General features: G+C 37.5%; 2 protein-coding genes across 3 annotated transcripts; one reads left to right on the forward strand and one right to left on the reverse strand.

Annotated features, from left to right (window-relative positions):
* Positions 1-27,803: 27,803 nt before the first annotated feature.
* On the forward strand, positions 27,804-94,512 carry tox (thymocyte selection-associated high mobility group box). 2 transcript variants are annotated; one of them, XM_067453866.1, is made up of 10 exons: positions 27,804-28,266; positions 58,873-58,938; positions 61,244-61,351; positions 73,402-73,647; positions 80,780-81,031; positions 82,736-82,966; positions 85,261-85,341; positions 85,874-86,218; positions 92,707-92,855; positions 92,950-94,512. In XM_067453866.1, exons 1-10 carry the CDS (start codon positions 28,168-28,170, stop codon positions 92,984-92,986), a joined length of 1,614 nt encoding a protein of 537 aa, XP_067309967.1. In that variant the 5' UTR covers positions 27,804-28,167; the 3' UTR covers positions 92,987-94,512. The 2 variants fall into 2 exon arrangements, with proteins under 2 accessions (XP_067309967.1, XP_067309966.1); XM_067453865.1 differs by having other exon boundaries at positions 27,807-28,266; positions 73,399-73,647.
* A 22,260-nt stretch (positions 94,513-116,772) lies between these two features.
* Positions 116,773-119,485, reverse strand: cyp7a1 (cytochrome P450, family 7, subfamily A, polypeptide 1). Its single transcript, XM_067453082.1, has 6 exons — positions 119,362-119,485; positions 118,818-119,058; positions 118,116-118,720; positions 117,751-117,881; positions 117,472-117,650; positions 116,773-117,373 (listed from the first exon to the last, which is right to left on the reverse strand). Exons 1-6 carry the CDS (start codon positions 119,442-119,444, stop codon positions 117,074-117,076), a joined length of 1,539 nt encoding a protein of 512 aa, XP_067309183.1. The 5' UTR covers positions 119,445-119,485; the 3' UTR covers positions 116,773-117,073.
* Between the last annotated feature and the right edge of the window lie 24,694 nt (positions 119,486-144,179).

The raw sequence follows: 144,179 nt of genomic DNA on the forward strand, positions 1-144,179 counted from the left end.
TCGTTCAATTAAATGAACTAGAAGCCAGGGTATAAAAGGTCAACTTTTATTAGTTGCTCAATTTTCTCTCATTAATACCACTTTTTGGGTTCACAGCACGGTTCTCAAATAAATAAAAAAACACAGCAAACAAAGAAATCAAACTCCACCAAACACAGAACACAAAAAAGGAATGTCAAAGTGCCGTTCACCACAAATTAGGAATACCAAAATTAATAATACATCTAATGCTCAAACACAGTAAAATAAAGTTGCGTTGCTCAAATTACAAAAAAACAAATGACAATAACAAAAAAATAACTCAAACTGTAATCATGAAACTGGATAAACCACATGGGAGAAAACACACCAATCCAAAACAAATGAACCCAAAAGCAAAATCCTTCACAAAACAAATAAACATCAAATATAAAGATCTCCCATACGGTTATAAACCAGTAAATGAAACAAACAAAAAACGTTACAACAAAATAAATACAAAAGGACAAAAACACCCAAGAACAAAACGCAAATTAATCAAATGAATCTCAAATATTAGTGGGAAAAGAAAACGGTGGCTGCTAGACCAAAAGGAGGAATGTAAAACCTGTAATTAAAAACATTTCACATTTTTTATTACACAAAAGGACATTACACTGATCAACTTATAAAATACTCACATACCTCCTTAATATACGCTGTGGTTTACTTTGTTGAATGAGACAGTCTCACTGAAGGCAAAAGAATGGGTTGTAACGCAGTCGATTCCGTATGAACCTCTGTGCACGCTGTTACTCTCATAACAATCATTAAATAGCTGAAACCAATGCAGTGTTGCCCTGCACAGCGCGTTCAGATCAACAGGTCATCAGCACGGGAATAATCCTAAAACAACATGGTGCGTTCAACACTAATGCATTCTCTTATTAGATTAGACTCCATAGATAAAATTACATTTACTCACACCACGTCGTCAAAGGCAGCAGTCAAAAAGCAGTTTCTCCAACGCACCAGTAACGGAGGGGGAGAAAACCACACACACACACTCGTTCGAGGGAAGAGTGAGAACAAACGTGGCTTCACAATGACCGCGAGAATTTAAGCTCGCTGGCGTCATTCCATCACCTGTCCCCCTTAAAGGCATAGCGTACTCATTCCGGTTACATTAGGTTTAGTAACTTGCCATTATGTGTCATTTAGTTTATTTTCTCAAAAACGATTCATCCAATGTTACCATAAATGTGTACCAAGTATTGAAGTCTCTTTGTTTGGGTGGATACTGCATGACTTCCATAATGTAGATACGGTGTCTACACAATATATATTGTATTATTTACTTGAATGTAAGTAAAGCTTAAACCCTGGCTTAATTCAGTTTTATATTTTTTGAGTAAAAAGTATGGCAAAGTAAACTTAAAAGTAAAACAAAGTAAACTAAGTAGAAATTACTCAGCAAACTTCTACTGGTCAAGTTAAAGTTACTTATTTTCTTAGTTAATTTACATTACCCCTATTATGTCTTTTTCATATATTCCCTTTCACACAGTGTGTAATATAGCTGTTTGTGAATGTAAACTTTCTGCAAAGTTGTAAAGTCAAAAGTACACAATAAATGAAGTTATTGTCTCCCAAAAGAAAGAATCAACTCTTAACCGCCTAAATGAGTTGTCTGTAATTCAAATCCCACCGTGGATCACTAGATAAGACATTTGCATAACGCCTGTCTATGTTGTACTTGACCCGTCCTTCAACATGGGATTCATCCGACGAGTTGTTTTTTGAATCATTGAATAATGTGGTGATGTGAAATGTATATTATTAAGGAAAATATAAAGTGTTTTTTTTTAACTTAAATGTAGGAGACCTCCAAAACAAAGTCAGGAGCCTTTAAAATAACATGATCATTCCATATGTGAAATTTACTTAATCTGTGGGCAAAACCTTGCAAAAGAAAAATTAAATAAGTTAACTAGTCCAGTCCAAATTGGTACACAAAATCACAACTGGAATGCAAACATCGTTTTCAAAACTAATCCTGTCTGAATATCATGCTGAAGACAATCTCAACAAACCCTTGTCTTTAGGTCCTTAATGAGTTCGGGCTGGATCTGAAATAGCATACTTCCCTACTATATAGAAGGCGTTAAACATTATGTGACAAGAGAAGTATGACAGAAGTATGTGATTTCGGATACAGCCAGAAAGAATCAGTTAAATAAATAATTCAGTGACTCATAATGAGAGTCACTTGTTGCCACCTACTGGCATAATGATGTAACCTTCAGAAAAACAAACAAAACAAAAAACCACTTAAAAATCTCCAACACCAATGTACCGCTAGTTCATTAGACTGTGATGCTATAGAAACTGGTTTAGAGAGAGATGTTATTGTGAACTCCTCTCATTTCACATGCATGTCACAAATTAAAACACAAAAGCTGTTGCATATCCTGAGGGAAACATTTCTAACTAGATCTGTTAATGATGTAAAATAGGCCTATAGTTCCTGAACTTATTAAAATTTGTAAATGTCTTGCATTTCTGTTCACACGTATGGTGATATGGTAATTCGAGTATTTCTGTGGCTTAGTAATGACTTCTAACACTCTGTATTGTGGGGGTGCTTTCTGTTTATTTCTCTTTTTAAAAAAAGAACTTCTGACTTACAGGGACATTCAGACATTATGTCTGTCATAATGAATAGAAAAAAAGAATGCTCTTCTCTTCTCTTCTCTTCTCTTCTCTTCTCTTCTCTTCTCTTCTCTTCTCTTCTCTTCTCTTCTCTTCTCTTCTCTTCTCTTCTCTTCTCTTCTCTTCTCTTATTCCTTTTTAATGTACGCAATACAACTGAAGTAATAGAGAAGCCTGAAGCTAGACAATTTATACAAGTAGAATTGCCTCTTTTTGTTATGAGAAATATAAATATATATATATCGACCTCTCTTGATAAAAACAAAGTGCGTCACATGAACCTGTGTTTGTTTAGATGGTCAATAAAAGTGAGAGCATGTGGCTGCCCTATTGATGAGAAAATAGTTCTCAGCAGACCTCGACTGCAATTCATCATACTGGCTATTAATGTCCATTTGTTCTGTTACCAGCGACTATATGACTGCAGCCCCTTGCATGTCTTGACATTTGTTAAAGCTTGGTTTCTGTCAGTACCACTATCGTCAAAGATGAATGACAATTAGCATACAGTTTGGATTGGCGGTATGGTTCTGTTCTGTGACCTGCCAGAACAAGTGGCTTGATTTCTGTGTTTTAAAAAAGAAAAGAAAAAACTGATTAGTTCTGGTCTTGAATGCTGGTGTGTCAGCGTTCCAGCGCTAAAATCCATGATATAGTAACACCTATGATATAAAACACCTTTACCATTGCATAGCTCCCATAGAATACAATTCTGTAATGTCAGGGACTGTATCTTAAGGGATACTTCACTCAAAAATAATTAATCAGACAATCGATGGTACGATGGTAGCCATTGACTATATATGGAAGTCAATGGCTGCCGTCAACTTTCTGGTTACAAACGTTCTTCAAAATATCACCTTTTGTGTTCGACAGAAGAAAGAAACCCATACAGGTTTGGAACAACATACTATTAGTGTCTTATTTGCATGCATATCACTAGGATATTGGCTGTTTATTAGTAGGCCCTACTTACAAAGTACATAATTTTTCATAACCTTATTCTATATCCTTTAACCCTATATACCTAATACCTAAACTTAACAACTACCTTACTAAGTACTAATACGGAGTAATTAGGAGTTTCTGGTACTTGAGACACAATGACCACAACATGTAACTCATTCACCAACCCCCTGAACCAATTCTGCTAAACTACAAGCACAGTTCCTGCTTTACACTCAAATTGCAGTTCTAAAACACACTTTTTTTTAAACACTACACACAATTCTCTGCTTTTGGCACAATTTTCATGCAGAAAATATCTTGTTTTCACAAGGAACACACTGCCATTCAAATATGCACACTGACTCATCACAAGGGCAAACACCCGTCACAGTTTTACAATTAGCAATCAGAGCTTTAGCATAAAAGGGCAACAGGGGGATGCTGCATAGATATTTTATTATTTTTATTTTTTTACTGTAAATGTATACAGTTAATTCTTCTGTTGTTTTGTATGTAGTGTATGTGCAACTGTACTGTGCAATTGTGTTAGTTTGGAATGGGATGTACACTGTGTACATTGTTTTTGCAGGAAAAATAAACTAAAATTTTACTGTGTATTTGTGTGTTCAATATTCTCAAATATTTTACAACACACTTATGTTTGTACTGTCTGTAGTAAGTGTAACACTGAACCAAAAAAAGGCCTAAGTCATTTTCACAAAAATGAAATGCCCCCAGAAGTTGTATCTGTGTATCACTGAACCGGAAGTAGGAAGTGAGTTTTCTTAAGTGCTCTGTCGAAATATTGAATAGGGAGAAGGGTTTTACTTCGGCGCTCCTCCTCTTCAGCTCTTGCTCATAGCAGACTAGCGGTTGGAGGGGAGTGGTTAAGGATATTCAAACCCAAGCCGCCAAAACTGGCATCATCTGAGAATGAACAGTAAATAGGGTCATTTTTGATTTTGTAAGGACTTTAAACAAACAAACAATATTTTTATTTTGGCTAAACACATTCTTTTTTATCAACACTTTAATGTGGGAAAGTTAATAAAAAAGCAACATTTTGAACAAAAAGCTGAGAAAATCACAGGTTTTTTTTATTTTCTTTAAAGACCACAATGTGCATAAACAATGCTTTTATCACTTGTTTCTGCTGCTTTTTCATGTGTTTTGGTATGGAGATTCTGTACTCTTTTAGAAGATTTGTAATAGCGCCCCCTACTAGTAAACAGTGAAATATAACAGTGAAAGTATAACTGAAAACATGGAAAGCCGGAGGATTCTGGGAAGCCTTTTTTCATAAATGACGGAAAATTTAAACGTGGAATATGGAACCTTTCCATTTTACAAAAGGTCCTTTATTGTGGAAGAGAGTACTTTATATTTGAAGAGTTCAGATGCAAAAGCCTCTAAAAGCCACTTCGGTCAAAAATGAGATAACAATACTGAGTGAATGCTCTCTGCTTATAGTATACATTCATAAAACACTTTCACTTCAAACCCACTAATCCCAGCCTCAGCCCATTCAGGAGTACTGGTAGAAACCTGGGTATCAGATGGATTTAGAGGCTTTTGCATCTGAACTTTTCATTTTTAAGATGTTAGAAAAAAAATTTATTTAAAAACTGTAAAGTGAAAGGTTCTTTGGGGAACCCAAAATGGTTATTCTGTAGCATTGCTGCCAAAAAAAAAAAAAAAAAAACCTTTTGGAACCTTTATTTTTATGAGTGTAGTGTCATGTGCTTGGCATGGTAAAGGATTTAGCAGTTTTAATGTATTTGGTCTTGGCTGAATAGATCTGCTATGTACTGCTGCTATTTCTGCTGTTGATTATTTCTGCTGCTGCAGAGTAACAGAGACTTGCTACTTCCAATACATTCACATAATTTCTTCTGTGAGCATGAAAGACATGTAATATACATTAAATAACCCCTATAGCAGATCTATACTGGTAGATCTGGGGAAGATGGAGGGTTTCTGAAAGCGCGCCACAGACTGCTACAGCAAACAATGCCAAATAATTGAATGTTGAGCAGCGAGCTCATGGCTACTGAAGGCACAGCAACCAATTAGCTGAGCTATGTAGATAACGATATGATCGCTAACAAATAGAGTTAAAGTGTTAGTTCACCCAAAAAATACATTTATGTCATTAATGACTCACCCTAATGTCGTTCCAAACCTGTAAGACCTCAGTTCATCTTTGGATAAAAAAAACTTCGACTTTATTCAGCATTGTCTTCTCTTCCGGGTTTGTGGAACAGGTGTTTAGTGTATTAGGGTGAGTCATTAATTACATCAATTTCAATTTTGGGTGAACTGCACCATCAGAGTTTCATGATCTTAAAGGTGCACTATGCAAATGTTCCGTCCGCTAGAGGGCACCTATTCAAAACAAAGGTGTAGTTTGATGACGCCAAGTTTGAGCGCAGAATCTTGGCAAATGTGGTTTTCACAGCCAGTGGAAAAGAATCAGGATAGGACTCTGGCACAAATCATATTCATAGATGCAGTTATTAACGTTACTGTTGTATGAAGCAGAACAGGACCGAGTGTTGAGGAGCTGAGCAAGACCGCAAAACAACACATGCCTCACAAGCACCAGGACTTTTATTATGAAGGGACACAATTGCGGCACTATTTCCGCTTTTCCAGTCATGAGGTAACGCAGCTATGTTTATCATATACATTTAAGTGTGTTGAAAATGACGTTACTCTGTGCGTTCGCCGGCTGATGTGACATGTTCACACTGATAAGAGTAAAGCGCTTCTGCCAAATAAAACCGAGGGAAACGCAGATGACAGGCGACTCCATCAGACGTCCCAGGTCATTGGTTTAAATATAATTTTTCGTACAATTTTCAAATAGTTGGAAACATTTGGGATATTGTAAGAACTCTGAACAAAATATATAACACTGGCTTAGTGGTTTTTGGATATTTTACTGCAAAAATACTACATAGTACACCTTTAAATGCAATCTGTTCATAGCACTGCTATCTCTTACTGCCTAAATGTACATTCTGTTTGTTTTTTGTGTGTTGTGCTGTTGTGGAAGTCATCTTGGATTGGACTTGGATTTCTTTTCTTTTTTTCTTTGTTTGTTTATTTGCTGTGAGTGAATACCATTTTACGCAAATTTTAAAAGGTGCTATTTTATAATTTATTAAATTGACTTATAATATATTAATCAGGGGGAAAGCATGTAAATATGGTTTAATTAGTAGTGAAACATGATTGTAGGCTATAAAAACTGGGATGAAGCAGCAACACATGAGACAAAGTAGTAATAGTTAGTTATAAAATGAATAGTCAGGAGATATAAAGCAGTACTGCAGATATAAAAGCTGCCCTGTGTCTTTGCTGTCTCCAGGACAGGAGGAATAATTTTGCAAGATAGTTAAGAAGATAACCATTTCACAGAAGCATCCTTCACAAGCCATTATGGCTGACAGCCTATTACATTTCAGATTGAGGAGGTGAAATGATTAAGAACATTGTACTATGTTGCCATGACAGCGTGCATTTTTTCATCCTAAGAGTGTAATCACTATAGTTTCAATGATGTACAATCAAACCAGATGATAATAAGCAGCAGAGACATGGAGATATTGGGTTTGGAGGGATGTTTCCATGGCAACTGAAATAATAATCCCCATGATTGATGTTTTCTTTTGCGTTTTCCCCTTTGTATGGCTGTAAGATTCAAAGCCTGTGTGTTTTTTTTCTTTTTTCTTCGCCACAGCAGCTTCATATAGTTTATTAGTCTGTCAGAATAGTTTATGAGATGTTGTTGCAAAGGAAATAACCAAGTTCTCCTGCTTAATAACATGCCACATTTTCTGTTTACATACTCTTTGGGTATAAAACAAACATCAATGGATTCATCTTTCTCAAATACATTTTCCAGTTGCATCCTGGGTAAACAATTTTGCTGTCTATTAGCATCCAGGTCACACATAAATGTCAGTGAGATAGGGCTTTTGGGCAGAAACGAAAATAACAGTCACAGAATGAGTTGCCACTATTTGTTCATGAACGATGTTGAAAGTGTGACACCCAATTACTCTGACAATAATTCAGCAGCCGGTTATTCTTCACAAATAAAACTCCATTCCTCTAAATAATGAAAATCTGATCAACTTGAAATAGGGTTACATTGTGAATACGTGCTAGAATTAGTCATTTGTTAGTGTGCCGCTTTAACTTTATAAGTCGTACAATAATTAGATATGTATTTGTTGTGTGAAGTGTGGGAGCCGAGATATAAAAGAGCAGATGGTTCTTTCAGTATTGTGCCGGTATTATTGTATGCCGTCTTGGTTTTAGGAGCAATACTCACCTCACATGGAGCAAAAGTAAAAAGAACCTTTATCACAGAATGTATACAGTTTGGATTAGGAATGAATTTCATATTTAGTGCATAATGCAAGACGCATGTGGGAACTGAGCATATGTTAGTCCACACCAATCCACAGCAATTAAAAAAACGTAACAGGCACCATAAAGTTGTCCATATGGCACATTCCAAATCTTCTTAAACCAAATTCTAGATTAGGTGTGTGCGTGTGTGCGTGTGTGCGTGTGTGCGTGTGTGCGTGTGTGCGTGTGTGCGTGTGTGTGTGTGTGTGTGTGTGTGTGTGTGTGTGTGTGTGTATGTGTGTGTGTGAGAGCATGTTTTTGTGACATATGAGGACACAAATGTGGTTAATGACATGGGTATATGACAAAGGTATTACAAGGAGAGGGTGAAATATGAGGACATTGGCCATGTCCCCACTTTTCAAAATGCTTATAAATCATAAAGGATGAGGTTTTTTTAGAAAGTAAAAATGCAGAATGTTTCCTGTGATGGGTAGGTTTAGGGGTAGGGGCTGTGTAAGGGGATAGAAAATACGGTTTGTACAATATAAAAACCATTATGCCTATGGAATGCCCCCATATGTCACAAAAACAAACGTGTGTGTGTGTGTGTGTGTGTGTGTGTGTGTGTGTGTGTGTGTGTGTGTGTGTGTGTGTGTGTGTGTGTGTGTGTGTGTGTGTGTGTGTGTGTGTGTGTGTGTGTGTGTGAAGTTGTTATTCACTGAAAATAGCTTTAAGTTTCATTTAAATGGATACATTCATTGGTCATGTGACGTGAGAGCCAAAGGCATATAAATGCATGTACATAATGACGTAATTTCTATTTTCATGTGAAGTAATGAGTTACATACAGCACCGGTAACATTTTAATGGTGCAGAGATAAAAGTCGCAAGACAGTTTTCTATGCAAATGTGCCATTCGTAGAGGAGATCTGAATGAGATTTTACTGTTTATACTTGAGCAAAAAAACACCTATGTGTTCTATATATTTATATGCAATGATGAAAATGCAGTGCTTCTGTTGATGTCATTTTCATAGCATATTTTCTTTGCATATTTTCTTTGTCGATGGAGCCATAGAGCACTTTGTGCATTCCACAGACATGAGGCAATTGTTTTTTTTCAGCACTATATGGATCATATGGAGGGAATGATGAAGCTAAGTTCTTTAAACATTCATGACAAAATGCAAGAAAAAAGTGTTTAGACACGCATTGGGGGGGAGAAGGCATTTCTAAAATGGTCTCCTTCAACAAAACGATGTCATTCAAAAACTGTTTGTGAAAACTCTATTATATTTACAGCAAAGGTCTAAATATGCCATAAACTCAAACTATAAACTTCTTTACTTAAGGTAAGTGAATTGATGTTGATGAAGAACGTATATGCAGTATGACTAAGATAATGTTTTAACACCAAGATGTAGAAACCACTAAGAATAGAGTAGCTAGTCTGTTGAAGTATGATTTTGTGCTTGAATTAAATATATGATGTTTTACTTTATAATTATATACATATTTGTGGTGGGTGGAAAAAAAACATGTGCATGCTATAGCTTGAAAGGGGTTATATGTTTTCATTATTTCTGGTATGGCCACACCTGTTTCTTGTTATGCTTTATTACTTTAGTGTTCGTGCTGTTTGTCTTATGTTATCACTGCATCAGTGAGCCTTTTCTTTTTTTAAGCATAATTGCATCTTTCTTTATGTAGCCTACATTCTTCATAACTTTTTTTCAACTTTGTTGCCTTAATGTGTTTTCTGTAGATTGTTTAACATCATGCAGTCGTGGATATCAAAGGATATATAATAAGTGCCTCAGACAAAACTCTTTGAACTCTGAAAACAAATCGAGTGACTTACTCTTAGGTTCACTGCAGCAACCTGGTAAACACAATTGTGTTACCCAGCGGGCCTGCGCACTGACTCACAGTGACATTGCACTTTTTAGTGGCAATGAATTCAAATGGATGGATTGTCCGTGACCCTAGATTTCTATCAATCCACATTTCACATCAAGCTGAACATAGTAGTAAAGATCACGTGGCTCAGACATTCTAGACTCTTTTAATGGCACCCATCGTGACCACCCAGACTGTCTTTGGCCTAGAGGCAGGTCTTGTTATGGCGAGAGTTTGGCTTCTGGAGCCGGCCCTGGGGTAAATTCGCAAGATTCTCTAGTTTGACTTCAGAGGTCATTATAGCCCATGAGCTGTATGGTATGATGGTTTCAGGTAGGCTATTGGTTACAGATGTTCCTTGTTATGTTTAATTAGTTACCTTCTTGTTCTTTGTGAAATCTTGTATGCATGTATCGTCAAGGTTTCCCTTGTTCTAAGTATAATTTATTCTCCATATGCTTAATTTTAAATAATATTTCTGTTTCTCAGTCATTTTACATGGATTGTGTTTCTGTACATTGTGGTTGCTTGTACATTGATGGACTTATTACCTGTCTTATCTATTCATGGTATTTAGATTATATGAAGTTCCGAACATTCAGTTCTGTCGATCATCACAAGTGTAGCAGTCACTGCGCCAACCCAGCATCAATTCTTCCGGCATCCCTCCTCCTCTCCGCCTCCTCTGTTTCTCTTTTTCTTCCTCTGCGCAGTACCGTCATAGGGGTGCTTAGCTCGGTGCTCGAGCTGAGCCTCGAGTTCGAACCTCCTTCGAGAACAATAAGCCAAGTTTATTTACCAATAACTATTAAGATCAAATGGGCAGGCGAGCTAATGAAATATGGTTTTGATAAAACAGTGGAATCTGTCACACTTATTGTAATTGTTTCAATACCAGATGGATGTGTGTGAACATCAATAAACAATTACATTTTTATTTATTTAATTTCTGCCTATGCATGATCACATTATCAGTTATCACAGCTTTCTGGATCTAAGTGCTTGTACAGACCTGACCTTATTTCGATTTGCCATATTTTCTTGCAGTGGATCTCAACCTTTTTGACTTCAAGAGATGTACCAATTTAGATGCACTATATTTTTTTCAGCCAATACCAATACTAATAGCTGATTATTCAGAATGATTTTGGCCGATGCCGATGCCAATACCAATAGTTTGATTTTACCCTGAGTTAAGACCCTTAACTCAAAAATCTGTGGTAGTTTCACGGAATCGCCGAAAATTCTGTGATGTGTTCACAGAAGTGATGCCATATGTATGTCAACGACAGGCAGCATCCTGTTCCAACACCTTATATTCGTCAGTTTAATTCAGTCAGCATAATTTATTTAAATTTATTTTTCTTTTTATTCAGACACGTTTTGAACACTTAACTCAATCCCTTCCCTAAACCTACCCATTTGTGTATTATTTAAAAAAAAACAGGGTATAACAGGCAGATACACAGATACTGCAGGCACAATTTATTCAGAAACTACAAATATTCCAAGTGTTCCGTGGCCAAACGATTGATTTGTGTGAAGAAAATCCCCAAAAACTATCAGAAACGTCAAGTCCATCCGCTGAATATTAATACATTTCAAATATTGCCGCTGGAAGAAACGTCAGGTCAGGTTTGACCATAGACAGTAAAAGAAATGGACAGAGCTATCCCATTGACTTCAACGGCGGAAAAATGTGGCCAATCATAGGCACCCACTTCCTGAGGGCTGAGCGAACTGCGCAGGCTCAGACTGAGCTTGACGACGTAGATGTGACGTGAGCCTCCTGTCTGACAGTTGTAGGTCTTCTAGTAGATGTGGAAAGTGAAATCTGAATCACGTTGTTTAAATATTTTCTCCCGTTGCTTTTGGCTCACTATCGGCTTCTCCCCATTTTTCTCCCTTGACTTTATCGGACTTTATGTTTCCACATCCCCCCGACTGCCTCATAGACAGTAAAAGATTGCTTCTGAGCGTCTCCTCATGTCTATACGGTAATTTCTCAACTGTGCGACAGAGTCGCGTTGGTTATGACACAAGCGTTAGCCTATTTTTTACAAAAACAGCTTCTGCGGGGCGATAGTGTAAGATACAAGGTAATGGAGCCTTTTATGCATTGTCGTGTTTCTTTAGAAATAAACAATGGACAAATGGAGTCTTTAAACGCCTCAGATGTAAAGTTATTCACTGTCAAAGTGACTCAAAAATGAATGGGAGTCAATGGGATGCTAACAGAAGGTGATGGCTTGGTTAGCAATGGCCGCCCCTATGGGTGGAACGCTATCCGAGTGCTAGATTACCCCCTTTGGTTTGACAGCATTGGCTGTTCTATGTCACATGACCAATTGCGTCATTAGATCCGCTTTGATTGTAAAATGCCATTGGCTCTCGTGTGTCTCGTGACCAATCGCGTCATGCTGAAGAGTCGTCTGTATCATTTGAATCATGAGAAATATGAACGAGTGCATGCGTGTGTGGACCGCGATCATCATTAACGATTAAAACATTAAGATCAACTACATGAAGATATCGTATGACTTCAGAAGACTTGGAATGCAACATGAGTTAATACTTCTATACTGTTTCTGGTCCGTTTTTGCAATAAATAACTGTAACTGTAGTCTACATTTATTTGCCTGTTATGTGTTTTATTGTTGAGTGGGTAGGTTTAGGGTAGGAGTGGAGTTAGTTGCTCCGAAATATAAAAGTAGGCTATAAATATTCATAAAATCATGTCTACTTTTACAAATGCAAATAATTAAATGAGTGTTGGGAATCCGTGTGTGGACCACGGATCCTGACTGTCGTTGACTTACATAGGCATCCCTTCCGTGAACCCATCACAGAATTTTCGGCGATTCCGTGAAACTACCACAGATTTCTGAGTTAAGGGTCCGTGTTGATTTCACGGAATTCTGTGAGACCAGGTTGGATTTTTTTTATAGAAAAGACACCTCTCCCAAATAATGCTGCAAACTAGAGAACGCTCTCATTTGGTACACCATAATATTGGTTGCAATTAAAAACAAAGGTATTATATTAAATTTATATTTATTTTCAGATATAATTACACCCAAATAAAACACTGAAAACTCAGTTTGCACAGTTATTTTTCAAAAGCAAATTTATATATGTATAAAATCAACAGTACGTTTTATTGTCACTGACTAACAAACTGAACATCGGATGACTTTCTTGAGGTACTGTTATGCTAAATACAATGTTAAATATTAAGTTATTTACAAGCTGTTTTATCGATGTCTTCGCAGTTGAAACACTGATTGACTGATAACATGAGTCATGATACAGAGTTTGGTAAGTTGTAGTGTATCTTTCAACATACCTTTTGATATTCATGCATGTTTTTCGCAATGAGTGGAAGAGATAACTCAAGAGATGAATCACTACAGCGATCTGTCAAACACATTTATGAGCGTCAAACTGCATTTTTCTTAGAATTTTGTTCTAAAATGGACAGAATTTGAAAGATGACTCTTTGTTTCTTTTTATAAGTAACAAAGCACAGAGCTATTTGCAAATTAATGGATGAGAGGTGCGCTACAAGTGATGTTTAGTGCAGGAAAAGACACTGCAGACCTGGCAGACCTGGCTTGAACTATGGGTGATTGAGAGTTAAATAGGGCCTGTTTTCATCTAGGCCTAGATATTTTTTAACTGCTAATGCGCTATATTGTCGTGTTAACTTGCTCTAAATTCAACATGTTCTTCACACAGTATGAGTTGCAGTCGGACATGTTTTTCTGCACCCTTTTGATTGACAGGATACCATCCTGTCAATCAGATCATCGGGTGTTTTTAAACAATTAGCTGAGAGTTAAAATAATAACTATCGACCTATGCATCTCTAATTTTAAATGTGCAGTATGTAATATTGAAAGCTAGTGGTTGAAATAGGTACTGTGGTTCAAATTTGAAATACTGGAGATCGTTGTTTGCCCCGCCCCATCCTACTCAGACCCAACGCTCAGGCAGGTTGCCAGCTTGAGGACACGCAACAGGAGCGAGCACAATTGACAATGAAAACCACACTGTACGTTTATTGAGTTGATTTATTCGCGTTTTAATATGCTCTCCATCATAGAAATTTTAAGAAGGATGCTGAGGCTTTTTAGGTCTGGTAGAATCTGCAATCTGTGACCCAGTAGTTTTCCGCCCACTGGCAACCTGTGGTGGTGAAATACTATTGGGTAGATTGGCAGCGTACGGTTTTGCACAGACGAAAACAAAAACAGACATTCTGACACGGAACGCACATTTCAAAGTAGAATAACTGGCCGCAGCATTGTTTTTCAGAGAAACGAGTAGGTGAATTTAGCATGTTTCCTAAATATCTGCAAATATATTATGGAACTTTTGTGCTTTAGTCAAAAACTTACATACAGCACCTTTAAGTAATCTTGAGGCCCCCTGATTGAGAAATATAAGCATAACACCTGAGTTTTTGTAGATGACGAACTGAGATTTCAGACTGGTGTGTTTTTTTCCCTCTAAACATCTACCCTTTGATTTCTGCAAAGTGACCACACATGGCTGCCAATCTAAGAATCTTTTCCATCTAAAAGCTAGGCTATAGGATTTTAGGCCTCCATAAGGTTTTTTTTTTCCGGGGGGGGGGGGGGGGGGGGTAGTTGAGATGCACTGGATGATTTTCTACATAATTGGTGCCATCTGTGTCTCTCAAATACATAAGTGTAAAAAGCTTTTACTAACCAACTTTTACTGTAAGTCAGTAAAGACAATAGTCAAAACATTAATAACTTGACAACATATATTAGTATAAAAGAAAAAATGTTATGAGTCAAACCTTTTACAATTACCCTTTTACAGTGATATGGTATTAAATAAATAACTTTATCTTTTGTCAGAAGGAAGTAATCTTAAAATGTCAAACCTATTAACATAATTTAGTGTCGTAAACAAGTGATAATTTAAATGTATATACTGGTAAAAATGTTGGCATTCAATTAATTTGGAGCACCTTGGAGTTTCATGAGGCTTATAATGTAAACTGTAAAACTGTCAACCCTCTTACCATCAACCATAACCTTTATGAAGGCTCTTATATTAAAATGTGCAAACTTGAAGCATGAGATGGCACCGTGCAATTGATGGACACAGTTTTGTCTTTTAAAATGTTTTGAAATCTTACAAAAAAATATTTGTATTAAAGAGGAACAGGCCCATTTTAATGAATGACCTCTTTCTGAATTTGACTTCACATTACACTGAATTTTGTGCTCCACTGTGAAGGTTTTCCAGTTGAAGATGAGGAGGAGCACACCGAGTGGACTGGAATGTATTTGGTTTGAGACTGTGAATGATGAAGAGAGGATGCCAGAGAGAATCTATTTTCCATGAGTCCCTGTGACATTATTTAATTTAATGATGATGTGCCCGCTTTAAGAGGCTGAATCAATCTCATTGTGTCATTGTGTTAGAGCGCTCATGCGTTGAGTGAGTATGTGTGTGTGGTGTGTACCATGTTCATTTTTTGTGTGTCTACATGTGTGTAGTACAATAATTTTACAAACTGTGTGTGTGTGTGTATGTGTTTGTGTGTGTGTGTGTGTGTGTGTATTCATGACTATATGAGGTGTGGTCTGATGTTTGTGGTGTGTGTGGGTTTGTGTGTTATGCTCATTTTATTGTGTGTGTGTGTGTGTGTGTGTGTGTGTGTGTGTGTGTGTGTGTGTGTGTGTGTGTGTGTGTGTGTGTGACAATGGGGTCAAATCAGTCTGTAGAGAATGGAATGAAACCCAGTGGAACAAACTGCTGATGAGGCCACGCTCCCCCTCCCCCTCCCGCTCCCTGTATAACTCAAACACTGGCTATAATACATCAATACTAGCAAAAACCCACATCTCATACATACTTTCATTGTCTTTTCATTGCGAGATATCTTTAGAATAAAAGATAAATCACATCAAGAATACCAAATTAGCTTAGTTATGTCGACATATTCAGGGCTTTTATGAATACATATGAATAAGGACCTACCAGAGAAAGTGATGGCTGATAATGCGCTCTCTCTAATAAGAACTAATGAACCAATGACGAACTTCAGCTCTAGTTAGAAACACAGGGTGCTCTGCTGGGTTCTGGTCTTAATGTGTAAAGCTGCTATTCAGCTATTCACAATGTTGCTATAAAGAACACAAGCCTCTATATAATGTTTATAACAATGTGTCATTTGTAGTGTAATATAATATAATATAAAATTATTTTGTATATTTATATTTTGTTTTATATAAATATGATATATTATATTTGCTGCAATATCAAAGTGTGTTATATTATTGTTTTTCTGAAATGTGGAACATTGATGAGTTGTGCATATATATTATATTATATTATATTATATTATATTATATTATATTATATTATATTATATTATATTATATTATATTATATTTGCTCCCATATCAAATGGTATTATAATGTTTTATTCTGAAAGATTTGGAACAAAGATGAGTTGTGTATATATAATATAATAATAGATAACATTATTTTCTATGTATATTTTGTTTTATATAAATAAGTAAATATTATACTCTATTATATACTATATTAGCCTATTATATTTGCTAACAGTGTTATATTATTGAAATGTGTAACAAAGAGGAGTTTTTTTTTCCTTATTTTCTATTGGGTTGAGATCTGGAGACTGGCTACAGGCCACTCCAGGATTTTGAAAAAAATTCTTACGAAGCCACTCCTTCGTTGCCAGGGCGGTGTGTTTGAATCCATTGTCTTTCTGAAAGACCCAGCCACGTTTTATCTTCAATGCCCTTACTGATGGAAGGAGGTTTTTACTCAAAATATCATGGTACATGGCCCCATTCACTCTTTCCTTTACACCAGGGGTGGGCAATCAATTTTCCCAAAGGGCCATATGAGAAACTAGGGCGGTTGTAAAGGGCCGGACTAATTGCATTCAGTAAATAAAACTTAGAAGTTTATGCCTCTTAAAAACTCTAGAAATCTGAATATATATTTTTGAATGTTAGCTAACATATTTAAGGGCTAACGGCAAAGCTTTCTTGAAAACTGTCCTGATTGTGAACCCATTTGGGTAAAGGTGCATACAGTTTCTGTAAAAAATAAATAAAAGCAGTGCGGTTGTATTGCACATGTATTTGACTGTGTTAATAAGTGGGTCATTGAGATCGCCATCTTTCACCATTGCGTGTTGCCCAGAGATGCAAAACAATGCTGTGATCTTTGTTTGGAACTTTTGTTGGCGAAATAGGCAATATGGTGTCTAAAAAGTAAGATTCTTAATATTATCTTATTGTTTATTGAATTGTTGTATAACATGAATATCATTTGTAATTATACTGATAATTGGAGAAAAACTGCACTATTTGTGTGATACTGGTAAACTATTTTGAATTATAAAGCTAAATATAAATACAGGCGTCATACAGGCATTTTTGCCCATTATCTTGAATTTTAGGGGTATTCTAAATTCATTTTTAATAGAAATGCTCTCTTGTGCTCTCTATAGGTTTGTTTCTGTTGGGTTTTGTAAAGTGAGAGACTTACTCAACAATGCATCACACACCTACAATGAAGCACTAGTTAAATCAGGCAAGTAAAAAAATCCATACTGACCGTCGTTCATGCTGGCCAGGGGCCATACTGCCGATCCCTGTCGAATTACCTTACGTGCGCTGGTCAAGGATAGCCAGAGGGCCGGATGTGGCCCGCGGGCCGTACAATGCCCAGGTCTGCTTTACACGGATTAGTTGTCCTGGTCTTTTTTGCAGAAAAACAGCCCCAAAGCATGATGTTTTCACCCCCATGCTTCACAGTAGGTATGGTGTTCTTTGGATGCAACTCATCATTCTTTCTCCTCCAAACATGACAAATTGAGTTTTTACCAAAAAGTTCTATTTTGGTTGCATCTGACCATATGATATTCTCCCAAGCCTCTTCTGGATCATCCAAATGCTCTCTAGCAAACTTCAGATGGGCCCGGACATGTACTGGCTTAAGCAGGGGGACACGTCTGGCACTGCAGGATTTGCGTAGTGTTTTAATGATGGTTGCCTTTGTTACTTTGGTCCCAGCTCTCTGCAGGTCATTCACTAGGTCCCCCCATGTGGTTCTGGGATTTTTGCTCACCGTTTTTGTGATCACTTTGACCCCATGGGGTGAGATCATGTGTGGAGCCCCAAGTCGAGATCAATGCATTTCTTCCATTTTCCAATAATTGCTCCCACAGTTTCTTCACATCAAGCTGCTTACCTATTGCATATTCAGTCTTCCCAGCCTGGTGCTTGTCTATTTTGTTTCTGGTGTCCTTTGACAGCTCTTTGGTCTTGACCATAGTGGAGTTGGAGTCTGACTGTTTGAGGTTGTGAACAGGTGTCTTTTAAAATAAAGAACTGATAACGAGTTCAAACAGGTGACATTAATACAGGTATCGAGTGGAGGACAGAGGTGCCTCTTAAAGAAGACGTTACAGGTCTGTGAGAGCCATAAATCTTGCTTTTTTCGTAGGTGACCAAAGACTTATTTTCAACCATAATTTGCAAATAAATTCTTTAAAAGTTACAGCCCTCAATCATCTTTTAAGTGGGAGAACTTGCACAATTGGTGTCTGACTAAATACTTTTTTGCAACACTATATATGTGTGTGTACTGTGTATAATAATTATATATAATGGTCCTTCTCAAAAAAGGTGCATATGTGATAAAAGTTCATTATTTTCCATATTGTAATGATAAAAATTAAACTTTCATATATTTTAGATTCATTGCACACCAACTGAAATATTTCAGGTCTTTGATTGTTTTAATACTGATGATTTTGGCATACAGCTCATGAAAACCCAAAATTCCTATCTCAAAAAAATTAGCATATCATGAAAAGGTTCTCTAAACGAGCTATTAACCTAATCATCTGAATCAACTAATTAACTCTAAACACCTACAAAGGATTCCTGAGGCTTTTAAAAACTCCCAGCCTGGTTCATTACTCAAAACCGCAATCATGGGTAAGACTGCCGACCTGACTGCTGTCCAGAAGGCCATCATTGACACCCTCAAGCGAGAGGGTAAGACACAGAAAGAATTTTTTGAACGAATAGGCTGTTCCCAGAGTGCTGTATCAAGGCACCTCAGTGGGAAGTCTGTGGGAAGAAAAAAATAGTGTGGCAAAAAATGCTGCACAATGAGAGGAGGTGACCGGACCCTGAGGAAGATTGTGGAGAAGGACCGATTCCAGACCTTGGGGGACCTGCGGAAGCAGTGGACTGAGTCTGGAGTAAAAACATCCAGAGCCACCGTGCACAGGCGTGTGCAGGAAATGGGCTACAGGTGCCGCATTCCCCAGGTCAAGCCACTTTGGGCTACAGAGAACCAGCACTGGACTGTTGCTCAGTGGTCCAAAGTACTTTTTTTCGGATGAAAGCAAATTTTGCATGTCATTCGGTAATCAAGGTGCCAGAGTCTGGAGGAAGACTGGGGAGAAGGAAATGCCAAAATGCCTGAAGTCCAGTGTAAAGTACCCACAGTCAGTGATGATCTGGGGTGCCATGTCAGCTGCTGGTGTTGGTCCACTGTGTTTTATCAAGGGCAGGTCAATGCAGCTAGCTATCAGGAGATTTTGGAGCAGTTCATGCTTCCATCTGCTGAAAAACTTTATGGAGATGAAGATTTCATTTTTCAGCATGACCTGGCACCTGCTCACAGTGCCAAAACCACTGGTAAATGCTTTACTGACCATGGTATTACTGTGCTCAATTGGCCTGCCAACTTTCCTGACCTGAACCCCATAGAGAATCTGTGGGATATTGTGAAGAGAAAGTTGAGAGACGCAAGACCCAACACTCTGGATGAGCTTAAGGCCGCTATCGAAGTATCCTGGGCCTCCATAACACCTCAGCAGTGACACAGGCTGATTGCCTCCATGCCACGCCGCACTGAAGCAGTCATTTCTGCAAAAGGATTCCCGACCAAGTATCGAGTGCATAATTGAACATAAGTATTTGAAGGTTGAATATTTTTGTATTAAAAACACTTTTCTTTTATTTGTCGCAAAAAATATGTTAATTTTTTGAGATTTTGGGTTTTCATGAGCTGTATGCCAAAATGATCAAAACAATAATAGACCTGAAATATTTCAGTTGGTGTACAATGAATCTAAAATATATGAAAGTTTAATTTGTATCATTACATTATGGAAAATAATGAACTTTTATTACATATGCTAATTTTTGGAGAAGGACTTGTATATGTATATTTACAATATTTATAATATATAATTATAAAAAAGTACGCACACATATATTATGTAAACACAAACTTTTATTTTGGATGCGATTATATTTTTATATATATGCTCACACAGAAATACACAGGTTCATAATCTGCCACATAAACAGACAAGCACACACACCCTCTCACTTACACACAATGTAATTTGTGCAGACAGCTGTGCACACATAAGTCAGTCACCAGAAACTGTCAATGACATAATGGCATGGCACCAAATAAGTCTCATGAGCTTTAAAGTGACATCTGAGCAACATCTATTAATATGAAGTGGAACACAGCTAGAGAAGTGCAGAGGATAATAGTGAAAATAAATTTGTAACAGAGAAAATATTACAAACATATGGCATATTAAAGAGCTGAAGTCAAACTCTTCACATTCCTCTTCCTTCCTGCTGTTTTGAATTATTTTAGAAAACCATTAACTCTGTATATATTACTCTGTGTTCTAGGCCTCAGGTTTTGTAAAAAACAAGAGGACCCCAGAAATGAACTTCCCACTCTAGTGTAAAATAGCAGCCTTGTCAAATTCTTAAGTCTCCAGGCAGTATCTCCAGTCTACACTATGTGACAGGCAAGAGACTTCCCGATCCAAAATCAAAAGCAAAATTGAATTTGATCTGATAGATTCAAAATAATCTGGTTGTCTTGGTGACGGATGTGAAAATCAGAAGCAGGGGAGTCTGAAAGGGTTGATATCAACAGAGAACTGGACAGGCTGTCATTTCTGGCACAATCAGTTTTTATCTGACACACAGCACATACAAACACACACTCCAACACATAGGCCTATATGTAGTGCTTGAAAACACATGGGTTATGTACCGATGTTGATGTCATGGGTTGAAAACAAAAATTAATCATCACAAAAATAATACATCATTTTGTCAGGAATTTCTCCCACGGCCTCAAACACAATACGAGGCTTATATGCATTTAGCAGGTCTGAATGAGAGAATTGGTGTAGCACTAACAGGATATTCAGCAAGTTAACGAAAGTGTTCAGGAAATGGACCAAATCAAGCTTAGACCAATACGATGTAAATGCATCCCTGAATTTACGAGAAAATGTACTGGCAACAAATGCATTAAATAATGATGAGATTTATGGAGAAGGAAAATGGAAGAAACCCTGAATGCAGAATGGCCCCTGAGCAATGAAAGTGCAAATGTATTCAATGTACACTACTTGACATTCATCTATTGAAAGACAGACAGATCACCATGCAAGTGTGTGTGTGAGAGAGAAAGTGTGTGTTTATGTGTGGGTGGTTGAGCAGTGGGGGATGATTACATTTGGTGTTAGATACTTTTTTTCCTTTCCTTTTTTTTTGATGTAACAGAGCTCATCAAAAATAGGAAGAGGGTGAAACAGAAGAAAAAGGAAGAAGAGAATAAATTTGAATGTATGATATGATATATTCAACCTGATGCAGTGATGATACCTCACCCACAGCCTGCAGGTGAGATGCATACAATGTTTCAGTGGATTAAGACGCTGTCAGTGTGAAAACATGACCCTACATAATGTCTCTGCGACTGCATGCGGGCATTCTGCAATTTCATGGTGAAATTTTGGCTGTCAGTGATTGAGTGCTAAAATGCTGATCTTGCTAATTCTGCTCAAAGACACTGCAAGAATTCATAAGCAATGCTTAATGCTCACTTTAAAAGTGTGTGGAGTGTATAAAGCATGAATCTAATCAAATATTCAATATAAGGGGGAGTACTAAAGGTAACACTTTAAAATACATTCAAATTATAGTAACATGATTTTTTAACATCTTCACAATTTACTGTAGTATTTAAATCCTTCATGCACTCTCAGAAAAAAAAAGGTACAGTGTTGTCACTGGGGTGGTACCCTAAGGTACAAAAACCTTACTCACCCCTAAAAGGTATATATCAGTACTTTAAGAGTGCATATTAGTATCTTAACTGTACATATTAATACATTAAAGGTACATATGAATACATTTCTGGTTTTGTACCTTAGGGCAGTGGTTCTCAAACCTGTCCTGGGGACCCCTCACCACTGCACATTTTGCATGTCTCCCTCATCAAACACACCTGATTCAAATCATCAGCTCATTAGTAGAGACTCTAAGATTTGAATTGGGTGTCTGATGAGGGAGACATGCAAAATGTGCAGTGGTAAGGGGTCCCCAGGACAGGTTTGAGAACCACTGCCTTAGGGTACTGCCCCAGTGACAGCAATGTACCTTTTTTTCTGACAGTGTGGGACCCAGATATTTTCTTTTTGTTGAATTTTATATTATTTTTCCATGTCACTACATTGTTTAGAGAATAAGAAACAAATTGACTTTTTTTGGTGAAAAAATAATATAATTATATTATAATTATATGTTATGATATGTCCTCAACTAATTTTTTAAGTTTCAAAGTTTCAGTTTTTTAAACAAACTTTGTTTAAAGATGATTTTGAAGTATGGTATGAAAGATATAACTGAATGCATTGATATTCCATTTTACTTTATGAAATATGTGGGTAAAATGGCCATACTTTTATTTTCCCATTGAATACAATGTATACACTGCATCTAATTTGCATATTAATGTGTTCTTGGTGCAACATGTAAAGAAAAAAAAGAAGTGTAATAATGAGAGCAATCGTTGGCAACATTTTCATAATATATGTAATATTTCATAGGAATATTGATATGTAATGTATTTCCCTACTCATTTGTTGCGTCTCCAAATGCATATGATAAACATGATTTAGGTCCTGGTGTCCTCAGTGGACATTTATGAAATCAATGCCCTGTTTTGTAACAAAAAGTCATATTTTGATTAGAAACCCCATAACATTTTCCTGAGATGTTGATTTATAACAAACAATTTGAAACTTAATCAGATTTAAATTATTATTACAAAATATTATCATATTTCATAAGAGTGCAGAACATTACTGTCAGGCATTTTTAAAGATCAAGAAGGTGTTGTTGTCCTGGTGAAACCTCCAAACATTTGGTATTATGTGCAAATGTGCTTAAGCCCCAAATCTACTTTTTACAAGACATCCTACCTTAAAACGGTGATGTGTATGATGTCACAGAAACTCACTAAAATATAATGTCCACTACAGTGGACAAAAGTCTACTACTGGGTCCCAGGATATCTCTATCTATCTATCTATCTATCTATCTATCTAGAAAGTTCTCTGATTTCATCAAAAAGATATTTATTTGTGTTCTAAAGTTGAATTTAAACGAAGGTCTTGGGTTTTGAGCGACACGAGGGTGAATAATTAATGACCTATGATGGGTGACCTATTCCTTTATGTCTCTGTTATTGATGAAAAAATTAAGTTGGATCAACATATTTTACTAATATAATAATAAAGTTAAGGTAAACTATAAAACCAACTTAATTTTGTTGACCCAACTAAACTATTTTATTTTGAATTAATTAAATTGTGTGTAAAACTTTTATTTTAAATTAAGTTACAATTAAATAAAAAATTAAGTATGGTAATAAATTACATTTTTGAGTGTATAGTGCTTACGGCCCTGGTATAATTGTGAAGAGAATTTTTTAGCAGTGTAGAGTATGGATGCACCAGATAAACAAGCACACAGCCATATTTAGAACTTGGGTTTTTTGCGCTATATGGCAGCACTGTTGAAGAATAATTAGCTGCTGAAGTGGATTTATTGTAAAGTTGACGAAAGTTATCATGAGCATTGTAATATTTGAAGCGGATGTCATAACAAATGTCAGTACTGAGAAGATTTTAAAACAAGCGGTTCTATTATAAATCCATAAGAACTTGCCTTTGTGCTGTGGAAATACAAACAAGGAGCACTGCGGTGAAAAGGGGTGGGCTATATAAGGAGATACACATAATGTTCTGATCTTTAACAATACCAATAATTTATCTCAAAATGAACCAGTTTTCCTTACTGTATTTCCTTTACATTTATTTGTGATGCCTAAATCCACTTGGTAGCATTTAAATGTTTCTTTCTAGGGGTTTCTGTCTTTTTCTAGGCTGCACAAATACATTTTAATACCTTCCCCTGCATCTCAGAGACAATTTAAAAAGTACGATGTCATAAAAGCATTTGTTGAAAATCATGCTTTTTGAAATCGAATAGATATGAACAATGTGCAAATGTTTATGATTTGTTAAAGAAAAAATGAGTCAATGTGCTTTTAAAGGATTATCTGGCTATATCTTGAAGCTAAAAAGTACAGTTTAAGATGGAGGTTAAAAAATGTTCAGGGTTAAAAAATGTGCTTTGTGCGGAAACATTTAAAGTAACTGGTTTTATTTGAGCCAGATATATTATTTAATATGACTGAATCAACTTGAATACTTCAGGTCACAATGAAAGTCATTTTAAGGATTTGATCAAGTAAAAGTAACTAAAAACTGCACCAATCCACCGGGTGTGTTCAGTGTGTGCTAGATATACAGTATATTTTTGACTATATATATTCACACAAATCAAACTGCACAGTGAATGGGGGAGGTTTTACATTTCTGTGGGGGAAGGGTGTGTGTGCAAGGGGGTTGTTTGAATGTACTTAATAGGTAATATGGTGGGGGAGGGGAAGTCCACATTCAGGAGATGCCTGTTTCTGAGGTAAAGTTATAATTCTGAGTATCCAGCACCGACACTTGCTCATGCTCTCTCTCGAATACACAAGAGACAAAACAATAGGCAATCAGAGTAACTGTTGCTCATAGGAACACACACACAACTACCTCTAAACAAACTGGGTTTTGCAAATAAAACAAAGAATGTGAACCTTTTTGTTAAACCACAGTTCAGACCCAAACTCTGGCACACGTTTTGAACCTAATTCAGAGTGAATGAACTTGATCGTGATGAATGTGCACTTTATAAATGGCCTGAATCGCTGAATTCTGATGAACTTCAGCCATGTTTGCCAAGTTTGTTTAACACTGGTGGTTATATTTCTATCAGATGTTTCACATTGTGAAATCCTATTGATTTTTGGTTCTGTGTACATTCGTTGAAATAACATATTGACTAAAATGGAACTTCCCCATGGAAACAACCTCCAACCGAACACCCTAAGCCTCATCCACAAATAGTTTGGCAGTGTTTGGGGAGTAAAACTGAACAGATTCTTCAACTAATATCCTAGTCATCCTGCTTTGTTCAACTCTTGTTTCAAATTTGATAAATTAACACTGTGTCATCCAATTGAAATAAGTCTATTTACGATCTCTCTCGTGATGTGATAGCTGAATGTTAGTCTGGCAACACAATGCTTCAAATGCCAGCTGATACTTAAAGGTTAATGGAATAGAAACCTCATTGTACATTTATTCACCCGATGTGGGCACCATATTGTTCTTTAACAAAATGTCAGCATAGCTTAAATGTTAATGATTTCTAAAATTTCTTCAGCTCTGAAATTGTCTGCCATATTCATCAGGCTATACCTGTTCTCTATATGACAACTTATATGATTCATATAGGCCTATAAGTTTGTGAAACATTTTAACTCAACATTTGTCTCTTGGAAACATAATGTTAGTCTATTGTAGCCCATCTTTTCGATAATAAAAGAATAAAGTTAGGTTTTATGGCTGAGAATGTCATGAAGCAATTTTTTTTTTTTGGCTGCCAGTCACACATTGTTCAGAGATTAACAGCCTTTGAAAAAAATGCTGACATGACTTTGACCACAAAAAAGCGAGCTGTTGTGTGCACTAGCATTCAACGCTCAACGGCCTGTATCCAAACAGAACCAGAGCAGACTTTCTTTTACTGTGGCTTTTGATGCAGAAAGGCCACTGTAATAATACATTCTGCTTTGGTACATTCATTGCCAAAAACATTATACCAACAGCAGCACTGCGTATCTCTATCATCATCAACCTCAACATCATCATCATAATCATCGATGAGAAATGATGAATAATGCCAATTTCTCCAATGTAATTGACAAGAAATAGGACCACCTGCACCTCCTTCATTTCCATTTGTCTGAGGAAACATGGGCTACTCATTTCCCGCCGAAAACATTATGCTCTGTTGTAGATGCCATTGTTTTTTTGTGTTTCTCTCAAGCATTGATAGCCAAATAAAAGAGAGTGAAAAAGACGGACGGACGGACGGACGGACGGACGGACGGACGGACGGACGGACAGACAGACAGACAGACAGACAGATAGACAGATAGATAGATAGATAGATAGATAGATAGATAGATAGATAGATAGATAGATAGATAGATAGATAGATAGATAGATAGATAGATAGATAGATTTTTCATGTGGTGCAATTTTGCAACATGACCCAGTTCACCCAGTGTCTTAATGAATGCATATCTTCAATTCTAAGAGTAAAATCCGGAATAGCTCAAGCCCATCTTATGGCTGTGCACAGAGCTGCTTAATAGACTATGTGCTGAGGTCTGAAGTGAGTAGTGAAGCCTGTCAGCTTTCTATTTTAATTCTGTAAAAGCAGCTTTGGTTATAGCTGCCATAAAATAACTAGGTTCATCTTCATTGATTATAGGCTACATATTTCTTGAGATTTCCTGCAATTTGAGATTGTTTCTCCTTATTACAGAGAAGCACATTATTTCAGAAACTAGTATTAGTCTCTATTTTCTTCAATCTTCATACATACAAAATAATAGAATACATAAAACAATAATAAACAAACAGCAGTCATATTCATGTTTTGCTTGGTTATTAAGGGAGAATCAACTGCACACGCACAAAAAACATGATAACGAAGCGGTAGACAAGAAAATGGACAAAGCAGTGAAACACCATAAAAGGTTTATCATTTATGGCCCATGGGGACCAAGTGTTAGGTCATTTAAAATTTACATTAGCAACCTAATCTTTTCAGAATTTTTTCACTTTTAAAAACATATTCCAGCTTTTTATATCATTGTTATCTGACAGGTAGCGGGTTTCGAGACCAGAGTTTATGTGTGGTGCGAACTGCAAAGTGGAGGAGAAGCGTTTGGAGAGGGGGAAATTAAAAACCAGCAGTGGATGTTTATATGTTGTTAGCTATGAAGGGATGGATATCTTACTTCCAGTTTCCTTTTATTTGGGATTGCCATTGCTATCTATAAACTGTGGTTTTCAGCCTGATTTTCAGTCACCTAGGAGTGGCAATTAAAACAATTATTAGAGATTAACTGGATGATTCCATAACTTTCAAGAACTGTAAGATGATGCCAGTTTACATTATTTGATTACTTGATTTTTTTTAGCCTGTTTCAGAGTTTAATCGAATTGTGAATTTATTTAAGATAGAATGTGTTATGAAAACTTATTTTAAATAACTGAAGTCATTGTGTTCCACTTTGGAAGTGTGTTGAGGTCACCTAGGCTGTACGCAGGCCCACAGATTGGACCACTGCTGTAGACTCTTGTTTACCATTTCCCCATAATATATTCTAATGCGGTGAAAGAAACCCGTGTCAAAAATGTGCTCGTTTTGAAGAGCGATACTGGCACAGCTAAACGGAATCCACCGTCACCATATGTTCAGACAGTATCATACGCAAAATGATGCAAATCCTAAAGCAGGAGCGCACATCGCAGCGCCCCCTGTGGCCGCTCGGCGCTACAGCCGCGTGTCTTGCGAGTCTTTTGTGTGAGAACATTGGCAAAGCGCTCGCTTCTCTCCATAGAGCAGTTACTCTGAGCCACAGCTGCACCAAGAAGATACACATCTCTACTCACAGCAGTCAACACAGACTCACCAGATGCTCTTGTTCTCTTTAAACCTGAGCACTTTTTTCCGCGGTATCTCTCTATTGTAAGACGACTGAGGTAAAGGTTCATATAAAAGTTTTTGCGAAAACCGCGGAACGGATGTGAGGCGCAATAGACAGCCTCTTTCAGTCTTCAGTTTGCTCCTTCTTCTCTTATTTGCGTTGCGGTTTCTGAGTAAGTAAGGAACACGGTTTCTAGTGGAAAGGCAATAGGGGCCGGTTGATGTTTTTACTGAAATGGACGTGAGATTTTATCCTCAACCTCCACCACCATCAGCAACAGATCCTTCCCGACTGGGACAGTCACACTATTCGGACTCTCCGTACTGCAATAAGGTAAAGCTACATTTCATGATGCATGCTCTGCATTAATATGTTCAGTTTGAGTTTTGCCTGGCTGAATGACGACTGTTGAGGACTTGTTCAAAGTTTGTACTTCAACCGACTGTCACAGCGAGTCGGAGAAAGTAGGAGCGATTGAGAGCGAGACCAAAATGTTTCCAAACCTGGTGACTTTGTTTATTGTTTGGTTACTATTATTGTTTCTTTTTTGTTTTATTAATACAAATGTTTGTATACTCAACTGTTAAATGCGAACATCAGCATTTTCACGTGCCTTTTAAGTCGCGAACTTAAAAAGCGCCTCTACGGGTTGTCATAGAGACCGCGCGCGGACTGTAAATAATATGCAAATAATTAGATCGCACTAAGTTGGTGGCTAGAAGTAGCGCTAGCTTACTCAAAAACACCTGCTCATCACCATAGACCCCAACTCATATGCATTAACAAACTGTCCTTTACCCAACATGCACACAACAACAAATAATAACCATATGTGTATGTTTATTAATGCTGTTCGCATCATATTTGTGTTTTATACATGGTAACGTTACCTACGGCTTTAATTTATCTTTCAAGTTCCCTGAGGAACAACAGAGAAATGTGGGGTTTGTATTCTTCTATTTCTCCTAATGATGGTGCTGTTACTGTGTGTGTAGTGCATGTGCGCAGGATAAAGAGAGATGGGGTTGTGTGTGTGTGTGTGTGTGAGTGAGGAGGGGGTAGGGTTACTGTGGGGTGATAGAGTGGGGGTTGGGGTTGTATTATTCCTTTCAATGCTTCTTGATTCACTGCCATAGGTCTCATATCCATGTCTAAGTGCAGTCACATACACAGTGAAATGTTTTATGGATTAATCATATTTTTAGTGACAGACCTTATTTAAAAAAAATCCTTGAAAGCGCAATTTCATTGCATTGTTTCAGTGATTCATTTGTTGGATGTAATTTTGATGTGAAGCAGTAAATTGTTAATATCTTTGCTGAGTTTATAAAACCAGGGAAGAGAGGTTGGCGGGGGTAGGGAGGAAAGGAAGGGGGAGGGAAGGAGGGGAAGGGCTTTCAGATATAATCTATATAGTGTAATTTTACTGCAGAGGCAAGTCAGCCTATATCAACTCCACTCGAGATTTTTCATCTTAGCAATTCAGAAAGAGAGAGAGGAGGAGTGAGAGAGAGAGAGAGAGAGAGAGAGAGAGAGAGAGAGAGAGAGAGAGAGAGAGAGAGAGAGGAGGGGGGTGGTGGCGGGGGGACACAGCAGAGCAAACAAGTGAGATTGTGACAGTGGTGTGTGGTATCTCCAGAACAAATAGACAGAAATTGATGGTATGTGGCTAAACGGGGGTCACAATGCCAGTGGGACTGATTCAGTCTGTGCACATAGACCCCCTTCTGATTACCTTCCTCTCTGTACCTGCTCTGCTCAGATCCCAGAAGACTGCGGTCCGCACTCTTTCTGTTTGATGTGGACAGAAAGATATAAAAACAAGCACTGTATCTTTATTCACACGCTATGGATTTTTAGGTCCGAGCCTTGGAGACATACGCTGGTTTAAAAGCGTTCAGTTGCAGTGCACTTTGTTGTGGATTTTCTGCAGTTCAGCAAAACGTGTAAATGCAAGAAAGTCTGTGTTTGTCTAGCGCAATGCTTTTTGTGCAGGGAAAGGTACACGTTCGGAGCCTGAAGTTATTGCTGCGAGGATTAAAAAAGCCAAGCAACTTTGACTTTGTACACAGACTATCTGAACTTAATGCTCCACACTTCCTGCGCTATACAGTTTGGTTCTTATCACCCTGTGCTTATCATGCTACCTGCTCTGGCATTTTACACAGTGTTGCTTTGCTAAGCAAGTGTTCCCCATGCAAATAAATGCAAAGGCAATTCAATCTGAATTTGAAGACCCCGCACAGAACTCTTTGAATCTGCACCTCTGATGTGTGCTTTACATGAGTGCTGCTGTTAAGGAAGTCAAGAGTGGTCTTGAGGGGTACTCTGGAGAGATTGGATTACAGTCTGTTTGGGATTATGAAAGCGGGCAGAGATGCAGCCCCTGACCATTAATGGCCAACAAAACTACTCCTCTCAAACCAACCTATATCAAAGTGAATGATTTATTTCACGCCTAATGACTTTCAGCTGGTGTTCAAGTCGCTGTATTAATGGAGTTTGCAGGCTCGAAGTTATTACAGCCAATGAGATAATGCAAGCAAGCTGTTAACACTACGCATGACTCATTGTCTTGTAAGTCTGTCGTTGATGTGGTTTTAAGGAATGGCGAGGGCTCAAACGCTCCCAAATTTCACAGGTTTTGCTTGTTTACGGTCTGTAACCTTGTGCGCTGTCAGGCGATGAGATCTAACTGATTGGAATCATTGTCACTGTAAAAAAAAATTGCTGCCTTAAATGATTAAGAATACAATCAACTTGGATGTTTAAGTCATTTCAACTTAAATGACAAAAACTTGCTTTAAAAAATGAGTTCAATTAAATGTTTTAAATTGCTTAACTTATTTTGATGAGTTAAAGCAATGTAAAAACACGTTATCATAACGTATTGATCATAATTTTCTTTTTACAGTGTACAAAGTTTGAATGATACTTACAGCAAAAGTTGTCAATTAAATTAAAGCTTATTGTAAGTACATTGTACTAGAAAGAACTACTACAAAATTTCACATGTAATTCGATGTTACTTGCTGTTTATTATTTGTGAATTTTACTAGCATGCTTAAAGTAAATCCTACATATTTTTTTCCCAGTGTATGAATGAATTAGGCTGATACCAGAGGATTTAATTGCTTAAGCATTTAAAGCAAGAGCAAATCGTAGAGAGTTGGTGAGCAAAACAGGCCTGTGGTTTTTTTTATTGACGCACATTTTTCATACCCTTCAAACAGACGGCTTTTTTATTATTATTTAGCGTTTTGTCTCGAGACAGACACCTATAAACATTTGCCAGTTGAAAACCTACAAAATTACAGTTATGGACTACAGTCTCCTGAATCTTCTGTCTGTGTTTTTTAAGTCTTAGTACATTCCAAATGTGATTCCTGCTCTTAAGGAGATTACATTAAAAACGGATGAGAAATTAGATATCTCAAATATGTATTGCTGTCATGGGCCATGCTCTGTAATATAAAGTCTTCTGTGTGCGTGTCTTAGCCACAGGCATTTTCAATTAAGTAGAAATTACTGAGATCTTTGGTGGTCCTGGATGTCAGAGGGTCCCAGGATGTCGACCCTGACATAATACGTTGTCTTTTGTGTTTGTTAGTCAAGAGTATTCAAACTCCCCTCCCACCCCCTTCATCTCCAGCTGCAATGATCATTACACGCATGTGCATTTTTTAACAAAAGGAGCTAACGGACTTATCATCTGAGCACTGAGAGTGGAAGCTGATTTGACTCAGAGAGAAGGAGAGAGGAGCCATGGCTCTGGTAATCTCTGTTTACCAGGTCACTGCTTCTCAGAAAGAGTGATGTGATGACAGGGTGAGACTGAGTGACACCCCCCCCCAAATGTGAGAGAAAATCAATGCATGCAGCAGTCTGTTTGTATTTGATGTTGTATTGTTCATATGATATCATATGGTAAGTCGTTTGCTGTACAACAATCCAACATGTTTATTGTTCATGGCTCAAAGTTAAGCATGTAAATTTACAAATCATGTGGCACTTTCCATCTTTCCATCCATCTATTAGATATGTTTAACATAGCATAAAAAGTATAGTTTTACACACATCACATTCTGTATTCACCCATTAAAGGGCTTGAATTAATGCATCTTAATTTATTTGTTTCTTCTTCTAAAGGTGGAGTGTGTAATATTTATGAGGATCAATTGAAAGAAATGCAATATAATATACATAACTGTATTTTCAGACCTTACATAATGAACCGTTATGTTTTTATTACCGTAGAAGGAGTAATTTCTATCTACATACACCACTGGTCCCCTTACAGTGAAGTTGACATTTTGCACCGCCATGTTTCTACTGTAGCCCTAAAGGGACAAACTCTACAGAGCGCTAGCTACTCTCTGCTGTCCCTTGATCTTTGTCCTGTGTCAGCCACCATAGCTTCTCTATGTGCTTTGAAAGGGAGGGGTGAGCGGTGGATTGTTGCAATTCGCAACCTCACCACTAGATGCCGCTAAAATGGACACAGTGCACCTTTAAATATTTAATTACCAAATCTAACATGAACTGTTTTTAAACTCTAATTTGTGTTAATTTGGTTACAAACCTCATTTGAAAAGCACAGTAAATAAAAAAAGTTCATATTTAATTTGTAAACATTTTCAGAAAGTTAAGCATATCCTTTAATTGATCATTTGTTGACAAAAAATATATAAACCTTTCAGAACCTATTTGTGAAAGTGCCATGTATTTCTATAACATTTTTTTATATGAAAGCCACAAATTGTATGGTCAGAGTTTGGCTGAATTGTTAAAAGGTTAGTTCACCCAAAAATGAAATGTATGTCATTAATGAAGTTTTGCCAAATTATGTCCCTAATGTTGTTCCACACCCGTAAGACCTCCGTTCATCTTCAGAACACAGTTTAAGACATTTTATATTTAGTCCGAGAGCGTATCTAAGTGTATGTACACTATACTGTCCGTGTCCAGAAAAGGAATAAAAACATCATCAAATTAGTCCATATGGGACATCAGTTGGTTAATTAGTATCCCTTGAAGCATCGAAAATACATTTTGGTCCAAAAATAACAAAAACTACAACTTTATTCAGCATTGTCTTCTCTTTCGCGTTTGTTTTCAAAACTCAAATAAAGATTCAAACGGTCATGAATCAGCGGATTGATTCATGATTCGGATCGCGTGTATAGTGTACATACACTTAGATATGCTGTTGGACTAAATAAAATATCTTAAACTGTGTTCTGTAGATGAACGGAGGTTTTGCGGGTGTGGAACAACATAAGGGACATAATTTGGCATAACTTCATTAATTACATACATTTCCTTTTTGGGTGAACTAACCCTTTAAATGTTATGTGGATGTCAGTATGCATAAACAGTGTCAGTGTTAGGGCTTTAACACCTTCATGTTTAAATTATTTTGAAAGCATTGTACAGTGACTCCAAAATGGCTTTAAACAGAGATGTCTTTCCACTGACGGATATCTGTGAGTTTTTCCTATGTCAACAGCATATGTCAACATTACACCAGCCGGCCACACATGGGTGGATTGTCATAAATGTGAGATGTTTGCGTAGGCTGTGATCTTTGCTCATGTTGTGCCTAGGTCAAGCTTCGAGCACAACAGCACAAGGAAGAGATGCACAAAAGTGATGTGACTGTTTTCTTGATGCTTTTCCATCTCCACTAGTGATGTGGATATTTGCTTTGATACGTCATTATTTGTAACTGTAAAATATTGCAGAGATAGATAAACTACGCATTGATATATATTCCCTTTATGTTTTGAACTTTTCAATGCGGACTCCATGTTGCATCAAGCACATCATCCTGCTCATGGGATGGGCATAAGCACTTTGGACCCTTTCGTATTATAATACTTTAGCACATTAAAAGATTATTTATAGCCTTCTTTTTCTGCCCTATCTATAATATGTTGCTGCCTCTTTAAAAAGCTGCGCTATACAGTTAACATAAATGTCTTTTAATTTCTTAGTATATAGGCCCTATTTCTATAAATATATTTACTTGTTTTTCATGAATGTATTTTTTTAACATATGAAATTGTATCAGTATTTTAATTAGTTTTTTTCTTTATAATGAAGTTGTATTTATTTAGATTGTGTTTAACACACAATATGGTGATTATCAGTTCAACACACTGAGGTACAGAAATTCTACATGTAATTTTTAAACAAAACTGCGCTGGTGTTGGATTGGTAACAGTATCGGCTGACCCACTACACTTGGCAGATATCTTTGCAAATGTTTGACACTTTTTGATGGGTTAGAATAGTCTGCAGTAGTCACCTAAGTGCTCTGTTAGTACAGACCAAGCCTGCCACATGAGTCCTGAAAACTAAAGCTGACCCATCTCAATCGCCCTCAGGTGATTGGAAGCAGTATAGGTCATAAAGCCTGCCCCCTCCATGAAATGTAATGGGACATAGACAAACTATACAATCAAATTACACTTTTGAGGCTGTTTTTAATCACACTAATGTTAGTTCAAGTGTTCGTTCTTTAAATAAGTTTGGTTTAGTTAGTTATTTGATGCTATATAAATGGGGGTGTGACATTATGATTGACAGCCTCTCTGAGCGTAGTCGTCACTGAGGCACTAACGCGCATTTTTGGGAACTCTGGGAGGAGATTGGATCTTTAACTTTAATCTCTAGCTACATTTCCATAACTGTTTATTTCACAAAAAGTTGTTGATTAGGCGGGAGTGTGGCCGGGAGCTTGATATTGTGGCTTAATTTGGCGTTCACTACTGCGCAGACTCGGGCTCCAAGATGTCAGTGCCATATTTGAACATTGCCGGCTTCGCTTACACCAACGGAAGAAAGTAAAGGCGCGCCATCCATCTTTTTTTACAGTACAGACGTACCATTTCTTATTACTGGTGACTTCTTAATGTTATCTTTGCAGCAGATGCTAAACCAATTGCCAGTTAATAAACTAAAATGTACATTTGCTGAAAGAAGAGATCCAATTATTGTCTCGTCTCCACAATATCAATATATTCTCATTTAAGGTCAACTTAATTGCATCCAAATTTGGTCTTGCTGGTAACAAAAGCCATTACTGTTTGAGTTCCTGTTCAGTGGCTAGCTGGCACGGTTCACTGGCTACTGTCAAAAAGGATTTGCTTCTGATTGACAGCCTCACTGGAATGTGAATAGAGTTTTTAATTGCATATCATGTGTGCATATCTAAAGAGACAAGCTCTGTGGCTCGAGCTACTGTTCATTACGACTCTACAGGTCAGCCTACAACTCAACTACACAATGATAAACACAAACACGCACTCATTATATAAGACCATTACACGTGGGCTTGTTTCTTCTCACTTTCTTCTATTGTGTGGTAGAAAATCTGCTCAGTTTGTTTGCTTTGACTTTACAGACATATAATTTCCCCATATGTGGAAATTAAATACATAATGTACTATCCAAACACTCTCACAGGATCTGTAGCAGATCAAATTTATTTGCACACCATAAATGATACTCGCTATCACGAAACTCCACCAGCCGCGTTTCTTTTGGTATCCAATGAATGGCAACCAGACGTGACTGATCCTGCCAAGCTCCAAAATAAATAACATCATAAAAGTTTTATCATATGACTTGTCATTTGATATCTTTGTGAGGAACAAAGTGAAGTTGTTCATAGAAAATATTCCCTTCCTCTATATTCTGCATATTCAAACTAGTGTGTCACGTTCGGTTACAAATTTAACCTGGTTTAGCTGTGCGCTTTACGCTTTATTATTTTTTCCAATAAATGGTTTACATCGTTGGACAAGATTTGCACTGACTCTGGGGTTGGCCTCAAGTTATATAAATATATAATCTCTTTTAGCTTCAGTACATTGACTATACAAAAACATCACACTTTTTATATCACACTTCAAATCAATATAAAAATAGGCCTAACTGCCTTCATATTTTGGAAGGTGGTGCAAACTATATCTGGAGGTTCTTGCATGGCTTTAAAATTTTGAAAACCCTTGGTCCAGGCATATTCTCTCCATTTCTCTCCAGACGTTTTCTCTCCCACAGTTAGAAAAATACTAAACAAAAAAGCCCTGATACTGGATTGTTTCTCTGTATCTGCAAAGAAAAAGTGTAATCAGTGCACCTCTAGTCCAGAATGATTGCCGGTCATGATCTCCAAGCCCACAGAAGTGTTGTTAATTATGCCGGAAGAATGATTATTGTTGTCATTGCTCGTTCCATGGGCCCAGAGGGCCAAACCTGAAAAACAGAATCGAGGAAAATAATGTGGTATCTCTAATCAGCCATGGTGGTTTGGGAAATCTATCAGTGATGCTATTAAATGCAAAACGACAAAGAACAATCTGCATAAGTGGAGTACGTTGTAAAGAGGTGAAAAGAGCTTGTTGGAGTCAGTCAGAAGAGGACTGTGCTGAAGTGCTAAGGTGTCACTTTGTGTCTGGGGATGAAAAGTGGGAATTTTGCTTGCTTGGTATGTTCCATTTTCGTCTTTGTCACTGTGGAAAATGCAAGGCCATAAACACGAGCATTCCTGTGAGAAAGACAGCGTTCAGTTGCATTTTACGGCCTTGAATTTTAGTGACATGTTTACGTCGTCTGCGTCTGTGTTTACGATGCTGGTCGTCAGTCCCAGTTCAGCCCTACCCAATCTTTGAGTCTTTCTTGCGTGTAATTCAAACAAATGTGACACAGCGCTGCAGCCATGTTTGTTACAAAATAAGATTATTTTCTCAATATAATTAGCTTCTATCTCTGCTAGCACACCAGCCAGTTTAGTGTGATGCAGAAAATGCCAAAAGATCAACTCATTAAGTAGCTGAACATAATGATCATAAAATCTGGACATGTGTTTGCTTTATTTTGGCTGGGGGAATGTTTTTTTTTTTTTTTTGAGCCGCCATGCGCGTCGAGAAAATTCTGGCACAAATCTGTGATTGCGATTCATTGGAGGCATCTCATTTTTTTGGGTCTGCTTTGCCCAATGACAGTCTACATATGAATAGCTGATTAGGCTCCCGGTTTGAGGAAACATCCAAACAGATGGCTCTGTGAAAACCAATCCAGAATAGCTTAATTGTTTAGTTTAATCTTACTATGAAACATATTGCAATCATTTTCACATAAAGACTTTTTTTTCTTCGCAGAATGTAATGAAAGTTATGGTGCGGATCCAGGATTTTCGGAGCAGCCTGAAAATATCCCAAACATCCTCTTTTGCATTCAGCCTAATTGCTAATATCGTCATAAGACTCTCACCATAATAATTCATTTTGCTTTGTTTGTAGTTTTTGAGTGCGTGTGTCATAAACACGCAAGGCGTATCTTGAACTGTAAATCCTCCGTTTGCTTAATTCACAAACTTTCCTCTATTATTTTATGGCATGCGCGCGGTTTCAATGAGTCTAGCATCTGTTAAATACACGTTTGTTTGTTTGTTTCTGGCCACAACAATAGTGCCAGCCTCTCCATTGTGTGGTGCTGTTGCATGGAGGGACTTCCAGCAGCACGTCAGGACTGATACGCGCAAGGCAGCTTTGTGAAGGAGCACACCCTGGCCTTTGTGAGCCCATCTGTAGGTGAACTAATGGCCTGTTGTGTTTCCCCTCATTCAGCTCAGTCTTTGGTGTTTAAGTGGCACCTGTCAGCCTTTTGATGCCTGGCCCTCTGTTCTCCTGCGATCAGGAAGGGCACGTTGCGAGTTCCCGATCACTGTCTTGTGACAAGTGTGAGATCGTGTTTCAGCAGCACTAGAACAGGTGGGCCCCACACCTTTCTCCTCTGGAACATAATCATCAAAATGGACTCCACTCTCTGAGGCTTATCATTAGCTGTAATCAAAACCTATAAGTGCAAAAAGAAGGGTGGTGTGCAAAACATCAATATTGCACTAATCGTGATGTGGTTTCAAGATGACGAGAGCATTCTGATGCCTTGTTCTATATTATTGAATAGACCATTTAAACTTTTAGAGTCAGTACAATTGTTTTGGAAGAATCTAATACTTTTATTCAGTGAGGATCAAATGTTACAGTGAAGAAAATTATATAAAAAAAAAAAAAAGCTGTTCTTTTGAACTTTCTATTCATCAACGAATCCTGGAAATAATTTTGTCATGGTTTCTTACATGCTGTTTTCAACACTGATAAGAATAAGAAATATTTATTGAGCAGAATTCAGCATATGAATGATTTCTGAAGGATCATGTGACTCTGGAGTAATGATGATGAAAATTCAGCTTTGCCATCAGAGGATAAACTAAATAAAAATGTTCACAGTATTACTGCTGTACTTTATTTTTAATGAAATAAATGCGGCCTTGGTCAACATAAGAGATTTCCTTCAAAAACATTAATATAATCTGATGTATGCAATTTAGAAAATCTACAGCAGTTTCTGAAATTCATCATAAACATTTGGTGTCTTTCTTTTGAATTTTAGTGTAATTTATTGTTTTCTAAATTATTATCAAGAGTTTTTTGTGTTGTTGAAAGAATCTTTAAATTTAGAATTTAAATTCAGTTCAGTTCCTGAATTTGAATTGACGTAGCAAATAGAATGCAGATTTGCAATTCAAATTTGAACGCAATGAAGTACAATTTAAAGTAATTCAAATAAAATAATAATAATAATATATATCAAACTTTACTTGTCTAGATATATTGATTACAATATATATATATATATATATATATATATATATATATATATATATATATATATATATATATATATATATATATATATATATATATATATATATATTGTAATCAATATATCTAGACAAGTAAAGTTTGTCAAGACAAGGTTTAAATGTTGGCTGGTTTGAGATGGGCAGATGGATGGACTAGGGTCGAAGAACACTTCATTTCCCAGAATGCATTGCCCATGTTGAATTTTTCTGAATTGCGTTTAAGTAAATCTGTCTTGCTGCTTAGGACTTTTTTGTTTTTGAAAACCATTGATACATGCTTTTTATGTTCAAATGTAAAAAGTTAGCTCTATGGCAGTATGTTTATACGGTACATGAAAGTCTTTTGGACGTTTCCTCTGCATGTAAAAGTTAAGAGCACGAAGAAAAAGATGTTTTCAACAAACATCTCTTTTATTTTTTATTTTTTGTCTTCACTGCAAGCAGCTGTGTTTGAGGTCAAAATCGACCCAAAATAACAGACTTAAAGTTATAATTGCACGCTTGACTTTCAGAGAAACTCCCCTCAGTGCTTGTTCATGGTCTGGTGAAAAGCTTTGAAGCAAGTCATTTGCCCAAGTTATTATTTGAGGGGTTGAGGCTGATCGATGTTCCATATTTTGGGTGTTTACACTTTCAGGCTTTTAGAGGACACTCAGCCAACTCAACTCGACTCATGAGCCTAAAATTAGGCATGAAAATATGCGTTACTCTGACTGCGGCGCACAAGAGAGCAATTAATTTTAGTGCGGCAAGTGCATACGCCGTTCATAGCCAAAAGAGAAGGTAATTCAAAGAGACTTAAACCTTATCAGGATAGCTACAAGTGAAATGGAAATGAAAGGCTGTGGACAGAGAAAACAAGGAGCTCATTTCAACAGGAAACCAACAGAAAGTCATACTCAATTTTGTTTTGTATTAGTCATACCTTCTTCGTGGTTCCCCGCTGAAAGGATAGAAAATGGAGTCAAAAATGGTTCCAAACCCATTTGTTTTATAGAAGCACTTTGAAAAGTTTTGCGGTTGAGGCTAACATTAGATTAGTTGGGATATGAGACTGTCTGCCATCAAAACAGCCTTTCATCCACTACCATTATTTTAAACACTAAACATTAAAACATAAGCTTTAAAGTCATTTCAAACATTCATTTCCGCATAGCTTTCAATTGAAACAGCGTCTTGTGGTCCTGATTTAGTAAAATACGGTTCTCACCGTGCAAGACAAAAGGCACAGTATATTAAAATCTGTCCGGAAGGGCATGTTTCTAGCCTATTCTGGATAAGAGTGAAAATGAGTCTGTCATCGCAAATATTAAACCCGATCTATAAAACAATTCATGAATTTTCGAAGCCCAGGGCATTCAGTTTCATACCTCCCCTGTTCGAGGAAATGCAAATCAGTATTACACAGGTGTTATATGTGTTTTAAAAGATGGAAATAGTTCCTTTGTCGTTTTAATAACAAGATTTTTTTTTCAACCTTGCAATTTAAAGGGTCGAGGCTTAGAAGTCGAACCACAAAATCATCCCTGTTTCAGTACCTCTCAGTTTGATAGTGGTGGACACACTTTTTTTGCTCTCTGCAAACAAGGCCCCGAAGAGAGAGAGATAAAGAGAGAGTGAGAGGGATACACACACACACACACACACACACACACACACACACACACACACACACACACACACACACACACACACACACACACACACACACACGCATTCAAATATATGACCCCAGTGTAAATGAGGAACAGCTGCACCATTGTAATTAAACATGGGCAAAGAAAACTACACAAACAAATGAACCTCACAGCCGTAGGTCCTGAGGCACATTAAGGGGAGAGAGAGAGAGAGAGAGAGAGAGAGAGAGAGAGAGAGAGAGAGAGAGAGAGAGAGAGAGAGAGAGAGAGAGAGAGAGAGAGAGAGAGAGAGAGAGAGAGAGAGAGAGAGAGAGAGAGAGAGAGAGAGAGAGAGTCACAAAGCTTCCTACAGGTGGTTAAAACACGAAATTGCTTCTTGGAAGACAAATGAAGCACCCTCTAAATTTGTTAGGAAGTTAATGCTTTTAGTGCTGTTAACGGAGATCAGGCAGCCATTCGCATTTGACACGTTTCACTGGGTAGAAACTCACAGTGCTCAGCTGTAGTTAGATTAAGCCAAATATTATTTTAAAACATTATGACACTAATATGATGTTATAATGAACATTATACAAGGATAAATAGCAATCAAAGTGTTTCCGCTTACTTGTAAATGGTGTTATTTGTAATTAATGAGATTAAAAAGATAGTTCTGCAAAGATATTAATATCTGATTTTAATTATTTTCTCTCGTTGTTCCAAACGTGTCGCTGTCGTTGTTTTTTTCAGCGGCAAATGAAAGCGAAAATTTAACATTTATTTCAAAGTGACCACAACTGTCAGGTTTCAAAAAGGAAAGAAAAAACAGCACAAAAGCACCACATCTATATGACTCGTGTGATATACTGACATACATTAACTTGTGTGTATACTGTATATACTAAAATCATATAGTATATATAATATGGATATTTTTATGAAATCTTTTAGGGTTTTTTTGGGGGTTTTTTTGGCCAGTTATACGACAGGGGCTTCATAAAGACGTTTTTGTTTGACTGGGGGAAAAATCAATTGCGAAAAAAATATGACAGAATTAAAACGTTTGTGTGAAATGTGATGAAAATCACGTTTGCCATTGTTATGGTTGTGATTGTAATGCAGCAACTATGAAAATCATGCCATCAAGTTTTGTGTTTTACTCTTCATACCCTCATAAAGTCCATGTGTAGCATCACTCTATTTAATTAATAGCATTACACATCATGTTTTTTCTAAGGAAACTTCAAAGAAAAGTTGCAGCTCAGGTTCACCCGCAATCAATACTGTAATATGATAGAGATATTTTTGTCCTCTTAACAAATATGCTGGTCATTTGCAGGCTGCAGTTCTAGAGATAACTTCCAAGGCGCCATTATCCAAGTAAGAGAACAATTTTGGTCTCAGGTTTACTCTGTAATCAATAGTTATATTTGTTATGTAAACAAAACTACAATAGTGACGAACTGCAGTAGGTCCGACTAATAGCGATGCAGGCGCAAGGCACATCTGAGGATGCCATGGAGACCCATGTGATCCTGATCAGGCTGAAACTCATTAGCCAGGCCAAATTTGTGTGATTGGCAAGGATGCCGAAATCTTGAACCAAACAGATCTAGTGGATGCTTGTCATGGCAACAGCATGTATCAATAAAGCAATCTTTATTTCCTGACAAGGAACAAGACCTGCATTCTAATGGAGGGGCTGTTATTGCGTCGTAGCTCGGCACTGTGGCATAAGCGCTGCAGTCAAACTAGCTTTAGTTAACCCATACATTTCCCTGTTAATGTATCAATGCAGACAACCGGCTTAGATGATTGACACATAATGGGATGTTTGTGCCCTGTAGTGTCCGAGCTTGTTTTTCCGTGTATGTTTTTAGCAGCGGCTCATTGGTCAGGCCGCATTAATTCCTATGTGTTTTCCTAGCAGGAGAGGTAATGAACAGGAAGTGATTGTGGTCATGCGTCCAGATAAGAGAGCTTGTGTCCCAGCATCCCTGATGCTTATCACCCACCACACCAGGGCGGCAGCTGCAGAGGAAGTGCATAGCACCATAGCAACAGCCCAAGAGAGGAGAATTCACTCTGAAGCTCACAAAAATGTCTCGGGTTCAGCTCCGCACAAAACAGGGCTGTGAAATCACCTGTTTGAAACATTTTTACTCAGAGAGCATTGTAAAAAGGACAATTCTGACTCTAAATTCTGATGAGTCGTGTTCAAAGCTTGATGTAAAATAACTGTAAATGCACATCTGTGACTGACTGCAGATCATATTTTAATGTTAGTATCCTGAAACATATTACATGATGAAAATGTTAAAATATATTACAACATGATAAAGTAATACACATGATAAAATATATAATTCCAATAATGAATGTGTTATTGTTGAATCCTCTTGCAGTTGCTGCCCTTTTATCAAAACAATCAGTGTAATCAATATTTTTTAAAAATCAATATTCATATTCTCATCGATTCATGATTCGAATCGCGTGTCAAACTGCTGAAATCACTTGACATTGGCGATCTGAATCATGAATCGATACACTGATTCATAACCGTTCGAATATTTGTTTTGAAATCGGCCCATCACTACATAAGTCATTATTTAGTTTTTATTTGCGCACAAAAACTATTCTCGTTGCTTCATAAAATGATTGTAGAGACACAGTAGTGAGATGGGCTTTCTAACGACATCTTTAGTGCCTTTTATGGGTTTTGAGAGAGGAAATAACATTGGTGTCAATGAAGGCCTTTCTGAGCCATCGGATTTAGACAAAAATATCTACATTTGTGTTCTGAAGAAGAACAAAAGTCTTATGGGTGTCAAACGACATTAGGGCAAGTAATCTATTATTGAGAGAATTTTCATTTTTGGGGAAACTAACCCTTTAAACCTTAGAGTTTAAAGCAATGTCAAGGTCCTAGATTAAAGTATTCTTATTATTGGTCAAAAAACCAATAAATAAGTGAAAAATAAATGAAATAAATAAGTTATTTAAAGGCTATGTTGGTTGATATCTACCTGTCAGCTCTCACAGTAACACACAGTCTTTTGTAGCTTATTGCTTTATTGACACACAAAAACAGAATACAATACTGCAGTGGTATGAATTCAAAACCTGACCCATAGACCGAAAGGAGTAAATGTGGCTGGATGCTTGTTGTTTTGTTTTTTTCTCCCCCTAGCATGTCCACTGCTGATAGCATTCCTGGTCTCTCGTGTCGTGTCGCTGTAATAGGCCGGGCAGTGCTGGCGATGTGAAGCACTGCTGTGATGTTGACTGAAGCTGAGCTGAGGATGAGAACACAGTGGCCCATTGTACTGCGTTCAGATACAGAGCCTGATGTGTGAGTTCGGTCAGCTCCTGCTGGGGGCTTTTGTCAGGCCGAGTAGCCTGCTCAAGGGTGTCGCTTTTTCTCCCTAAATACGTACGTTTTGTGGGAAAATTGGGGAGGGGCCTGTCGTAATGAACATGGCCCTTTTGATTTGCCATCACTGCCCGCGACGAGCCGCACGTCACCCCTCTGTCAGCGTAGCGTCGGGTTAAATGATGGATTAGCGGATTGATTTTCCTGGATATTACGTTCAGTTGTCTTTCGTGTTTTGCAAATTAGCAGGAAAATGACTGAACACGACTCTCTTTGTGTTTTCCGTGTTTTCACCAGATGGCAAGAGCTCTGATATTGATTACAAAAGGTGGGCTAAAATGAATGTAAACAGCAGTTTATTAAGTTTTCATTTACTAGCTCTTGCGGTTGATAAAAATAGCTTGTTAATTGTGCCCAAATGTACCGAGTTACCTTCTCCATGTCAATCAGGTGTGACGAGGGCACTTCCTTATTTAGAGGAAGGCGGATTCATATTTTAATAAGCCGCTGTGTGTGGCATTCAGCCATGAGGTTAGAAAAAAGACGAACCAACATCTGAATTAATCGCATTGGAGGTTAAATTCAATTTCACGTAATGGGACTTGGCACAGTTTTTTTTCCCGCACAATAGCTGAAATTGCAGCCCTTTCAGCTGGCTGCTGGCAGCCGTCCACCCAGGTCATTCTGGCTCCTGCTTCTTGTTGTCTCTTTTTTCTCCCCTCTGTATAAAGATACAGGCAGAAAAATGTTAATCCTTTCAGTGTGTCGCACCTGTTGACATTTTTGGGGGTCTATCGGTTTTGCGATTAGTGTGATTTAATGTAGCTTACCTTCCTGCAACAAGGATGGCAAGAGAGTTCTGGGGGGTTTTGTGTCCATTTTCCTGATGCACCAGGACAAATTCTTTGAGTCTGTTGAAAGTGATTAGATTTCTCAAGGGTCCTTGTCTCAGAAACACTACCCTACATAAATTACTCATGCTCTTCCCTCATGGGCTTAGGGACCGGCTGCCAGCGCTGCAACACATCAGCCATTTGCCTGTTCAAAGGTAGATGTGGGAAATATATATACATAAGCTGATATATTCAAAATTGATAATAAGAAGAAATGTTTATTGAGCAAATCAGCATATTAGAATGATTTCTGAAGAATCATGTGACACTAAAGACTGGAGTGACTGCTAAAAATTCAGCTTTGCCATCACAGGAATAAATTACATTTAAAATATATTTAAATAAAAGTGACAATTTTAAACAGGGATTTTACAATATTACTGTTTACATTGTATTTTGATCAAATAAATTAGCTTTTAGAGTCAGGGTATTATTTTAAAGTGAGGGCGATTTTCATGATCGATCGTCGCTGTCACGTTTGAGTACTCGAGTACTTGACCACTGTTGCCTATCCCTAGCCTGACAAGCCAGATCCACATCAAGATGTTGGGTCTGGGAACTCACCATTGACAGGGCTCTGCACGCAATTGGATAGTGCTACAACCAACCAGAGCAACAAAGGTGAATCTAGTTGATAGATTAACTTTCGCCATATCTGGTCGCCAAAACTCAGAACACATCTTCCCTTCTTAAGAATGATTTCAGTGCCGTTCTTTGTTTTTTTTCTCAAAGAAAAGCTTAACTCCAAGTCTTCCAGAGTCGCGGCCAAAGCCGATTCGAAAGAACGCCGTTCGCCAGCTTCTTTATTGTCAAGTAGCACGCAACTCTGCCGTCATTATCTTAAGCCCGCCCACCGACTCTATACATGATGTGATTGGCCTGACCAGAGTTTGGTTTTTACAGCTCAGAAGTGTATTGAGAGTTGCTAGACCACATTCGCGGCAGATTAGATTTGCTGCCGCTAGGGTGTGTCTAGATTTCTGGGCTAGCCCATCCCTATTAGCTAGAAGGATCGAGTGTGCTGTAAAAATCTAAGCTAACATAGTTAGCTCCTGAGTTTTGTGTTGTTGATGAAATATAGGCTAAATTATAATTCTGTCCGACAAAAGGGATTGCTGTATGAATCTACGGTTATATTTTGTAGAATTATATGACAACACTGGGAGGAAATAATATTAACCTTTGTCATTTGTAATAATCATACACTGTTTGTTAATATGTCAGAGGAGAACTAGCACCACGAATGAGCCTGGTTTCTCCCAAGGTTTATTTTTCTTCATCATGCCCTGGAGGAGTTTTGGTTCCTTGCCACTGACGCCTTTGGCTTGGCTTGCTCAGTTGGGGAAACAAAAATTATGATCTAAGTTGTTCAATGAAGAATACAAATAAAATAATATAAATTAGGTCTTATTTAATTCTATAACTATTATATTTATAGTTAACTATTATAACTATAATATTGTTCTGCCAACATTGTCGCTATATGATAAATTAAAATAAGCTGATAACTCCAGAACGACTGTACAGTCAAATCAAATTTTGTTGCAATATTGTCCTGTTTAACACTGTGAAGCTGCTTTAAAACAATCGTCATTGTAAAAGCACTATATAAATAAAGTTCATTGATTGATAGAGACTTCTTTCGAAAAATTCACATTTTGAGCTAATCAATCGGGTAAACCAATGATTCAATGGTTCATTCATAAAGAATGCAAATAGGTGTGTTAGAGTTGAAGTAGCGCTGTTGCAGACCGATGACTGTATGACATCAAAGTACCCGTGAGAGCAATTTCGAAAAGATACGGAGCTGCCTGCTCTCGTTTGAACCATAGACTGTAAAAAAATATGAACATACTATCCGTGATGTCACCCATAGGGTTCTGAAGAGCAGTTTTGAAGCCTCAAACCTCGGCCGATGCCATCTTGGCAGCGCCCCATCGCGCGTCACTCCCGGATAACAGAAAATGGGCAAAGAGGCGGGACGTAAATGGAGCTAAGTTGATGTGAAGACTAACAGACAGCAGACAAACGGCAATCCACCTGTCACTCAAAATGACCACGCCCTTAATTATGCAGAACTTAAAGGCTTTATATAATGTGAACAAATTCACCCCCTCTCAGTTGTCATGGAGGGCAAAATTAGCCAAATAGACCAAAACCACAGTTTGTACCAGGCTACAAAAAACAGTTTTTTTTCCTGATGTAGAGTTGGGCATTTTAACATGGAGCTCAATGAGATTCTGCTCCCTTGTGGAGCCTGTTCAAGTGGCCAGTCGATGAATTGCAGTTTAAGTCACTTCTGTATTGGCTTCAAGAGAAACGGGTAGGTTGCTTGGTTTGAAAGAATTGAATGAATGACATAATAATTTATTCATTTAGACATTTACTGTCACCTACTGGCAATTTTAGTTTATTAGTTTAGCGTATCATTTCATTAGTCTAACAACAAGCCAGACCCACATTAAGATGTTAGGTCTGGAAACTCAACATTGACAGGGCTCAATCCGAGGGGTGGGATAAATGGTTGTCTTTCAAACTCCCTCTGCACGCAATTGGATATCGCTACAACCAACCAGAGCAACGAAGGTGAAGCAGAGCTCGTTGACAGATTAAACTTTCGCCGTATCCGGTCGGCAAAACTCAGAACACATCTTCCCTTCTTAAGAATGACTTCAGTGCCGTTCTTTGTTCTTTTCTCAGAGAAAAGCTTAACTCCAAGTCTTCCAGAGTCGCGGTCAAAGCTGATTCGAAAGACCGCCGTTCGCCAGTTTCTGTGTTAACTAGAAGTACGCCCAACTCGGTCGTCATTATATTAAGCCCCGCCCACCGACTATACACGATGTGATTGGCTCGACCAGAGTTTGGCGTTTACAGCTAAGAAGTGAATTGAGAGTTGCTAGACGACACTCGAAGCAGATTAGATTTTTCATTTCACACCACAACTATAATGATAACGGCACAGAGAAACAATATAGTTGGAATCACTTTCAGAATGATCTTATCCACTTGATGAGTGATAAAAACACTGACAGCCAATGAGAATCAATACAGGATCTTTGTAGTTATCGTCCTTGGCTTGAACAAGCCTTTAGACTTTAGTGAAACTTTGTTGAACTTTGTTAGTGAAACATGTTTATTGTTGATATGATGAAACACAACATGGTTTGATATTTTGCATCTAATACAGTGATTTTTTAAATTGTTATTCAGGCATTTTACACTAAGTGTGACTTACATGTCCAAAATTGTACATATACTCAAAATAATGATGAGGAATGCGCACTACAACACTATGTGTTGTGTAACTCTCTGTGCTGGTGACAGTGGTCTCATGTGGTTATTTGTGAGGGGTCACCATGTCATGCAGAAGGTTTCATGTCTTCAACTAGCTGTTCTGTGGTTGCAGTGCATTGTGGGACATTGGTGTAGACATATGTCGGACTGCATCCCAGACACCAAAAGTAACACACACACACACACACACACACACACACACACACACACACACACACACACACACACACACACACACACACACACACACACACACACACACACACACACACACACACACACACACACACACACACACATACCACTCCTGTTGAGATAAAAATAACGTGACCTACCTTTCAGCTGCAAACATCCTCAAGTGAGCAGATACACTTAAACAGTCTCCCACACGAGTTAAACACTGTTGACCCCGCACAGCTGCACAAAAATCTGCACCATTTATCAAAATACAGAAATGAAACAGACACCGAAGACAAACAAGAAGAATAAATGTTGTCTTTGGGCTTTCGGTGCTGGAAAACACTTGTTCAAACACCCTTATCAAACCAAATTTTCCCCTCAACCAATCGTAAAATAAAGCAATTAAGTGGTCGTGTCACCATCTATTGGTCTCCAGTGAAATATGCCTTCATTTACCTCCATCGGGATTCCTGAGGCAGTAAATTATGATACACTGTAATTTTGTCTCACTGTGAAAGGATATTTAACAAGCCACTGGCTGCTCACTCTGAAACTTAATCATTTTTATCCCCCGTCCCCCGTCTTTTTTCAGGTCAGCTCTGTTTTAGATGAGATTCGGTCAGTGTTGAAGCATATCTAAGGAGTCGGTTAGTGGAAACAGACATTAAACTTCACTAATGGTTTAATTTAAGCTAATTGCTCCGACACCGAAAACCAAGAGCCGCGGGAACCGATAAATCGCTTCACGGCAACAACACGGGCCAGGGACGTCAGGAGGAAAGGAAAAAAAGCAATATGTCATCATTCATGAATCATTAAACCAATGAAGTCAAAATGTTTCCCAGAAGCTCGGCTGTCACTTTACAGACCGGACTGCAACGGCAAAGCTGCGTCAATGCGTTATTCCCCTTGAAATAAATTGCCGTTCTTCACAGATCTGTGTCAGGCTATTGTGGAGATAATTGTAACATAGGAGGTGGGTGTCGTTCTCAGTGTGGTGCTTCACCAATCAACTGATAGAAATGAATATGTGCATTACATCGCGATATATTCAGAAAGAATTCCACACAACACCTCGGAGGCAGAGCGCAAAAGGGAAAAGCCCAACTTGGTTTCTCGGCTCGACATGAAATCGTACCAATTCAATAAGAGCCAGCCAGTGATTTATACTTCATCCTCATCTCTGGGCCTAATATCAGAGTGCCTCTATAGGTAGTCATGAAAGTCACTCTAGCTCACTGTAATAAATTACAGTGGTGGAACACGAATGAAGACGCTTTCAGTTCAGCTTCAGGCTCTCAGAAAATTGCCATTTTGAGGAGGGGGGGTGGGGGGGTGGAAAAAGAAATCACTTTGTGCCGTAATGCAGTACAGACAAAGGTTATTCATCAGAGGAATGATTTGAAGTCAAAGATGACTGCCACTCTTGATATTGAATGCTAGGGAGCAAAGAGAGAAACACCCCCCCCCCCCCCTCCCCTCTCTCTCTCTCTCTCCCTTTGCCTCTATTTCTCTCCATGACGACCCTGACCCACTTTTGTGGCTGCTTATTATTCAGGCTACGGTTTATCCATGGAAAGAATGTGTATAATTTGGTTTGACAACAAACCCCTGCGTGTTCCTCTCAGAGAAGTGGTTGCTATCGACTGCGACTCATATCAAGTTATTTTTTATTTCTTTATTTTAATATAAAAGAAATCATAATGTACTCATATTTGGGGAATAAGCTATAATTTTCTGCGCAGGAACCATTTGAGTGTGTGCCTCGCGCAAAACTATTGCTGTTAGTAACAGCGTTTGACCTTTAGATTTCAGCTGAAATTAAACCATGAGGAAACCTCTCCTTTTCGCTCATACGTCCTCTTCTGCACTGCGTGCCATTATGCTCACATTTTTCTTGCCCTCTCTGTGTTTTATAAACGTTGACATGTTTAGAATGTGAAGTTTCACCAGTGACTAATTACACTTGGGGAAACCAAAGGTGTGCATTTGGATGTTGATAGTATTCGTCGCTCGAGCATCTGCTGATCAGAAATGAAACGCAGAGTGTTTCTGGCACATCTCCAAGACAGCATTAGCATCTTGCAAGAAGGCAGAGGAATATACTTTATTACCTGACATACTGCTGCTTTTAAGGGTCCACACATGTTGACATAGTGAGGTCGGCAGAAGGTCTGAAAGGCCAGATGTACCTTCAAGTTGATACGGAGCGACTGATAACAAGATGATGGGATTAATTATTTCCCTCAATCTGCTAACAGTGTCTAATGCAGTCACGTATATAGAGCTGGAGCAAAATGTGTTCATATAATAAATCATCTCATGTATGTTGTGAAAATGGGTGTGAGGAAAAAGTGGACAGGATCTGAATCTAATCAGAGGTTTGGGGTTTTGTGTTCATTTTAGTAAAACAGTATATATACATTTATATTTATATATACTAATATTCAAAGACTCAAAACAGAATTTAAATATATTGTATACATGCCTGTTTTTAGACTTAATTAGTTTTTTGTAAAATAAAATCTTAAAGACATAATTTGGTTTCTTTTTTATTACTTAATTAAATAAATGTATTAATTTATTACATTTTGTTTATTCACTTACCTGCATTGCAACATTATATATATATATATATATATATATAAACATTTTCAGTTGGCCAAATTGAATTTCTGTGAATTAAATTGCATCAATTCACAGAAATTAAATTTGGCCAACTAAAAAATGTAGATGTGATCCGTGACATTTTTTTTTAGAAAACCTGTTTTTTGCTTAGTTTTTTTTAACAGTGCATATTATATATATATATATATATATATATATATATATATATATATATATATATATATATAATACACATTTTGGAGTTATTTTTACATTTATTCACATTTATTTGAATTGCTGCATGGCCTGTATGTATGTATATATATATATATATATATATATATATATATAATATATAATGTAAAAAATTTTTTCTTATATATATATATATATATATATATATATATATATATATATATATATATATATATATATATATATATATATATAATACACATTTTGGAGTAATTTTTACGTTTATTCACATTTATTTGAATTGCTGCATCGCCTGTATGTATGTATATATATATATATATATATATATATATATATATATATATATATATATATATATAATGTAAAAAATTTGTTTTTTACATTATATATTATATTATATATATATATATATATATATATATATATATATATATATATATATATATATATATATATATATATATATATATATATATATATAAATATATAAAAGAAAATTAGTTTTTTACATGTTTGAGTATTTTAAAACTTATGCAGGTAAAAATGTACCTGCATTACCTGCAAACACGTTAAAACAATAGTTTTTTGCAGTTTATTGAATGTGAATAGTTTAATTTAAATTGTACCATTTAATTTGAACTTATTAATAAAACCCTTAATCTGAACATTTCAGATGTTCAAAATAAAAAAAAAGCTGGAGATAAAAACAGCTGTGAAATATTTCACATTTAAGAAGCACATTAGCATTGAAAAATGCATTATATCCATTTCTGTCAGTTCAAGAGGTTTTATAATAGATATTTTAGGGGGCCCATATATTTCAGCAGCTCCGAGTCCAACATAAAAGGGGACGAAAATGAGCATGGTGCTGAGTAGTGAGTGCATTTAAACCACAGGGTGTGGAAAGAATACACACTCGCAGTTTGATTTTCCCATACTCTGACCTTCCATAAGAAACTGATGAGGAATGAAATTGGTTCCAGTCTCGCGAAAAAAATCTCTGATTCACATCTGGACATTTGAGAGAGAGAGAGAGAGCGAGAGAGAGAGACACACACAGAGACGCTCAAAATGTCCTAGTCGGTGGAGCAAAAATGGTTCCTTACTTTCAGACAATGTGAAAAACTGTCGCACTAACAATCAAGACCTATGCTGCATTCCTGCCAAACAACTGCATTTAATGACTGAAAGCTGTACCACATTAAAACATTTGTGAAAAAAACATGATGCCATTCACATCTGCGTCACATGAAATGATGAGTACAGCACAGCAATAAAGTCTGAGCACAGGTGCAACGCCAGAAATAGGATTCGTTCTATTTGATTACAGTATGTATCACTGAGCAGGAGAGATGTCACTTCTAGACATATCATCCAGTGCCAGAGAAGCAAATGCATAAAGCCAATTTGACAAAGGGGTCAATATACAGCATCCAATAAAAAAGAAATCTACAAGATCTGCCAAGAGCTATAAACATCAAAATAATGGCCCCACTGTTCAACAAATATATTCAATTGGCTCCTCTTTTCTTATTTGTTTCTTGGACCATTTTATATTTTTTGCCATTTACAAAGTCGTAGAAGTCAAACATGATGTATGATGGCGAAAAGTATGCCACGTCTATGGTGAAACGTTAGCCACGTCTGTACAACAGGCAATCAAGAGAGATGATGCGAGGCACATTGATTGCACGCAAGTTGCATGATTATGTTCGGCGCAAAGCATTCCATTGCACTCATATCTCATTACCCCTCTTCCTGAAACGGCGGCCATTTTGACTGGGTGCTGCTACGGCAGAGAGAATGGGTGAAACAAGAGAGTGCCATCAGCCTCCGGTTCCACAGGAAATGCATGATAGTCTGTGTCGCTTCACCAAAAAGGCCTCAAAATGTCCTTTGTTTGTAATCTGCTCTTTCACCAATATGTCTGCGGCATCATGTGCCTCTCCTCAGATCCCTTCCCCCCTTCTTATGATATCTGTTTATATTGGATCTGTACAATATGAATAATGTAGAGCAACCAATCTCATTACCATGCTCAGATATAGAATACAGATTATTGTATAACATTTGCATAAAATTATGGCTCTCGCTGAGGGAGAGGGAGCATTTCTTTCACAATTTGATTTATTGGGTTCATTTATGGTGAGAAAGATTAGGTTTGAGTTACATAAAATTGGCTCGAATGTGAAATTTATGATACTTAAGTTGGAACTCAACACCTTAAAATCTGATTTTAATAGCTGGAAATTTTAGACACATTTCAGTCAGAATGACTTTTCAGGAAGACCTTTATCATCATTAGCACTTTCAAAATGAAGTTGTTTCATAATTCCACACATGCATATATTTTGCACCTTCTTTTGCATAATACGCTCATTTACAAATCCTCAGGAAGATGTATTTTGCTCATATAACAAATGCAACATTTCATAGCTTTTATTATATTACACGCACTATGCGAGCATTCCAAATGTGGTTTTGCCACAAATGCAATATTTTTTCCTGTGATCTGAAAGGCCTTCGTTTGCGTCAAATTGTCGATGTGCATAAATCAATAGCGTATCATGTTCATATTAAAGCCCATAATTCTAGTTTTGGAAAAACAGTGGCACACTGTCAGATATGGATGTTTGAGGAGTTTTTTTTGTGAATGCAGTACAATATAATTAGCTGGAGTGGCCAAGTACTTCGCTCAAGGGCACAGACTGGTCCTAACATAAAACATAAGGGTTTAACATCATCCCAGCTTCACAGCTTGTTTTCATCCCAGAACCTTTCAGAAGTCCGTCCCGGCCCAGCTAAGTGGCAAACACTTAAGATTAGAGGAACAGAAGTTCCTCGTATATTTTAATAGAGAGTTGTTCAGAGCTGGTCGAGGCTGGCAGGGTGCCCTGGTACCTTCCTCCTCAATAGCTGGTACTCTTATATAATAGTGTATGCCAGGAAAAAGAGTTTGGCGGGAGGAGGGGTGGGGGTTATATAGGTTTAGCCAGAATGTTTCCATTTTATCTGTGTACACGGTGGGATGATGAGGCCAGGCAGGGGGGCTCTGCAGAAATCCTGCTGACCTCTGGAGAACTCCGAGAGCAATACACTGATACGAGCTCCTCTCAGACTGCAGGTGCTGAAAGCTATTACTCTCTTGATTACGGATGGGAATCTCAGGATTTAACGATTCTGGTTCCTATTTCGCTTAATGATTCCGGTTTCTTAATATCGTTGAGGAAGTACCAGATAATTGATCCTGATTACACTGTCATTCTGTTTATACAAAACTCTGCTCATAAAGGGTTAGTTCACCCAAAAATGAATCAAAATGATGCACCAATTGTTCCTTTGACTATTTATAGTTAAAAATAAACATTAAAGTGTTAGTTCACCCAAAAATGAAAATTCTCTTATTAATTACTTACCCTAATGTTGTTCGACACCCTTAAGACCTCCGTTCATCTTCAGAACACAAATGAAGATATTTTTGTTGAAATCTGATGGCTCAGAAAGGCCTTCATTGACATTAATGTTATTTCCTCTCTCAAGACCCATAAAGGCACTAAAGACGTCGTTACAAAGCCCATCTCACTACAGTGATTATACAAAAATTTTATGAAGCAATCAGAAAACAAAAAAACAAAATAACGACTTATATAGTGATGGGTCGTTTTCAAAACAAAGTTTCGAAACGTTATGAATCAGCGTATCGATTCATGATTCGGATCGCCAATGTCACGTGATTTCAGCAGTTTGACACGCGATCCGAATCCTGAATCGATTCGCTGATTCATAACCGTTCGAAACTTTGTTTTGAAATTGGCCCATCACTATATAAGTCATTATTTAGATTTTTTGCGCACAAAAACTATTCTCGTTGCTTTATAAAAGGATTGTAGAGCCACTGTAGTGAGATAGGCTTTGTAACGACGTCTTTAGTGCCTTTTATGGGTCTTGAGAGAGGAAATAACATTGGTGTCAATGAAGGCCTTTCTGAGCCATCGGATTTCAACAAAAATATCTTCATTTGTGTTCTGAAAGTGAACGGAGGTCTTAAGGGTGTCGAATGACATTAGGGTAAGTAATTAATAAGAGAATTTTCATTTTTGGGTGAACTAACCCTTTCATGTTTATTTTTAATTATTAATTGTCAAATGAACAATTGGTGCATCATTTTGACCAAAAAAGCTCTTAAAAGTCACAAGAATCAGACTATTCTATCTAGTGTTGATTTTTGTGTGTGATTCACAGTATTAATTCACACAATATCACCTTGTAAAATAGTTAAGTTTTCCTGTGAGACTGCGTTGGCCCTATTCACACACGTTAATTGAGGACATTTTGGAAGCTAGTGTCGGATTAGAATCAAATACAGCTCTCTCGAACACCTCGTTCTGATCGACCGTCACCGTCGAGACCCTCCAGTGACACTAATTAGAATAAATTAACAGAAAACCCCTTGTAAGATAAATACAGGCATTAGCGAATGAACACATCCCTGGCCACAGTTCAGTCCCCGCACACACACTTTGGCCCGTAGGCCTCGTCGTTCTGAACCAGGGGAGTCATTTAAGGATGAACAGTTTAATTACAGAGCTAATAAGTGTTGCCACAGACTTTCTAATATTATTCTGGGAGAACACTAGCATGTCATTACCCTCCTCCCCCAAAGGAACGCTTCCTATTAATCATAATGAGGAATTTGTTAGCATGTGGTCATGTCAGTTGGGATCAATTTCTTTTACCTAAGCTTTCTATGAAGCTGCCAGACGCTCGGGGCGGAGTATGGAAGAGATCGATTTACAGTCCCGCAGCCATTAGGCCCTGTTTTGTTTTTGTTGTTTTTGTTATTTGATAGCTCATTTGCATCAGCGCGGCAGCTGCTGAACGCACATTGTAGTCGTTTGTTGACCTGCTCGCTCAGACACTTTCTTGCTTTTCGCACTAAAACCTGTTTATTTTAGGATGTAGTTGATGCCTGCGGCCCTGTAGTTTGATGATGGACTCCTGTATTGTTTTTTCTGCTAATAATGCAGTAATTTGTGTAGCACATGCAGTTGAGCTGTCAGATTTCAGAATGGCAATCTGCACTAGGTGTGGTTTTATTGGTCATGTAATGGCACCTCAGGCTCTAAAAGTGAAGCTACATTCACACAAAATGGCTCCCGGCTTGCCACAAGATTCAGAAACGCTAGTTTGCACGAATCAAGGAAAACCTCAGTCATAATCGGCCTGTACAGCTCGCAAAATGGAGTTTGCACATTGCCGGGTTTGCTTCGAAAGTTTTATGGCCTCCCAGTGTAGGTGAGGGAGGGTGGTGGCCAACTGTTGCTGGATGGATTTGGTGTCAGTTTGATGTGTTTAGCTCTGAGGTTTCACTTTTTCAGCTAAGGCCACCTCACACTTTCCACTGGCACATTCATATGCAAATAGTGTCTGATAGGGTAAAAGCTAAGCAGATAGAACAGCGGATAGACACTGAGAAAGAGAGATGTTAAAGGTCACAACAGTAAGAAACCAGAGAGAATCTTTATAAAAATGGATATGGTGTGAACGGCTACGTCTCAGACTTTCTGTTATAAATAACTGGCTGCTGTGTGAGTGGGAGACAGCGCTGTTGAATTGAGGAATGAGGTTTTATTAGTCAACATACAGTAAATGGGAATAGAACCATAGACAGGCTGTATGTACTGTCAAAGTGTAGGGTTTCAAATGCATGCTCATTCTATTGCTGTTCTATGCCTGTGAGTTCTAAAACCTAGTTAGTTCCCTACTTAGGTAGCATTTTATGGCCCCACTATACCAATCTAAGGAAATCTAAATCTAAGGCAGCATTGCGTGCCTAATTCATAGCAAAAAAGCAAAATCTCATAAACTAATAACTTTTCCAATTGTTGATTTGCTCTTTTATTTACAAGGTGAGATGTATTATGCCATATTGCAAGTTGCAGTTTTCTTCCATTAATAGTAATAGTGAACAGTCTTTTTTTGACTACACATGAGAAGCTATGAAGGCAGCTCACTAGGTCCCATTTCATTTAAGCTGCTGTCTATGTAGGAAGTAGACAAAAAAAGGCAGCTCCTAGGTTTTGTAAAGCAGCCACTGTCATGTGTCTAAACTAATAACTGCGGCATAGCTGAAAAATATTAAATTTTTCAACATTTTCTCTTTCTTATGAATAGATTTGGGTACACTCATCTTGAAGTGATGTTTTAAAATAGCAAATTTAATAGTTTAAGAATAGCCACATCTTAGATCAGCCTGATCACATTAATCACAATCAATAAGCTAGCATGAAATTAACTGTCATCCGTGTGCAAAAACCAATCAGATCGGCCCATCAACTCACACACTTAAAAGGTCGCAATGTGATAGGCTTTCATTAGGATTATTGCCATTTCATTTCCATAGAATTATCTCGAGCAGGCATAATGAAATGAGATGTGCTGCTTGGATGAACAGAAATACAAACATTCAGCCAGTGACAGGCATCAGCCACGAGTTTCCTCTCTCACCCCATCTCCTCTTCTTCATGACGCCCTCCTTCTCATTCTTTCGTAACACTCAAATAAGTGTCATGGATCTGTGTTAATGACAACCCTGTCAGGACCTTTTGCTGAGAAAGCCATTCCCTCACAGCCATCTTTAAAACACATCTGATTTTTGATAATAATCAGTCATTTTTTAATGGGTTTTTTAAAGAAGTGGAGCTGATGTAAATTGCCGCGTATTTGTCAGGAAGGCGTGTCAGCAGAATTGGTGTGTGCATGCTTGTGTTGCTGAGTGGACTGTAGCAGGCAGGCGGTGTGGGCTCCTGTAATTTCCCAGGTGTGCTGCACAGCTGGGTCACAGGCTCATTCTCCTTCATCACACAGTTAACCTGCACTGACTCAGCTGAAGCTGTTTTGAGCATCTTCAGCAGGTGAATGCACATGCTGCATGTGTACTGTACAAGACACTGCGGCTGAACTGATTGATTGTGCTTTGTCATGGAGGTTTAGAAGATTCATTACCAGTTCTTGTTTCATAAAGTTTTCTCATTAAACTTCAAGAAAGTCAACATGAAGTACCATGTGCAACTCCTTTAACCTGCTGTAATCTGACGTATTTCTGAGTGAAACAGGATATTTAATGAGAAAAAAGCTTGATTTCATCCATCTGGAATAAATTGTTGTGCAGATTACGTGCCAGAATAGAGTCGGACATCAGCCAAAAAAAAGGCAAGTTGTTTCAGAGGCGAAGAGGGCGAAGATAAAAAACATGCACAAAATCTATATTTCATTTTTTTTATTTTATTATATGAATATATTTAATAATATTAATGTTAAATATAATTTTTTGGAGTAATATGCACCAATCAATTATACAGAACAAGACGAGACTTAAGAAAGCAAATATTCCCAATTTTTATTTCACGTTGACTGTAAAGGTAAAGCATATATTTAATCAAATAGCAGCAAAAGAATTGCAAAATTAACAACTCTAATTTGGTGCTGCTAGTGGTGTAGAAATTACACACTTCATTTTATCCTAATTGTGGAAAGCCAATTACAAAATCTTAGTGTAAAAAAAAGAAGTGTTTGTATTTAATTATCCGCCAATCTTACACGTCTTATTGATTTAACGGTCCGTTGATGGTATAATAAGTCAAACTGTCGATTTAACAGGTTTTTGTAAGTTTATATCTGCAGTGAGACACCTGGACCCTTCCTACAGTCTCAGGTCTATCCTTGTGTGGGCTCATCAAACTCGCACACGACTCCCTCTGTTTTATTCCACTGCGCACATGAAAGCATTTCATTCATCCCCCTCAACCAGCAACTTTAATTACCACTGTACTAATTACATCAAATCACTGACATCTCCATCTGATACGGCAGGGACTTCAAAGACTAATTGTCTCTGAGCCCTGCGTTTTGGGAAGAAAGCACTGAACTGAAATACCAACCGCATGTTCTGTGGCTCCGTCTCATTCTGTGGCTCATATTATGTGTCAAGCGAACATTTCTGACTGTTTATTTATTGCTTTTCCCCCTCTTTCTGTCTGTTTGCAGTACGACAGTGAAAACATGTTCATGAGTATGCCAGAGCCCAGCCAGGACTTTGTGCCAGGGAACCAGGTGGGTTAATTACTGCTCACTCCTTTTGTTTTAAGTCGTAATTAAACAAATTTAAGCCGGCGCATCACAAATTAGAGCCACTATCAGTCGCCACCATAATCAGGGGCTATTATAACATGTAAACAAAGCATTTAAAGCTTAATGAAATGAAGCTTTAATGCATATTGTCGCAGGCTTTCATTTCCTCCATTTACACTTTCATTAAAAACGACACACGGTACGGACTGCAAAACAAGTCCGTGGGTTTATAAAAGGCAGACTGCAGAGCTTCAGCGCAGTTCTCCTCCAGTTACGGCCATTACTCATCGAAGGGAAGTTTATTTCAGGATACTTACACTTGTTCAAAAAACCAAGATAAAAGGCTGTTTCATCAGAGACTCGAGCTTCGCAGACTAGTTAGTTCAGCAGATCTTGCTATAAAAAGCACAGCTTGCTTGATTCATTTTTTTAACTAAAACATGCAGTTCAGTGCCATAGGGTCAGAGGTGAACATGGCTGCTTGAGGAGCGCAGGTTGACTATGGGGACCTTCTACATGTTTGCTTAATGAATTAAGGCTACAGGTTAATTAGCACCCCTTAGGACACCTGCCACATTCTGCTGTAGAGAAGTGAATGTGACAGGCGACCGGATGCACTGTAGAAGGGCCAAACATGTGTGCACATGCAAAATAGTACGTTTAGAGTCGAACTTTAGGATTTTCCCCCTGCAATATTTCTCCCTGCTAGTTTTATCTGCCTCTAGCAGGCTATGTATAATGTTGTTGCTCTATTAAAACATTTCCTTCCTGCTTTTGTCATGAGCTGTTTGGGTTTGGCCCGTTTTTATAGATGCATTGATCTGAACTATGTGCTTGCATTCCATTAAATTTAAGCAAGCTACATTTTGACATTTCAAACTTCGAATACTATACACAATGGGATGCTGAAATATTACTCAAGGTTAAAAACAACTTTTCTGCAAAGCGCCTTGACGCGGTAAACACAATGAAAGCGCTGAATTCAATCTGTTTGCGGATCACAGAGTTTGGCCTTTAATGTAATGTGCAATCGCTCCCGCTCTAAAATAACTCCCTCCCTCCCTCCATCTCACTTGTGTTTTTCTCATTACAAGTTAAAAAAGTGTTATGAATAATTATTCCATTTGCAAAAGTAAATTTAATAATGAAACACATTTTAAGAAAAAACTGTCCATATGGTTTGGCAACTTGCTCAAAACATCTTCTGTCTTTTAGTTTGACATAAGTAACGTTTAACAGGTCTTTTTTCTGCTGAAACGTGTGAAGGTGCAATTCACACCTTACTCACACATGTCGAAAATTGTATATTTAAACTTAATCATGAACGCAATAGCTTGCAGTTTGACAAAGTTTCTTTGTGCAATGACATATATTTAAGTTTGATGGTCAAACATGGGTCATGATGGTCAATCAACTGACTTTTAGGTAAATTAGTTTAACTATATAATATAATATAATATAATATAATATAATATAATATAATATAATATAATATAATATAATATAATATAATATAATACATTTAACAGCAAATTACCATTAGGGATTTTTTTTAAATAAACTATTCCGACTTATCTAATCTAATATCAGTGGACAAATATATAAAAAGTTGGACAAAGTTAATAATCGACCGAAAACTAAATGCTAATAGCATCCTCGGACATGTCAGAGATTTAAAAGTACATGCCTAACTAACTATGATGTTGAGGTTACATGCTTTGCTTTGTGCTTGAAAAGTCATGTTCAGCACATGGCATATCATTCAATAAGCATTCACAATACATTTTGATATAGAGAATTAGTGGGAATTACAATCTAACCTGTAGGCTGTAGAGACTATGCCCAGTGGTGTTATAGCTCTCAATAGGAAGAGGAAAATAAATAAATGATATTTGACTCATGAATTATTCAGCACTCTGTAGCAAATGCATTCAGGAGAATGTAAAGGAAAGTGCACTAAATTACGGGTCACTTGTTTATTTCATATAGTCTTTACTTCTTTAAACACAAAAAGCTGCATACATTCCTATTGTGCCACCCATTATATAGCCTGAAATTGATTTAAAATGTGCATTGTCTGCATTGCACTTCCCTACACTTTGTGTTTAAGGTGCTCATGCTACAGCTTTAATGCGGGTGAAGATGAAAGATGCATTGAGAATCTAAAGCACACAGTGCCAAAAAATGGATTGAAGAGTGATGAAAGTTGAATGAAGTCTTGCATGTGCTATCGTTTCTTGTTACACTGCTGTGTCGGTTGACCCCTTGGCCTTGCATCCCACTGTAGTTCCGTGTGCCTGCCAGTCCCAGCCAGACGCAGCACAGCAACAAACAGGCCAGCGGCCACTGGAAAAGAGAGACCCCTACACACACGGACGGCCACCGTCTGACATGGGTAAATAACCCCACACCAACGCCGAGCAGACGCCCATCAATGCAAAATAACATCAACTTACATTATTTGTGTGTTACGTATTGTGTATGTGAGTCATTCAAATGGACCCTTTTTAGATGTACGGGTTTGGAAAATGGAAATGGCTGATACTATTGATGCACTAAAAACTATGGAAGCCCGTTTCCGCCACTAAATACAAAAATTAAAAAGAGTAATTGTGACTTTTTATCTCAGAATTCTGACTCTTTCTCTCACAATTGGGAGTTATAAAAGTCACAATTTTGACTTTTTTTCTCACAATTGCGAGTTTTAAAGTCAAAATTGTAATATCAATTATGTGATATAAAGTCAGAGTTGTGACTTTAAAACTCGCAATTGAAGCAATTTTATTCAGTGGCGGAATTGGGCTTTCATAAAAAAACACTACTTTGTATAAATCGCTTAAAAATAAACACTTTTTAAAAAAACACAATCATTTTAAATGCTATAAGTGAAGTTAGGCATTAAAATATTATAATGTACAGTATGAAAATATATATATATTCTTTTTTAGATTTGCTACAGATTACATTAAACAAGTTTATTAAATTATTAGAATTCTTAAAGATTCATATAAGTGAGCGCTAGACGAAGCAAAGGATACCTATATGTATAAATAGAGGAAATTAGCAGTACAAGTAAATATCGATTATACACCTATTACGGTAAATTTAATAAAATACGTTTTTTGACTTTCTAAAATAGTTATTAGAAATAAAATGAATATCAATAAATCAATAGAGAGATAGATTACAACAGTTTGCTATAACAAATGGCATATTTGCATATCTTACCAAAAGATATAATTTCTTACCAAACATGAAAATGAAGCTAGCTAGCTAACTAACAAACAAATAAAACAAGAAAATAGTCACAGATACTAACTGAAGATTACATATAAGACATATAGCTTTTAAATTAATTTGTACACATTTTCCACAAATTAAATGTTATCGGTTATCCTGGTCGCTAATGCTAATTTAGAGAATGGTGTGTAGCGACACCTTAAGCTCATTTGCAGCAGTAGGCCTACCTACTAGTTAGCCAGTAGTTAGAGTAATATAACACAAAAGGGTACTGCTATTTTAACTTTACATTAAATAATGTACATTAAGAGAGACAAAAGGCTAACCTGCTAAATTGAAGTGGAAAATACATCAAAGTCTTTAAAAAGGGTCCATTGTACTGTATACAGTCTTTAGATGATGTCTGTCCCTGCATCCTGCACTCCATTGTTGTGTAGATCACACTTTTATTTGCCATTGAGCTCCACATTGATTTCACATGTATGAAAAGGATTGCTGTAATTTAGAGCTTCTTTGAGTCTAGCACTACTTTTATGTTTCCCTTTGAATCTTAAAACTCCCTTTGTAGATATTACTTCCTTTTGCTTATGAGCTGCAGTCTCTATTTTCTGCAGTTTTTGTGCTTCCTTGCATCTCTTTCTCTCTCCTCTCTCTTTTTCAACTTCTCTCTTTCCCTCTATTGGGAACAGGTAATTACTTTTATTGGCAACAACAGTTGAATTCACCTTGACCTCAGTGTGTGGTACGTAGCCACAAAGCGTTCTCCTGCTTTTAAACACACATTAACCGAATTAGAGAGAAGTGTACCCCTGTGCCTATTTTAAACTTCACACTCAGGAAGCTAAAACTGAAAAGCGTCCACAGCTCCACCGCTGAAGGCAATACATGTACTGCAATAGTGTCTTTTAATCTGCTCTATTAATACAAACTAAAGGTAGTCTGGAAAGCGACCAAGGCCAAGTGTAAGGATCATGGTCATTAAATGAATGGTTGGTGAAGTATTTTTGGTTGGATCGGATAGTTTTTAGGTTGACTTTAAAGGTGCAGTGTGTGAATTTAGTGGCATCTACTGGTGAGGTTGTGAATTGCAATTTACAGCCTGGTACAAATTTGGTTTTGGTCTATGCGGCGAATTTTGCCCTTCATGACAACTGTGAGGGGGTGAATTTTTTTTATAACTAATTTGTTTACATTATATAAAGCCTTACGTTTCTGGATAATTAAGGGGGTTCTCACTAAGGGACAGGTATGGCAGTGCAGATATAAATTTTTCATGTTGCGATTAATTGCTGAAGCTTTTATCACGATATATGATATTATCATGATATTGAAATAAGTTGCAAAAAAAGTATTGTCTAGCATAATAGCTTTAAGAACTATTTTTGTAATAACAAAAATAACTGAATGTTTAAATACAATAATACAATGCACCAAAAATATATACAGCTCTGGACAAAAATTAAGAGAAATCAATGTTAAGTGGTCTCTTAATTTTTTCCAGAGCTGTAAAAGTAAAATTTTCAAACAGATAAAGTGCAAAAGAATTAGGTTATAAAGAACAACAGGTAACAAATTACAATAAGGTCTTGTTATTTAATGCATTAACTAAGATTGAGCAATAGCTACATTTGGTACAGAAAGTATAATGTTTTTGGTAATGTTAGTTCAGAAATACTGATCATTGTTAGTTTTATCTTAGGTCCATTAAAAAAAGTTATTTTGGTTTTGATTTTAATGTTATTAAACAGTAACTAAGAAATTAACATTACTTAGAATAATTAATTCTTTATAAGAATTTTCATTGTCAGTTTGGTAATAATGAATTAACATGTTAACTAATGAAGTCGTATGTCTCAAAGTTTTACTGAATAATAAATCAAAAAAATTCTAATCATTAGGGCATGTTGTAGTCCAGATTAAAACATAAAAATGTTTAAGCTTGAAAATAAATAGCCTATTAAGTCTTTAAGTATTAAGTATTTGGTGCTGTGATGAACAGCACTGAGATTACAAAAAAAACCGAATGGCTGTTTTAAAAACTTCACTAGCGCTTGCTTTTGTTTGCGGGGTTTCCGGGGTAAATGCTGCATTCTGCAGTTCATCAGCGCCCTCTGCTGTCAATGAGTGGCACTTCATCAGTGCGTCTCCTTCACTCGTTCATGTGCTTCTCATTTACACCTGAGCGCACGTCCATTTGACGCAGAATACAGCGGTGTTGAGCATTTATGCGGTTGATGGGCAACGTATTCTTGAGTGCATTATAAGAAATGTAATAATTGTTAATAAATTATTATTTACGATATTTTGAAGTGCCCACGATAACAATATCACGCATATTCATTATCGTGATATATCGCATTACCGAAAATCGCACATGTCTAGTGGATAGCCATTTATCCGCCGTCTGTTAGTCATTACGTCCCCTAAGCTTCGCCCACATCCCGCCATTTTGCCTTTTTTCTGTTATTTCTGAGTGAGACGCGATGATGCACTGGCAAGATGGCAACAGCCAGCTCGTCTCTACTTTACACTTCAAAACGACTCTTCTGAATCATATGGGTGACGTCACAGACACTAAGTCCATATTTTTTTAGAGTAGCCGACACAGGGAAAAAACTGTAAAGAAGTTTGTCCCTGTAGGGCTACTGTAGAAACAAGGCGGCGGAAAATGGTGACTTCACTGTAAGGGGACCCGCGGTGTATGTAGATAGAAATGAAGGTAATAAAACCATAATGGTTCATTATCGAAGGTCTTTATACCTCTGAAAATATAGTTATGTATATTATATTGCATTTCTGCCAATAGATCCTCATAAATACTACCCACTGGGCCTTTAAAGATCTAAATGCTGCCGTGGTTTGCGCACTGCTATGAACAACATTGTTACTTTCATAAGCCGGTCCTCAGAGCGATTGTTGAGCTCAATGATGTTAAGTGTACCTTTACAGATTTCATTTATGGGCATAGATACTAAAACTAGAGGTGGCCCTTCACATCACTGTAGTTGGAATAGCAAAGCTTTATGGACCATATTTTCAGTATTTGCAGAGTTAAATTGGGCTTTTTGGAGGTGGAGGAATCTTAAGATCTCGTAATGAACTTTAAAGTTATTTTGCTCTTACTAAATGGAGCCAGAATGTGTGTAGTGGAGCTGATAAAACTGGTCTAGATCCAACATAAACAAAATGGAATGTATAGATAAATAAACTGATTACTGATTGAAACACCATTTTGGAGCAATTTTTCTCCTGACTAATTTGATAGATAAAAAAATATAAATACTAGTTGTCATTTATAAGCAAGTTTCTCTATTGATGCATACCTTAAAGTATCGGTTAAAAAAAAGCTTGATATTGCCCAGAAAAAGATACAGTTAATCAAGCAACAGCGAAGCAAGTTGTCACACTATATGGTGTAAGCAAGCGGCAACCACCCTCAGTTTCTGTTGAAGCCAATACTGAAGTAACTTAAACTTCAATTCATCGACTGGCCACTAGAGGCAGGCTCCGGAAGGGAGCAGAATCTCATTGAGCCCCATGTTAAAATGCCCAACTTTACAGCAGAAAAAAACATATTTACAACCTAGTACAAATTTGGTTTTAATCTATATGGCTAATTTTGCCCTAGTCCTAATTTTGTGAATTTTTTATAACATATTCGTTTACATTATATAAAGCCTTACATTTCTGCCTAATTAAGGGCGTGGTCCCTCAGTGACAGGTGGTTAGCCATTTTTCCCGCGTCTGTTAGTCATTTCGTTGCCTAAGCTCCGCCCACATCCCGCCGTATTGCCTATTTTCTGTTATTTCTGAGTGACACGTAATGATGCACTGGCAAGATGGCAACAGCCAGCTAGTCTCTACTTTACACTTCAAAACGACTCTTCTGAATCATATGGGTGACGTCACGGACACTACGTCCATATTTTTTTACAGTCTACGGGTGTAAGATGTCGCAATGCAATGTGCCATTAAATAGCCTATTATAGGCTTTTAATCTAAAAGTTTAAAAAATATATAATTAAAACAATTATATTAAAACATCTGTGAATAAGAAATTATATACATTTTAATTGTGACAACTTACTGACATGAAATTTATGAAAACTAGCCTTGTCCTAAAAACATTTGTATATATATTGGCTTTAAATAATGTTACATTTTTAGTGGTTGTACATTTAACTTGGGTACAGAGCTGGTGATGAGAGGGATTTTTTATATATAAAGGAAACGGGCATGTGTTAAAATGACATTTAAAAACTTCTGTTAATCTCTTTGAAATCTGCCTACCCTTTGCCATCAAAACATTCCCAGTGATTGACAACACTTTTGAAAACCTCGTAGCTGCTTGAAGTGACAGAATGTGATACCGTTATCCATCCGAGCATCTCTGGACGTGGAGATCCGTTCCTCTCTGAAAGACATAACAATAATAACAGCTCAGAAAAAAATAAATAAACTGAATCAATGAAATGTTAAAATACATAGAGCATTCATCGACCAGACTGCACCTCAGCACTGTCTGCACACAGGTTCTCTCCTATCTTACCATCTCCTCTCATTCCCCCTTCTTCCAACCCAAAACCATGTGTTTCTTGGCCATTAAATAAAAGCCACATTTATTAGCCCAAAATGGCGGAGTGTTGAGCGCATGTCAGCCCACAAGCGCTCTGTATCAACGTTTATTTATTTTAAATGCAGCAGCAAGATGAAGTAGCGTGTGCCAGCGATGCTAGATAAAGCCGAGCTTACCGAGCTGTACAGAATACACTCACCGAACACTAAAAATATACACGCTTCTCATATTTCTGGACTATGCTCAAAGACACTACTTGTGAAAGTGCTCGCTTTGACTCACAGAGAGAGCAATGTTCGCTTTGGTTTTTTGATTAAAACTGATAAGTGTTTAACAGTCACATTCGGTCGGCTGAAATTGCCTTATTTGTGTTATAGAAGATGCAATGCGGCATTCAGAAAGTGTATTGGAAGTTAATACTATAAGAGCAGCACAGACAGATACGATGTTATTTGTTTGTTTCTTGCACAGAATGTATTTGCCCACTGCAATGGTTTGACATGTATATAGTCTCTGATGAGGGGGGTTGTCAGATTGCTGTGTGGGTTTGTATAGAGTTGCTCGTATCCATCCCCCACCCCCTCCCCCCAGATGTTGCAGAGCTCTTGGGGGACCAGGAGAAAGCTGTGCATTTTAAACATGCATAAACTAACCTTGTGCTCTCTCCTGGGAATGAAGAGGCCCGTTCTTACATGTGTTTTTTAGTGTTTTTCAGACACGTTCAGAAATGTTCTCTTGAGCCAAACTAATGTTCCTGTACAACATATTTATTCAATATTTCAGTAGTGTAAGATCTTAACAATAATCGCTCAAATAATCTAGCAGTTTATGTTATTGTATTTTTCATAATATGCATTATTCAGAGATATTCATGAATTGCATATTCATGCATGCATGAGCTTTAAGCTGCTCAAAGGCATTGATGCAGCGTGCCGGACAGGGAGTGGTCGCTGGTGGACCACGCCTGTATGCTTTGATCCCGTTCGGGCTATAAGATGCCGCACAGCCCGGGTCAGACGAGGCTTTACACGCGCTCATGTCACCTCCATTAGACGAAGTAAAAACCTCCTCCAAAATGCTTGACCTTGATACTAGCACAAGACAGACAAGCCCTTCTGCATTTATCCAGAAGCTCTCAACAGTAATCGGCAGCTCAGCGGGTCCGAGGTTGTTTTGGGGTCCCGGCCAAAGAATGTTGCATTCAAATGATCACTGCCCCTGGGTCCCAGAGGTATTCATTACAGGCTGAATTGCTTTCGTTGCCTCTCTCACACGATCCCAGACTAGATGGCAAATCAAAAGCCGATTGGAAAAAAAAAATAGGGTTAAGTTTAACTACTGTAGCATTTATACCTGACATCTTCATTATTCAAAATTACATTATAAAAAGCCACCTCATCTGCAGGCGCAGCTTACCGTTGTTTACGTTTCCTTTTGCTGTTCTTTGGCAATTTAATTGGTGGAAGGGCATGACAATATGTTGGAGCGCTCCTCTTGCCACATGGAGCTCCGGGTAATGATCCACAGTCAATCCCGGAGTGATCATTTAAATAGAGTAGGTTTTTTTTCTGAAAGTCGATTTCTGCAAAGGCAAATAGCTTAAAGTGTTCCCTTGAAGAAAAAAACCTTTTAAAAAGTTGCACCTAATGCCCTTTTCACACAGCAATCCCGGTAAATTACCGCAAAATCACTAGAACTACTTCACCTGTAAATACACAAATATGCTGTTCACACAAGCAACGACGTTCTGGCTTTTTACCGTTAAGAGACCATTCACACATCGGCACCAAAACACTGGTAAATTCTGTGATTTCGGTCATCGGAAATGATCTTTAAACGCTGTGCCATTGTCTTCATTCGCCCGCACGAGAAGCACTTTAGTTTTACTATCTGTTCATTTTGACAGCATTATTTTTGACAGGCTTAAGGGGATGATCACACAGAATGCGTTTTTGCTCTTAAAAATATGAGGCGTGCCTAATGGTATCCAATTTCAGAGCACCAGCGCTGATGAATGAAAAAGAAGGCAGGGTCATGAGCTGCGAGACGCCGCGCAACCGTCAAAGAAGTCCATCTAGAAAGCAGCGGGTGCTTACTGTAAACGGAACTGAATAATCAATCTCAATAAGAACATTGTGATTGGGCCAGACTAGACTTCTTATGTCAGCGCATTCAGACCTTGTACATACTCATACCGGTAATCTTCATTCTTTGTTCACACACAGCATCATACCGGTAATTTACTGGTAAATGTAACACTTCTCATACTGGTAAATTGCCAGAACCGATTTACCAGTATTTTTGAAAAGTTCCTCTTTACACATGATCTCTTAAAGGTAATTTAACGGGAAAGACTCTGTGTGTGAGAGGGGATTAACTCTAATCAGGCCATTAGCATAGCGCTGGTGATAATTACTATCATATATTTTAGTAATCATCATAAATTAGGTATCATTCGAAAAATGACGGTTAGAGTTTCAAAAAAAAAAAAAAACGAATATAGACAAAACACATAGTCGGAAAGGTCTAAGACTCAAGGTTCCATGTTTGGCAACTGTTTTGTGATAGAAGTGATATTGTGACATTTTAATTTGTCACAGGAGAACACGTCAAAAGAAATTCAATGGAATATGGGTGTCACTCGGTGTCTTTTTTTGGTATAGCATTAGCACCTAAACAAAATCAGTGAACTTTTTGTGATATCAGCTTCAAATTTGCAACACAGCTTGTTTGGACATATTGATTTTACATCAATTTTAACGTAAAAGTTATTTTGTCAAATACAACATGTTTAGTGCAGTACAATTATTTTGTACATTCTATAACCTTTTATTTTTTATTTTCTTTTATTTATTTATTTTTGCTGTGCAATAATCTGCTAGGTGTCTTCTTTAAAAAGAGACCAAATCTGTATTCCAAAGCATTTATGAATTACAACCATTTAAGTTTGGATAGTGCATTTTCACATGCTCAAAGATGTGAAATTTGTTAAGGGGTTATTGCCCAGAAAAAAAAAGACTTAAAAATATTAAAGGCATTTAATACTCATTGACATTTTTGCACCGATACTGGGGAATGTTGTCATACTCTTTGGGGTAAACTGTCACAATGATCACAAAATGCCAGTCAATTATAGGAAGTGTTAAAATTTTTTTAAATAAATTGAAACATAAAACAATGAATCTTATGCTGATCTAAAATGTTTAAAATGGCATTATTTAAAATGTTTAGATAAAACATTTAAAGTGCATATGACAATTTACCTGAGTACAATTTTAGATAGAGGTAAAATTCACAAAAAGTATAATAATAAATAACTTTTATAAAGTTAATAATTATTAAGATAATTAAGAATAAAACACAAGAAGGCATTTATTTTTCTACATTTATTTAAAATATTTTCTTTTTCATATCATTATCATGTTTATGAACATATTTTATTATTATTAAAATAATAAAAAAATATTCGAAATTGAAGTAGGTGTTTAAACCAACATACAAAACCACATTTAATTTAAAAAGTGGGATACAGCTTTCCCAGTTGACAACTAACTTCAGTCTCAGCCATCCCTCTGAATCGGTTGTCTATCCGAAAGCATCTCCTAAATTTGTTTTAATGCATTTTGTGTCATAATGACGGGGCGTATATCTTATCTCAAAATGCACGTTTTCTCATCCACCCCATATCTCAATCTGTGTGCTCTTTTTTTCATAATGACGAGCTGATTTACGCCTGTGAAGATGGAAGGCTTATAAACAATCTACATCTCCATTGTGAGGCTGCAGTAATTTAATGCGTAATTTCTGCTGGTGAAGCATTTCTGCCACTCATTCACCACTACACTATGTTAAAACACAAGAGCTCTTCTCTTACATCGTTCCACTCTCTCTCATTCTTTTCCTTATTGTCCGTGTAAACCACATCAGATACATGACTATTCCCCCAGTTTATTCCACTTTCCCCCTCCGCTGTGAAGCTTTGATTGACTGCTGACTGTGAAGTCGCCCATAGACAATGATTCCATACAGCCATCACAACCATCATGGGTAATTGATAGTAGATTTAAATGACTCTCCCGCTCATTTGCCATTCATCTCCCACCAGTCCCATTACCCTTGTGCTATTTGACAGGCAATCACCTCCCTGAGAGATTTGTTGTCCAGTCGAAATGATGTCACACGAAATGGACAAGGACTCGCACATTGTGGATCTCAAAACTTGTCATTTTTCTCTCCTTCCCCTCCTTTGCATGTAATGCGAATGAGGGTTGTTGGGAAACTATGTGTCATCCAAAGTCCTCATTTACACAGAAATTGTATTTTTTTCTTCCATGTTCCATTTATTGCTAAATGAAAGATAGCCTTTTAGAGGGAAACCGCACGCCTAAATTATGTTAAAATTATACCCAGCGATCTGAATGTAACTGGATTATGAATAGTAAACTGAACCGAATGTACAGATTTTGTGCGGGTAATTTCCCGCAACCGTGACTCAAAATTTAAAAAGTTCATTTAGTTCATTTCAAACGATCTGATTCAGATCAGAACTTTCTGACCCTGGAGGTTTCGTCAGATGATACAAAAATATTTCAATTCCCAACAACATGACTACAGATTGAACAACGAAGCATGTTTAAACAAGAGCTTGGAATTGGAAAGAGTGACTGACTCGTAGCGCATATTGCTTTAGAAAACACATTTATTCAGATTAGCTGGAACGTTTCTGCAGTTTCCAGTTCAATAAGTAGATCTGCATCAGCTGACACAATGTTTTGATATATTTGTACACTCGGCCTCATCTAACGTCTTCTTTTTCACAACAAAAACACACAGATGTAGGAAATGTTTGCAATGCTCTTAATTTTTGTGCATTTCACTTTTCTTTTTTTCAGAGCCACACACCACAGCACAGGGTTATTTATTTCCTGTGTTCTCTTTCGTGGCTGCCTGTTTACGTGTCACAAAAAAAGGAAAGTGTAAAAAAAGAAAGAATACCAAGAAACGTCTCGCAGCGTTACAGCACAAACAATCGCACCTTGACTCGAGCGGACAAAACGGCTATCCGTTCCTGCTCTTATTTATTTGTATAATCTTTACCTGGATGTAATAATTTATTCTTCTTTTCCATCTTTCAACAATAATTACACAAATAAGTACATTATTTGCATGTATCAACAGCAATGTAAGCCACTGCAAACAGTCATCTTGTTTTATGTGATTTATTTTTTTTAATTTGGCAGTGAAATCATTCCTCTAAGGGCCTTACTGTATGAATTATGCCAGCATATTTCCCGCAAACAAACGCAGACATCTGTGAGGCACAACACAATCAAATATGCAAATGAGCATGATACATTGGCTTTTAGAGGCAGAAGTAGGAAGCTCATTAAAACGATTATTGCAATCCTTAAAAGTAACAGTTGGACCGTTATTTGAGTTGAGTTTGAATTTGGAACCAATTTCATACCTAATTGCCTGTAGTTGGCTGTCTGACAGGTTCATTTAGTTTGCTGCAAATAAAAGCTATGTATTAGAGATAATAAAGCAGCAGAAAAGAGAAGCCCCTTTCAAGGTAAAAAATAAAAAAAGGAAGAAATAAAGAGAGGGATCGTTTGAGTCATTTCGAGTCGAATCAGAGGCTGAGGCATATTTACGGTTAGCGTTTAGTGAAGTGCTCGGCACGATGTGTTTTCCGGCTTCCCTTTGGTACAGATAATAAACTTCAACTCTATGCCTTCTGATAACTGTATGTATTTTTTTTACAGTATTTCACTCCAAGGGAGTGTTTACCGAATAATTTATGATTTTGCCTGGATTTGTACAGCCTTTCATCTCCTTATCTGCTTTACATCTTTTTCATCACAGTCTAAACTGACAGGGGCTGGAGGAGGCAGCGTGCAGGACGGGCTGTTTTAGGGCAGCCAAAGCAAACTTCACAGCCGAGCACAAGTGACTGTTCAGCCTCATAAAAGCAGCCTTTTGCTATAGTCTAATGAGATTGATTGACCATTTGCATATAATTTTACTTCCTCAAAGGCTCAAATAGTACGAATGAATCACTGTAATGTGCAGTGCACTTTGATGTACTTTATTCAGCATTTGATTTGCTGCGTATATATTTGTGATTATTCCTTTTTCTGTTATTGATACAGCGTGAATCATTGCCATAGCTTCTGTGGCAAATATAGAACATCAAAGAATGTTGGTTTTCAACAAGATTTTTCTGTTCGCGCTGTAACCCTTTTCATTCTCTTATTTATAAGTATCAAATGGGCAGTCTGTCCTTGTTCTAGCCTACGGGTGACCCCCCATTGTGCAGTATTTCAAACTAACTGTTTGGAAAGCCTTTTCATGCTGCCTTTGGAGACTATCTGACAAGAATGCTTATTGCATTTCACCATCCATGCACTGGCTTTTCCATTTTAAAGTTACAATGTCAATTTTATGTTGCAGACTTACACTGCGATACCATTTTTTCACAGGTTCTTTTGGATTGACCTCTGAATAAATGATAATGGACATCAAAAATGCATTGTATTCATCATCACTAATGAGCAGTTAGTCGTAAAAGAATCATCTTTTGAAAAATGATGACACGTAACCTACTGTGTCTCTGTTCATTCTAGCAGTCCTACCCAGTGCCCAGTCTCGGGGACGAAGACTTCAACATCCCGCCTATCACTCCCCCCACCCTCCCTGAACACATGCTGGCACACTTGCCCGAGTCTGAGTCTGGAACGTACCATCACCTTTGCCCCCCTGTCTCCCAGAATGGACTGCACCCCTTTCACCTGCAAGGAATGGACCTGACCGGCATGTCGGTCCCCAACATGTTGGGTCAAGATGGCGGTCTGCTCACCAACTCCCTCTCTGTGGTGAGTACTGGCGCTCTCTGTCTAAGACCTGAGGAATATGAAAGCCTGTTTCTGCCTTAAAGGGTAATTAATGGATCAATTCTGAAATAAGTAGTAGTCACACTATGAAATATAAAGCCACAATTATGAGAAATAAAGCAGCAATTGCATGATTTAAAACATGCATTGTGATATATAAATTCATAGTGTTATAAAGTGATTTATGAAAGTCACATTTAGTAATTTTAAGATAAATCACATTGTAATTTACAAAGATAAAATAACAAGAAATAAAGTTGCAATTTTTGATTGTGATTTTTATATATAGGCTATACAGTATCAGTCAAAAGTTTGGAAACATTAAGATTTTTGAAAGAAGTCTCTGCTTCTCACCAAGGCTGTGTTTATTGGATCAAAATACAGTAACAGTAATGTTGTTCAATATTATTACAATTTAAAATAACTGTTTTATTATTACTCCAGTCTTCAGTGCCACATGATCCTTCAGAAATCATTATAATATGCTGATTTGCTGATCAAGAAACATTCATTATTATTATCAATGCTGAAAACAAGTTGTGCTGCTAAATAATCCTTTTTTTGTGGAAATCATGATACACATTTAAAGGTTTGTGGTAATTATGTCTAAAACAAATAATAATACTTTTTATTCAGCAAGGACACATTAAGCTGATCAAAGGAGACAGTAAAGACAAAAGATTTCTATTTCAAATGAATGCTTTTCTTTTTACCTTAATATTCATCAGAGAATCCAGACAAAAATGTATCATGGTTTCCGCACAAAGAAGCATTATTAATAAATGAGCACCAATAATAATTAATAATAATAATTGAGCAGCATATTAGAATGATTTCCGAAGGGTCATGTGATTGAAGACTGGAGTAATGATGCTGAAAATTCAGCTTTGATGTCACAGAAATAAATTACATTTTAAATTATATTAAAACAGAAAACAGCTATTTTAAAGTGTTACTGTTTTACAGCCTTGGTGAACAAAAGAGACTTCTTTCAAAAACATAAACAAATCTTAATTTTTCTAAAGAAACAGAAGCATATAAATGTGCTTCCATATGATATAGTATGGAAAGTTACTAAAAAATACATTTTTTTTCTTTTTGGAGGAAACTTTATTGTAAGATACACATTCTCTCCTTTGAGATGTCACTAATGCATTTCGCATGACAGAATTACGCAACAGCAAAGTCGTTTCAGTGCCCAAACAATGATTTAATTGACACAAATGAAACACCTCAGCAGAGATTATAAGAGGTTGGAGCGGCATATAGAATGATTGAGATAGCACCCAGCAAATGAGAGCTAATGTGATTTAACGCACAGTGAAACAATGCCAAATTCCCTGTTGGATTAAGTTAATTAAATATAATTTAGCATCAAGGCACTCCTCCTAATGCATTCTGCTTGCCATGTAGCTGTACTAGATAGTTGTACTGTACATTACAGAAACAGAAAATGTAGACTAAAAAAAATAAAAAATCAGGTTAAGCATAGGGTTATACAATATATATATATATATATATATATATATATATATATATATATATATATATATATATATATATTAATATTAATTACAAATATCTACAAATCGCTGCCACTTCTGCAGAAATGAAACCCAACTCTTAAATTTTGGTTAAGTGCAAGAAACCTCATAAAGTGATTATGACACATGTGAAGTGCTGGTGAGCTGTGACTAACTGTGGTTGAAGATGAATGCGAGATGTGCTGCTAATCTGACGCTCGAGTCAAACTGAAACTTCTCCTCTTCATCTCTCACCTATTGTTTTCCACATGTTCCATGTTTGGGGGCCAAACCTAAATATTGAGCGTTGTTTTTGTGCATGATAAGCCCTGCTTATTATTTTGCATTTTTTAATCTTGACCTTTATTTGATTATATTCGCACAAATGTTATCGGAAATGAGCACATGAAGGCGAAATTACAAATGCCGTAAGAGAAAAAAAAAATGGTACGACCAATATTTACGATTCCTTTGTTGCTCTTTTGAAAAAAAAAATGCAGCTTTGTAGTGCCCCTCTTAAACTTACATCAAATAGATTTTTAAAGAATACCATAAACATGGGTGGCTGAAAAAAACCACACAGTGACATGCACACTGAAAGATATTGAGATTCACAAAGGCATTTGTTCTTTTCACCTTAATGTTCTCAGTGCTTGGAGAACATCCATTTAGAGCGGCTATGAATTATGGTTGCCAGGCAACGGGACAGAGAGCTTGTAGCTGCAGTGGAGAATGAAAGAGCTAGCTGATGGAATTAATTTTCTCTCAGCATTAGCCTGTTGGAGCTGCCTTCTCTGGTGGAACAGAGAGTGCATTTATGTGCCTCTCACATTTTGCATTCATTGTATAGGTCTCAGAGCTTGCATTGTTTAGCCAGCAGAGTTAGTTGAGTGAAATGTGCTTCACCTTAAAAACTATTAGATTAAAAGGAAAATTATCTCATAAGGTTTCACCATCTCTCCTCGTTCCATTAAAAAGAATGAAAGTAAATGTCACGGAACAGCTGAATGGATCCCCTAGCCCTCAGAAACAGGGAAGGTTTCTTTTTAAACATATAATGTGGAGAGATGAGATCTCATCGGGCCGTTTTGATGAGCTCGCTGATTCGCATAAAACGCGCCGAATTTATTGGAAATGCTCAGGTGAAGTTTGCTTTCCAGAAAGCCACATGTCCGCTTAAATAAGCACAAGTTGATGTGTGTAAAATGTGCAAATCTAAACAGAGCTGACAGCGGAGGAGAGAGAGAGGGCGTGAGTGGTAAAAAGCACCGAGATCGTCCATCATCAGCGCAAAAGCCACTAAATCCTCATCCAGCAGTGGCCTAAATAAAAAAAAGGAACAGTAATGGACATAAATCTCCATTTATTGTAAATTTGCAGCAAAGCCTACAGTTTGCAGCACTTTGCTGTGCACTGCAAAACGTTTGAGACCTTGAAAGTGCAGCGTGACAAGCTACTTCTATTAGACTGCTTTTGCATAGATCATTTACAGTGAAGTTTAATAAGAGACAGGTATTTGCATGCGGTTGTGTAAAATTCAAGCGAAAGCAATTAAACACTGGCATGTCCAAATGACAGATGGCGTAATACGGCTTTAAGCTTTTATACTCCAAATTACCTCACTTCTCATATGTACTCCTGCCATGCCATGTCATAAATATTGGGTGTTTTCCATCGTGTAGACCGTGACAAGCTATTATTACTAATAAAAAAATAACAGCGGATTAACTTGAGAGGAAAGAAATTAATAGTTAAGATTATGCCAGAATATATTTCAAATTCATTCCAACGATCAAAAGGGTAAGCAAAAAGCCAGTGTGTGTTTTAGCTTATAAAGATCTACAGTAACACAAGGACATGAAATACACCCTCATTACTCTGCCCGAAAAAGTCCTTATCATTGGGCTGTGGTTTTATTACCCAGAGCAAACAATTGGCTCTGATCTAGTCCAGCACTTAAGCTATTTATACCTTTTTAATGGAAACAGAAGGACATGAAAGTGCCCCTGAAGTGACAGCCGGAGTAAAGTAGACATTATTTTCTTCCCTTTAAAATGTCATTGGACTCCATGGAAAGCTGGGGTTCTCTCGTCCCTTTCATACATTTCTGTCGCGCACTGTAGGAAGATAAGCATGCAAATAGTGTCCTACTGTACGCGTGATTACAATTTGCCCTGTGATTTAAAGGAAATTGATATCAAATGAGTATGACCTCCCCTGCGGCACGGGTCAGTGGATTTGATGAAAAAACAGCCAACCCAGGCAGCCATTTGTTATTTAAAACTTAAAAAGTGCAAAACAGGCAACCTTTAGGGCTTTTGTCTGTGACCTCGTCACGTGACCTCTATTCATCCCTGGCAAGCCTTTGTCCTCTGTGTAGTGGAGATTAATGGTAAGCTCAGATGAAAAATACCATCACAACCTTACTCTGACCAATGCAATTTGAGTTTTTTTCTCTGCAGCCATGTTGATCCTCTCGCTGTAAGGTTGTTTTCATTGGGAGATTTCACTAGCTAACGCGATACGATTGAACAATTAGTCTGTGATTTCACTCTTAGTTTCTGTCAGAGAGTTTTGTTTTACCAAGAAAAGAAAAGGTGACCTTTAATAGCATGCGTGGTTTTAAAGTTGAAGTGTTTTCTACCCAAAACTGACCACATTGTCTTGTTACCTCACACAAGGTGGGCATTGTCTGGTTAACTAGCAGAAAAAGTCCCCCTCAAAAAAATACAGATGTTTCAGAAGAAACCAAGTGGGATGGGGTACAGTACTGAAAACACAGAGCGTATTTATAAGGTGAAACTTTGAGCTTTGCTGAAAAATGAAACTTTCTCCTGTCCATTAACATTGTAATGGTTAAACCCCCTGAAAAAGTTGAACCGGTTTCCACTGCGATATTCTTTTTTTCCCCCGCCATTTCTTGAGAACTTGACATTTTCGCCCGTGTCAGCTATGATTAGTCAGTTAAAACCGTTAAAACCGCACAGATCGGAGATTTTCCTCCCTATTGCTCTGTAATGTCACGTCATTTAGTCCTTTGCATCTAAATCAACTGTGTTTGGATACACGCTGAATTCCCGTAAATTGATAGTTTTTCAGATGCTCCATGACATGACATAAAAACACTTCCATGTATTCTAATGATTAATTGAGTTGAACACATGAGTGCTATTTGGCTACAAATTAAACTGTGTGTGTGTGTATATATATATATATATATATATATATATATATATATATATATATATATATATATATATATATATATGGTAACTGTGTATAAATGTAATTCACTCAGAGTACCCTAATATCATTTTTTTCTTTTTGCATGGACAAGCACAACTCTAAAATACATGGCATGTAATGAATTTTTAAATACAGTACATTTCCTGTGTTACTGTCAATGCTTGACATTATGAAATATGTGTGAAATCTTTGCATTAGCGTTATTCAGTGCTATCAGAGGCTCTCTTCGAAATAATGTGTGTATTGTATGTTTTGTGTATTGAGGGTTCAGTGTATCTGGAGTGTTTATGTGGGGAGGGAGACACAGAGTCACCTGTCCTTCAGAGAAATGCCCGTGGCCTCTAACCCCGAAGCTCCACCTGTCGGGAGCATTGTGCTGCATACAATGGTGGGCGTGGGGTACATTTCAGGTCACCTGTTGCTTCAGACAGTATCAGGTGACAGACTACCACTACAGGGCTTGTACTTGTCGGAAGTGATTTATACCCCAGATACAGTGTACAAAAGCAATGTTTTATACACCCTGATACAACCTAGCATTCACGGCAGCAGGAAAGTGAAAGTCTAAACTATGGATGGAGACATTAGTGCTAGTTAACATTAGAATCATCCTCGTTTGTGTACCCTAGTGAAAAAACCTATATCAAAAAACTAAGTATACTACTAAGCATAAATCCATTAACAAATTTTAATATTATAATTAAAATGTATTTGGTGTACTGTTTTTTAATATTAAGCCTAGAATGTGTTTTAATATCATTATTCGCCTTATTCACCTGGCGGCCATTTTGAAAACTCGAACGCCGTTGAGGGGTACACAAACCCGGAAGTTGGACACGTTACTAATCAGTAGCAGCATTCTGTTTCACTCACTTTCTGCCTGCTGTGTGTAACAAAATCATGTAATGCATCACTGATCATATGTTTATGTAAATAGTTTCCTTTGTTAATGTTTTTTAATTTTGCTCCTAATGTAATTTCTAATGTTATGCCCTTTTCTGGTACGTTTTTCCATACTTACAATATACAAGCAGGCCATTCCTCCATACCAATAACTGTACATAGTTACCTTTACAAACCTAGACCAGTGTGCCTATCAATGTTTTTGAATGACTTATTTCTTGCTGATGTTCTGACCAGTTGTAAAGTTATGAAAGACATCATCCATGTGTAATAAAATTGCACTTTATTCTTTAGATAAATGGACATTTTATTTTACATATATATGAAGATCCAGTAGCTTATAGACACACATATCTCCCACATGTAAATTAACTGCATCACCTATAATACTGACCTGCCCACATTGACACTATATGATAAATTAAAATAAGCTGATAACATCACCATTTTCTCCAGAATGACTACAGCCGAATCAAATTTTGTTGCAATATTTTCCTGTTTCACACCTTGAAGCTGCTTTGGAACAATCAGCGTTGTAAAAGCGCTAAATAAAGTTGACTTGACATGTCCCAGTCTTGCTATTGCTTGAGTCTTTCAAACTTCATCTGCAGTGAAATGCAGAAATTACGACCAGGATCCCTTCTGATATTTTTTTTAATCCACTCTCCATGTAATCCCTTATCCTCCGGAAAACGGTAAAAGGTTTGTCCTCTGTTGGTTTTTTTCCTGAGTGACGAAGTGCAGTGAAACACAATGCGGCTACTGATAGTACCATATTGGAGTCCAACTTCCGGGTTTGTGTACCCCTCAACGACGTTAGAGTTTTCAAAATGGCCGCCAGGTGAATAAGGCGAATTAGTAATGATAGTATGATCCCTGTATAATATCAGTTTATAGATGCAACGTTTTTAAAGTGTACCTAAAGTATACCTGCAATAGTTCCATTTTAGCACGATAAAAATTACTTAAGTATATCTTTAGTTGGACCTAACCACTACTTCCGGATAACTTAAGTGCATTAAGTATTAGTTATACTTTATAGTATAAACATTCTAATTTAGCAAATTTTAAGTATACTAATTTAGTATACCTAAAGTACAATTGCATGGTATTTATATTAAGTACATAAATATGTAAATGTATACTTGGCATAAAATAAATGTATTTAAAATACATTTTTGTATATTTATTTTTCACTAGGTAAGGTAGACCTTTTGGGAATTTTATATTGCAACATTTCTGTGTGCTTAGTTTTTAATAAGTAATTTATTTTAATTTATTGTTAAATAGGGCCTAGTACAAGTTAAGCTCAATCAACAACTGAGTGCAAAGTGCCTCACTGCAACTTCTCTTTTTGACCTTTTTTTTAAAAGGAAACAAGGGACTCGTGTCAAATAATTGAGCTGAACTTAATTTTGAAATCTAAATTTTTCATCTTCCAGATGCAGCAAATGGTAAACTCAGACTCGCGTTACGGTGGCCACCCTCAGGTGGATACGCTTAGACCCAGGGTCCAGCCTGGAATGGTTCCTCAAGGTCAGCTGACCACAATCAACCAGTCACAACTCAATACTCAGTTGGGTCTGAACAGCAACAACGGCACCCATGGATCCCCATCTCCACCAGAGAGCAAGTCAGCCACACCCTCCCCCTCCAGCTCCGTGCATGAGGACGATGCAGATGATGCTGCCAAGGTGAGAGAAGGAGCTTTACCCATTCTATGATCTCATGAATATAAAACCTTATCTTCCTCACACACACACACACACACATGGTCAGGTACTATTTTATGCACTGTGGCAAAATACAGTGTATTAAAAGGAATGAGTCACTGCTGACCTTTCAGCAAGTTGTACTGCCATGTTTCCTTAAACATAGATTTGCTAAGACACTGATCTGCCTCAAGTCTGTACTTCACAGCCCAAATACAGCACATTTTCTCCAAAACTCCACATCAGTACTGATCCTCTGGAAAGTGTGGCCATTTATGTGCTCTGCCAAGATATTTTTGTCTTGTTTCCTAACACAGAAGACATGGTTCAGCATTAAAAAGTCAAAACACATTCATCATCACAATTACGTGCTACTTTTATTTATATAAAGTCTCACAGTCATACATTTTGGGAAATTATATTTGATATTTCAGTCACTTATGAATCAAAAGTAATGGAAATGTATTTATTTTGGACTGTTACAAGAATGAAGTACGAAGCTTTGGCTGGTGATTATTTGTCATTCAAGTAATTCAATTAAATGTCTGTTTTGTTAATTAAACAGTTACAGTATTAAACTGGAAATGCAATAGACATACATAGACATAAAGTGTATAATTTATTTTAAGGCTTTCTATTTTAAGTATTTTAAATAAATAAGCTTTCCTGTAGCTCAACCAGTAGAGTGTGGCGCTAGCAACGCCAAGATCATGGGTTTGATTCCCAGGGAAATCAATCAATCAACTTTATTTATATAGCGCTTTTACAATCACGATTGTGTCAAAGCAGCTTCACAGTGTCAAACAGGATAATATTGCGACAAAATTAGATTTGGCTGTACAGTCGTACTGGAGAAAACAGTAATGTTATCAGCTTATTTTAATTTATCATATAGCAACAATGTTGGCAGATCAGTATTTAAGTTTATAGCATTAAATAAGACCTAATTCATACATTTTATTTGTATAATAAGTTGAATAACTTTAATCATATTTTTAGTGTCCCCAACACTATATTTTTAGTGTCCCCACACTTTAGTGTCCCCAACAGTTCTGGAAAGCCAGAACTGAATTTTTTTTTTTTAAATGTGTACCTTAAATAAAAATAAAAAAAGCAATGTAAGTCTTTTTGGATAAAAGCGTCTGCCAAAAGCATAAATGTAAATGTAAGTAAAAAAAAAAAAAGTTTATTCAAAAAGTACTATTTATAAGTGAAATGTATTATATTTATACATGCAAATAAAATCCCGTTATTTGGATTGGCATATATGATTGGCCTGTACTGTGTACAGTGATTGCAATCCATTATCAACAAATAGATTAATGATTATGATAATCATGGTGCCCTAAAGCGAACGTTTATTTTTTTCTGCTTATTCAAAGTTCTAAAATTAATATTTAATTACCTGCCTCTTTGTCAGTGAAATCTTTATAAAAATATTTTAAAATATCCTTATTCAGCGATGACAAACAAAACGTCACGGAAATTCATTTGTAAAAATGCGTGGGAACCCGGTATACACGACTAAAGCACGGAGGTCATTAAAATTTAAAACATAGCTCCAGGCTTTAGAGACAAGGCTCACTAACTAGCTTTAGGAAGATGATTCATTCATAAAGCTGTTATTATGGCTTAATCTAATTGGATATCTATTGTTTACCATAATGAGCTCCTCTCTCCTTTCAGATGAATGGGGCAGAGAAAAGAGCAGCCACAGACATGGCCAAGAAGCCCAAAACCCCCAAGAAGAAGAAGAAGAAAGACCCCAATGAGCCTCAGAAGCCAGTGTCAGCCTATGCCCTGTTCTTCAGAGACACACAGGCAGCTATCAAAGGCCAAAATCCTAATGCCACATTCGGAGAGGTCTCCAAAATTGTGGCCTCCATGTGGGACGGTCTCGGCGAGGAACAAAAACAGGTACCTTTCTCTCTTTAATGAAGCTTGCTTGTGTGCAAACGTGAAAAATGAACTTTATCTTGCTGTGATCTTGTGGCTGACTCATAAAGACTGAGGTAATGCACCAGGCATTAGATTACTCTGTGCTTCTATATACACAGCACATGTTTTGTTTATTATCTAAAGTATTATCTATAATATATACACTAGTATGTCCACATAACGATTTGTTATGACAGCAGATGTGATGACGCACATGTTGGTCAGTACATTTGCTGATTTCCCCTTTGTGCAATCACAGAATAACTTTGTCTCCACTGTGGTGTTGTGGTCTAACATTAGCAGCACGGTTGTGCATGTAGGGGAAGTCTTAAAGTCAGGTGTGAAAACTGTGAAATATGTGAGATGTTTTTTTGTATTGGAATATAACACAAGTTTTGAGATCTGCTAATCGCTTCATCAAGTTTTGGCACATATTTAGTGGCAATACAGTGTGTAATGTTGAGTTCTGATTTAATCACCAAATGACTTCTTGAGGCATAGCTCACAACAGCATTATGTTTTCAGCATTTTTATATATTGTATTCTGGACTGGCTTAAAAGTTTTATTCCTCTCATACTACTTGAAATTTTAAGTAACCAATTAAAAAAATGTCCTCATAAAATGGATGGTTCACTCTAAAAATAAAAAGCGTTCCACAGAAGAAAGAAAGCAAAGCTTATCTGTTGAGGACAAAAATAGGATAAATAAGCTGATCTAGAGAGCTGATTTGGTCTTACACCATACTTACTTGAGGTTACTGTGGAGAAGAAGATAAGGTGAAGTAAAAATTGTCTTGCTTTTTGAAGGCCATCCACTACGCAATTTTTTTAAAGACCTTTGAAGCTCTTTCAGTGAGCGATTGGTAACGCCTTGGTGCTCTAGTGAGCGAACGAGAAGGTCTTTTGTCCCTGCAGCAGACAGATATTTCACTGTCAAATTATATATATATATATATATATATTCTTTTTTGCACCCTGTAGTTTTCAAATAGTGAAACTGTATCATGTCTCACTGGTTCTTAATCAGGTTTGCAGAATACAGAATTTGGGTCCCACTTTATATTAGGTGGCCTTAACTTCTATACTATACAAAAAGTAAGTACAATGTGCTTATTGTGTTCATATTATATTGCAAAACACCTTTGCTGATATTGAGGTGGGGTATGGGTAAAGTTAGGTGTAGGTTTAGGTGTAAGGGAAGTGTAGTTACAAATGTAACTACAGAAATTAATTACAGATGTAACTACATGCAGGTAATTTTGAAAATGTAAGTACAATGTAAAAACATGCATGTACACAATAAGTCCATTGTATCAAATGATTAATTACTATTTAATGTTAGTAAATAGTATTTAAGGCCACCTAATATAAAGTGGGTCTTTTAGTTGTGTATTGAGTTTGTTGGCTGTATGGTCTAAGTAAGGGATTAATACAGTTTTTCAATCAATTCAATCATTCAGTCCAATAAAGGTACACATTAGATTAGATCATGCAGTCAAATAACAATTACTTTTTATTTGCTGTGCATTAAAACTGTGTATATCGAAGTGTAATATTGGACCTTGTGTAGCACAGTAAATACCCTCATACAGGTTTCTTTTGAGATTGAAAGCAGTGACGATGAGAAGGATTAGCACTTATGTTAACACCTAGACTCCTTTTCAAGGTGTGTATTTGGATTTTGACATGACATTCAGAGAGCCTTCTGATTTCAGAATAAACACAACTGAAAGTACCCATTTCTCTCACCGAAGCCACGAGGCAGCATCTACAGTCATAAAAAGCTAAATTCTCTTTTATTTTTTGTAGTCATTGAATCGCACTCTTTTTACTTATGTAAAACACTCAGCCGGTGAAGCTGATGAAAACACTTAAAAGTACTTTTCCTCAGGAGAGGATGTTTGCCTGATAAAAGAACATCACGTCTCTCTGCTGTTTTTGTCTTTCTCTATCGCGCTCTTTCGCTCTTGTCTTTTTAGTAGAGGTCTATTGGTTGAGGTAATAACAGCACAGATGTATTGATGGGCAAATAATTACACATATGCCCCAACTGAAAGGGGAAATATGGACGTCCATAAAGGCAGAAGAACAAGCGATGGATAAAGTGGGCTGCACTCAAGCACCATTTCAGCGCTCCAACAACAATTACGCATTATGGCTCATAAATGGACTGCCATTAGATCCCATTTCTAAGAATAATTGTGCACAGGAACATGAAGAACAGCTTTGGCCTCTTAATATATTTTCTTTGTTTGTTTGTTTTATCATGGCAGGTGTACAAGAAAAAAACAGAAACTGCAAAGAAGGAGTACCTCAAACAGCTGGCTGCGTACAGAGCAAGCCTCGTGTCTCAGGTACGTGAAAAACTTGGGATATTGATATGCGTACGCACTTTAAAATCATGAGGTTTGAGAAGGAACATTTCGAGATGTTCTTGTTTGGCAGTTCAGAGATGTTTTTGAGACAGTTTGAGTAATAAATACACTCCTATTGCACACCTGAATCGAAATATTATGAAGAAAGTGGGAAAAAACTGTCGTAGCTTGCTAGAAATCCAATATTATTTAATAAACGTAGTAACATTTGAGGCATACAAACTAGATGTAAATATTAAGACCAATATTAATCCAATGCTAAACAAAAATATATCTTTTATGTTTGTTTATTAAGTTGATAAATCTGTACATTCAAACAATATATTTACCGTTTAGAATTTATATATTTTGAAATATACATATATTTATTGCATATATTCTTATTTAAAAGTCATACAACATTCATTGGGCATTTAAAAACATACAATGATATTACAAATACAGGCTTAAAAATAAAATTGTTTTAAAAGGAAGCAACCAACAGTTAAAATATTTTCATGACTTTCTCTAGAGCTACAATGACCCAGGCGATGTGAAGGTATCACAGGCCTCTCAGATGCTCGGGCCCAAGCCACCAGTTTTCTCCGGGGCCGGTCAGTCTCACCCAGGTCTCTACATGGCTCCTCCGTACCACCAGCAGCCAGGACTCAGTCCCCACCTGCCCCCGATGCAGTCAGGCCTAGCCCGAGGTGGCGCATCCCGGCCCAGCGCGCCCATGAGCATGGGCAGCATGACGGGCTCATCCCCCCCTCCGCTGCAGATCAGCCCCCCCTTACACCAGCACCTCAATCTCCACCAACAACAGCAGCAGCTCAGCAGCCACTCGCTGTCTCTGCACTCCCCATCCATGGCCCAGGTGAGACATCTATCGTTTTGGCAATGAGTATTGTTCTTTTGTTTCTTTTTAGATACTTTTATTTTACTTTTAGTACTTTTATACTTTTATTTAGTTTCTTTTTAGATCCTTTATTTTGAGTAAACATTGTGCATTTAAAATAAGTTCCTATGTATACACTACTGTTCAAAGATTGGGGGACTTTTATTTAGCAAATACACATTAAAGTGATCAAAAGTGACAGTAAAGACAGTGGACTACTTGCACTGAGCTTCTTGACACACTTCCGTTTTTAAATAGTACATCTCACTTATTTCCGGTTATGTATATTTTAAATATATTGTAGAATAAACGCCACCTACAATGAGTCTCCGCAAAAAGATTTAAAAATCTGGACACTTTCATTGACTGGAGTAGAGATATTCTCACGATTACTGTGTACAGAGTTTTTCCAAAGTCAAAGAAACATGACTTTTTAATCCAAGCCAAGCCGATCTGAGAGAGCAGCCGCGGCTGAAACATACGTAATTATTTCACCACACATGTCAGTGCTCGTCTACATTAATGATTGCCATGATGAGGTGTGTGAGACCTGATGAATACAGGCCTTTATTTATTTGTATTAAATATTTTATTCAGTATTCTGTCATTTTTCATTGTCAATCAATTTACTTTATGTAATTTACATTTTATGCCCAAAATGCTGAAATAATATTCAAGGTAGTTGGCTGCCATTCCATTACTGTTTTAAGATGAATTAAATATTTAACATTTATTAAACATGTTACATTTATTTAAGACACATACTGAGCATTTTAAAACACTGGAATAAAAGAACCAGTGCATACAAGCAATCCTTTTTATTATTAGTTAATTCATTGTAAACTCAACAGGTATGAAATATGATCAGATAGAGAAAAACACTGTTAATGAGAAGACAAGTGCTGGACTGCTCCAGGTTAGTGAGAAAATGTATGGGGAAATAAAATATATTGGAAATAAAATATATTGGAAATCAAATATATGTTTATAGGAACATTTCAGCTGGCTCAAAATAATTCATGTTGACACAGATAACACGATTCATTCTTTTAATTAATTATAAGCTATAAAACAGTAATAATCTGCATTCACCTGTATGTAGGTGCTATAAATGCTGTCACTATAAACTGCAGATAAGTAGTTATGCAAGTGGTCCATTATAATGTAACAAAATATGTCTATTTAAATAAATTGTGTTCTTTTGAACTTTCTATTCATCAAAGAATTGTAACAAAAAGTATCACTGCTTCCAAAAAAATTTTATTAAGCAGCACAGCTGTTTATAGAATTACTAATAATAAGAAGACATTTTTCTTTAGCAGCGAATAAGCATATTAGAATGATTTCTGAAAGATCATGTGACACTGAAGACTGGAATAATGATGCTGTAAATTCAGCTTTGCCATCACAGGAAAATAAATACATTTTAAAATGTATTAAATTAAAAACATTTAATTGTAATAACAATTTTTAATGTTTACTGCATTTTTGAACAAATAGATACAACCTTTGTGCACACAAGAGACATCTTAGAAAACAGTCCTATTTAAAAAATTAAAGTCAGCATGCAATTGATTTAATTTAATTTAGTCTAAATTGACTAATATTTACTTACTTTCAATATGTTGTCTTGGACCTAATGTGAAGAATTCACCCCACCCGTAGAGAGCGGATATCACCATCCAGCAGTGGTGGAGGAAACACTGAATCTCAGTACTTAAGTAAAAGTACAAGTAACCAGAGATATATTTACTTTAGTAAAAGTAAAAGTATTACAATGACAATCATACTTAAGTATAAATTACCTGATTTAAATGTACTTTAAGTATTAAAAGTAAAAGTACTTGCATAACAAATTACTCTCTTAGTATAATTAAAAAGATGAAAACAGTATTGGCTTTGTCATTTTAATTAAGTTAGTTTTGGGTTAATGTAATTGTGCATCTGTTGCTCAGTTTACATTCTGACTTATCTATCAGGGTGATCTGCAGAGTTCAATATCATTATTCTGAAGCAGCATTCTCATCAGATTTCTCATCAGATGTATTAAATTCTTCATATTTATGAAGATTAATCTTATTAAATATAGGCAATGCTTCAGCTTTCCTTTAATATTCTTTTTTTTCAATTTATTCAATTTATTTGATCAATAAATTCTATATATTAGAATAAGATGATGTGTTACCAGTCCAATTAAATAATTTACACGTAAAAATGACAACTGCATTAAATAATGTTATGAGATTGTTTTAAATAAATATTTTTAAATACAAGTAAGAAATGTTGGAAAGAATGTTTAAACATGAAACTACACCACCAGTAGGTGGCGGAAGGTGCCCGTCTTAATGAGTGAGTCAGTGAGTTGATTCGATTCGTTCAAATGGCTTATTCATTCATGAACGAGGCAGTTGTTAATGCATAGGTCATTGAATCTTTGATTCAACTGATTCTTTCAAAACGCTGAATCATTTTCGTTTTCTGCTGTGAGGTGCGTTACAGTTCTGATGTGGAAATGTGATCTGATCTTGGAAATATTTTTGCAGCTAAAATAGAACAAAAGCAGTCAATATTGTATCTAAAATGTAGGTGACTAATTTTAATAAATTGTTTATGGAAATATGAAATCAGTGTCACATTTTCAGTCGTGATGCTATTCTGGAAAACAGCACTCTTGGTCGTGTCATGTGATGTTTTTTAACTGGATCATATGTTATAAAAAATACAAACTTCACATTTTGTATTTTTACTGCAGTATGTTACTGAGTTTATTCGTGTGAGCAGAGCTGATTTGTTTCCATTTCTCCTCGAGAGGTTGTGCGAGCCTCAACAGCGCAACCTTGTTACCGTCAGTTCATTATACATTATAGGCTATTATTATCCAGTAATTTTCCGGACAAGCCTTAATCTTGAGTCCTGAAACTGATCAGAATATGTAACAAAAATGTAACGTAATGTTGTAGAAATGTAGTGGAGTAGAAAGTATAATATTTGCTGCAAAATGTAACGAAGTACAAGTAAAAAGTATGCACTATTGATTCTACTTAAGTAAAGTACAGATACATGAAAAATGTATTTAAGTAAAGTAATGAAGTATTTATACTTCGTTAAATTCCACCACTGCCATCCAGTCAGTTCCCAATGGATAGGAATAAGACCCCCCCCCCCTCTAGATTTGTCTTCTTCTTTTGTGAATTATGTCATATTTAGGAAGTAAAATGGGTTGTGCACTCTATTTCATGTTGACTTTAATCAAGAAAGACATTAGCAGCCTTTTCAAAGTTATTAAAGCAAGACTAAAAAGAGGCACGACAGACACCAGGCCGGGCCAATTAAAAGATTTGCTCCACCGCCAATCTATTTTCCATAAACCTCTTCAAGAAGCTGCCTTGTCTGATACTTCTCCAATTTCCATTCTACATTATTGTGGAACAGATAGCGGAGCGTATATGTGTGTGTATGAATGTGAGAGTGGAGGAAGTGCTGTTTATGCAGCAGATGCTGCACCGTTTCATTTTTCATCATTTCCGGCCCCTTCAGCCTATCTCTCGCACCGGCGAATGAGGTCAAGAGAAGAACCATTAATATCTGCCAGCTTGTTTTATGTCCACACCGTGCAAAAAAATCCCAGCGTATCACACAGACAGATTTTCAATTTTCTCTCTGTAATAAACAGATGCATTAGGATTTGGATGTGACTTAAGGTTGCACAAAAAAACTCACATTGAGATTGATGAATACATCAGTGTGGAAGACAAAACGCCTCAGCTATCTGATGAAAACAGTTTTTCAGACTGGGCCGAAGGAAATGAAATTAGTTCTCTGCTAAAGTGTATAGGTGGAGAAGGCTGCTTTTTGAGGGCGTAGACAACAGCAAAACAGAGAAAGCAAATAAAGGCTCTACCCATTCACACCACCAACAACAACAACAAAAAAAATCTAATTAAAGAGAAAAACAACTCTTTTGAAATAACATGCACTGTTTATTGCCTCTCCTGTTTTAACGTGTGAGAAAGAAGAGGGTGTTTCAACCACAGCCCCATGTTAACACCCAGCCTCATTATTAGCATCAGTGCTAATTAAACCCTCGTTCCTCTAATAGAGATCTCAAACAGAGGTGGTTAAGGAGAGGTTTGAAGCCCGAGTCTCCTTAAACACTCGTGGTGACAGCGGGAATGCCGTTAAGAGTTCTGTGTTGATCCGTTTCATGTCTTAATAGCCCTGAGTTGTGCTGGAACTTCAGTGGGATTGAGATGAGGTTGTAATGAGGTCCTAATGAATAGCACCCTTGTGCCTGGAACCTCTTTAAGAGATGAGCATCAGCTGGGAGGCAGGACTGACTGGGGCTGGAGAGAAGGAGAGGGCGGAGAATCACATTGTCTTGGGGTAAACAGGGATTAGCTTCATAAAGAGAGATGAATCAGGTGGTCAGGAGAACAGGTGACACGCTATCCAATGACAGCGGTTTGATCTTTCACAGAGGGATGCGCCGCGCCGACATTGAGTGACGAGCCGCTTGACTTGTTTTCTTAGCATGATTTGATAGGAATCATTAAGGAATGTATAGATTCCATCAAAGACAAAACCGAAAAACATATTTCTAATTTAAACCACTGCCGCAATGAAGCTCGCCATCCACATTTGAATGTGAAAGGCGTATTGTTGCAAATTTCTCTTCCTGTGCCTGCTGGGAATTCTGGGAAACGTTGTATTTAAAAGAGCAACCACTTGATTGAATTTCATGTGCTTCTTTTTTATCAGTCCTCCGCAGGAAAATTAACTATTTCTGTGGATGATCATCATCATAAGGCAAAAAAGTGTCTAATTTTCATGCAGATTATAGTGTGAATTTGTCTGAAGTCCAATTTTAGATTACCACAGGGCTCCTTGTATAGCTCTGTCAATCTTTTGGAGGAGAGTACGAATGCTTAAACTTGGCTTTTCTCTCCTCCATTTGGGGAGTTCTTAAGCCTGTTCTGCAGATCCTGCCTTTATGGGAGAGTTTTTAAATCCAAAGGGGAGTAATAATCCTCGTTCATTTTTGCATATTTGTGGAGAGCAAACAAAAACGCGCGGTTCAACTTTTTCGGTGAGCCGAGGCGGGCTGGGGGGAGGTGGGGCGGTGTTGGGGGGGGGAGGGACACAAAGGGGCAGATGGAGCCTTTGTGATCGAATGAAGGAGAAGAATTTGAGGAACAATTCATGAATAGGTAGAATCTCTGGAGGGGGAAAAAACGCAGCCACCTGCTGTCTTGCTCTTTCAGGCAGATTCTCTTGTGTACCACTGAGATTAACTTCCTTTTCACATGCAGTCTTTCCTAGACTAAGAACAGAGAAGAAGTCTTCAAATTAGAATATCTGCTTCGTTTATTTTTCTTCTACCCCCACCGGTCTGGTTCGACCACCGAATGCAGTTGCTCATTAATGCTCATTTGAGGCTGCTTGCATTACACTATCATCATGTCCACTTCAGATCGTGTAGGAAGTTTGCTGGAATTAGACTTCAACGAGCTGTTTTTTGCTTTGCTCTGGTTTCTTTCTGAAAAACAGGACGGCTAGTGCAGCCTTCTGAATAAATAAATAAAAGTTTGGGGTCAGTAAGTTTTTCGTTGAAACTAGCTAATACTTTTATTCAGCAAATATGCATTACATTAATCAAAAGTGACCGTGAAGATAAATATATGTATATATATATTTTTTAAATAAAGGCTGTTCAGATGTATCAAAGAACCCTGAACAAAAACTGTACCATGGTAAATAAATAAATAAAATTAAGCAGCTTTCGATTGGTTATAAAAAGAAACATTTATTGAGCTGCGCAGCAAATCAGCATATTAGACTGATTTCTGAAGGATCTTGTGACACTGAAGACTGCAGTAATGATGCTGATAATTCCATCACAGGAATAAATTACATTTTATAATATATGAAAATAGAAAACAGTCTGGGTGAGCATAAGAGACTCCTTTCAAAAAGATGTTAAAGATCTTGTAGCCAATGACAACATTACTGACCCAAAAACAGCATTCTTATGTGAGACTTTTTTATATTCTGGATTCAAAATAATAAGTAATAAGTGGATTAAAAATGAACAAGCTTAAAATTCAATTCCCTACACAAAGCCATTGTATGGCTTCAAAACACTTAAAAAAAACAGTCCCTGGTCACTACGAGCTGTTCTTAAATGGCAAAAGCTGCATAACCATTCCTTAAAAATGTCTACTTCAGTGTTTTCCAGACAAAAATAAGAGCACAACATGGCAAAGAATAAATAAATAAATAATGCTTGAGTTTTAATTCAGCCAAAATGATTGCTTGAACACTGTGCTGAAATCATTTATGCTGGCATATTCATAATTATTATTATATAACAGATCCGGTTTGCTTCTCATACCTCTGCACTATGGGACGAGGTGTAAGATCTAGTATGTAATCCGCTATTGTGTTCTCTCTCGCTCTCTCTCTCTTAGGGTTTCCCCCTTCAGGCAGAGTATCAGAGCATGGTAAATGTCACATCCTCCGGCGGACCTGGTCTGTCCCCTTCAATGGACTACCGCACCGGCTGCAGGAACGGACCGACCCAGGGCCTGGACTGGACCTCTGACTACTGCGGCAACGGGTGAGTGGACACTAGCGAGATCAGTAACAGTCATTAAGGAAAATAAGCGAGTTTCTGTGACAGCCATTTTGACTTGTCATATTTGCCTTCACAGAGTGCTGCAGAGGGACAAAGGCCTGTACCTGACCTGATCCACATGTTCCGCCTCACGCTCCTTCACGCTCACAGGACCAAGGCAGTTCCTCATCCCAGTACAGCTATTCAGGGCCTGATTGTTCAGGCCTTATTTTAGACTAGACACAATCCACGCATCAGCAAAACAACATTTGAATGTTTTCTTTCTCATGGCTCACACTTTAGTGCACCCTACCGTGGTGGCTTTGCAATTTCCTTCTAGCTTCTGACATTCAGACCTTTTGGATCTTTAAAATAGAGTTTAAATCATCGAAAGCATGAACATGTAAATTGAATGCTAAAATTTGTTTAAATGCAATCACTTCTCTAATGATATTGACTTTTTACGCCCCCTCCTATTGTTCTGCGTCCTCGTTGCGTACCTAATAAGAGGCCGTGTATGGAAACCCCCTGTAGACGTGTTTTATTGGCGATTGTTCATGGTTTTTAAGACGTTGCGTAGGTCAATTTGCCTCGCAGGAAGGTTGTCAATCCATCAGTTTCTAAGCACTTACCGCTGCGTGTCGGAGACTCCAAGCTCTCGCTGACAAATGGCGGAACGAGAACCAAAACAGAACTTTGTTTTTTTTTTGTACAAAGAGGAAAATCATCACAATCTGAAGAAAAAGAAAAAGAAAAAAAAAGCTACAAAAAAGAATGCGGATTATATGACTCCTGCTTTCGCCCCTCTCTTTTCCACGCGCTTTCTCGTCGTATCATTCTTCCTCTCTGTAATGATCTTTTCTAGTCAACTGCCTTAGAAACAGAGTTCTGTTGTAAGTATAAAACAGTCGCTCATAGGAACGTTATGAACGGCCGGACGGGTTGTTTCAAGCAGCCCTGGTTTCAAGTTGTAAATAGAATCTGTGTTACTCCTAGAGTATAAGAATTCAACTTTTTTTCTAGTAACAATGTGATTTTGAATTGGACCACACCAGTTCGTTTAAAACCAGAAAAGGGATAATTAGCCAAGAGGGGTAGTTTCTTGGCATCGGAAGTCGCCATTGATTGGACCGACAAAAGAGACTAAAGAAGTATTCTTTTCCCAAGTTTAATAAGGTAAAGGTTGATGGCATCATCGACCAGCGAGGTGGCATGAAATGATTCATTAAGGAAAATACTAAAGAAAAGTTTATTTTGTATTACACAAAATACTTCTTTTGTATCACTTCTGGCATATTGATTAATTTCATCCAAACTATGTGTATGAAACTGTCAGATGCTTATATGGTGTTAATTAGAAGAAACAGTGGCAGATTGGAGAGTTGCTGTATAACCCTGGCATATGGCTGATCATTTACTATTCCTCTACACTGTGTCTATATGAGATCTTTTTATGGTACTTGTTTGCGCCTATTTATGAAGGAAAAAAAATAACTGTAGGTGTTTTTTGAGTAATTATGTTAGAGTTCCAGGGATGTTTTTCTGTTCATTTGTTTTGACAGAATTGATCCAGGCAACAATGTGAATAATTCTTATTTAGTTTTTATTGTGTTTGAAAATAAATAAAGGCAAACCTGCATTTTTGTGCAGTAATTAATCAGCGAGTGTCTCGAGTGTTTCATTACGAGGAATTCAGGGCAAAATATTTGTATTGAATATTATTTGAAGCATGTATAACCTCATAATTCCTTTCCGCAGAGAAAGGTCAAGCTTAAGTTTATGTATAATGAACACTAATTCTCTTCCTCACTCGTATCTCATAACTGGGTCACAGTGCTGTTGATACAGAATGTAATAGCAACAATCCATTTTCCAACCATGAACACAGCACAAATAAACCTCCCAATGTCAAGAGCACATTCCTATCCTTCCATAGACTGATTCACTAAGGATTTTACATATTGATCTCGCTCTGAATGGTCCTTGGTGTCATTTAAATCACTGTTTCCCTGCACAAACTGTATTTATAAAGTCTCCATTATGCATAGAAATAACAGTAAACTAATAGGAGAACTGAATTTGATCCTATTCATGTCAATGTTTCCAAAACTACTGTTTATAAAATTGCTGCTGGGTACTATATACTCGACCTAATGCATACTGCATGGGGATAACGAGAGGAGTCCGTGTTTTCTCAAGTCGTAGCTATCTTTCCTGCCAATATCATCTATTTTTGTCTTTCACTGATGGTTACTCAAATTAACAGACCTGAAATACTAGGTTCATTTTTTAGACTTGTTAACAGAGTCTGGATCGTGAAAGTACAAATCATAAAACAATTAAGAACAGCTGATAGTGTTTTATTAGTTGTAGTTTAAGGTAAAGCAAGGTCAAAGTTAGGTTTCATAAACAGAACTTCCTCTTGACCTAAAACCCTATTTGGACAATGTCCAGCCTTACTGGACCTTGTATAGAAGCTTCACTAGAAGACTAAAAGTGGACTATATGTATTCTGTACACCTCGCTGTTTTTAAAAAAACCTCAAAGCACGTTGTCATGGAGTTCATTTTTAGTGATGGCAAAATATTGCCATCTCGTGGCCAAAGGCAGAATAGCAGCGGGCCAATGTGATCTACAGTGTGAGTACGAAGTATCTCCCTGGTTGTTACAGATAAATGCTAATAATACTCATTTATGTGTTTTTCCATGAAATGAGTCATTTTCAAGGTAAAGCTGTTTTTTTACAGGTACATTTTCTCTGTGAGCAACTAGGTGACTATGCAGGACTACTACCAGATGGTGCAATAGATGACTAATGTTACCATGCAACTACTGATTCTTATCACTTCATCCAAAACAAAGAATGAAACGAAAAAACTGAAATCCCCCACCCCTGAAACCACACCCTTTCCTCCTTGCTCAATGTCCAAAAACAGTTGACAATAAAATGTCCAATGAAAACCACAAATTATAAACCACAAATATCTTGATTTACTGCTATGATGTAAAATCTCAAGACAAGATTTTGCTTATCTCTGAAAAGGATCGCAATCAACATTGCATTAACTGAAGATCTGTACATTCTTGCTGGCTCTTTGTGTAAATGAAGTTAAAACAAGGAGAAGCCAAAAACTGCCACGTTTAAAAATTAGAAGGGCTAAATCTTATTCACATACTTTTCCCACTAATTACAAAAAGCACATACTGAAATCCTAAAGTATTTTAATAGCTATATGGGGGTAATAGCTTTCTGTTTGAAAATATTTCCACTTTAGAACTGATCAAAATAACTAGCAGTTCCCTAAGAAGGATGTAGTAGTCATTACTATGCAAAACCTTATAAACATTTTAAAAGCTTACAGTGATCTCAGTTATGACTAGCGAGTTATCATTTTTTCACTTTAGATACTGATCCAGTAATTCCTTCTGAAGAGTTTAGTTATGAGTTGGGTTATCATTACCTTAACTTTAGAATTAATGATACATTATGCATTAATCATGTTAAGTATGAACCTAAATAGTTCTTAGTAGTCCTCTGTATGGTATGAAAATTGATTATCTATAGTAAACTACCACATTTTAATTCATTAATCAGTTTCTTGTTAGTTAATAGTAGCCTAGTTACTAGAATGTTAAAAGTGTGTCACTCATTTGTCCCTGTGTTATTAATTAATTACAGGACGATTTTAACACAATCTTAATACAATTTTAAAGTGTTACCCATGTTTTAGTGATTTTTGGATATTTGAATCCAACATTAAGTAACTATTTCCTTCATCTCTTAATGTAACATGTACTAATTTCTAACACAAGTCATGGCAAAACTGTGATAATACTGCACTTGTGCTTTATAGGGTTATTGTTAATTATAAGGAAACAACTATAACCATGCTTCAAGCACAAATGGTTACATTCTGAGAATAAGCCAATGATGCTGGTGAAAGAAACAGAACTATTATCTACATAAAATATAACAATTCAACAATGGTCTATCTTACAGTTCTTGAAGAAAAAAAAGTGTATTACTTTAACAAACAATAGGTTTTGATGTTTAAAGAAACAGACATAAAGCCAGTGGTTTGACCTTTATTTGACTGGTTTTGAAAGAGGTGACTGTAGCAACCTGTTTGAGCATGCCTATATTGTATAATCATGTTGTCTCCACCAATTAATACTGTTGTCAATTCACTGAATAGTGAAAGAGCTTGCAGCAGCAGCATGTTAAGTCATGTATGTCTTGTTTCATTAGAGCATGTCCACCAACTTTCAGGATTAGAGATAAAACACTGCTGAAACTTCTCCACATAACAGCATAACCGGAGGCTACACCACACGGGGTTTTAACACATAATGTAGATTAATAGGACCGCACATTCTGTATAACCACCTGGATTGCATATGTGAGATAGATGCATATTCTTTATGAAACAACGTATTTTAAACAATAAGGTTGGCTATATATGAGAGGCTGTGCTGTATTGTGAATAAAGTCACGGCCGAAAAGCGTCGTTAGGGACGTCGCGAAACGGAGCAAAAGGAGTTACATTATTATGCCATTAGATGGCAGCAAAGACTGTCTATATGAGAAAATCACTCCGCAGCAAAGAATTTTTGAGGAATACTAACGCCGCGTTCCAGGCAACCCGTGACCCGTGTTTTCGCAACCTTTATGAAACTGCCCTGGAACAGCAGTCAGCCTTGCGACTTACCACCCGTGAACTTGAACTAGATCGATCTACACTACTCCCAGTTACGAGCGCCCTCTGACGTCACATAGCCCGTCAAAAAACAATAGGTGTGTTCGACATCGGCTGCGGCTAGATGCATGCGATCGGCGAGAGTAGCCGAGTGCAGGCGGGGAGGAGCTGCAAACGGAGACGTGAAGTCGGACACTTTCTGCTTCCCGTGGTGAAGCTTGAGCTGTGTTTGCAAACTTTATCACAGCTGAAGTTAAATAAATGCAGTATTTCTCAAATACACAGATGTTTCAAATGATATTTTCATCCAATACTTTATGTACTGTTTAATAAAGCGTCTATTTGGACAAGATTAAAGTTCAACATATAAACCTACACTATCAATGAAGTGTTGTCAACGGGTTTTATCAGTTTTAGTTTGATAAACATGACAATATAACGTCGCGACTACATGAAAAGAGATTTTACTGTTATAAATAAATTATTTGTGAGCATTAGTGTAACATAAGGTTTTAGAATAAACATGAAACACACGTGGTCGCTGTCATGCGGTGAATCGGCCAATTGTGGATCAGCTGTGTCGTCATCAGAGCTCGAGCAGCCTCCTGCAGTCCCCCTTGAGAATCTGCACCGGCTGCATCAGCCGGCTGCTCTCGAATCGCTCTCGCGGTACTTTGTTGACATACGTCACAGTCACGTGCCGTCGGCGCTGTCTCAAGTCGGACAAAATTTCTAACCGGCATGCACTGCTTCAAGTCAGCCGCCGATCGGTCTGCGCATCGCTAGGTGAAGTCGAACAAGCCTAATGGCAACCCCTACTACAGATGCAGTGTTTATGTAAGTCGTACACGCTATTTTACAAATTAAAGCCTTATGCGCCTTTTTCTCCTCTGTTTCTCTCAAATAAGCAAAGAAGCACCTTTGGTGATAGAAATTGTAAATTAGCATAAACGGCCCACATGCTTTGTTTACATATCTAAGCTAGCTACCACAATTCCTTGCGCTCAGGCAGTTATGCTGCTTGAATGTGCGTTGTGTTTTGAAGTAGTGACTTAAGGGGTAAATTCAGCGATTAGCATATATGGCTTTCTATCAGTAGCAACCCTGGAGTATATTCGAATGATTGTGCTCTCATATCCGGTAAAATGCTTGGCCAGAGGCTAAAGACTACAGCCAGCAGAGGGAGCCATTTCCGCATGTTTTCAACTCGCACATGGGATGATGGGGTCGCACTGATAGCTCAGCTCGCAGCTGCAGGCATTCATTAACGGTGCGGCCGGCGGAGCAAAGTGAGTATTTTATCTTCTCAAGTTAATTCCTATTAAAGTTAATCTTCCAAAGGCATGAACTGAAAACGTGCCAGACTGAACACGCGCTGAGAGTGTGGACGCGTTTACCTCAGCCCTCATCACTCATTCAGCTCATCTGGATGCGTGTATTCTTACTCCTTCTGCGTTTGTGACACTTCCTCAGCAGCTAAATCACAATATATTGAACAGACACGTTCATTTTTTAATTGTAATGTATGTTCTCTAACCTCAGTGTCTCCCAACCTTTTTTCTGTCATGGCACCCTTTAAAAAAATGTAAAATTTTGTGGCACCCCCTCGCAAACGTTACACTAGAGGTGGTACAGATTGCTTATGGGTCGTTTGTATGACGGTTTTAGGTTAATGGGTTCAGTACGGTTCGGTATTTGCTTTGTTCAGAGAATAATTAAAGGACTAATAAAAATAGAGAAAATAAGAACCAATAACTTAAATACAAGCAGCAGCACAAATAAATACTACACTCTAAAAAATGCTGGGTTAAAAACAACCCAAGTTGGGTTGAAAATGCACCAACCCAACAATTGAGTTGTTTTAACCCAATGGTTGAGTTGTTTTAACCCAGTGGTTGGGTTAAATGTTGCTTAAGACAACCCAATTTCTGGGTAAGAACAACTCAACCATTGGGTAAAAACAACCCAATTGTTGGGTTGGTGCATTTTCAACCCAACTTGGGTTATTTTTAACCCAGCATTTTTTAGAGTGTATTGAGCAAATATACTTATAATCAAATGTAAAATAACTGCATATTTAACTGTTTAAATTAAAGATTAATCCTTAATCAACTTACAAAAGCTATTCAATCAAGAGAAGTGAGTGATGTCCTTATCTTTTGTTTGACATTAAACAGTCAGCAGTAAAGGCTACTGCCCCTTTAAGAACTAATGCAAGGATAGTCGTCGTCTTTCTCGACTGTATAAAGTTCACTTAAAGGCATATACAGACTATTTCTGCTTGGATACTCCTCAAGATGGACATGTTGACATACTTTTTGTGTGAGTTTGTCCATTCAAGCGCAAGACTTGAAAGAGAACTCAATATTTGCGTGCAGAGACGAGGAGTGCACGCGATGATGATGCACAGAAACAGATATTCTTACAGCGGGCACGCGAGTCCTCATTCGCGTCTTACCGGCGAATATACCGGGTGATGATGACGGTGAAAATGACTGGTCATACGCCAGCACTCGCATGCTTTGAACACAGTTTACAAAGAGACAGCGTTTAGTTTTGCCCACATTTTTCTTTTATTATTGCTGTTCTGTAGTGCATCACTGAGGAGCCAGCATGTGTATCCATTGACAGAAACATACATAAAATCATTATTTTCAAGTTACAACCCATATTAAAGATGTGCCATCACATGTGAGATGAACCGCGGTGAACCGGCGCACTTTTCTGTCTTTTCTCAGTCTAGAAAGCACCAAATTCAAAAATAATTTCACATTTCTACTACATTACTGTTCATATTTTTCTTCATATTTTTATTCTTAGAATTTTTTATTATCGTGTTGTATTGTATTATTGTTTATGTGCACTGGAAGCTTCAGCACCAAAAAAAATTCCTTGTGTGTGAAAGCACACTTGGCAATAAAGCTCTTTCTGATTCTGATTCTGACATTAATGACCCAGTTTAAATACAGATTCATCTTCCCAGCGCTGAAGTTAACCCTTTAAGGGATCAAAAACCTACCTGGTAGGCAGCATATAAGTTAGCGCTGTCAGTGTCAGGATACAGACTAGATATTGCGTCGGACATTCAAACGGATGTTGTATCATGGACATCGGACTAACCTGAAGGAAAAGGCTGTAGGTATATAAACAATATTAATAAGAACAAACATAAGTTTATGAGTGGTTGCTAATGCACAAAGTATACTTCGGTAATTTAGAAAGAGTGAGTGAGAGAGAGAGAGAGAGAGAGAGAGAGAGAGAGAGAGTGTGGTTGTGTGTGTGAATACAGTCAGGTAACGTTATGTGGTTTATGAGGACACAAATGTGTATGGTGACACAGGTGTTACACAAAGGGTGTTACACAAAGGGTGTTACAACATAAACATGGTTTATGAAGACACTGTGCTCGTACAAATGGCTTTAAAACATACACTTTCTGTGATCGGTAGGTTTAAGGGTAGGGTTACTGTACACTGTAGGGAGATAGAATACAGTTGAGTTTATACAGAATAAGCCATTACGCCTATAAAGAGTCCACATATACCACATATTCAAGTGTGTGTGTGTGTGTGTGTGTGTGTGTCTAACCTCAGGTTGCTCCAGGAGGCCTGTCACTGTAATTAGTGTACTGCAAATCACTTTAGATGAAAGCATCTGCTAAACGACAGCTTGCTATTTATTTTCTTACTAAATATAAATCTGAACGTGGACATTGTTTTTAACATTGCCTGTGAATCATTAAAGATAACAGATGTAAAATAAAAAAGTAAAGGTTGAAGCCTTTGAATGGCTACAGACATATCTCACTGTAGTTCAAGACTGGTTGCCTACTGAAGCTGAGCAGGGTTGAGCCTGGTTAGCACCTGGATGGGAGAACAAGGATAACGAGGTTGCTGCTAGAAGAGGTGTTAGTGAGGCCAGCAAAGGGTGCTCACCTTGTGGTCTGTGTGGACCCTGACGCCCCATTGTAGTGATGAGGACACATACTGTAACAAGGGCCGTCCTTCAGATGAGACATTAAACTGAGGTCTCGATCTGTGGTCATTAAAAATCTCTTGGCACTTCTCCTAAAGAGTAGGGTGTAACCCCGGTGTCCTGGCCAAATTCCCTCCATTGGCCCTTATCAATCATTGCCTCCTAATAATCCCCATTCACTGAATGGACTGTATCACTCTCTTGTCTCCACCTATCTCTAGTGTGTGGGGAGCACACTGGTGTTGTTGTACTGTGGATGCTGCACACTTATGGTTGAGGAGATTCTCCCTAATAAGATTGTGAAGCGTTATATAAATGCCTCATTCATTCATTTATTAGATCTGTACAATTCTGGATTCATTATTTAAAATAGAGATCACTCTTTTTCCACAATTCTGAATAGACAACAAAAGAAAATAACATGTCATTTACAAGAGGTTCTAACAAAATGTTAAGGGGGGGGTGAAACACTCAGTTTCAGTCAATCTCATGTCAATCTTGAGTACCTATAGAGTAGTATTGCATCCTTCATATCTCCAAAAAGTCTTTAGTTTTATTATATATATAAAAGAAATATGGGCTGTACCGAGTCTTTCCGGAAAAAAACGAGCGCCTGGAAGCGTATCGAGTGGGCGGAGCTAAAGAATGACGAGAGCGCAAAGCGGTGACGTCCTCAAGCGTGGAGAAACTCATGGCTATCGAGCTCAGCTAATAGATATACGATCCAGAATCACATTCGGAGGCTGAAATAAATTGAACAGGAGAAACAGCAACATCAGGACGTCCGTCTCTGTGGTATGTCCTGTATTTAGTGGCCTGTCAACATTTGTGTGTCTTTACTCGCAGTTTATGAGGACATGATTCGGTTTATGGACTATTGTATGCGACTAAACCTTAGCAGTAGCAAGCAAAACGGTTTTGCACGTCAGACTAGTGTAACAGACTAGTTATATAGAACAACAATGGAGTCCGTTAGCGCATTTGAATGAAGAAGCACGCGATCGTGTCGTTTACTAATGTTTACTCACGCGACGGTAGCCAACAGCACAGACATTTAAAGCAGTTTTACTCACCGCCTTGAAAGAGTGTTTATGGGTGTGCATTTCCTCTCGCTCTAGTCACACACGCGCGCGCACCCTACCGGGAGAAGAGCCCGTACGGCCCATACAAGGACCTTCCGCTCTGTTCACGGCAAGCCAATCCATACTCGAAAAAAACTCTCCGAAACTTGTGAGAAACCGGAAGGAGTATTTTTAACACAGAAATACTCTATCAAACGTCCAACATTAGTTTTTGAAACTTTGTCTATGTTTAGGATGGGAATCCAAGTCTTTAACAGTGTAAAAAGCTCAGTATACATGAAACAGCATTTCACCCCCCCCCCCCCCTTAATTGCTTAAGTCTATTTAAAAATATTTAATGAATCTGAATTAATACTTTAAAAAAAAAAACTCAGTTTGAATCATAGACTGTAAAAAAATATGGACGTAGTGTCCGTGACGTCACCCATAGGATTCTGATAAGCCGTTCTGAAGCTTAAAGTAGGGGCGAGCTGGGCGTTGCCATCTTGTGAGCGAGTCAACGCGTGTCACTCCCGGATAACAGAAAATGGGCAAAAAGGCGGGATGTGCGCGGAGCTGAGGTGACGCAATAACTATAGACGGCGGATAAATGGCTATCCACTTGTAACCACGCCCTTAATTATGCAGAACCTTAAGGCTTTATACAGCGTAAACGAATGAGTTATAAAAAAATTCACCCCCCTCAGAGTTGTCATGAAGATCAACATTAGCCTTATAAGCCAAAACCACAATTTGTACCAGGCTGTAAACATGTTTTTTTCTGCTTTAAAGTTGAGAATTTTAACATGGGGCTCAATGAGATTCTGCTCCCTTCTGGAGCCTGCCCCTAGTGGCCAGTTGAGAAATTGCAGTTTACATTACTTCCGTATTGGCTTCAAGAGAGATCGCGGGAGGTTGCCGCTTGGTTTGAATGAACGATTCAATGACTTGTTTAAAGGAACACTCCACTCCACAAAAAAAGAAAGAAAAAAAAGGGTTATTTTCCAAGTCCCTTAGAGTTAAACGTTTAAGTTTTACCATTTTTTTAATCCATTCAGCCGATCTCTGTATCTGGCGATAGCACTTTTAGCATAGCTAAGCATACATCGTTGAATCGGATAAGACCATTACCTTCACGCTCACAAAAAATGACCAAAGTTGCAATTGTTTTAGACTGATATGACTAGAGACTATTTTCTCATTCCTGCGTAAGAATCACAGAACTTTGCGGCCGTCATGGGTGTAGCATTTCAATGATATTACACAGTGCCTGAAAGTAGGCTAACTTCCGTCAACATAACCAACGTGACAATCTGCTTGCGCAGAGCATTGCAACCATGGAGATGTTTGTGAGAGACGATTCAGAAGATATTTACTTTGGTGCAGATCCTTTACTGTATCTATTTAAACCAGAATAACAGTTACACTGTAGATGAGCTGAAATGTGAAAGAGAAAGTGTGGCTGAACAGACTGGGGCAGAAGGGCGGAGGAGAGCAGATTTAAACTGGTGAGTCAGAGAAAAGCCCCACATTCAGTGATCGCATTTACAGGTAACATTAGCTAAAGACAACTGCAGTTTTTTTAATCTATCTGGTTGTTCAAGCTAACTAAAAATAATAATGTTATACTTACAACTGGGTGATGATACAACTGGACCCTTGCTGGATCCTCTTTAATTTGCCTACAGAGCAAACAGGTCTGTGGATGATGCAGTCAACATTGGACTGCATTATATCCTGCAACATCTCGACAGACCTGGGACCTATGCAAGGATCCTATTTGTGGACTTCAGTTCGGCCTTTAATACCATCATGCCTGATCTCCTCACAGCCAAACTGACCCAGCTCTCCATACCATCCTCAATCTGTCAATGGATCTCTAGCTTCCTGACAGACCGGCAGCAGCGAGTGAGACTGGGTAAACTCACATCCAGCACTCTTACAATCAGCACTGGTGCCCCCCAGGGGTGCGTTCTCTCCCCACTGCTCTTCTCCCTGTACACCAATGACTGCACTTCTAAAGACTCCTCTGTCAAGCTTCTGAAATTTGCAGATGACACCACTGTCATCGGCCTTATCCAGAACGGTGACGAGTCTGCTTACAGACTGGAGGTTGAACAGCTGGCTGTCTGGTGCAGTTATAACAACCTTGAGCTGAATGCGCTCAAAACGGTGGAGATGATAGTGGACTTCAGGAGGAACATCCCAGCACTCCCCCCACTCACCATCATGAACAGCACTGTGGACGCAGTGGAGTCATTCAGGTTCCTGGGAACTACCATCTCTCAGGACCTGAAGTGGGACAATCACATTGACTCCAATGTGAAAAAGGCTCAGCAGAGACTGTACTTCCTTCGTCAGCTGAGGAAGTTCAACCTGCCACAGGACCTGCTGATTCAGTTCTACTCAGCTGTCATTGAGTCGGTTATATGCACCTCCATCACTGTCTGGTTTGGTTCAGCTACCAAATCAGACATCAGGAGACTGCAACGTACCATCCGGACCAGGGATGGAAATTAACTTTTTTGTCCACCGGCCACTGTGGCTGGTGGATTTCAAAATCTACCAGCCACTCAACGTTTTTACCAGCCACTTTCTTGTTTTTAACCGACAATGTGTAACTGCACGTGAAAATTAATACTACAAGCTCTACAATACTTAAGCTGTTTATTTAATCTCAAATATCAATGAAATACTGACATTTTTTCACTCTTATACACACACAAACCATGAACTGATATACATTTCATTAAATGAGTAGGGCTCTATGTTCTCTCTTTTTTTTTTTTTTTTTTTTTACCTGGATGTGGCATTTGGATGATTCTTTTATGGCTTCCAGTTTTAGGTTTTTAGTACCAACAATGAAACTACTAGTTTTGGCATCTTCTGAAGCGTGTTGACGACATACCGAGCAGAACATTGTCAGTAGGGATGCATCGAAATAAAAATTATTGGCTGAAACCGAAGCACTAAAAGAAATTATGCCAATTATCCATTGCATTTATGGCTAATGCTATGACTGAGTAACTTTACTAAAAATCAAGGCATTGCAATTGCATTAATTAATATTAAGGTTTCAAATAATAAATCAATTACAAATTATGCAAATATTTATTTAGCAGATTGCAACATCAAACAGTATAAAATAAAATTAGGCAGGTCTACTAGCCTACAGAAATGTAATAAAGTAATCAAATGTAAAATAACTGCATATTTAACTGTTTAAATGAAAGATTATTCCTTATTAAACTTACAAAAGCTATTCAATCAAGAGCAGTGAGTGATGTCCCTATCGTTTGTTTGACATTAAACAGACAGCAGTAAAGGCTACTGCCCCTTTAAGACCTAATAGAGGGATATGCGTCATCTTTCACGACTGTATAAAGTTCACTTAAGGCATATTCAGACTATGTCTGCTAGAATTCTCATCAAGATGAACATGTTGGCATACTTTTTGTGTGAGTTTGTCCGTTTAAGCACAAGACTTGAAAGAGAACTCAATATTTGCGCGCTGTGAGACGGGTGCGCGCTTCCGGATGAGTGACGGATCTTCTCTCAGTGCGCGCGAGTTATTATGGTTATTATTCGCGTCTTCTGGCACTACATCCGGGTAATGACGGCGAAAACGACTGGTCATATTCGGACATACATAGTGCGGCCGCACTCGCATTCACTGAACACAGTTTATTAAGAGGGGAAACAGCTATTTTTATTTACCCGCCACGGTGGCCGGTAGGTGAAGCGAGTTTACCCGCCACAACGCAAAATCACCCGCATTTGGCTGGTGGCGGGTGCTAATTTCCATCCCTGATCCGGACTGCAGAGAGGATTATTGGTGCCAAACTGCCAACCCTCCAGGACCTGTACTATTCCAGAGTGAGGAAGAGAGCGGGTAAAATCATCACAGACTCCACTCACCCCGGACACCTCTTGTTTGAACTGTTACCGTCAGGACGGCGACTCCGATCACTGGCCACTAGAACATCTAGGCATAGGAACAGTTTCTTCCCACAGGCCATTTCCCTCTTGAACAATTAACACCCCCCCCACCCCCCCAAGGCAAATGCCTGTAAGTGCAATTATTCCCACTTTTTAGTGCAATATCTCCTAAACTCAGGTGATTACTTATATTACTTATATTATTTATTATTTATATTTATTCTCTCCACTCAAATACTGTAAATGCTCATAATCTACGTCTTCTGACTAAACGTAACCGTGACCTTATACTGTTCATATTTTTCTTCATATTTTTATTCTTAGAATTTTTTTATTACCGTGTTGTATTGTATTGTTTATGTGCACTGGAAGCTTCAGCACCAAAAAAAATTCCTTGTGTGTGAAAGCACACTTGGCAATAAAGCTCTTTCTGATTCTGATTCTGATTCTGATTCTGATTCTGATGATACACTAGCCGTATGTTTTCCAAATAGTCATCTGGTCCAAAATGCTTTGAGCAAATACACTTTCGACTCACTATCACAGCCTTTTACAACCCACAGGACCATGGCTAATCGCAAAGTAAATCCACTACATAATTCGCCAGCTGCAACTCTGCATTATCTGCAACTACACAAACTTAGTGCCGGTCGCTTTGGAAGGTACCTATCTGAGGACTACTTTCAGGCGCTGCGTAATATCATCGCACAGCTGCGCCCATGGCACGGCAGCAAAGTTCCATGATTACTATGCAGGAATGAGAGAATAGGCCCTGTCTATATGGGTCTAAAAATCACAACTTTTCTAGCCTAGAAATCTAGACGCACCCAGGCGGCAAATTTAATCTGCCCGCAAGTGTCGTCTAGGAACTCTCAATACCCTTCTGAGCTGTATTCCCCTCACTCTGGACGGGCCAATCACATCGTGTATAGAGTCGGCGGGCGGGGCCATAATGACGACGGCTGAGTTGCATTTGCGTGCTTCTAGTAAACACAGAAACTGGTGAACGGTGGCGGTTTTTCGAATCAGCTTTGACTGGAGTTAAGCTTTTCTCTGAGAAAAGAACAAAGAACGGCACTGAAGTCATTCTTAAAAAGGGAAGATGTGTTCGGAGTTTAGCTGACCGAATACGGCGAATGTTTAATCTATCAACAACCTCACCTTCGTCATATTTCACCTTCGTTGCTCTGGTTGGTTTGTAGCGCTATCCTATCGCGTGCAGAGGGAGTTTGAAAGACAACTGTTTATCCCGCCCCTCGGATTGAGCCCTGTCTATGGTGAGTTTCCAGACCAAACATCTTGATGTGGGTCTGGCTTGTCAGGCTACAACTTTTCATTTTCTGTTGGTCTTAGTCCACGATGTAACTACAGAATAGTCAAGTTTTAAATATGAAAAATATTATCTTTAACAAATAAATAAGTCTTTGGTAATTTCTAGGGATGGGACAAAATATCGTTTGACGAAATATCGCGATACAAAACGTGACGAAACGCATCGAGGTCGAAAAAAATGGATCGCGAAATAAAGATAGATTGCACTGCTGCATGATTTGCGTAGTATATAAATAATTTAGTGTATCGTATATATGTGTGTGTGTGTGTGTGTGTGTGTGTGTGGGGCAGACATAACAAAACGCAGCGCGCATTTTCTGTCTGATCTGAGCCCGTAGTTGGAAAAAGTGAGAGCAGTCAGACAAAGGATGTAGCAGCAAACATTAATAGAGAAAGAAAATGGTTGACATTAGCATTAATATTCTAAACCAAAAATGCAGTTATTGCCTACATAAACTACCATATTTTCTGTTTAACTTTTATTCTGACTCCAGAAAGAAAAGGGCGTTTTTTCACTGAGCACATTCTCTGCAGTCTGAGCGCGATGCACTGCAGCTCACTCTCGCTCATGTCTGAGGTAAATCATTAACACCATCACCCCGCTTACTGGACACGTGTTTTATTGAACTAAATACATTACAATCGGCTAAAACGAATGCACAGGTTACTTTCCTGAACAAGCGCGCTCCCGAGTCGTCCGTGTTCTTCACACTGTCCACGTGAATCGCGGACCAGTTCGACGCGCACACGCAAAGGCAGTTCAGTAGGGAATGCGGATCTCTTAAAGGGGCCGCTCTATATTCCTACTCGTGTAATATGGACCTCCTCCAGGTATGGTGTGGTTCTGGTTCGCTCACTGGTACACTTTAACAATTTTTCATACGAACTTTGCCCTGTTCTGAATTAAACTGCCAGTGTAAAAACTCCCTTTATATTGTTAAAATGAGAGAAATCACTACTTACTCATTATTATTTAAGTTTAATGAGTAAGTTAAGTATATAAATTAAGTTTAGGCTTAAGAGACATGAACAATTTCTTAGATAAACATATCTATGACCTTTGATATGTCTAGTCTTCATGCTGTATTGATTATTATTGAATAAGTATGGTTTCACTAATAATAAATGTACATTTGCATAAAGAATGCATATTTGTCCATACCTATGTTGATTAGAGTATTAAAAACTTAATTTAAACTTAATTTAAGAGACATTTACAATTGCTAAAAAGGTGTGATTAAATTGGAATTAATCGCGAGTTAACTCATGACAATCATGCAGTTAATCGCGATTCAATATTTTAATCGATTGACAGCCCTACAGTGCCCTCCACAATTATTGGCACCCCTGTTTAAGATGTGGTCGCGGACTTCTAAAAATTCTCCTTTTTTTAAAAACAACATAGAACCAAATTGCCAAAAAAGTGAAAAATCCTACCTTTCATTTAAGTACATTACTTAGCTGGTAAAAAAAATATATCACAGATTTGGAAAGAAAAAATAATAATTTGATATCGTATCGTGACATATCGTATCGTAACCCTGGCATATCGAGGTGCATCGTATCGTGAGTTTAAGTGTATCGTCCCATCCCTAGTAATTTCTGAGCACAATGCTAATGGTCTTATCCGATTTAATTATGTATGCTAAGCTATGCTAAATGTGCTACCGCCCACCAGATACAGAGATGGGCTGAATGGATTCAAAAACGTAAAACTGCAACTTTTTGCTTAAAAAAACTGTTTGTGTTGAGTGTTCCTTTAATTACTGAATCTGCTTTTTTGAACAAATCTCTTGACTGAATGATTCAATTACAAATAGATTTTGTAACAGTCACTTGTTGCCACCTACTGGTGCAACCTATACATGACAACAGTGCTCTGCACTTCTGAGTGTACTTCGACTCGGCGCAGTAAAAAGTCCCGGCTGAAACATGCTCCCTCATGTCTCCCCCTCCCTCTCTCATTTCTGTCAATAGGGGGGAGAGGGAGATGTGAGGAAGGATTTTTCAGCCGGGACTTTTTACTGCGCAGGTCGAAGTACTCTCAGAAGTGCTATTCCGCCATACATTATAGTTTTCCTTTTTAATCCGCTTAGAAAAGTGCCTCGTTTTATTTTGTGTCACCATACTTGATCATTCAACTATTCGTGTAACTGTATTTAAATATGGAAAATGTGGAGGTGTTTAGTTGCTTCAACTTGATCTCTGTTTGGTACCGTAGTGAATGAACTGGGCTTAGTGGGCTAAGCTAAATGCTATCAGATCACCACGCGTCAGAGTGATTAGAGACGAGAGAGGTATGTATCAACTCGTCTTAGTTAAGGGTATAATAACAGTTTTAATATGAAAAAGCGGTGAAGTATCCCTTTAAAAATTAAGTGTGTGTGTGTGTGTGGGGGGGGGTGATTCACATATGAATCGCGATTGTTATATCTTATATTGATTTGAATCGATTCTTACATTCGATCGGTTTTCAAAATCTATTTTCTTAATGTTTTTTAACAACGTCATGTTGTCGGAGCAAAGAAGGCAGTCAACTGTGAGTCTATATAAAATCTATGCATACAATCGAAATGTGATTCAAAATCGAGAATTGATTTTTAATTGAATCATGACCCCAAGAATCAACATGAATTGAATAGTGAGATTCCAAAAGATTCCCACCCCTAATTAATCGTGCAGCTGTAGTATTGATACAAACTCCTGTTTAATATTTAAAACAAATGGCAAACTAAACATGAACACAACCAGTTGACATGATCAAAAACTTATTCGATGAACAAACCTCTCAGCGTGAAATAATATACAACAAAACTTAGGCTCTTTAAGATGAACATTTTTTAAAGAAAATATATAATATATATATATATATATTTTTTTTTTATAGACATCTACAACAAAAACTCACGTACGCATAAATACGTGAACACTGGAATTTGATAGCTATGATAACATTATGCAACTTTTGCATTACAGAACTAAATCACATTTTAAAATATATTAAAATAGACAACATGTTTTAAACAATATTCAAATATTTCCACAAAAAAGAGAGAAAATTCTTACAGACCCTAAACTTGAAAGTGTAATGTGCACTAACACATTTGGGGGTTAATCTCTAACCAACCTCTAGTCCAGCAGACCCATAAAATACTGTCCCAATCAGCTTTTCAATAAAAATCCAGATGTTAAACGACAAGGTGACGGTTTTCATTTTGTTTAACTGTTCTGTAATAACAGACTATATGAACTGCAATAGTCAGTATAACATTAACTAAATTATTGATTGATATGTGCCATTTTATAAACACAATTGTCATAAAAATTGTAATTAATTTAAACACTTGTTACTGTTTCATTGTTACAGTACATGAGTATGGCATGTGAAAACAAAAGGACATTATAGCCTGTGCCAGACGAGCATGATTTGTCTCCCTTTTTTCAGCTGCATTCTGCTTCACACACAGCGCTTCTTTAGTTTCATTTGCATGTTAAATGATTTATCTATCTCTTCAGGTATTGAAAAAGTGAGGCAAGTAAATCCATTAAACACTGTAAAAATTGCCAGCAGAAACTTCTCTAGATGGTTCATTTCCATATCTGAAGCATTACACAAAATTACAGTGACCTTGAGATAATCTTTATGAAGCAGTTAAGATAACAAAACAATGACTTCAATTTTCAATTACACCCTATATATGATTTTTCTATCAATTAATGATACTCCGTCCAAATGCCTAGCCTAGCCTTAAGTTGACATGCAATATACAAGTAACATCATGATTAATAATAACCTACAATATCATGACAAACAGTTTCCCTTTGTCTTTCACAAACAACCCCAACTAATTCAGATTACACTGGGAAAACAGAATCGGCCTGCTGATTATCATCAGGTTCAATAAAAAAGGCAAAAATTAACCACTTACAAATATTTTCCTTACTAAATTGTATATCATCTCTGACATCAGTATGCTTCAGAAATGTAATTTAATACATATTCAGCTATTGCACAACTCTTACGAGACCAACACTGATATCATTTTAAATAATGGCACATTATATTATCATCTGTATGGCAATCTTGAATAATTAAATACTGAAGACATTACATACTTATGAGTTTAATCTTAATTTCCTATCCTTTAACAAATTGATCTTTTGTAGTTCGTGTTGGCAGGTTTGTTTCATAATCAGCTCAAGGTCAAAGTGTACAGCAGTGCACACGAGTGCCCTCTTTCACGTTGTTCCCTGAAGACAGTTATATCGTCGGCCCGGGTTTACTAAAAGTCACTTTAATATTTGCATACCTTTTGCCTAGCTTATCAACAGAAGGCGGTTGCAATGCGTCCTTGACACAATATATCTGTCACAATATATATGAGTGTGTTTATGTGTGTGTGTGTGTGTTTGTGTGTGTGTGTGTGTGTGTGTGTGTGTGTGTGTGTGTCTATGTGTATGTGTCTGTCTGTGTGTGTGTGTGTGTGTGTGTGTGTGTGTGTGTGTGTGTGTGTGTGTGTGTGTGTGTGTGTGTGTGTCAACTACATTTAGGTCTATGTTAGGATTACTTTTGACTATTTGGCATCCTAACAGATGCTAAGAAAAAGGTTAAAAAGTTAAGAAACATCACCTTGCTTAAAAAATTGTGGGCCTTTAAATATATGTTATATTATTATATCTTTCATTGTCCTTTATAAACCAGCCTATGCCGCTTTGCTGGTCTTAGGTGGTTTAAGCTGTTCTCCCAGGCTGAAATGCAACAAAAAAAGTCTAAAACCAGCCAAAGACCAGGTTGGGACACCAACTAAATCCTGCACAAACTTTTGCTTCTTTAGGATTTTTTTGCTAAAAACATATTTTGTTTATACCAGTAGAGTTGCGCAATATATAATGTCTTTGATAGTATGGTATTGATGTTTTATGGATGTGTGATCTGACATTGATTCTAAATGGAGAGTCCACGCTTTCACTGTGTGATTTACTCTATTAAATTCCTTTAAAATGCCCCTGTATGAGGATTTTTCTTTTAGACTATGTCTTTATCTTATGATATAGTTAAAGGGATTCTTCACCGCTTTTTCATCTTAAACTGTTATTCCCTTAACCAAAACGAGTTGATACATACCTCTCTTGTCTCAATGCGTGCACTTAATCGCTCTGACGCGTGGTGACGATCTGATAGCATTTAGCTTAGCCCACTAAGCCCAGTTCATTCACTACGGTACCAAACAGAGATCAAGTTAGAAGCGACCAAACACCTCCACGTTTTCTCTATGTAAATACAGTTACACTAATAGTAGAACGATCAAGTATGGTGACACAAAATAAAACGTGGCACTTTTCTAAGCGGATTTAAAAGGAGAACTATAATGTATGGCGGAATAGCACTTCTGAGAGTACTTCGACCTGCGCAGTAAAAAGTCCCGGTGTCATGACAAATCCTGTCCACTATGAAATTGTGTTCGCAAGGACCCCAGAGCGATTCTATTGGCTGAAAGAAATTTTAATCTGTAATCTTTTTAGAGCCTGATTACAATTTTTACAAAATCGCGTTTTGATTTTTGCTGTTTAAATTGTGTTAAAATAGTCTTTAATGTCTTACAAAGCATATGTTTCATATATTAGTAGTATATAACTGAAGCTATAAGTGCTTATATAAGTATATAAGATATATACAAGCATATCTCGTATATAATCTATTTATTTTGTGCACCTGTTCTGTATATTGCTGGGTTTTTTTTTATTCTTTATTATTTATATTAAAGGTACATTACTATGTCATGATTTTGTGTTGGTACTTAGTTTATCAGTCAGAATAATTCAGAACATGTTTTTGCTCCCATTATAGAAATCAATTACATATTTCAAATAAATGTTTTGCGTGTGTATGTGTGTACTTAGTATGGCAATGAATTCATAGTTTATTTTTAAACAATTGCTTGTGTTCTACCAGCGGACACGATTTCACAGGCGGACAGGATTTGTCATGACACTGGCTGGTACATCCTCCCTCACATGGAGACGTGAGGGAGCATGTTTCAGCCGGGACTTTTCGAAGTTAGCTATTTAGCTGAAGATGTTGCTGTAGTCTTATTATTATTTTTATTTTTTTGACAACTTGGAATGAAAATATGTTCAGCTAACAAAATATATTGAGTAACATTTGTGTGTGTGTGTGTGTGTGTGTGTGTGTGTGTGTGTGTGTGTGTGTGTGTGTGTCAAAAAAGATAATAAAGAGCTATAAAAGTTGCTTCATGTAAGTTGCTTTGGTTAAAAGCATCTGCTAAATGCATAAATGTAAATGCTTCAACTACAGGATTTGAGCCCTGGAAAAAATAATCCTATTTCCATTGCTGTGTCCTTTAAGAGGCTTAAACAACAGTTTAATAAAGAAGTTAATATTAAGTTACTTACATTTTAGACAATATTGCCTGTTTTTGCTCTGTGTTGCCAAGGTAAATAGTTCCAAACAAAACCACAGCAGAATCAGCTTGCGTCTCTGAGCAACACACAACGATATTTCGTTACTGAATGAATCAGTCCTTTTGAACGATTCATTTAAATGAATGAATGATTTAAACTCACTCATTAAGACATAAAATTAAGAATTTTACATATATTATTAAAAAGTTGCTTATTAAAAAAATGCAACTTGATCCTAGAGAATAAGTCGATTACAGGTCAATCTCAAATCTACCCTTTCAGTGTCCGCACAACTATGTTCCTAATTAAAAAGAAATAGTATCTGTAAGGATTTCCAGTCAGGATTTACACACGGTGTAACCCTTGATGGGTGCTCTGTCAAGTCCTCGTCATCAGTTTGGAATGTGGGTGTGCTTTTTGATACCAGTCTTTCATTTGAAACCACTTTTCTAGCATCCGTAAAACCGCATTCTTCCATCTTAAAAATATATTCTTAAATGACGACATATGCGTTCATGACCTCAAGGCTAGATTATTGTAATGCTGTACTGGGTAGTTGCCCAGCACGATTAATACAAATAAACTCCAGCTGCAGCTCGAGTTCTTACTATAACCAGGAAGTAGGACCATATTAGCCCAGTTATGTCAACACTGCATTGGCTCCTTATTAAACATAGCATACATTTTTAAATCTTGGTAATTACTTACAAAGCACTAAATGGTTTAGATCCCCACTACTTGAACGAGATCTTAACACATTATAGTCCTTCATATCTATTGTGATCTCAAAACTCTGGCCAGTTGACAATGCTTGGAATATCAAAATCAACTGCAAGCAGTCGATCCTTTCCTATTTAGCACCTATAACTCCGGAACAGTCTTCATAGCATCGTTCACTCGGTCAGTTTAAATCTAGACTAAAAACACATCTCTTTAAAATGGCATACCCATAGAACATTATCAATTTCTATCATTCAAATCAGTTTAATTATTTTTAGGCTATGTTAACTAGGTCGGAACACTTCCCATAGCACCTGATATACTCATTACATCATAAGAAGAATGGCATCTATGCTAATATTAGTCTCTCTGATTATCCCGAGGTTTACAGTAGTCTGCCAAATCCAGGCTGTATCCAGATCAGATGGTGGACCTGCGCCTAGACACAACCACAATGCAGCCCTGAAGTGTCAGCAGCTCCTTCACTTCACTTTCCCGCTGTACAGAAAAGGTTATCAAAATGATCAAAAACGACTACCAGTATTTTGGCAGTCAGTTTTCTTGATGTAAAGAAAAACGATGCATAGGCACACATACATATTCATATGTGTTTGCCTATAGACTAAACACATAATGCTTACCCTCATGCTGTTATCTTTCTTACAGATTGGGGTTCTTGGTTAAGTTTTTTAACACAAAGATGATAACAGTTTAATTTCAAGATTATTTCAAAACCTCAAGGTTTCAAGGTATGCATTTTCTAGCTGCCGGGCCCTGTTGCCGTGCGGATGAGCGGCCAGAACGAAATAGAAGAGTTTTCTATATTGGTTAAAAATAGTGTCATGTAAGTGGCCCCAAAGTAAGTAACTAATGATTTTTTACAATGGAAATAAATCTAAATTTTACTTTCGTGGGACAATAACTTTTTTTTAGAGCAGATGTACAGCTAAAACAATCTCTCTTCTACTCATTTTCTATTATCACTGTAAAGCTGCTTTGAAACAATCTATGTTGTAAAAAGCGCTATATAGACAAAGGTGACTTGACTGAATGAATGAGGTAAATGAATGACTCAGTTTTTGCTTTTTCACCATCTGGCCAAACCATAATCTCTGCTTATCCATACGATTCTGTGCTTTTTTTAATTCCATTTAAACATTCCATTTAGTGTTTTGTGCATTGCTCAAATAGCACGCAACAGACAACTGACCAATCAGGAGTTGCGACGTCATTACACATGTTCTAGCAGCCAACCATGGTGAGAATTCTGGGCCGAGAGCGGTTTGTAATCGTAATGTAATTGCAATTGTTGTAATTGTAATCGCCATCTGGAAATATAGCTAGAAACGTTTCTTACCGTTCGTAGAACCGTTCAGCCAGATGGCGAAAAGTGGCTAATCACTTACTTTTTAACATTGACTTACCGCCACCTACTGGCAGCTTTAGGTTTATATTTAAATGTTTCATTTTTCAAAATGTGTGAAAGCTTCTTAAAAAAACTTCTGATTGGCTAGTCTGACTGCGATTCTGACATTTTACTATTTACAGAGGCTGTTTATACAGAGATCATCGTGATGTATCAAGACAGTTCTTTTATTGATATATTTCAAGGTGTAGGATCATCTGCATATAATTTATCTAAATCTAAAATCGCTTACAGCACCTTTAAACGGCTGCTGAAGAAGACACACTCAGGCATTTTGGTAAAAAAAATCACTATTATAAAATTCACAAAGCATATCATTTTACAAAAATGGTGAACAGCCAGTGAAAGAGGATGTGGGTGATTACATTTTCTATGCAGTGTACAATATCATATTTAAAATACTGCCAGATAGTTTAAGAACTGAGAATAATAATAATAATACACATATCACAAGTGCAGTAAATGTTACTGAAAATTTTAAAAGGAGAGCTCTGAAGTTCCTTTCAAACTTCCTAAAATCTCTCTCTAATCAAGTTGAATGGAAAGAAAACACAATTGAAGCCTATTCACATTTGTCTACTTGGGCATGAGGCGAAATGTACATTATTTACAGTATAAGTCAGCAGTCAATAAATAAGTGTGAGATTCTTAGTGAGATTTGAGTCTATATCGAAAGTCAACATCATAGGTAGGCTGCAAAACACCCAGTCCGGCCCGAGACTGGTCCAGTGGTGGTTCTTTCACATCAGAGTCCAAAAGTTCCATGTCAAAGTACGCTAGCAACAGAGACAGGAACTGCTTAATCTCGTGCACAGCAAACAAACGACCCGGACACTTGGTCACCCCAGAGCCGAAGGGCATGTAGTAGTATCGAAGTTTGCGTCCATTTCGATAAAAGCTGGTCTTCTCCTCCCCGTTCTCATCAAGGTATCTATCATACTTGTATGTCTGTGTGTTGCAAAAATGAGAGATGATGAGAATGACATTTCAAGAAAATTGTATTCAAATGTTTTTCTCGGGTGAAAGCTGCTATTTATCTAACTCACCAGAGGATTGTCATAGATTTCAGGATCAAAGTGAATCATCGGGGGATACAGAGCTATTACATCATCTTTGCGGATGTGGTAAGACTCTTTGTTGTCCAGGTGAAGAAGGAAATCACTCTTGGCCATTCTTACATTCAGGGACGCACTGGACAGTCTCATCGCCTCTTTAATGATGCTGTCTGAAATTGCAGGAATGCTATAGTCTACAAGACCTTTTGGTAGGCTATGCTAAGAATGTTGAATACATAAACATTTAAATATTTTCAAAGTGTTTCTTACCTAGAACTGGCATGTTGTCCAACTGTTCCCTTGTTAGTGCAAGCTGAGAATTCGTGGGATCGACTTTCTGATAAGAACTTTCAAATGTTCGCTTCACCTCCTCGCTAGCAGCCTTCATGGCTGCAGGGCACCTGGAAACAAGCAGAAGATTTGTCATCAAACAAGCACATTATTGAACTCTTCTCTGTTGCATACAACATTATAGATCATTTTCACAGTTTAATGTCTCCACATGCAGGGATGGTATTTTCCATGAACACTAATTCTTATCTTCACTACTACTATTAACCTATTTATCTATGCTGATTTATAACTCTGGGGAGTGACTACTGTGCAGTTTTACGCTGGCTGAGTATGAGTTGTACCTGATCATATAGAACAGGGTCCAGAAGGTTGCAGGCAAAGTGTTGGCTTGTGAAGCCCACAGTATGGCTACATGGGTCCTGGCTTTGCTCAGCTCATTGAAGGTTGATAATGTGTCATTCAAAAGCATGCGCAAGGATACCAGGTCAGACACATTGGTACGCTTGCTGAGGTTCTCGTGGAGCATAGTCTTGGCGAGGTTCTCGCGAGCACTGTAGGCACTCTTGAAAACATGAATGGGGAGGCCAGCGATCAGAGCAGGAAAGATCTTATCAAATTCTTTAAAGTTCTCCAGGGCATTGAGCACCAGAGCTTTTTGGGCTTGCTGACGTGCAATGCTCTGGTCCCCATCCAATTCCTTTCCAAAGAGGGTCAGGTAGCCAGCTTCAAACATGATCTTGTAGCAGAAGGCAAAAATACCATCGCTCTGCCACTTGGAAGTTTCTGCCTTCAGCATGCCTGACTGCAACATGGTGCTCTGAAGGTTTTCCATCATGGTCTTAATAAGAGAAGACAAAGCATCCCCTTGCAGGGTCTTTAGGAAGGTCTGATGCAGATTTTCGGTGGTGTAACCGTGGCTGGGATCCATGCTCTCGTGACCAAATGCCTGCAAAAACACATAGACATCATCGCATGCCAATTTAAGTAAAAAAAATATTTTTGTAGTTAGATTGCTGAAATAATAAAAAATGTATTTCCTGTACCTTTGCAGAGGCATCAAAGTGAAATTTCTTCCAGTCCAAATGTCTTCCTTGGCGAATGACGGCATGGTAGGAGAATGGATCACAAAGGAAATGGACATACTGCCCAGCGATCTTGCATGTAAAAATATGACCGTATTTCTTCTGTCTGCTGCGAAGAAACTCCAAAGGGTTTGCCCCAAACTGAAGAGCACAGCCAAGGTAAGGGATCCAGCCATTTTCTACTGGAGGCTCCCCAGGTTGCCTGAAACACCCACAACGTCAAACAGTTACAAAACAGCTCATAAATTTAGGTTTTAAAAACAAGAAACAAGTTCTATCATGTAGTTCTAATAGGACTTAAAGAACGGACTCTTGGGTCTATTCAATACCATAGAAAGCAAAAACAAACTAAAAAATCATCTTACATCTTTAATTCAAGGAAGTACACTGAAAGTCATTAAGCTTCAGACATTGTAACATTACATAACTAATTGTCAAACAGATGTTAATCCCACCATCCCCATGATGTTCCCAAGATATTAGTCACAAATCTGTGGGTATTTACCTTCTGCGTATTCCAGTGATAAGCCAAAGGCAACAACAGAGCCCAACCACTATGGCCCAAATGAGAGCAATGCTTAGGATCATGACTGCTGGGGAGACAAAGACTGGTGGAACTAGAGTGTGGCTGTAATCCTTGAAGATGCACTTAACAACTCAAATACTCTTAGCTCTGTTTTTATATGATTCACCACAAGCCACAGCCCCTAACGTAACTTCTCATTTAATGACTGCCCCCAACACTTTTTTTTTTTTTTGAAAACATGCCAGATGCCTTCAGGCGAGAAAACCTGAATAGGTGTATAGGCATTTGTGTGTGTGTCCTTGAACGGAGTCCATGGACACCTCCACCTGAAGGCCAGTAGACTGTACTTTGATAGTACTGCAATATTGGGAAACAGCTTCAAGGTCTTCGATGTGTTTTTTTTATTATTTTTTTAGTTTTTTTGTAAACTCAGAAACCTATTTTAAAAATATAGACAAGACATTATAGACATTAAGTCATGCTTATTTATTTCAAAAGCAATGACAACAATTCTCTGTAGATTTTAATGCATTTTAAAGTTATTTCTGTGGATGTATTACAATGGAAACCCTTATTGCACAACCACAGGTCTTGCATGCAGAATTAAAAAAAAAAAGTTTAAAAAACAAACAAACTAGTTTTTAAAAATGAATGCACACACACCTACAAAACATTTTCTTATGTCTGCATCTTTTGATTACGACATAAAATCTATTGATGATTAAAAGTTTGAGGTTACATCAGTGTCACAAGTTTAAAAAAACAATCTCGTTCATCATTGCATTAATAAAAGTTAAACAAAAAATATTTATTTGCTTATGCTACACCTTTTGTGTTTAAAATCATTTATATTCTGTATTGTGCAGCTTGATTGTGTCTGATAAGCATGTGTAGCGAATGATTAAGCTTATTTTCAGAAGAGGTTTTCTGAGTATTTCTCTATCCTGGTGATGAGGAGAGGTCAAAAAGCTGTATGAATTGGCAAATTGTTTATTTGCAAGACAAAAAGTTTATACTATTGTAACCCTTATTTGACAGGTCACTTCTGGATAAAGAGTCATTGATTTTTGGTAACTGGCGCTGTGCCCGAAAAACCAAACACATCAGTGAGTTCATTTAGTTCAGACACTAAGTGACATAAAGTAGTAAGTAAATGTTTTATTACTTGTTCAGACTGGTATAATTACACATATCAGACAAATAATCCAAGTGTGAATGAGCATAGACATGATTTTAGGAATGGATCATTAACACACCTTGTTTTTTATTTATTTATGTTTGGCCATTTAATCTTTTGCATGCTGCAATCTGAGAATTAAGATTAAAATAATTCAACATTCTTCTCAGATATTTTTAGCAACTGATGGACCGGTAATGCTTTACAAATAGGTTTCATTTGTTAACATTAGTTAAGATTAAATAACCCAAAGAATACTTTTAAAGCATTTATTAATCCTAGTTCATGTTAATTTCAACATGCACTAATGCATTATTAAAATGAACAGTTGGATGTTAATATTATTTAATGGACCTGAGCTAATGAAACCTTATTGAAAAACGTTACAATAATCTTGTTTAAAGCTACAATAATCAGCTTTAAATGCCAATGTATTGTTGATCTTATCAAAAGCACTGTTTGAATCTCAGTATATGTGACGTGTCTCACTGAAATTAGTTCCAGATGAAGGCCATGTTCATCAACTTTAATAATTAACACTGTTCATTTGACCTTGAAACTGCAGATAAACCGAACAATCTGCTGCAATCAAATCATTATATACTGTATCCTCAGAGAGCCTCTTTCCCCATAGTTTGTTCAGCTCACAACAGGCCCGGCTCCAGCTTTGAGATGCAGGATGGGCCACGTGAAATTCCTGGTGGGCCCAGACTTTTAACATCATTTTTTCTCAGTAACAAAACTTTATTTTATAACAAAAGAGTCAGGTCTTGAAAGGAAGAAACTATATTTATGGATCTCAATACAAAGGAGGTTTTCTACAGGTTTATTCTGATCGATTTGTACTTGCCCTGCAAACATTTTCATTGGCCAAACCAACAAAACAAAAAAAGTATGATTAGTATCATTCAAAAATATCAAAAGGATTAGTATCATTCAAAAGTATCATTATATAGTTGCAAAAATACACAAAAACGAAAATATGCTTTTGAACAATTAATATGCAACATGCCTAAAGTTTAGAGGTAGTATTAAATACTAATTACAACACAATTAAATACAGGATGTGCTCTTTTAGCTGAGAGAAAATCAAAACCCTGAAATAACACTGAAGAGTATTTTTGTATGTGTAATGTATTGTCATATCTGTGTCCTCAATGTCAGAATCATATTTCAATCAGTCAATTCAGTCAGAATAAGACGACACTGGATAACCAATCAAATAAAGTCAGTATCAATTAAATCCATCTTTGTATTTACACTTAATTCAGCTCAGATGCGGCATGAATGGATTTACACTGCAGCTGCATAATCAGTTTAAGTGTAGCCTAATGCATTACTAATTCATTCATTACTGTAATTTCAAAAAGTAAGGTAAGGAATTACTCTTAATTTATTTGTAATTTAACTACAGTTACTTCTGATATACAACAATTCTATATAAAACAAGTGGATTTAACATTCAAATTTTATATCTTATGTTAAAATGTAATGCAGCCAAACAGTACATGCAAACACACATACACTGTAAAAAAATATTTAGAAAAAAAGTTACCTGGTTGCCTTAAAATGTTGAGTTCATTGAAATTAAAATTGAGTTAATACAATGAAAATTTTTTGAGATTTGACAACCTTTATTAAAAAGATTATTAAAAGATTTTGTAAGCATATTGGGTAATTTGTGTGTTTCATTTCTGATGACGCAGTGAAACAGTCCTATTTTCATGATTTATCCATTTTTTTATGTGGTTCAGATACAATAATATTTTGAGTTTCTATTTATTAAACAAATTTCCTTCATTTTATCAACTAAAATTTTTAATTTCAATAAACTCAACATTTTAAGGCAACCAGGTTACTTACCTTTTTAAGTTAAACCAACAAAAAACATAATTTTTTTTTACAGTGCATTAAACAGAGCGCTAAACACGGAACATCTGTTACTGATAATGATCAGCACTCCCGCGAGTCTCTTTAAATACTTTGGTCAGTTCAAGAATAATTTATGCAATTTTATATTATTTATTTGAAAGAATTAAAGGAGCAGTTAGTCTCTCTTTATATTGTTCAACTGGTCGAGGTTGATATGGGATTCAGAAAGTAGGCTAATTAGTAATAAGTAGCCTAATGGAATAGTTTTTATAAAGAGATTAATTGGTAAAGTAATTCAACTGTTGAATATGTAATTATAGATAGCAATTAATTAAATAATAGGCTACTTAAAAAAAGGGCTACTTTTAAAATTTGAAACTAAAACCACTAGTATAGGTGGCTGCAAAAATTGCTAATTTGTTTAAATGTATGAATAAAGGCCTAAATAAATAATTAACTCATCTGATTGAGGATCTTTGAGGAATAAAACACTGTGTGACTCGAAGACGTAGTGATTGTGCTATTCTGTTTTGTTTTTTTGAGAGAGAGAGCAAAAACAGAATGTGACAATGGAAGTTACTCAGTAACTTTTTTTTTTTCTGAACTGTCGTCACAGTGCAGATGTTCGGAAAGACAGCACTGTTGCTTGTATGATATCATAGATTTATGTTATAAATATAAATAACAGGAACTCATTAAATAAAAAAAATTCCCAATAATTTTGATGACATTACTGCCCCATATGATGGCAGTGTGATGGGAGAGAGTGCTCAATACCCTTCAGACTGCGTAGTTTAGTAGAAAATAACAGAAATGATCATTCTCTGTAAAGAAAGAAAGTGCGAACATGAGACGCAAAAGAAAACTGTCTAGACGTGCGCGTGTTGGGTGAATGCACAGAAAAAAAACAGCGTGAGAGAGCGAGTCTTTTTGCAAAATGATTTAAAAAAGAGACCTAAATCAGGCTTTCTAGTTTCTAAATAACAAACAGATTTTTTGATGGCAAGCAACCGAGAACAATGATCTCTCTTAAAATCTGGAGCTGAATTATTGAAATTGGTTATTTGATGTGGGGTCAGGGTGGGCCAAGCTTTTCTTCTTGGAAAATTGTTGTTAATTTTACTGTCAAAAAATTATTATAATGAAATATCAACAGTTAAATTCAATGCATAATATAACAATATTTTAAGCAGTCAAATGGAAAATGTCCAACATAGGACAAAATAATTATTTACACAATCTAATTAGGTAACATTACACACTGAGCATTTCACCAAGGTGCTCACCACAGAATTCACTTGTAATAATAAAGCAATATTGTGAAATATTATTACAATTTAAAATAACTGTTTTCTATGAATATATATATATATATATATATATATATATATATATATATATATATATATATATATATATATATATATATATAGTAAAGTGTAATTTATGTTATTCCAATGGTCAAAGCTGAATTTTCAGCATCATTACTCTAGTGTTCAGTAACACATGGTCCTTCAGAAATCAATGTCTGTACATCTTTTCTACAGCATAGGAGTAAAAGTGATCATAAAAATAAAAAAGTCTTTAAAAAACCAACATCTTTTTGTCCACCTTTGGGGATCAATGAACTTCTCCCAACATTGTTTACTGTTCAGAACGTGGCTGACAATATCAAAATGTTCCCAGGATGCACGAGTGTCCACAAACATAAATGTGCTAATTCTGATCAATTCTTATCAGATCGCGGTTCCAACACTGTATAAAAATATAAGCGGGAAAGAGAGAGAGGAGAAAGTTAAATTGTCAAATTGTTTATACATGGATAACATACTAATTTAGAATAATATATATTTGTAAATAACAACCATTTATCAGCATATTCAAACGCAGCTGTGCTGAACTGCAAACTTAACTATGCCAGATTCTGTTTTAATACTTACATATTCTTAAAGGACAACTCCGGTGAGAAATGAACCTAGGGGTAATTAACAGATGGTTACCGAGTAGATCGTTCTCTGGGATGCGTTTTCATGAAAATCGAATCTAAAGAGTTTTATCTTTAAAAACAAATTAGCTTATAGCGCTAGTCTATGGGGCACAGGGTAGACACAGGGTGGTAAAATTAAATCGCTACTTAATACCACTAACAAGGCTCAAAATAGCCTCACACTAACACGAGAGCATAATGAGGGTCCCTACATGCAAACCGAAGCATTGAGAACTTTGTAAGTGTACAAACAGTTTAATAAGAAGATACTTTATAAACATAGTGCCTTACGCGTTCACGGACAGGCGCCATCTTGGAAAACAGTCTCGACGAATCGATCCACGAGCGCTGTTCTAAGTGAGCTGGTCGATAGGAATTAAGTTTGTGAAATGTAATAACATGGACATTTTTATTTTTATTTATTTATTTTCTCTGTTGCGTTCAGTGTTTTCTTCCGGAAAAAACGGACCATATGAGATTCCAAGTCACAGTTCATCACTTAGCACAGCGTTCGTGACTCGATTCGTCAAGACTGTTTTCCAAGATGGCGCCTGTCCGTGAACGCGTAATGCACTGTCTTTATAAAGTATCTTCTTATTAAACTATTTGTACACTTAAAAAGTTCTCAATGCTTCGGTTTGCATGTAGGGACCCTCATTATGCTACTGTGTTAGTGTGAGGCTATTTTTAGTCTTGTTAGTGGTATTAACTAGCGATTTAATTTCACTACTCTGTGCCCTTTAGACTAGTGTTATAAGCTAGTCTTTTTTTAAAGATAAAACTCTTTACATTCGATTTCCATGAAAACGCATCCCAGAGAACGATCTACTCTGTAACCATCTGTTAATTATCCCCTAGGTTCATTTCTCACCGGAGTTGTCCTTTAATTCTCTCCTAAAATGCTGTGATGCATTGACGCCAAGAATGTAATCAAGGATTTAGCCCATTTCAGCTAGTCTACAGCGAAGGGATAGCTGTTTGAGACAAATACACAGAAGACACATGCAAGAAATCACCATGCGATAGGGCTGGGCGATATATAAACATCTCTCGATATTGTCAAAATTTTACAATATACAATATATATCAACCTGAATCTATTTTATCTGAAATTCTGTAAGTAGATTTATAATTTTATTTTTTATTTGTATCTGAATTTGTGAGCATTGAAAAATATTCAGCGATATTCAGGTTTTGAGAGGTAAATTCGAATGGCTTCCAAAGTAAAATAATTTCAAAGGGGTGAATTCAGAGCAAATAAATGTTTTTCAAAATAAAATATTTCAAAACTATGTATTCAGTGGCTGTTAAATTTCAAAGAATTATGTCTCTTATTTGCTTCCATAGACAGGCATCATATCTTTAGCAGTGTGAAACGTGACCAGCGATGTAATTTCTTCCCACGTTTGACTATTTCTCGCATATGGCACACCGCAAGAGAATGAATCGACCAGCTTTATTTGTTTAGGGATGACAGGATATTACCGGACAACCGGATATTTGGGCAGAAACGGTGGAGGCTAGTGAAGATGGCTCACGGAGTTTCATGCATTGCTCGTACTCCACAGGATGCTACTTGAGGTGATGAAAGAGATTAGGGGAGCTACCACCCTTTGTAGCTATTATCTTCTTGCACACCTTGCAAATGACTGTATTTTGATTAGTATCCGTTATCTGAAAACCAAACCACTCCCATATTACAGATATTATCATCCCCTCCCTGGTCTCTTTCCACACCTGTGTTGTTCATCGTCTCCATTTTGCTAATGTGAAAAAAAAGACTATCCCCCAACTCTTGTTTTGTGCACGGTAATGCATGACCAGATGAAAAGGGGAAGTAATATTGGATGTTCGGTGCGTTCTTTAGAAAAGTATGCTTGAATTAGAAATATTCTATTCAAGATATTTTCAAATTTTACATCGTCATCGAAATTGTCGAGAAGAATTGTCTCGAGAAGCCCTACCATATGATGATGATAGACTTTTTAAGATGTGAAGTGAGCAGGATATATTAAAATGAATCGCATGGATTCGACAGGCATGTATTCATGATACTAGGTGGGGCAGCTGGTCTTTGCGCCCTCCCTTGCTCTACAGTGCCCCACAAATTTCCAATGTAAATCTGTGGTGAAAAATGGAATTGCAGCGCGCTCTCATAGAGAGCCATTGGGGCAGATTTCTGACTGCCTCTCCTGTTTTCACGTGACCTCACGTAAACCTCACTCCAGACCAAGACACTATCCAGTCTGCTTCAGCTATGTGTCTGCATCAGGTCAGTAACTAGTTGGCATGTTTGTTCTTCCTAAGTGGAGAAGCGTATCAAATTGATGAAAGTATAAGCCTTTATTTTAAACATACTCTTGTGAATAACTTTTTGTACAGTAGTTACAGTAGTTCTGTTGTGTTTGTTTTATATTTGTTCTGAGAATAGATATGACTTTCCTCACTGGAAATCCAAGACTATATCTAGTGGCAGCAAATCTAATCTGCTGCGAGTTTCGTCTAGCAACTCTCAATACAGTTCTGAGCTGTAAAAACCAAACTCTGGTCAGGCCAATCATATCGTGTATAGAGTCGGTGGACGGGGCTTACCATAATGATGGCAGAGTTGCGCTTGTGTGCTACTAGTAAACACAGAAGCTGGCGAGCGGCGATCTTTCGAATCAGCTTTGACTGTGACTCTGGAAGACCTGGAGTTAAGCTTTTCGCTTGAGAAAAGAACAAAGAACGGCACTGAGGTCATTCTTACAAAGGGAAGATATGTTCGGAGGCGAATGACATCAACTCAGGTGGACACAAACTGCGATCAAGGGCCAGTGCTGCCAAGTCCGCAGTTTTCATGCAGAATAAGGGCTACTTTAACACAGTTTTTAGTTGCAATTGGACGGGTTTTGTTGTGAAAACCTGGCAACCCTGTCAAGGGCTCTCCTCTTTTTCTCCGCCTTACGAGAGAAATGTTTTGCCGATCTTTAAAGATGTGTGGAACAGTGCAGACAGCAAAACATTGTACAATCATTTTGTCTGCGTCCATTGCATATCGTTTATTTTTACTTCCTTTCACCGGTTAAGAACATCTTGGGCTGTTTTGCCAGTGTACAGTGTAAATGCAAATATCGGATACGGGTCACTTTTGAAAAGATGATGTAAGCGGGTCATCAAAAATCATTTGAGCACTGCACGCCACCCTCAGGCTGAATAACGCAATGATATTAGAATTCTGCCCGTGAGTCTATGTTCAGTGATTAGAATATAAAGTTTACAAAATGTTCATTATAAACTAGCGCTAAGACCACGAATCTGTCCTACCTAAATTTACGACCAGGGGCCGCTTTTGGTAATTAGTAATGTAATCTATATTACTAATTTTAGGGAATGTAATCTAACTACTTTTGATTACTTTTAACTTAACTTGTACCATACTGATATAAAAATACAAAGAGCAAGACAATATATTGCATTCTTTGTTATCAACATGAAGTGCATTAAATATTACATTACGTCAGGGTTTCCCAGACTGGGGTTTGTGAGTTTATTGAAACACTACAAAGTAACAGTTATATTACCACTTATATATAATACATACATGTACCATCTTAATTAGAACACCTTTTATCCATTCCAATCACTATTCCATAATGTTTACTCAAGAGCCTTCTTGTTAAACCCATTTTCACTCATCATACCTTTCCACAGATTTCCACATACTCAAACCTTTTTGTCAAACTTGCTATTTCCATCAAACCCAGTTTTCACTCATCATATTTAACTCAAATGAACATATAAAATAGAAATAACCAAAGATAAGAACAAAGGTAAACTAAGACAGTTATTAGGTTATAAAAAGATGATGCAAAGATAAGATATGGTGCAATCAGTCGGACGTACAGTGGCACAGTGCTCATTCAGTAAATGCACAGCTAAACAGATGTGTTTTGAGTGTGGATTTGAATGTGGCTACTGTTGGAGCACATCTGATCTGTTCAGGAAGCTCTTGGTATTTCTAACTGACTTGATCCTGCTGATCTGAGTGTGCTGATCAAATGTTTTCAACTATTTGTAAATTGGGAGAAAATTGCTATTTTAACCAAGGAGCCGGGACATCTGAGGGAGTCTCCTGTCAATTGCGTCATATCTGCGTTACCCTTAGTTTCCGTTTTTTATTTGGCAGAAACGCTTTACTCTTAGCAGTGTGAACAAGTGTCACAGCAGCCGCCGAGTGAACACACAGAGTAACGTCATAACATCCTTTTAAACACACTTAAATGTATCTAATATGATAAACAGAGCTGCGTTACCTCATACTCATGACCAGAAAAGCGGAAATGGTGCCCATGACTGTGTCCGGGCGTCATAATAACACAAGTCCTGCTGCTCACAAGGCGTGTGTTTGCATAACAATCGATTCAGTGGCCTTGCTCAGCACCACAACACTCGATCCTGCTCTGCTTCATACTACAGTAATGTTAATAACCATATCCATCAACATGATTTCTGCCCGAGTCCTATTTTCCACTGACTGTGAGGTGAAAACCACATGTCCCAAGATTCTGAGCTCAAACTTGGCATCATCAAACTACGCCTTTGTTTTGAATAGATGCCCTCTGGCGGATGGAAAAATTATATAGTGCAGCTTTAAGTCGTTAACTAGAAATGATTTGTTCTTAAGTGAACGGATGTTTAAAAGTGCTTACTTAAAGGGTCATGAAACCCCCCTGCTGCAGCGGTGTTTTTTCACACCTTCGATTTGAAAAAGCTTGTTAAAAGGGGAGTGGTCGACTGTGAAAAGGTGGGATGGTATTGTGTGGAAAGAGGGAATGGTTTGCATAAATAGGGGAGTGTCTGTCAGTAGGTGCATTAAGATAAGCGATACCAACAGCAGCAGTTACAGCGGATCTGAGACATGTTCTTGGTTCACGTTGGCATTGTTTACCACAGAGAGATTAAATGAGGGATGAGTACAGCGAATGAGAGAGCTATGAGTGGCGTGCAGCAGAGATCGCAAATCATTCAGCTCTTCAAAGTTCAAACCAGCATAATTCAGTGAGAAATGAAAATAAATGTTATTCTGCATGACGAAATATTTTGCAAACGTGATAAAACTATATTTGTCCAAATATGCACGCTGTTTGGCAAGATGAACAACACGCTGACGTGATAAGAGAACGTGAACCACCCAACATGCGATGTGACAGAGATGTGTAATTCTAGATCGGTGTAAAAGCGAAGAGGTTTGAGGCTAGTCTCGACCGCGCATTGCCGTGACGATCCGCGCTGTCTATCACTCGGCAGCTAAATCTATATTTGTCCAAATATGCAGCACACTGTTTCACTAAGAGCCCGAACACATGCGGTTTAGTGCATGGCTGTGACCACAAATAAAACGGAGAGGACGTGGCTTTTGTTCATTAGCCTACAGATTGGTTATTTTGCACTCCTGACATAGATAGTCAACGCTTGCAGGTTCGGCGTGCGATTCCTCAAGTGAATTTTACTTTACCGAGCCTTTGTAGCAAAGGCTTCCACAGACGGCGCCGGTTACAGCTCGCTTGGCGCCCTTTACGTTATTTCGTATCAGCACAACGCCTAGCTTTCCTCCGTGACTTTTCCGCACGCTGCTTCCAAAACTTCCCCACCATATCTCTACAATAATGATGGAAGACGAGCCTGACAGAAGTGACTGTCTCATGCATATTAACTAAATTATCTTGTATGCATACTACAGCGCAGGGATTGGACTGAATGAGCTTTATGTCATGAATATATATCGAGAATCGCTCGGAGCGGTCGACGTCAGCATGTGCCCAGCACCCCATACTTGGGCCGAAAAGGCCGTGCCGACGTCAGCATTTGTGACGTTGCTCCGACTAAGCTTTTCAAACCGGAAGACAGAAATCGCTCTGAAAAATGCAAAAATAACTATTTTCACATATGCATACCATTAATGAGTACCCTTAGTGTTTTCAATGATGTGCAGCCTATACATATCTGTTTACATCTCAAAAAAAGTGTTTTGGGGTTTCATGACCCTTTAACAGTATTAATTCCCCCCACAGTAATCTTAGTTTAACAAATAACAGGCAGCAGATTAGATGGGTTTGCTGTATGGCCTAAGAAGGTCTTACTCGTTCTATCACAACAGAACAGAAATAGATAAAGAGACCGGCACATTGGGTTCCTACTTGTTCTGTAAACATTTGATAAAATCACTGTTATCATAGCGGGACCGAACACATATCACTGAGAGCTGGTATCAGTTGTTTTTGGTTCACCCACAACAGATGGAGGAGGGTGTGTGCCCATCCGTTGTGACCAAAGAAATCTCACAGGAGGAGGGGGAAGGCAAGGTGGGCCCACAAGCTTTGGTGGCTGTAGGGCTCTATGATTTTTGGTTGATACCTGGGGGCACGCCGTAATTGAGTGTGATAGTCTGGTTCCAGCATAAACCATTTCCTTATTTTTTCTGAGAAGCTCAGAAGTGGGGATGCTGGAGAGAGGAATAACATAATAATTTACAAATAAATTTTATTTGTAATGCACTTCATATCTGTTTATATCCTATATTTACAGTCTGTGGGGTCCGCAAGTGGTCATGGAGAGCATTCCACAGACTATAGGGGCTGCTGAGCAGAAAGCCCAATCTCCCATAGTACGAAGTTTGGCCTTGGGAGTCTTGAGAAGACAAGTCGAAACAGAGCAGAGGTTACGTGTGGATGTATGTGTGGTGAGAAGCTCCTTGAGATAGGTGGGTCCATCACTGGTGGGTAAGGAGGGAGATCTTACACTCGATCCTGAGCGACACAGGAAGCCAGTGCAGTCATTTGAGAATGCAGGTAATATGGTCGTATTTGTGCACCCTCATGAGGATCCTAGCAGCGCTGTTCTGAATATACTGCAGCTTCTGGAGATTTTTGCTAGGGATGCCGATAAGGAGCGCATTGCATTAGTCCAGCCTGGAGGAGACAAAGGCGTGGACAAGCTTCTCTGCATCTGCCAGTGTTAGTATGTGACGAAGTTTGGCAATGTTTCTGAGGCTGAAGAAGGAGGTCTTACACAGATGTTTGATGTGAGCTCCAAAAGTGAGTTGCGATTCCATTCTGACCCCCAGGTTGGTGACTGATGTAGAAAGTGTATTGTCCTGATCAGAGAAAGCAATGCTGGTGATAACAGAATTCCAGACCTGAAGAGGAGTGCCGACTAGGATAGCTAAAGTCTTGGAGCTGTTTAGCTGCAGAAAGTTTTGCTTTATCCACGCCTTTATCTCATCCAGGCAAGTGATCAAAGTGGATGATGTGAGGTCAGCAGAGGGAGATCTTGTCCTAAGGTAAATTTGAGTGTCATCAGCATAGCAGTGAAAAGAAATCCCATGCCTGCTGATGAGACAGTCAAGGGGGAGCATGTAGAGGATGAACAGGGTGGGTCCGAGCACTGAGCCTTGAGGGACACCGCAGGTGAAATTGTGTGAGAGGGATGTAGCTTGTCCCAATGCAACATATTCAGTTCTCCCAGTGAGATAAGAAGAGAACCAGTTGTGGACAGAGTCAGAGAGACCAATGTTGGAATGTAAACGGTGAAGGAGGATGTTATGATCAACATGTCTGGTGAGGGGGTGGGGTGGGGGGTGGGGGGGTGCTGTTGCTCTGGTGTTTTCGGAAGCTATAATATGTTATCATCCGGTTCAAGGATTGACTTAGATATTTTAATCAGCTTAATGTTCAGACCAGTAATAATGTGTAACAGTTCACCAGTCTGACTCCGGATGATGCCCACACTTTCCTGCGTCTCCGCAGTCCGGGGTGATACGTTATGGTTAAGTGCCTCGATCTGTGGTGAGCTCTTTGGGCAGGGCTCAGCTGGGAGTGTGACCGTGAACAGTCGTTGTGTGGTGTTATCATTGTAGGGTGTGTGTCAACTGCATGACCATTTAGGTGCTAAAATGAAGTCATGTGGTCGTCCATACTCCATACTCAGGTGTGTGTGTGTGCCATCCAGGTTTAGTGGGTTAGCACACACAGCTGAAGAATGATGAAGGGAAAAATAAATATATGATAAAATAAATAATAAATATATAAAATAAATGTCCTTTAACACCCTTGCACCAAGTTTGTTTAGGTGAAGGCTATTTGATGTAAACAGTTGTCTCTGACTCCAGGAGAGATTAAAGTTCATGTTGCAGGTTTTTTGCAGCCATGTATAAAGCCCAAGCAACCGTGAGAACCTATTTGTTCCTCTTGCTGGCATTGGTCCACTGATGAACGGCTGAACTTTCAGTTTTCTAAGTGTTTCAAAAAGTTAATTGAAATCCCTCTTAAAGGGTTACTTCAACGATTTCGCATTTGGTTTTGTATCAGTAGAAACACGGAAGTATATTTGATTGATTGTGTAGCTCACGTACACGTCATTGAACAGACACGTTCAGTTTTTAATTGTAGTGTGCGTTCTCTAACTGAACTGATTTTGTCCAGTGATCCAGTAATCCACCAATGGCTTTATTGGGAGTGGCCTCGTAGGGCAGCGAAGCAAGTACATTCTGGAAGTTGTTGTCTTTCATCCCCATGAGATCAAAATACATTTTCTGTATTTTCTCAGTCTAGAAGGCACCAAATTCAAAAATAATTTTAAATTTTTACTACATTAATTACCCAGTTTTAATAAAAAGCTTAATGCTGAATCACTGAAGTAACTCTTAAATGAGTTCTGACTGCTCTCTCAGTCTTATGTTTCATCAGAATGTTCAGAATTTCCCTGTTTACATCAGAAACTGTTGCTTGTGTTTTGTTTTACAGGTGTTCTACCTGTATTTTGTAATTTTTGCTTACATTGTAAGAAAGTAAAATTTAATGCCTGGTTTATAATTTGATTTGTGATCATGTCAATGAATGCTAATGTATATTCTGAATTAGCAGGAATTAGCACACTGTAAAAAAAAATTGGTTGTTTTTTGTTGGTTTAACTTAAAAAAGTAAGTAACCTGGTTGCCTTAAAATTTTGAGTTTATTGAAATTAAAAATTTGAGTTGATACAATGAAGGAATTTTGTTTAATAAATAGAAACTCAAAATATTTTTGTATCTGAACCACATACAAAATTGATAAATCATGAAAATAGCACTATTTGGTATGTTTCACTGCATCATCAGAAATAAAACACACACAATTACCCAATATGCTTACAAAATCTTTTAATAATATTTGAATAAAGGTTGTCGAATCTCAACAAATGTTCATTGTATTAACTCAAAATTTCAATTTCAATGAACTCAAAATTTTAAGGCAACCAGGTAACTTTTTTTCTAAATAATTGTTTACAATGCAGGGCACCTTGTTTAATTTGTTATAAAACATTTTTTCACCTATATGTACTGTATTAATTTGACATTAATTGTAAGTCTGTATTAGAATTTTCTCTATTTATTTGCCCCTTATTACAGGTGTTTTTCCTGTATTTTGAATTTGGAACTACATTGCGTTGTATTTTAGGGTTAACAGAAATGTTCCTAAAATTACTGGATAATGTTCTTATCATTTTCTGCCAGCACAATATCGTTTTTTACTGAATTTTTTTTAATTTATTTTTAATTTTTTACAGTGAATGCTGAGAAAGCACTTCTTAATAATTGCTTGTGGCTGGTCTGTGTGTGCAATTTTACAAACATGGAAGACCTTTTGAACATATATAAGCAGAAGACTTTTATAGATAGTACATGTTAAAACATAAACAAGTAGAAATAATTAATTATGAATAATTTACTGCAATTGTGAGAATAATCGTGTAACAATTTACATGATTCTCTCATTTCTGTCAATAGGGGGGAGGGGGAGATGTGAGGGAGGATTTTTCAGCCAGGACTTTTTACTGCGCCAGGTCGAAGTACTCTCAGAAGTGCTATTCCGCCATACATTATAGTTCTCCTTTTTAATCCGCTTAGAAAAGCGCCTCGTTTTATTTTATGTCACCATACTTGATCGTTAAACTATTCGTGTAACTGTATTTACATAGGGAAAACGTGGAGGTGTTTGGTCGCTTCTAACTTGATCTGTTTTGTACCATAGTGAATAAACTGGGCTTAGTGGGCTAAGCTAAAGCTAGGTTTGCTCAGATAATTACTTGCATGAAGTTACATGTGCTGCAGACTATGACTGGTGTATGGAATGTATAGCTCTTGGCGGCATAAATTAATGTTTGACTAGTGGCATATAATAAGCATGTTCTGTCAAATGCTCATGTGAGCATGTGCCTGTTGTTTGATGAGAGATAACACAAAAAAACTATGTGTTGCATTTAACAGTTACTTTGAACGAATACCAGGGAAGGTTGTGAAATGAAAGGGAGCCTGATTTGATGACTGCTTGGCTTATGATATTTTCAGCTTATTTTCAACATGAAAAAAGTTTTAATCATTAGCATTTCTTGCATATGAACTACAATAGAAGAGAGTGAAAATAAAAAAAATAGCTGGATGAATTGCAATGCAAGTCTGTAGAAACAACTCAATAGGAAAGGTTTTGCTAACTTTATTTAAATTTAATCAAATACACTTTATAGCCAAAAGTTTTGGGACGCCTGCCTTTACATGCACATGAACTTTAATGATCCCATTCTTAATCCATAGGGTTTAATATGCAGTTGGCCCACCCTGTGCAGCTATAAAAGCTTCAACTCTTCTGGGAAGGCTTTCCACAAAGTTTAGGAGTAAGTTTATGGGAATTTTTGACCATTCTTCTCGAATCACATTTGTGAGGTCAGACACTGTTGGACGCGAAGGCCTGGATCGCAGTCTTCTGGTGAATATCTTATATCGGGTTGAGGTCAGGACTCTGTGCAGGCCAGTTAAGTTCCTCCACACCCAGCTCGCTCATCCATGTCTTTATGGACCTTTCTTTGTGCTCTGGTTCGTAGTCATGTTGGAACAGGAAGGGGCCATCTCCTCCAAGTACAGTTCTCATCGCAACCACCAAACCCAAACTCATCCATCGGATTGCCAGACAGAGAAGGCTGATTCGTCACTCTAGAAAACATGTCTCTACTACTTTGCTTGGGTGCCGATGCTCAGCCATGGAAACCTATTCCATGAAGCTCTCTCAGTCTTGAGCTAATCTGAAGGCCACACAAAGTTTGGAGGTCTGTTACTATTGACTCTGCAGAAAGTTGGCGACTTCTTTGCACTGTGCGCCTCAGCATGTGCTGTGACTTTTTGTCCTACCACTTCATGGCTGAGTTGCTGTTGTTCCCAATTGATTCCACTTTGTTATAATACCACTAACAGTTGACCATGGAATATTTATTAATGAGGACATTTCCTGAATAGACTTATTTCTTTACTTATCACAGTACCACGCTTGAATTCAGTGAGCTCCTGAGAGCGACCCATTCTTTCACAAATGTTTGTAGAAGCATCTGCATGCATAGGTGCTCGATTTTATACAACTTTGGCCATGGAAGTGATTGGAACACCTGAATTCAATTATTTGGAGCGCATCCCAATACTTTTGACAATATTGTATTCATAAATCAGTGAACTAATTTAAAACCATATGTTGTGCATTATTTACAAGTTCTTTTATGTCCTACTTTGCATTTACATTTATGCATTTGCCAGACACTTTTTATCCAAAGGGACTCGCATTGCATTTAAGCTCTACATTTTTTCAATTAATTTCCAGGGAATCAAACCCTTGGTGTTGCTAGCACCATGCTCTGCTGTTGGGAAACTTAAACTTAAACTCATTATAATAACTATTACTTCTGTAATCAACCTTATACTTGAAACTTGCATTGCATTGACTCTAATGATAAACTGATTGTGCTATATTCTTCACTTAACTGTCCCTTTGGATAATAGCATCTATTTTCTACGATGAAACAACATAAAGGTACCATGGCATTCATGTCTATATCAGCATACATACACACATGCACTTTGACTCTCACAGAGTCATAAAGGGAAAACATCAAGAGATTAAAGCAAAACTATACCTAACCTTGAAGTTGGAATGGTAATGCAGAGATAAAACATCATTTGTTACCTGTAACCTATTAAAATACTCAGCTAAAATCAGCCAAAAGACCTCCTTCCAACATCCGTGTTCTTATTGTTCTTCGTAATTTCAGTACACATGAACTATTTTGGCAACCTGTGGAGTTAGGGGCCTTTGCGAAATCCATTTTCAACAGCAAAGTTAAATTAGTTATATTGTATTGTGCTCAAAATGTACAATCAATGCAGTGCAACTCTTTTTACCAAACAGGCCATATCATGTGTTGCTGTTTAAAGTCAGATTGCTTTATATTTCAGTGCACGTGGCATGCTAGTCTACATTAGAGAGACAGTTGGAGAGTTTCTGCACAAGCATTGATTTTTCCTGGCCAGTGTTGTATGGTGAATTCATGATCCAATAAATACGTCAGAGTACTGTTATCTGTTTGAACTATGAGATGAGACAGATAGGTGAAGGTAAACCCTGACCTCTTAAAAAATACTCAACTTCAGGGCTCAACATTTTGAGCTAACAGTTTCTTGTCCTAATCTGACAAGTGCCCTATTCTGACAACAGATTGCAGTTTTCTTGACTGCGGACAAAAATGAACCTGGAACGTGAGTGATGATATCTCCGATGACTCTACTGACATTTGCAATCATGAAATGGGGGCTTAAACTCAGTATATTATGCCTTTGGGTCGGTATGACTGTCAAGTTGTTTGATATTTTATGAATTAACCCCTGATGACACACTTTTCATGATCTTGAGCTGAGATCCAGCTCCAGTCAGTGTACAGAACAGGGGTAAAGTGCATCTGTCAGGTGTAGTTTTCTGATTGAATAGGCAGAAGCAGATGCTTCTGAGTGTAGCATTATTGTATTAGACACTCATGACAGTACATGTCTCTGGTTTTACAATCCTACTTTTTACAATGCATTTCTTGGGCACTGAATAGAGGAGTATTAAAGCAAATGATTTTATTCATTTGAAAAAAATCCTCAAAAAAATCTACATTTAAATTGTAAAAACACATTTGATCTGTTTCATAGCTGCTCTGTTTTGTATCATTTGTATTGTTACCTATAGCAACAGTACCGGTATTACTAGTTAACAGACTTAAGTGCATCTGTCACTTTAGGTCAAGGCTAGATCTTAATAAATTGTGCACACAGTAAATACATACAAGACATTCCAGCGTGACGTTCACTGTAACAGTGGGAAGGGTAGAAATTATATTAAGGGAATTCCATCTGATGCAAAAGTGAAAATTGAAGGAGGCCAAATGCAACTGAGTGTGTCAGAGCTGTATTATAGTGGGGTGCATGCTGCTCCTGATATATAAAGACCTGGATTTTAGTTTTTTCATGTCTCAGTCTTGTTCCCCTTCTCTCGCATTGTACTCTTTTAATTTACACATTCCTTATCTTTTGAAAAGAAAAAAAAATAATTTTAAGCCATATTAAAGGGGCATTACTACAAATAATAAGACATACTTACAAGTTGAAATCCACAAACAACAGATTGTCCTGACAGTGGGAACTTTTCTGCATATCCTGCATTGTGTTTCTGGAAGCTGTTCTCTGTAAAATGTGTAACATATAAACGCTGTGATTATAGTGGAACCGTGTTTAAAATAAACCTTAACCACTCTTAAGTTTTTTTAGCCTTAGGAAGGTTAGACTAATGAGTTTTTGAAACGGCGTGGACAACAGCATCTCTTTGATAGCAACAACACTGTCTTCTTCTCTGACACAGGTCTACCTGGCCTTGCTCCCTTTTTTGCATATTCCTCGGGCAGAGATTATTTAAATTGGTAACATTATGACTTTACAAAGCCCAGAAAAAACATTTGGTACTCCAAACGAGTCATTCTTTGTAGTTCTTGGAAAGGGAATTCGGTTAATGTGAATATCTCCCTTTGCTATTTTGCCAGCTACAATGGATAAATACTTTTAATTTATTTTTTCATTAAACTCATTATAAATGCATGCTGAATACATTAAAATTAAGCCTAGCAATTAAATACACCAATCAGGCATAACATTATGAGGTAAAGTGAATAACACTGATTATCTCTTCAACACGGCACCTGTTAGTGGATGGGATATATTAGGCAGCAAGTGAACATTTTGTCCTCAAATTTGATGTGTTAGAAGCAGGGAAAATGGGCAAGCGTAATAATTTGCGCAAGTTTGACAAGGGCCAAATTGTGATGGCTTGATGACTGGATGAAAGCATCTCCAAAACTGCAGCTCTTGTAGGGTGTTCCCAGTCTGCAGTGTTCAGTATCTGTTAAAAGTGCTCCAAGGAAGCAACAGTGGAGCACAACAATGCGTTTGAGGTGTTGACGTGGCCTCGAAATTCCCAAGATCTCAATCCAATTGAGCATCAGTGGGATGTGCTGAACAAACAAGTCCGATCCATGGAGGCCCCGCCTCACAATTTATTGGACTTAAAGGATCTGCTGCTATCATCTTAGTGCCAGATACCACAGCACACCTTCAGGGGTCTAGTGGAGTCCATGCCTCGATGGGTCAGGCCTGTTTCGGCAGCAAAAGGGAAACCAACACAATATTAGGTCATAATGTTATGCCTGATCGTTGTATATATAAAATGGTTTTTACTCTAATATATTTTACATTTTGTTTACTGTAGCCATATGTTAATTCATTTAAAATAGTAATTAATGTGATAAAAGTAATAACTGAAGAAAATAACTTAAAAACATAACAATAAGTGACTTTTTCTGCAGAACACAAACCAAAGATTTTGAATTTGTTTAGATTAAACGGTTATGTTTGATTAAAAAGAACAAGAAAATGTGTAAAGTTGAGGGTCCTCTGGGACCAGGGTTGGGAGCCACTAAACTAGAGCATGAATCACATCCCTGTCTGAAGTTTACATAAAAAAATTACGATCCCAGCGAAATATACAATCAGTGGCCTGAACTCACCTGGTTTTATGATACAGAGGTTCTGAATGACTTCCTTTTCAGTGTAATTACTTTTCAGTTTCTCCTCAATCTGTCTACACAATTTGCTGACTGTCATCCTCCGGTCCCTCATGTATTTTCAGTCCTCTTCCTTTCAAGAAAGTCCCTCAGGAGAACTGCTCTAGCACTGGATGAGCCCTCTTTCCTAAATGGAAGAGATGTGTCAGTATGTGCTGATGTAGGAGCAGATTTGCCTAATGTGGGAACAGTGTGTCATTTTATCTGCAAGTCCTCCTAGCAGAACATCTTCAAGATAAACAAGAAAAAGAAAGTCTGTCAAGGCTAACTTTGAATTTTGGCTTAACAGAGCCTTGTATGAAAGTTAGTTTAATGTCTGAAGGTTATTTAGGCTCTTTGTACTTCTAATAATTTGAAAGATTGCAGAGAGATTTGAAGTTGAATATTATAAGTATTGCGTATTGTAAATACTTTGGCCGTTTAAAGAGATTTAGACTTTGCTAAGAGGCTGCTAAGGTGCTCTGAGTGGTTTTTATAGGCAGTTGTTTGTCGTGGATTGGTCTTTGGTTTAGTTTGTTTGAAAGCTGAGGTTTGAAAAGCTCTAGGAAATTAGCTGCATTTGAACCGCAAGACCAAGTAATGTCGCAGATGACGCAGAACAGCCTGTAGGTCTGTGCTAACTTTGGTGGATGTGGAAATATCTAATGGCTATGTTCAGACTGCAGACACATCAAATTTTTTCTCAAACTTGTTTTTTTTTTCAGGCAGACTGTCCACATTATTAATTTATCACAATGCAAGTGATTAAATAAGATTTGTGTGTCCAGACAAAACTAATCTATCCACATAGTTTGCTTACTTGCTTTGTAACGACTTAGGCTTGTATAAGAGGAAGATTTCAATACGGATACAGGAAATCTCGCTCTCCAAATAAGTGGCATGTCAAGTTGCTGTGTGGTGAAAAAATTAAAAACAAATAAATATTGGCTTCTTTATTTACGGAATGAGGCAGAAATTATGTTATATATAATATATATAATATATATATAATTATATATTATAATTTATAGTGTTCTATAGAGTGATAAAAGTGGGGTAGATTTAGGGGAAGAGGCCCTCCTCCAGCCTCCAAGATGAGCGAGCAGACCAACGCTGCCATCAACGAAGGATCTGACCCTCCACAAAGAGCCGGGTCTACCAAGGATTTCAGGTTGAACGGCAGCCCATGGATGGCAATCTCATGTTGGATGTCCAGCCCCTCAAGAAACCTGGAGTCCAGGAGCCCCTCATGGCAAAATATGTGCTGGAGCGACCTCTCTGCGAGAGCAGCACCAGCCTGGAAGCCACCTCATCTTCCCGAGAAGACCAGTTGAATAACGACCATTTCCTCACAGAAATCTACAGAATAGCCACAAAGGGTGCACAAGCATCCCTATTTGCAGTTCCTCCCTCACGAGCCTTACCAGTGAACAGGGTAAGGAGTGCATACATCAACGCGGAACAACCATGGAAATGCCCAACAAGAGTTTGGATCCCTGTCGTAAGGCGGTTGGCATGGCGTACGTCCAAGCGCTGTCCGAACCTGGTCCCTGTTCGTTGAATCCATGTTGGCCAGACTGATCTGTCAAGAAGAGATTCAGTTGCGGGCACAACAAAACTCAAAATAGCACATAAAGCCAAAGCAGTGAACAGAAAAAATAATAATTAAATCCAGCAGAGGGCGTTGGACAGCTCAATACCCAGACAGGTTTCAGGAGAACAGGAGGAAAAGATAACACGAGGGATCGTGGCACCTGGCTGGGCAGGGCAGGGCGACACATCTGGCGGAGAGATCGCTGGTAGGTGAGGAATGAGAGGCTGTGGTGAGTGAAGCCGAAGCAAGCCAGGGCATGGCAGAGAGCAAATCCAGTCTCTAGACGACGAGAGAGGAAGCACAACTAAACATAACAGGCACTGGGGCTTCAAAACAGGCACCGGGGCTTCAAAACAGGCACTGGGGCTTCGAAACAGGATACAAACACAATTTAACTAGACAAGACAAGCGATAACAGCTGGCTGGAGTGCTAGGTAACATACACAAACAATCTGGCACAAGACGTGAACACGAGAGGAATAAATAGGGGAAGAAATAAGAAAGTCAATCGATGAAAGGTGAGAGCAGAGAGCAATTATGAATAAAGCAATAACAAAGTGGGTATACAGCTGATCACATGGCAAACTCAAAACAAACCATAAGCACCAAGACAACGAGATACACAGACTACAACCACGAGAGACAAAAAAACTAGGTTGATCAGTCTGAAGATGAAACCAAAGTAATATCTGCTGAGATTTTTCTTGGATAAAGAATTCTAGCTGTCATGCCACTTAATGTCATAACAATGTAGCACTACTGTTTAATACATTTACAATTTTACATTTTACAATTCAGGGTGATTGGGACACTGTCCAAGTCATCTCAATGGAAAAAAGTGTCCCAATTACACTGAATTCACCCTACTTTAAGAACTGTATGCTGCACAGTTTTCAGTACGCTAATATTCCTTGGTGAACATACATCATGAACCTTTCTTGCATGTTAAGGATCATCTCTGTGTGTACGCTGCCCCCTTCAGGCACTGTGTGTGATGTTTTGAATGGACCATCAACCTATTGAGCTGTTTTTGCATTTTGTACTCATAAGGAAACGCACATACAATATAAAACACAGTATACAAATATTGGAGTAGTATAGTAATGTGAAATTAGATTTCAAAAGGCTTTTCTGATTTATATTCTCAACCATGTAGGAACCAGAATGCACCACTAGGGGACAGTCTGTGTTCAACGTGATGCAGTAGGCTATTGTGGAATGGCATCCAACAGACATTCAAGCACCTAGAATGAACTAGTTAACAATTGGTTTGATTATATGTTTTTATTGGGGGGGGAATAATACATAACTGGTCACATATTGAATACATATGAATACACATATTGAGTATACAGTAGGGTAGGCTATAAGTCTGACCTGAATGCGATTACCTTATTTAAACATCACCATGGCTTCATTACAATCTAAGGATCCAGATACGATTTCTGTTCCTTCTTTGTGTGCCAAGAGTTTGATTCAGAAGTGGGAGCTGAAATAAAAGCTTTTTAGGTCAATTATAGTCCTGCGTGACTGGCCTTTCTCGGTGCTGTGACCACAAACCTACTTGTGCGATTGTGTCTCTGAGACGGAAAGTGTGTGTGTGTGTGTGTGCGACAGACATAATTACATTTTGTTTCGTATCGATATTTCAGAGTCGCTTTAGTGAAATGGTTCTGCTCTGAAGGTCATTAAAAACATTTTATACATGGAAAAAGTATATATATTACAGAACTGTCCAAACATTCATGTTTAAGCATGTCTAAAATGCATACGGCTTATTACTACTGTTCAAGAGTTTGGGGTCGGTCACTTTTTGTCTCATTGGTCAAAATGATTGTAAAAACAGTAATCCAATTTTATATTTTTTTTGTAAACATTTTATATGTAAATATATTTTAAAATGTAATTACTTCTGTATGATGGCAAAGCTGAATTTGCAGCATCACTACTCCAGTCTTCTGTCACATGATCCTTCAGAAATCATTCAAAATGCTGATTTGCTGCTCAAGAAATATTTCTTATTATCAATGTTGAAAATAATTGTGCTGCTTAACATTAAACAAATTATCAAATGTTTTTACCTCAGTCACCCAAGACTACTCTCCTAATATATAATAACCAAATCTGCATGCCATCTCAGTATCATGACCATTAAAGGTATTCAGAAATGGATGGCTTATGCATTTCTCATTGGAATAAAAAAGCACTTCAATCAGATGATTATGTTTGTTTCTCATACATGTTGCCCCTGAGTTAAGGGGAGAATGTTAGGACAATCTGTTTTAGATATGTTAGAAATCATGCGTAAAAACACAAGAGAATCTACGCTATTTAGATATACAAGCCCAATTGATGTTTTATAACTCAGATTTCTCCTCTGATAAGCATCTTCAGTTATTTGAGGTTAGAGAGGAATCTTAGAGCAGCTGATAATGGTTAGCTGGAGCTGCCATTTGAATTTCAATTTCAGGAGCATTCATTGCACACAGAGCCCTCTTACTCTCCTGACTGAACACAAGTGAATGCAGGTTGTTGACAAAGCTTTTACCAAGCTACTGGAATTTTAACGATGCGTCCCCAGCCCCACATGCTTTCTATTATTTTGATATTTTGCTCTGACGGCTTGTTGGTATTGTTCAAATACTTGACCTGATTAACTGTTGACAAAAGTATAGGAGAAACCTAAAGTCTTACAAAAGTAAGCCCTAAACCACCATCATGTGACATTTCAATAAACATAATAAAACATTTTAGTTTAAACAGATTAGATTAGATGTGATTTGAGAAATCTGAATGAAAATACAAGGGATCACTGTAATGTGGATGTAATTTTACACTTGGAACTCATTAAATCAAGTTAAAGATATAAGAAAATCATTCCAATTTCTTGTCACATTCAGTTCCAGCATTCTTATTCAGCATATATTTTTTTTATTTTAGCCATTAGCCCCGCTTTTTCTTTGATTTTTGTGATAATACACAAAGCATAGAGACTGCATAAAGATTAAATGTGCACTATGTAATATTTTTGCAGTATAATATCCAAAAACCACTAGGCCAGAGTTATATATTTTGTTCAGTTGAGTTCTTACAATATCCCACGTTTCGGGCATCCAGGAAAAGTGTGCATTTCCTGGATGCCCGAACCATGAGAAACGAATAAGTGCTCATGCCTTATCAAAGCCGCAAAATGAAGGGCT

Source organism: Pseudorasbora parva, chromosome 9, assembly GCF_024679245.1.
Source record: "Pseudorasbora parva isolate DD20220531a chromosome 9, ASM2467924v1, whole genome shotgun sequence".
NCBI classification, from domain to species: Eukaryota; Metazoa; Chordata; class Actinopteri; order Cypriniformes; family Gobionidae; genus Pseudorasbora; species Pseudorasbora parva.

Excerpts from the sequence above, each read along its gene's own strand:
- tox (XM_067453865.1), top strand. The coding sequence starts at position 28,168 with ATGGACGTGAGATTTTATCCTCAACCTCCACCACCATCAGCAACAGAT. Across the intron at positions 86,219-92,706 it reads ACTCCCCATCCATGGCCCAG|GGTTTCCCCCTTCAGGCAGA; the intron begins GTGAGACATCTA and ends TCTCTCTCTTAG. Across the intron at positions 92,856-92,949 it reads TCTGACTACTGCGGCAACGG|AGTGCTGCAGAGGGACAAAG; the intron begins GTGAGTGGACAC and ends TTGCCTTCACAG.
- cyp7a1 (XM_067453082.1), bottom strand. The coding sequence starts at position 119,444 with ATGATCCTAAGCATTGCTCTCATTTGGGCCATAGTGGTTGGGCTCTGT. Across the intron at positions 117,882-118,115 it reads ACCCTGTTCTATATGATCAG|GTGCCCTGCAGCCATGAAGG; the intron begins GTACAACTCATA and ends GCTTGTTTCCAG. Across the intron at positions 117,651-117,750 it reads GGACAACATGCCAGTTCTAG|ACAGCATCATTAAAGAGGCG; the intron begins GTAAGAAACACT and ends CTGCAATTTCAG.